Source organism: Thalassophryne amazonica, chromosome 6, assembly GCF_902500255.1.
Source record: "Thalassophryne amazonica chromosome 6, fThaAma1.1, whole genome shotgun sequence".
Taxonomy (NCBI): domain Eukaryota; kingdom Metazoa; phylum Chordata; class Actinopteri; order Batrachoidiformes; family Batrachoididae; genus Thalassophryne; species Thalassophryne amazonica.
In genome coordinates, this window is record NC_047108.1 from 43,556,737 (window position 1) to 43,700,915 (window position 144,179).

Below are 144,179 nucleotides of genomic sequence, written 5' to 3' on the forward strand. Positions count from 1 at the left end.
ACTCGAGGTGAAAGAAAGCTGTGCGCTGCGGCAATGGCGCACTCGATCTGTGCATGAGAAGTGAACATAGAAATGTCCTCTCACTAGTGATCTGTCCGTGAGCAGGAGTTAATGGACTTTATTTAATTTAGCACAATCTTGAGGGAACTGGAGGAGGTGAAAGCAAAGCGGAGTGGCATCTGGTGGTCGCACACGTGATCCGTCCATGAGAAGTGAACGGTGGACGTGGACAGGTACTCTCGCTGGTGATCTGTCCATGAGGAGTGGATGTGACGTCCTCTCCTTGCAAATGACGGCCAGGCAGTGGCAGTATTGTGCCACGTGAGATGACCTCACAAGGTGCATCCAAACGCCATCCTGATTTATACAGGTGGGTTCAGGCTTGGCATTCAGTTGACATCTGCAGCAGGCTGGGAGCGCGTGGAGGATGGTAATGGTTGGCTGTGGTGTTGCAGTGGAAGGTAAATATGCCTGAAGTTCATCAGAAGATGCAGGTCACAACATTTTAGAGATGGTGTTTTATCAGTGTTTTAATGAGACAGCATTTTGTTGAAAATGTCAATGTGTGTGGCCTGTCCTTGTGGTATGCTGGGGTCTGCCATGTCCAACCTGTTCATATAAGGTAAATTGGAAACACCAGCATGCCCCCTAGCTGTGTTCTAACGTAGGGACACTGGAACACATCCTGTGCAGCTGCTCTCATGCACTGGCTGATGGCCAAAATCACTGGAGACATGACCAGGTCCTCAGGTCTGTTGCTGAGGCAATCAGCAAGGAGATAAAAGATAGCAAACACCTTTGTACTACAGGCAAGGCCACCCAGTTTGTCCAGGAGGGGTAGACACTAAACAAATCAGCAAAGGGCTGCTTTGCTGGTTTGCTCTTCATGGCCCAAGAGTGGGTGATGACTAGAAACTTGGAGAGGCAGTTAAAGATACCACCACACGTCATTCTAGTCTCAGAGGCTACAATAGAGTTGATCCTGCTGGAGGAAATGGTGCCCTGGGAGGAGAGGATGGAGGAGGCTCAAGAAAGGAAGAAGAAGAAGCATGAAGAGCCGGTGGAAGGTTGTCGGAGAAACTGGTGGAAGACAAGATGTATGCCAGTGGAGGTGGGGATTCACAGTCAAATCCCTGAACAAGGCCTATGGAGCCCTGGGCATAAATAAGCCCTCTGATCCCCTTAGCAAATCATTTATGCAAATTGTGGATGCATTAGGATTCCAGCAATGCATTCAGGACCGGACACACATTAGTGGAAATACCCTGGATCTGGTTCTTGCACACGGGTTTGCTGTCACAAATATCAGCATCTTGCCTCTCGCATCTGTGGTCTCAGACCATTCACTTATCAGGTTTACATTTACGCTGCCGCATTTAGTGGACAACAACCTTGTCTACTACTGCGGCGTTGTATTAAACCTCAACTATGACTGAACTTGAGGCCAGACTACCTGATATTTTAACTTCACGTTTGGAGAATGTTAAATCAGTAGACAGCCTTGTGGATAGTTTAAATTCAGCACTTAAAACTACACTTGATAAAATTGTGCCTCCTGTTTTAAGGCCACGCCCTCCCAAGGCACGGTCACCTTGGTTCAATGGTTACTTGCGTGACCTCAGGCAGAAGGCTAGAGGTTTGGAATGGAAATGGCGTAGTTCCAAATTAGAGGTTTTCTGCCTTGTGTGGCGGGATGCTATTCTAGATTATAAGCATGCACTACTGGCCACAAAGTTAATTTATCTAATCAAATCTAATTTGATCAGTAAAAACAAACATAACTCAAAGTTGTTGTTTGACATAGTAGCATTTCTTATTCGCGGGCAGCCACGTGTTAGTCATTCTCCCTTTTCAGCGCAGGATTTCTTGGATTATTTCGAGAAGAAAACAGAAGATATTAGGCTGCGCATATCTCAGCACGCCCAGCCATTAAAACCTGCTATGGAGGTGGACGCTACCACTGAGGTGTATACTGCAGAGTTTTGGGATTGCCTTTCATTGTTATGCTGATAATACTCAGTTGTACATGCCAGTAATTGCGGGAAATCTCATTCTCATAAAATCCCAGGACTGTCATCTATCAGTGAAAAGCTGGATGTCTAGTAACTTCCTACTTTTTAACTTTGATAAGACTGAAATGATGGTTCTTGGTCCAACGAGACATTGCCATCACTTTGACCAGCTGGCGCTCGGCCTGGGTTTGTGTGTCATACAACCCCAATTCCAATGAAGTTGGGACGTCAGGTAAAATGTAAATAAAAACAGAATACAACTAGAAGCACTCAGAGAGTGCAAACCTCCGCCAAGGCCATGGGGTCACTGATGCTATAATATCTACACGCCGTGGAATCATTGAACCTAAAAAAGTCTAACGATGTTTGCTCAGTAATAAAAAAAGTTTCATCTGCTGTGACTGGATAGCATGTATCCTTAGTGCTTGGCATCACAGTTTATTGCAACTTGCATCTTTCCCAGAAGCTCCTGTCATCTGAGCACTGATATTGATATTGCATGTGCTTATAGACAAAAACAAATGAGACAAAATTCAATTTATTATTCAACTAAACTGAAAATATATGAATTTTTTAACATTTATGAAACACTTCTCTAAACAAGGCCATAGGGTCACTGACTGACCCTAAAGAGATTCCCTCCTTGGCACAGTGATCTATTCAACAATTCAGTATTACAACCAAAACTATGATACATACACTTTTCTTTCCTTTATATTTGACATCATTGACCATGACAACATACCACTAGAACTTGGAATCACTTTTACATCTTTATTAGTTCAAAAGTTATTGTATAAAAACGATTTTTCTGTAATGGCGGTTTTCTTCTGGATCTAGCTCCATAACATTTGAAGCTACATCAAATCTGATGACACCTTACTGAATCAGTACAGATTCAGCTACAATTTGGTGTTAGTTGTGCATCTCTAGCTTCATTTGTCACCGCACACTGACACATTTTCCATTTTCCTTATATTTTTGCATATTCTGGATCACCAGATCTGGAATCCGGATCCGATCATCACCAAACTTTGTTGTTTGATAGAACACTTGACTATGTTACACCCTAATTTTTTTTCAAGCCTTTCTGCTTCTGTCAGTTGTTTAATTACATCCTTCTCAGGAACTTTCAAAAGCACCGGAACTATACTTACTGGTCTGAAATTACTCGCTTCATGATGGTCACCAGACTTAAAGATAGGAGTGACAATGGCTTGCTTCTAAGCACTTGGAAAACATTATGTTTTATTGATAAACTGATCAAGTGAGTAATTGGTGGCACTAACGTGGTTTGGTGTTTTTTATTAAACATGGTATCGAGCTGAAAAACATTTGGAGTTCTTTAAAGAGCTGATAATTTTATTCACTTCTATGACATCTGTTTGAGCCAAAACAAAAGCTTCATCAGGAGAAGTAATGGGTGCAAAATCCATTTCCCTTTCAGTGAAGTTTCTCCCAAAATTTTTAACTGAATCAATAGAATAATGATTAAAAAATTTAGCAATAGCAGACTTGTCATCTGTCAAAATTCTATCAATGTTCAATTGAATATCTTCAAGTGGCTCATTCCTCATCAAATTATTGATGCCCTGCCATATTAGTTTCCTATTACTTTTAGCACTGTGTAAAATATTAAGATAAAATTGAGATTTAGCCTGCCTCAGTTCATAACCTTATTCCTTAGACCTTTAAAAATCAGCAAGTCTGTGCTCAATTTAGATTTAATAGCTTTTTTAGTGCAGCATCCCTTTCCTTCATGAGTTTCCACACATTTCCATTTGACCATGGTAAATTTTGTTTTCTTTTACATTTTTCCTGGATTTTGTCAGAAAAACGTTCTCTTACAGAGTTAATATTATTAACAAATATATTACAACTGCCCTCCAGATCATCAGAGGCTATTACCTCATCCCAGCTTAGATCAACGATTTCATTGCCAAACATAGCTTGCCTACTTTTAGGTATGCCTAAGAAATTTGAGTTTTTGAAAAAAAATTAAACCTGTTTTAGTAAACTTCCTAGCCACCAAGGTCAGATTATGATCAGATAACCCAGTAGTCAGGTTATAACTTTTAGTTATTCTTTCTGGTTTATTGGTAAAGATTAGGTCAAGTTGTGTGCTAAATTTTTTGGCAATTCTTGTCACTCCTTTTATGAGCTGATCTAAGTTATTTATCTGCCAAACCTTTCAACTTTTTTCTCCTTACATTATCTCCCCAGTCTAAATTGAAGTCACTCATAAGAATTAACTCTTTGTTGTGATTGCATTCTCTGAGCATTTCTGTGAGTTGATCATAAAATGTGTCATTTGTAGAGGTGGGGTTGTACACTCCAATAATAGTAAAAGACATTTGCTGGGATAAAATAATTTTCAATCCGACATACAGTAGTGTTCAGAATAATAGCAGTGCTATGTGACTAAAAAGATTAATCCAGGTTTTGAGTATATTTCTTATTGTTACATGGGAAACAAGCTACCAGTAGATTCAGTAGATTCTCACAAATCCAACAAGACCAAGCATTCGTGATATGCACATATGAAATTGGGCTATTAGTAAAAAAAAAGTAAAGAAGGGGGTGTTCACAATAATAGTAGTGTGCCATTGAGTCAGTGAGCTCCTCAATTTTGTGGAACAAACAGGTGTGAATCAGGTGTCCCCTATTTAAGGATGAAGCCAGCACCTGTTGAACATGCTTTTCTCTTTGAAAACCTGAGGAAAATGGGATGTTCAAGACATTGTTCAGAACAGCGTAGTTTGATTAAAAAGTTGATTGGAGAGGGGAAAACTTATATGCAGGTACAAAAAAGTATAGGCTGTTCATCTACAATGATCTCCAATGCATTAAAATGGACAAAAAAAAAAACAGAGATGCATGGAAGAAAACGGAAAACAACCATCAAAATGTCTAGAAGAATAACCAGAATAGCAAAGGCTCACCCATTGATCAGCTCCAGGCTGATCAAAGACAGTCTGGAGTTACCTGTAAGTGCTATGACAGAAGACGCCTGTGTGAAGCTAATTTATTGGCAAGAATCTCCCGCAAAGTCCCTCTGTTAAATAAAAGACATGTGCAGAAGAGGTTACAATTTGCCAAAGAACACATCAACTGGCCTAAAGAGAAATGGAGGAATATTTTGTGGACTGATGAGAGTAAAATTGTTCTTTTTGGGTCCAAGGGCCGCAGACAGTTTGTGAGACGACCCCCAAACTCTGAATTCAAGCCATAGTTCACAGTGAAGACAGTGAAGCATGGTGGTGCAAGCATCATGATATGGGCATGTTTCTCCTACTATGGTGTTGGGCCTATATATCGCATACCAGGTATCAGTTTGGATATGTCAAAATACTTGAAGAGGTCCTGTTGCCTTATGCTGAAGAGGACATGCCCTTGAAATGGGTGTTTCAACAAGACAATGACCCCAAGCAAAATCTTGGTTCCAAACAAAATTAATGCCTTGCAGATGTGAAGAAATCATGAAAAACTGTGGTTATACAACTAAATACTAGTTTAGTGATTCACAGGATTGCTAAAAAAGTAGTTTGAACATAATAGTTTTGGGTTTGTAGCGTCAACAGCAGATGCTACTATTATTGTGAACACCCCCTTTTCTACTTTTTTTTTTTTTTTACTAATAGCCCAATTTCATAGCCTTAAGAGTGTGCATATCATGAATGCTTGGTCTTGTTGGATTTGTGAGAATCTAATGGTACCTTGTTTCCCATGTAACAATAAGAAATATACTCAAAACCTGGATTAATCTTTTTAGTCACATAGCACTAGTGAACACTACTGTATTCCAGTGTATTAGCAACTTTAAAAACAACCCGTTCACATTTAATGCCATTTCTTACATATATTAACACCCCTCCTCTCCGACCCATGGGTCTGTCCTGTCTGAAACACTGATAACTAGGCACCATGAATACATGAGAGGGAGTTGAGGACTGTAGCCACGTTTCAGAAATACAAAGAGAGTCCAGATTAGAGTCTGACAATAAATGGATTAACTGATCACTTTTTGCAACAGTACTCCTGATGTTTAAATGTCCACCAAAAAGTCCCTTTGATTTTAACTTTGGGTCCCAAAGGACCTTCGCGTGATTGATGGTTTGAAAAGTTTTGTACAGCCTCTGCTTCCGCACAGCGGTTTACCGACACGCTGAAACACTAAATGAGTTATTCGTATAGTCCACAGGTTTGCCCAGATCTCCAATGAGCAGCTGCTGTGCATTATTCAAACAATGGCTTGCAGAAGTTCCAGCTCTGACAGCAATGTCATTCAAAAAAAAAAGAAAAAGCCTTGAAAGCTTGGTAGTTAGGGAAGTCAGTGTAGAATTTCACAACACTGTCATTTTTACAGTATCCAGCATCAGCCTGCATTTTCCCAGACTTTTCAACTGTGTAATCTTGGCCATTTTGTGTAGTGATATTTAATCTAGCTTGTTGGGTTTAAGGCTTGTGTGGATCTGATACTCTTGTCCATTTCTTGGCAAGTCACATCGATCCCTGATGGTTTGGAGTCCATGGAGTTCTCCCTAATGCTCCCAGTTTTCAGTGTAACTGTTTTAGGGGATTAGCTGGTTCTGTGTCATATTGGGTCCCAACATCACACAAAACCTTTACAGTTGGAGCTAGCTGTGTCGTATCAGCTATCTCCCGTCACACTCTAGAGGCCTCAGATTGCTTATTTGTACCGGGCACTGCAACATAGCAGTGCTCCTTTAAAATACCCTGAAGATGTATTTGAGAAGGTGGCACCCCCGTAAATTCTTATACAATCGTTCTTCAGTCTTTCAGGACCATGGCCGTTTGGTGTGCAAAATTGGGCTCGCAGTCTAGGCTTTGCAGCTTATCATGTGAAGCCATGCCTCTGCATACTTTAGGGGCCTTGGGAATTCTATGAAATGGTAGGCTTACTTTTCTGACACACAATAGTCGGTAACACATGCTCTGTCAGAAACGTGGAATAAGCTTTGCCGCCTGACTCGACAGCAGAGACAAGGGTTCGAGTCACGCAAAATTTGCACACTGCTGAGCATGCACATTCACAAGGCAACAAGGGTCTATTGAATCTGCTTCATAATAACAATAAACAACCACACACTACTGTCGTATCATTGACTGTCTTTAATAATGCAAAAAAACTGAAAGACAACCAGCCACAGATAAAAGTGCACCAGCATAACCTTCATTTGGCTATAAAACAAGAATAACACCAGCATGTGAAAGTCTACAAGGTGGAGGTCGGGTCCAGTGATGCAGCTGTGCGATACAGACGGAAATGTTTACAGTGAAATTAGGACATTCACATTTATTTACCAAATTCCTCAGAGTGATAAATAAAAAGCAAAAGAAAAAAGTGTTATTCAAGCTTGCTGAAGTCATGTGGCAGGTGTGCAGCATCGCAGTGTTAATAACATTGTTTCAGTCTCATACTAAATGCATGGTGAACATAAAGTACAGTGAATGTGGAAATACTCAGCTGCTACAATCACAACTTTTGCTTTCTACAATATCGTCTCCACAAAACAAATCAACAGTGAAACTGCTGACCTGTGGAGAACTTATGGACTAAAGCCTTTCAAATATATGTAAACAGAACAATAAACCTTTAGCCTGCTGAAGAAAAAACATTTCATATATGTTGCACGCAAAAAATACAATTTGCTTATTAAACCAAAAAACAAAAGTGAAAAAATAAAACTATTGAAAAAAAAAAAATAAAAATCATATCTACATCTGCATATAAAATGAAACCTTGTTATAAGTTAGATTTTTCTTTAATATGGAAACCTTTTTAATACATTTAAAAAAAGTGACTGAGGATTCACCACGCTGCACACTGAAATCCAAAAGGAGTGTCAGGAGGGAGCCAACAGCCACTCAGATCACATGACTGTCCGCATTGACACATGGTGACCATTTGTCTCAGGCCTGAAAACGTCACAGTGGATTATAAGACCCTCGAACAAGTGGTACACGCTCACAGCTAAGAGTCTGAGGAACAAAGCAACAGGATGGAAAGTGGCACATTTCTCATCTGGAAGCCGAGTGACAGAACAGAGATGGCACGATTGACCCATTGGTCAATTAAAAGGAATCTCAGACCACCAAGAAGGTGGTAAGACAGAAGGCACCGCCCTCTCTGCTCATCCTGGATGAAAGCTGTGACCCCATGTTTTGCTTCACCAATGTGAACGAAACAATTAACAAATGGCCTGCTGCCGAAATGAACAAGGAGACAGCGAGATTGAAGGAGCAGATCACTAAGGACACAGAATAAGGCACCTTGGAGCCCTGATGAATCTAAGCCACGTTCAAGAACCAGAACTACAGTGACCCAGTGTGTGGGTAGCATGTACGGTGCGTCCAGAAAGTATTCGCAACGCTTCACTTTTTCCACATTATGTTACAGGCTTATTTCAAAATGGATGAAATTCATTTTTCAAAATTCTACACCCAATACACCATAATGACAATAAGTTCTTTTTTTTTTTTAGATTTTTGCAAATTTATAAAAAAACAAAAAAACAAAACTAAGAAATCACATATACATAAGTATTTGCAGTCTTTGCTGTTCAAAATTAAGGTCAGGTGCATCCCATTACCACTGATCATTTCTGAGATGTTTCTACAGTTTAATTGGAGTCAACCTGAGATCAATTCAGTTGATTGTAGATGATTTGGAAAGACACACACTGCTGTTTGTGCATGTCAGAGCACAAACCAAGCATGAAGTCAAAGGAACTGTCTGTAGACTTCTGAGACAGGATTGTCTTGAGGCACAAATCTGTGGAAGGGTATAGAACCATTTCTGCTGCTTTGAAGGTCCCAATGAGCACGGTGGCCTCTATCATGCATAAATGGAAGAAGGTTGGATCCACCAGGACTTATCCTAGAGCTGGCCGCCCATTTACACTGAGCGACTGCAGGTGAAGGGCTTCAGGCAGGTTATCAGGGACCTGATAGTCACTCTCTCAGAGCTCCAGAATTCCTATGTGGAGAGAGGAGAACCTTCCAGAAGGACAGTCATCTATACAGCAATCCACCAATCAGGTCTGTATGGTAGAGAGGCCAGATGGAAACCACTCCTTAGTTAAAAGGTACATGGCAGCCCACCTGGAGTTTGCCAAAAGGCACCTGAAGAACTCAGACCATGAGAAACAAAAATTCTGTGGTCTGGTGAGACAAAGATCGAAATCTTTGACGTGAATGCCATGTGTCATGTTGGAGGAAACCAAGCACTATGGGGATGTTTTTCAGTGAAATGGGAGACTTGTCAGGATTGAGGGAAAGATGAATGAAGCAATGTACAGAGACATCCTGGATGAAAACCTGCTCCAAAGCGCTCCTGACCTCAGACTGGTGGACTGTTCATCTTTCATCAGGACAATGCCCCTAAGCACACAACCAAGATATCAAAGGAGTGGCTTCAGGACAACTCTGTGAATGTCCTTGAGTGGCCCAGCCAGAGGCCAGACCTGAATCTGATTGAACATCTCTGGAGAGATCTGAAAATGGCTGTGCACTAACGCTCCCCATCCAACCTGATGGAGCTTGAGTGGCTGCAAAGAAGAATGGGCAAAACTGTCCAAAGATAGGTGCACCAAGCTTGTGGCATCATATTCAAGAAGACTTGAGGCTGTAACTGTTGCCAAAGCTGCATCAACAAAGTAATGAGCAAAGGGTGTGAATACTTATATACATGTGATTTCTTATTTTTTTTTTTTTTTTTAACAAAGTTGCAAAAACTAAACTGTCATATGGGGTGTTGTGAATAGAATTTGGAGGGGAAAAATGAATTTACTCAAGTTTGGAATAAGGCTGTAACAAAATGTTGAAAAGTAAAACACTGTGAATACTTCCCAGATACAATCTATCATCCCCAGTCTTGCTCCCAATGTTCCCCACCTCCAGAAAGAACCAGCATCATCTGATCTCAGCAATTTGTGACAGAAGTCGAGTCTGTCGTGCTCTTTACATTTACAATCAATCAGAAGTAGTTACTCAAAAAAGAAGGATCTGGGATATCAAGTTCTGCTCAAACAATAACAAAACTCCAGGCACAAAGAATACAGCGGAGTGTGACGCAAGATAAAAACGCGGAATATTCAATGACGACAAACATGCAGCCAGGGCACACAAACTCTAAAATGGTATTTAAAAAAAAAAAAAAAAAAAAATTAATTTAATGCTGAAATGTCCCTAGTGGTGTTACACAGCAAGCCCAGAACTGGATTTAATTTCTTTTATGTGCATCCCTGCTCACTACACTCACTTCTTAGCTCTCAACATGTGAAACACGATGTGTGGACAGAAGAACCTGACAGTGACTCACAGGCGTCAGTTTGTGACAAAAGCACATCTGGATCAGCTGAGTTCATTTCACTTTACATGAACATCAGTCTCAGTTCAGTAAATGTGCAGTTACTGCTGCACTCTTATTTAATCATCCTCCTACACCATTAAATACATAAAAAACAAAAACATGCAACTCTAAAGGTGGTCCTTTAAAATTATCTCTACAGCACAAGATGAACTGTAGGTTACTGCCAGATGACAGTAAAGAAGCTACTAAAATAAATTAGAAAATGCATTTAAGAAGCTGAAATCAGATCATTTGGCTATTTTAAAAATGTCTCAAAACAATTAATCAGTTATCAAAATAGTTGTCAGTTGTTAATAACCTACTCCATTGACAGACACAGGCAAATTCTGCTTTTGCTCTGTAATTATTTTATTTCTATGCTTTTATTGATTTTAGGACGGGCTCCCACTGACGATTTCTTTTGCCCCAATTCCATCCCAGTTTCAAAATTGAGGAAATCTGGCCTGATTTTTATTTATTTTTACATAGGCCAATCTCACATTACCCACAATTTTACATTTGCTTTCTGCACCCGTTAAATCCAATTATTCATGTTGTGAGGATGACTATTTAATAGGGGTGCCGGAAAAAAAAAATCGATTCATTTCTGAATCACGATTCTTATTTATTAAGATTCTGAATCAATCCACAATGTCCAAGAATCGATTTTTAAAAAGCATTTGTTTCAACATTTTCTTACTTACTCGCTGCGTGTACCGTTTGTCAGGCAACGGCCTTCGTACTACAGTGTCCCCGCGAGGGGAGGGTCCGACGTGCTTCAAACATTTGTGAGCTGCAGCTCAGCATGGCAGACGAAGAGCTAATTCAGCCAGCACGGTCTTTGCTGAAGGCAAATGTTTGGGCACATTTTGGATTTTATTATTTGCTGCGTAAGGAGGAGCTTGACATGACTTATGCAGTGTGCAAAATCTGCAAAATGAAAGTCAAGTACTTCAGAAACACTTCAAATCCGCAAGCCCACATGCTATCACCCGGAGCTAAAATAAGCGGAGCAGCGGTTTCTGCCAACTACTGACCAGCACACGCTACATCACTTCGCTAAACTGCCAGCCAACTCTGCACGAGCAAAACAGATAAGTACATTCACATCCTTAGAATCACTTGATTAACCTTGTAAAGCTGCATTTTCTTAAACATAAACATTTTTTAAGTAATATAACTATTTCGACATCGTCGGATATATATACATCTGTCGATGATTGGGCATCAGATTTTATTTGTGCCTGTCAAAAACATACAATCAGGTATTAAAAATTGACAATAGGAAACTGAGTTCAGTGCGAGGGCAGCTACTGCCACATGGATTGATCAATCTCATTGACTAACACTGCTGTAATCATCACTATTTAATCTTTAGCACAATTACAAATGTCAGTGTGCGGAAATTATTGGTGAATTATATGCAAAAGTTTTATCATGGAATTTGTGCTCACATCAAAATATAGTTTCAGCCACAGTAAGATTTGATGACTTGCTTTTTATGGCAACAAACTGCTTTTAAGTTTTAAATAACATCTAAAAAGCCCAATGACTGTGCACAATGAAACACCTTTCTGATAAACAGAAAGATTAAAGTAGTTTGGATTTTCCACTGGTCTACAAAACAACAAATCAACAGCTCTTCAGTTGTTGCTAAATCGGAAAACAAACATTCAGTCTAATATCACGCCGGAATGAGTTCTGTCTGTTTTGACAGCAGCTCATCAAAGTCTAATCAGTGACAAATTTGATAAAAGGGGCGTGTCAGATCATTAAGATGCCCACAAACATATGGTCCGATGTGTTTTTAATGACCTCCAGAAAGCTGAAACTATAAACAGAAAAAGTGGAATGCATTCCACACAGCATATGAGATTTATGTCAGGAGGAAGCATCAAATAAAATAAAATAAAGCAGAAACACCTCATGCAACATCAAATAAAGATAAAAGTACAGCAGTAAACTTGTGACTGACAGCTGCTCTCAAACAAGCTACAGTTAGCACGCCTGTGGTTGTCCAAACAATTTGTGGGCAAACGGGTTGATTGATATTCTACATTTACACTATAGTTTCTGTATCACTGTTAAAACATGAAAGCAAATGTCCTAATCAATACTTCATGGGATTATCTAAGCATGTTGATAAGATTGCTAATTCATATATTACTAGCTAGCGACAGCATTTTATCCTCCCAAAACCTGAGCTTTAACAGGAAGTAGTTTTTAAAAAAGGGACAGTCTCAGGAACTTAAAGGAACGAGTAAAGTACTGGTGCTGGTCTGCCACAAGAGCAGCGGTGCCTGGTTTACGTTTGCCCGACCACTGATCCACACCACAGATCTGCAAAAATTAACGACATTGACAGGCGTGCACATAACTAGTGCTCGTCTGTGCTAAAAATAAATGATGCACAGCCGAAATCAATATTATCAGTCTGCCTCCTGAGAAGTGCTTCCCTCTGTGTTCTCTCTAACGCATCATTTAGTTTTAGCACAGACGAGCACCAGTTATGTGCACGCCTGGACATTAAGAATGTGACATTAGTAAGACATTGTTGGCTTCCAGCCTAATAAAGACAAACGTAACAGCGGTGTTCAACATCTCGCTGCTGACCCAGTGATGAACTAAGCATGCTCAGAAGACAGGATTAAGTTAATCATAGTGTTGTTCCCGTTGTATTCTACCATACTTGCTAACCTGCCCTGTGTAGCAGAACACCTAGTATGAAAGAAGACTTAACTTCTTGCCAAAGTGCAGCACACATTGCCATGGCATCACTGTGCTGCACCAGGGCGTGGCACAGTATACACATAAGTCTCTGTGTGTCCCTTCTACAGGATCTAGGAATGTGGAAAATGCACAACAGTTAGGATCAGTTTAAACCCCCAAAAAGCAGCATTACTGTTGTTGTGCCATCCTGACTCTGAAAAACTAAACAAAACAAAATCTGATCTTTCAAAGTTGAGTCCCAAGATAGAAAGGTGCACAAGAGAGGTTGGTGGTGAGGTTGGTAGCAGTCATTTAGGCACCAGGCCCCGGGGTTGTGGATAAAGTGATGATCCTGGACTGGAAGGACTGAATGGAGACGTTGGGGTGCTCGACTTCTTGCCCGTTCTTGGTCGACTGAGTGGCAAAAAGCAACATTAAAATGTTAAATGTGATTGTGGGAAGATTACTTTCATGTCTATTTTTTAGTTTCCAACTTTTTTTTTCCTCTGTTGGGGAGGTGGGGTGGTGGACAAAGCTCTGACACACAACAGATGAATGCCAGAGAGAGTAAAGATCTGGATTTTGTGTTCTTACCCAGACTTGGGCTTCTTCAGGCTGCCACTGGCACTGGATGGTGAAGTTGGTCCCCAGCTGCTGTGGAAGCCAGAGGCATCTACCTGGATGTCATCCTCCTCTCGAAGAGCATCCTCCAGAGCGGCAGCGACCTTTGGGGCAATAACCGGCTCTTGATAATTCTTAGTGGTCCGAGCTGGCATGTCCATGTCCAGCATCAAGATATTTTCACCCTGTGGAAGCAGAAACACACCTGAGACAACAGGGAGAACCAAGGTCCATTTCAACTGAGATTAAATATTTAAAAATGCACAATTCTAACTCACTTATAACCATAATAAACATAGTTACTGCATATACATGGCCCAATATGGCATATGCTTCTGGGCAAATGTGCTTTATCTACAGTAACAGTTTGAGGGGGGTTGCTTTGTTACATTCTGAATTACTGTTCATTTTCAGGGCATTGTAGGAGGAAGAGCAAATAAGATACACCACATCTGCTTACATTTTTGAATTGTACACATAATGTTAGCCCTCGTCACAAAGTTTTAAAGCTGTACTTTCTATATGAAGAAAACTACAAATGTCCAAAAGGCTCATTCAGCAAAATGATTTCACTATTGGGATTTCTCCACAGGTCTGGTGAAGATACACCTGTAAATGTTTTCAGGGAAGTCTGGTAATCTAACCTGAGACCATCTGGATGATTTGATATGGATTATGGAATGACTCTATAGCACTGTCTGCAAAGTCAGGGCAAGGGAACCCTTTCACACCCTTGTCAGTTATTCATCTAACTCAACATGCAGTCCATGGTAGATGTCAGAACACATCACAATTTATTGAAAAGAAGTCAGCAGGCCCCATCTTATACTCTGCACAAAGCCCAGTGCAAGTGTCATTGCTAGTTTCATGCAGCGTAGTGACTTTTATGCCCAGCGCCTGCATCCTCTAAATGATTCACAATAACTCTTGTACTCATGTGACCATTGTCAGGTTTGACCTCGCCTAGACATACAAGAAAGAACTCAGACAGAGAGTTGAGATGTCTTTAGTGAGCTTTGCAAAGGGGAGACACAGCAGAGCTTGCTATCTGCAGTTCTCCAACTGTGTCATTCTCTGCAAGGCCATTTTATTGTGTGTAAAAAACAAAGATAAGGGTGGGGGCTACATGAGTCCACGGTTACAACATGTGCTATTAGTCATGTGCAGATACGTTTGCAATCAACTGAATCATTCCGATGTTAGGTACAGAGTGAGTGGTTTTGCTGAAGCTTGCTAAATGTCAAACCGTAAACAGGCTGACCTGGCTCCTGCAGCTGTGCTATCTATATGGGAATATCTGAGAGAAAATTTGCAGAATTTAAGATACAAATAAGAGCAGATGTAATCAAAGATAATAAATGATACTCATGTTTGTAAAGTACATTTTATCTAACAAGCATGATGGTCTAAAAACAAGGTGCAGTCAGGCACAGAGCTGGTGCATTGAAAGTCAATCACTGCAAAGCATTTGTGTCTTAGACTCCCAAAAACCTGGTCTAAATTTCAGTGCAATCTCGCACCAATTCCCAGTTGCAGTTTAAATTAATGGTTAGAACTGCATTTAATGATTAATATCCACAAGTGCAATTGAAATTACTGGTCATATTTGCAATAATATATTACCATCATTACTGCTTATAGCTTTCTATTTTATTCTCAGTGCTAACAGCTAACTTAAAACATGATGGCGTAATCAGAGAAAGGAGGGAGAGGATGGTATTGAAAAAGCATTCATTATCATTTTGTCTCTCCACACAGAAAAATGGAGTTTACTTTGTATCGCTGTGGCTTCCTCCTCATGGCCATACGAGCATGGTGACTGAGAGGTCTTGTGTAGCCAACTGCAGACAAAGGTCTGGTCATCATCTCATGCTCACTGAAACAGAATGTGACACCAAACACAGCAATATGAGAAAACATGCCACGAGCTCAACTGGCCCTGAATAACAACAACAACAAAAGAAAAGCTTTTCTGAGCTGTTTAACCATTCAAATAGGAGGTTTTAAGTGAGTACCAGTAATGCACGATTGCATATAAAGGTGGCATTCTGTGGTCCAAAGCTTTTGTTTAATGCACTTGGTGGATGTTTTTTAAAAAAAAAAAAAGTCAATACAAGATGGAGTCCTAACATATTTTCCGTAGAGCTCATAGCTATCACTAACCATGGTCAGAAAGCCAAAAACATATTCACAACCACTACAACTTTGGCCACCTCACAGCACTCAAGAAAACTAGCAGGCAATGAAAAACAAATCCTATGCTTGTAATTTCATACATAGTATGTCAAAGCATTGGTCATAAAATAACTGTATGTACAGTGTATTTGGAGCTGGCCCAATTGATTAAACAGTCAAGAGCAAAATGTTCAACAATTAAACCGATTAAAGTCATTAACCAACAAAAATCCTAGGGTTTATTTTCATTTACTAAACTGTGAGATTTTGCCACTTTTCTGATTGATATGATTGCAAATGGGATATCTCTGGCTAGGGCTGGGTACCGAACTTCGGTTCTTTTGTGGCACCGACCGAAATGCTTCGGTAGTACCGAGTATCGAAACATGCCTCGTCTTTCGGTGCCAAGTTTTGGTACCCGGAGGTTAATCACGTGCAAGAAGAGCGGTCCACAGCCATCCTCCTCTCAGCATTCAAGTCCACCTGTTGACGTTACAGAGCACGAGCAGCCTATTCAAAATCTTCACCATCGGAATCCGCTTCAACTGCAACTTAATACGTGCATCGTTTTGAAGCTTGAAGCAATGAAGCACTGTTCCAACCCGCTGCTTTGGTTCTTTGCTTCGCTGACTTTCAGAAGCAGCAAATCCGCTTCTTAACCCCTCTCAGAGCCATTAAAATATGTCAATCATGAGTCACTTTTGTGCAGATTAAAGCCACTAACTGGGACTCCTGTCTTGTTGCGAGAAAGAAACGTTCCGTTCGCACAGCTCCAAATGCTGCGTGGCTCTCTGCCAAGTGAGTCATGTTAGAAAGATAGTCTCGCTCAGAATTAATAACTTCAAAGCAAATTGCTGTCTAAATCAAATGACACCTCTTTCCAAATGTTGTAATACAAACAAACTCAAAAGTTCTTTCCTCCCAAAATGAGATGTTCTGTGCTGACGTGCAGCAGCCGGCTGAGCTCTGCTCAGTATTCTATGGAGACATTCAGGCCAAAATGTCTGAAAGGAAATGCTTTTGACAAAAACTAGAGTGTTGTCAAGCGTTCTTTTGTACTGGAAATTATTTGTTGCTTATTTTTTCTATAAGAAAACTGCTTGGAGGGGAAAATTACCAAAGCCGAAAAAAACCGACTATGTACTATGTGTAATGTAATTTTCTTTTTGTTATAACTGATCTTATAAAACTGGTATAAATAAAGTATCGTTCAGGAACCAGTATCAAAGTGAAGGAATCGAAATTGGTACTGGTACTGAAAATTTTTGATTGATATCCAGCCCTATTTCTAGATAAGCTACTCAGGGCCATACAAAAACAAGATTTGCAGACAGCACCGTCAGTTCTGGGAAATATCAACTGGTTTTTCTTTTTCTGACATTCTATGGATAAAATACCAAAACTATAAGAGCACTCAATTCTGTCAAGGCTTGAATCTCCTTTAATTTACGTTAGGGATGTATAAATACCACTTTTTTCCCCAGACCGAGTACAAGTACTTACATTTGGGTACTCGTTGATACCGAGTACCGATACAAATACTTAATGATACATTGCAGTTTTATGATGACTTTGAAAACATGTTTAATTCATCAGTTGTTCCTTACTTTTTGACTATAACTGCTACCAATATCATTAGCTTTGTTTTTATTTACAACATTTCATTTAAATCATGTAACATCACTTTTTGACTTCAACAAATTGTGCTTTAACATTAACCGTGTGTTTCTTAACAAATATGACACTACCAGACATCTCACTGAAATGCAACCTGTGGACTTCAGCACTATAAAATATACAGCACCAATAACCAAACTGAAACTGTACATCAATAAGTTTACTTATGTCTGTGAGCACGTGTTGCCACAGTTACTTTGAAGTAATCCAATTACTGATTACTGCTTGAAAAAATAACTTAGTTACTTTACTGATTACTCAATTTTAAAAGTAACTAAGTTAGATTACTAGTTGCTTTGTTAGTTATTTTCAGCAGCTGTGACAACACTCCCCTGCCACCTCAACATGAAAATGAGAACTAGTTTTGCCAATACAGATTTTATCATCCCCCTTTCTTGACTTCAATGAACATAAATACTTGTTTTATAAAAAATAAAACAGACATCATTTGTGACCTCATATTTAAATGTTGACAGCACTGTAACAGTAAAACCTACAATTTATAATCTACATTGTTCATAAATGTAACTATTAAATTCTAGCATTTTTCTAACATTTAAATTCTTTCAACATTTTAATTGTTAAAATTATTAGTATATATGAAAAATTGTCTTCAAAGGTGGACCTTTAATCTAAAGGCATGGGCTAAAGCAATAAATTTTCATCTGACTGAAAATTTTTTCTGGCAAAAATCAATGCCAGCAATTCCCTAAAATGTGGCGTAGTGGGGGCACACACTCTTTTTTCCTCAATAAATACAGTTTACAAATCTATTCTAAATAGCCTCTAAGGTGAGAGAGAAAAAGCATAAAAAGAATGCAAAACCTAAACATAAAGGTACATAAAAGGGTAGTGGGGGACAGGGGTGTAGTCTTGATTCCGGGGGGTCTGGGGGTGCTCCCCCAGAACATTTCTAAAAGAGCAAGTCAAATTTTGTGTATTCTGGTGAATTTTAATAGGTATGAAGCCCTCTGAAACAAAACCACTTCAAACTGTGAAATAAAAACACAGTATTGATTCTGGGGGGGGGGTCTGGGGGATCTCCCCTAGAATTTTTTTAAAAGAGCAAGTCAAATTTTGTGCATTCTGGTGAATTTTAATGGCTATGATGCCCTCTGAAACAAAAGTCATTTCAAACTGTGAAGTAAAACATAGTATTGATTCTTGGGGGTCTGGGGTGCTCTTTAAAAGAGAAAGTCAAATTTTGCATGCTCATTGAGAAACTTGAAACTGGCTTATTCACATTTAATCGGTAAAATGCTGTCACTTGTAAAACAAACGTAGCGTACCGCAAATTAAACTTCGTCAAAGCCATTTAAAGATATCAATCGTGACTCACCTTTTTGTGGATTAAAGTCGCTAACCAGGACTCTTGATGCGATCAAGAAACGAGGCTCGTCCTCCATGTCCCACTGGAGTTTTTATTCATTCCTCATTAACGTGGCTTTTCCAAGGGGCAGCCAACTCTCAGACCCGGACTGGATCATTAATATCTGCTACTTCACCAGTTCATCAACTGAAGTTAAAAATAATGTCCTCCCTTATGTGAAACGTGACTCGTTCTTTCAAATGCGCACGGTGTTACCAGTGTCATGTGGGCTCACCAATAGGCTGAAATTATGGCCCCTCGTGAAAAAAAAGGAGAGAAAAAAATATATAATCCTTCATATGTGGTTTTTGTGGAACTTCACCGATTAAGCACTTTTCTTCCAAGTGACTCATCCTCTGTTGCTGCCACCGTTGTTAGCAGCTGGGCGTCGGTTCTCCGGGCAGCAGGTCCGACTGATAAAAACCTCTCTCCCTCCCTCTCCGCTGGACAGGGAGGAGAAGGACCGTGTCTCATGGCAAGTGGTGCGGCGCCATCCACGCTGACACTGCTGCTGCTTTGATTAGCGCAGAATGGGATGTTGCTTTGACAGTGAGATTATCATATTTTAGCCTCAAAACACGCATGACACAACATGCATGTGTGGCTAAATTTTCCAAATGATGGAAATCCGTCGTGGTGATGGAGAACTTTAACCCATGATCTAAAGGTGTGGAGAGGAAGCACGCCCCCCGCCTGGATCCGCCCGATTTGCCGTCTGAGCAGGAAGAATTGACAGCGTATTTAGGGAAAGAACACGACGAGACTGACAGGTAGGGAATTTTATTTTATTTTTTTTATGTTTTTCACAATTTTTTTACTTCACGCCATCCTCCGAAAGAGACTTTAGGTGCATTTGGTGCAGTTCTACATGATGAAACATGCTCATAGTTCCTGGTAATCTCACAAAGTCTCCCAGCAAAGTACTAATCAGGACAGACTCTGCTTCACTTGAAACCTCATGAGATCACATGTACAGTGTAGCATGGATGCAGCTACTATATGAGCAGTTTAGTTTTGATGACATCATTTCCAACTATGTGCCATCTCAGATTAACAATCCACAAAAGTACTGTGTGTATATATCTATATATTTATATCTGCAACTTACTCCTCCATACGTGCAATGGGCTTCAGTTTCCAGTATTCATCCTCTTCATCAAAGAAAGCCCTGTTCACAGTTTTGTTCTTCTCCATCAGAGGAATGAAGTTTTCTATTATCAGATGCCTGAAAGACAAACAGTTGAAGAGTTAGAGGTGGCTCAGGCAAACAGCCCCTACAACTACATATAATAACTACACGAGTGCATCACAAGAGGAACCTGTTGAAGCAACGCTACTGCAAGTGCAGTGTACACAGTAAGTATCCATACTTCAGCTTGAGATCCCTGGTCAGCTCATTCTGGGTCTGCTCCAGCTCCTGTCTCTGGTTGATGTGTTCCTCCTGGATGTCATGGATTTCTGCCTTCACTGCCTGCAGCTTGGCAAATAGCTGGAGCACAGAGACAGTAAGAGGTCCAGGCTATGACTATATTATTATAAAGGGATAAATTTCAACCATTTTCATTCATGTAAAATGCTAAATAGAACTGGACAAACTAAGGTGGTTCATAAGTACTCCATTTTAAATGCCTAGATGTCAGTCATTTGTATAATGGACAAAGTATATCAGATTTCTGAAAACTACCAATGATTGTTGGCTTTATTTCTCATGAACTGCAAATTTTTCACAAGAAGAACAAACCACCAATAGTCTTGTTTGTGTAGGGTGGCAAATGATGCAGTGCTGATGGGTCACCTACTGCAGGTTCAAGATCCAGGACTAAACCTGAGGCAGCTTATGCAGGTGGGGATCTGGAACATTCATTTTCCACATAAGGATGACCATCTTCCACTGCTTTTCAGGGAGCTTGGAAAGCTCTGCACTTCTGTGGCAGTGCTCTCTGACATCTGCAGGTATACCCATTTTTGGTTTGATCACCAAAGTCTTTGGTGTGCCAAGGGGGTGGCAGTTGGTGTGGGCAAACCATCTCCTTCTGATCATGTCACATATCACTCCTGTCAATACCCTGACTGCACTGTCACTGAGAGAAACATTTTACTTGCAGCTTCACTCTGTGACTGATGACTAGGGCTGGGCTATGTCCACTTAATTCTATTCAATTCAATTTATTTATATCGCACCAAATCACAACAATGCTGCCTCAAGGTACGTCAAACAAGTAAGGTCTAACCTTAAATACCCCTTGAGCAAGCACATGGGCATCAGAGGTAAGGAAAAACTCCCTCCAATGATAATGATGAAGAAACCTCAAGCAGACCTGACTCAAAGGGGTGACCCACTGCTTAGGCCATATAACAACGAAGATTTTTGTTACTGTTTGTATAGCCTAAGCAATTCATTATACTGGACACATTGTGCGTCAATGTGGCCAGACATCTCTGACCCAAGGAGCACAGCATCTCCCCTAGGAACATTCTGCTGTGGCTGCCGTGGATATCTTGCAACGGCCCAAAGAATGTCCACATTACTCCAGGGAGGGGAGCTCTGACTGATTTCTCAGATTTTTTTTTTTTTTTTTTCTGTGTGCTGATTTAAAACTGGTCACCATGTTGTGTGGCCACCAGGCCTATCTGAGCTGACTAGCAGCACACCTTGAAGCATGCTCATCTGTCCATGGAGCATCTCTGGAGCATCTCCGCTACAGATACAAATAAAGACTCACTGCCATCTTATTATGTGCACTATGGCTGATACGCCTTAAAATACACAGTCATCAGTGTTTCAATTTGATCCAACATGGAAATCCCCAATGTGAACAAATTAATATAGATTTACACTATAGCATGGACAAGGGAATTAATGTGGGCATGGCAAGCATGGGGGCATGGCATCACAATGGTGGCTCCATGTCATTTTTCTCAGCCAATGGCAATAGATGATTGAAATGTCCAACTGCTCAATGCTACTGATGCCTGCTCCAGGGGCAACATGGCTGTGGTCATGGGTGATTCTAATGAGACCACAGGCAAAGACAGGGCTGGTTATGAAGACTGTATCAGTCCCATGGATCTGGGAAACATGGTGAAAATGGACACAATGTTCCCGACTTTGCATAAAGTCAGAGCTACGTGTTGCTAGATCCTGGTTTCAACATCCAGAGCGGCAGCACTGAACATGGTAGTACAATACCGGTGGTGTAGTGAAGGAAACCTATCACATTCTCATAGAAAGATGCTGGAGACTCCAGAACTGCAGGATCTATAGAACTGCCCACTTTGTGAACTCTGATCAAGGACACATTGTGGTTTCCCTCAGGATTTAGCTGTATTTTGAGAGACTGCTGTCTGCTTGGTGTCCCAAACTTAATGTTATGATTGGGTCTGCGGGGGTTTATTGTTTACTGTTTTGGGTATGCTGTTAGTTGTTGCACTGGGGTTTGGTGGATGGATTTCTTTTGTGTTGTTTGGTGTTGGGCGTTTCCCTCCTGTCTGCCCTTCCTGTGGGCCACACCTCTTTCTGGATCTTTCCTCACACACCCTGATCACATCCCCTTTATTGATCACACCTTCTTCTTCTCTCACTTGTGAGATTGTTGTACCTTGTGCCTCTTTCGAGCATTTGTCTTCAGAGTTTCCACAGTCCTGTTTTTGCCTTACCGTGTATTGACATGCCTGCCTGTTTCTAGAACCTGTCTCTGCCAAATGCTTCGGTTACTGTTGCTATTTTTGGACTGTTTTTTTGTGTACCAACTCACGCAAGCCCTGACATTAAATTCTGTAAAGCTGAGACCTGAATCCTGCATTTGGGTCCGACCACTTGGTGCCGACTGGCCCCTCACTTAATCCATCTAGACATAAAGATCAGACTGCTTTGTGAGAGTTTGCACTCAGTGTGGTAGAACAATTTGTAAACATGAACACAACAAATGAAGTAAATTAAATGTTGGTGTTTTTCCAAAGTTTGCGTTAGGAGGTGTTTCATCTCTGACAAAACAATCATCTAGAGTTTTAACACGTGGTTTGGTGGATAACATGGGCTGCATAAGTAGCTGAGAAAGCTGACTGTGATGGCACCATTGTTTTCTATTTAATCCACTAGATGGCGAATGCAACCTGTGAGTTGTTGCCAGCAGCCGCCATCTTGCTTAGCGTTATGCTGTGTCATCAGACATTAAATTAAATAGAAATCTATGATGCGCTGAATTAAACTTGGGTTAAAGTGATTTGAAAATGTTTTGTGCAGCGTTCAGGTGCTGCAAGAAGCTGACAAAGGAGTTAGCTTGTTAAATAAAGGTTAAATAAGTAATAATGAATTGTGTTGTGAGCTTTCATAAGTGTGTATTATATGTAATATAAATGGTGCGGGGGGAATGACAAAAATTGCTGAATAAAGGTTAGAAAATGATACATTTTTTGTGTCAGTCTGTATTCTGTAAAGTAATGACTTCAGTTTTACTGCCTGAATGCTTTGTCGTGATAAATATTGCACCATTCGTTTAGCGATTCAGTTAGAAGTCTCAATTTATCCCTTTTTAATTAGCCTCTAGTTTGTTCTTCACATCAGGTTTTCCATCCTGAGATATTCTGTAAGAGCAAATCCATAGAGTGGAAATGCTTTTTCTCTCAATTTGGTGGGTCAACTTGGTCCAGAAATTATTGAATAATCTTACTTTCACCCTGGCTGGTGTAGCTGTTTCATTTTATTTATTTTATTTGATATTTTCGCAGAGAAATGCTCTGTAAAAGCAGCACTGCAGGTTATCTACATTATCTAAATTGCTCTCTTTAGCTCATTAGCTAAACTGCTCTCTTCCACTGCATGTCTTTTTCCTGACTCTCTCCCCTCAGCTCCAACCAGTCCCAGCAGAAGACTGCCCCTCCCTGAGCCTGGTTCTGCTGGAGGTTTCTTCCTGTTAAAAGGGAGTTTTCCTTCCCACTGTCGCCAAGTGCTTGCTCACAGGGGGTCATTTTGACCGTAGGGGTTTTTCTGTAATTATTGTATGGCTTTTGCCTTACAATATAAAGGGCCTTGGGGCGACTGTTTGTTGTGATTTGGCGCTACATAAATAAAATTGATTTGATTTGATCTAAATGTAGATAATATAATGTAGATAATGTAGATAAATTATCTATAGCTGCACATTGTCTTGTGCGCATCATGCGGTGGAGAACGCACTTGTCTCAAAGGTAATTATTTCTAATATATACATATTATAGAGAGAGAGAGAGAGAGGGAGAGGGAGAGCGAGAGAGAGAGAGAGAAAAGGACAGGTAAAACTGTTGCATTTTCATTCCTTCTTATGAGTTAGATAATGTGTCTGTAAAATTATGTCTATTATAGATGTAACATCTCATCTTAATCATTCAGATGTGCTGTGCACAATGACAGGCAGCGACAGTGTTTTTGAGTAGGATGTGCAATGTTCATGAGGAGTTCACGATATTAATGCGTGCCAGAAGTTTTGAACATTTCAAAATTTTCTTTGCGGACTGGTACGCAGCCATGCACAGTTCACAGACAGGTTATGACGCATTTATTCACTGTCACGCCAGCTTGCATGCCAGTGCGGGGATCAAATTCACGCAAGTGTCAAAGTACCTTAAATCGAAACCTGTCACTTTTGTGGACTGTAGGAATGTATAAACTATTAACTGTTTGAGATCATGTATTTGTCATATCCACTATTACACAAACCTTGCTTAATATGCTTTGCTCGTCCAACGACAAAAACCAATCCACCTTGCTCGGGTATCTAAACACCTGAGTCAAAGGCAAATTGACTTCTTGTTTCTTTTTGAAACTGCTTTTAATTAAGCCTCTACGTATCTTTTACTTGGGTTAATTTTCACTGACAGACCTCTCTCAGGCAGTCATGGTACAGGTTGTTTGCCAGTAGAGTTTGAAAGACATGTTTTATACTACTAGAGTGAAGGAAACTTTTTTCTAGAAAAAGGAAAACACACCATTGTTCACTTCAGCTGCACAAAAAAGCAGCCACAAACTCTATGTTAAAATCTGTGTCATTGTCAGTTTGGACATTAAAAAAGCAGCTTTTACCTTTTTCAGCTTCTTGGTTTTGATATCGACCTCCTGTTGCAGAGATGTGTAAGTCTCCTTCAGCTCGAGAGTCTCCTCATCACGGCACTCCATCTGCTGCTGGATCTCTCTCTCTCTTCGTTTCTGAAAACACACACACATTTGCGTTTAGACATTTACCTCGACTCATAGGCATTAACGTCATGTCAATGTTTGACTTTCTCTGATGTGTTCATTCTTTTTCTTGGGCAGGAAAAATTGTACAACATACATCTGTCAGAGGAAAATACTGTAAGAATTTTGTACACAATTTAGTTTTCTGACATCAACACAGGCATCTGGCAGACTCCTGGCAGATAACGAACCGGTTTTCTTGGCAGAATTGGACTTCAATTAAATATGTCTGTTTCTTGGCATGGTCCCAACCTTGAAGCACAGTCGTTATTTTCAAAAGTTTAAAAGTCAGAACTTTTAGACAGGCATTTCCAAAAGCTTAATGCTATCTGATGAAGCAACCAATTGTGTCCACTTATCATCAACTGTCTAACTGATGGCCTGAGGTTTTTCTAGACAATAGCCACCATGCTTAAAATTTGGTACAATGTTCTTGATGTTAAATGCAAACTTCTAAGACACCCACTGCAACTTTGAAGATGTTATAGTATAAACTTCTGTGGCTGCGACTGGAGAAAGTGTGCACAGTGCAGCTTTTTCTGTTGCATCACCAGCGTCGCTGTGGGATGGCACAGAGGAATTAAGCCCCTTTCATACCGGGCCTTCTTTGAGTTGCGTCATGCGGCGTCATGACGACGCCACTTGATGCAACCTAGTGCCGAGACAATGCAACTCAACGGCACACTGTGAAGAATGCAAACGGTAAAGTGAAACCGGCGCTAAAAATGAAACGTTTAATTTTTTCTGCGTTGAGCACAGGATGCAGAAAGGAAGCAGTTTTCTCGCAAGTTAAGGCAACTTAATGGTATTCAATGTGACTGGATCAGGACGCTACACCCACACAATATAACGTTACCCGATGCCAATTTATGATTCCTGCTGTGCTCCATTGTTCCCAAGCTATAAATCCCACAGGATTGTTGTGGAACTTTTTATCGTGTACACAATGTAGTAAAACTACACCACTCAGAGCACGTGTACAATTAAAAGAAAAAAAAAATGCTCATTGCAGCCTGCTGCTACAACTCCTCCCGCTCTCACCTCCTTAAAGTTCTCTCACAATTGTATTAGATAAAGTCCATAAGTCCTGCTCACAGACTGATTGCCAGAGAAAGGACATGTACACATCCAGTATAACTCTGGACATCTCCACATCCACTCATGGACGGTTCGCGTGTGCGAGCTGGCTGCAGCTCACGGTCACAGGAAGAATGATAAACTATAGGGGTGCCGGAATAAAAATCGATTCACGTCCGAATTGCAATTCTTATTTATTAAGATTCTGAATCGATCCAAAATGTCCAAGAATCGATTTTTAAAGAGCATTTGTTTCAACATTTTCTTACTTACTCGCTGCGTGTACTGTTTGTCAGGCAACAGCCTCCATACTACAGTTTCCCCGCGAGGGGAGGGTCCGGCGTGCATCCAACATTCGTGAGCTGCAGCTTAGCATGGCGGACAGAGAGCTAATTCAGCCAGCACCGTCTTTACTGAAGGCAAATGTTTGGGCGCATTTTGGATTTTATTATTTGCTGCGTAAGAAGGAGCTAGACATGACTTATACAGTGTGCAAAATCTGCAAAATGAAAGTCAAGTACTTTGGAAACACTTCAAATCCACAAGCCCACATGCTACGCCATCACCTGGAGCTAAAAGAAGTGGAGCAGAGGTCTCTGCCGACTACTGACCAGCGCACGCTCCATCACTTCGCTAAACTGCCAACCAACTCTGAACGAGCAAAGCAGATAAGTAAATTTACATCTTTAGAATCACTTGATTAACCTTGTAAAGCTGCATTTTCTTAAACAAACATTTTTTAAGTAATATAACTATTTCTCAGAGCTCTTTGAATCGAAAATCAATTCTGAATCGAATCGTCACCCCAAGAATCGGAATCGAATCGTGAGTTGTTGTAAGATTCACATCCCTAATAAACTATAACAGAAATCAGAGCGCAGACCTGCAGCGCAGCACAGGAAGACATATAAACTAGAAGAGAAATCAGAGCGCACAGTCTGCCTGCAACTAAGTCTGCCTGCAGCACCTCCTCTCTGCGCCCCTGCTATGTGCACCTGAAGCAGACATTCCTCCATCGTCATTTCTAGAAATCTGGCCAATTTTCTTAAATCCTCCAAACCGTGACTATCCAGGGTTGGGACCAGGAAGCAGAGCTGTAGTCTTACACACCTCTCTGCAGCTTCTCTCCCCCTGCCATCCCCTCATTACCCCATCCCCGTAGAGACGGTGCCTGCTCCCAGACCACCAATAACCAGCAAAAATCTATTTAAGCATAAAAATTCAAAAAGAAAAAATAATATAGCACCTTCAACTGCACCACAGACTAAAATAGTTAAATGTGGTCTATTAAACATTAGGTCTCTCTCTTCTAAGTCCCTGTTGGTAAATGATATAATAATTGATCAACATATTAATTTATTCTGCCTAACAGAAACCTGTTTACAGCAGGATGAATATGTTAGTTTAAATGAGTCAACACCCCCGAGTCACACTAACTGTCAGAATGCTCGTAGCACGGGCCGGGGCGGAGGATTAGCAGCAATCTTCCATTCCAGCTTATTAATTAATCAAAAACCCAGACAGAGCTTTAATTCATTTGAAAGCTTGACTCTTAGTCTTGTCCATCCAAATTGGAAGTCCCAAAAACCAGTTTTATTTGTTATTATCTATCGTCCACCTGGTCGTTACTGTGAGTTTCTCTGTGAATTTTCAGACCTTTTGTCTGACTTAGTGCTTAGCTCAGATAAGATAATTATAGTGGGCGATTTTAACATCCACACAGATGCTGAGAATGACAGCCTCAACACTGCATTTAATCTATTATTAGACTCTATTGGCTTTGCTCAAAATGTAAATGAGTCCACCCACCACTTTAATCATATCTTAGATCTTGTTCTGACTTATGGTATGGAAATAGAAGACTTAACAGTATTCCCTGAAAACTCCCTTCTGTCTGATCATTTCTTAATAACATTTACATTTACTCTGATGGACTACCCAGCAGTGGGGAATAAGTTTCATTACACTAGAAGTCTTTCAGAAAGCGCTGTAACTAGGTTTAAGGATATGATTCCTTCTTTATGTTCTCTAATGCCATATAACAACACAGTGCAGAGTAGCTACCTAAACTCTGTAAGTGAGAGAGTATCTCGTTAATAGTTTTACATCCTCATTGAAGACAACTTTGGATGCTGTAGCTCCTCTGAAAAAGAGAGCTTTAAATCAGAAGTGCCTGACTCCGTGGTATAACTCACAAACTCATAGCTTAAAGCAGATAACCCGTAAGTTGGAGAGGAAATGGCGTCTCACTAATTTAGAAGATCTTCACTTAGCCTGGAAAAAGAGTCTGTTGCTCTATAAAAAAGCCCTCCGTAAAGCTATGACATCTTTCTACTCATCACTAATTGAAGAAAATAAGAACAACCCCAGGTTTCTTTTCAGCACTGTAGCCAGGCTGACAAAGAGTCAGAGCTCTATTGAGCTGAGTATTCCATTAACTTTAACTAGTAATGACTTCATGACTTTCTTTGCTAACAAAATCTTAACTATTAGAGAAAAAAATTACTCATAACCATCCCAAAGACGTATCATTATCTTTGGCTGCTTTCAGTGATGCCGGTATTTGGTTAGACTCTTTCTCTCCGATTGTTCTGTCTGAGTTATTTTCATTAGTTACTTCATCCAAACCATCAACATGTTTATTAGACCCCATTCCTACCAGGCTGCTCAAGGAAGCCCTACCATTAATTAATGCTTCGATCTTAAATATGATCAATCTATCTTTATTAGTTGGCTATGTACCACAGGCTTTTAAGGTGGCAGTAATTAAACCATTACTTAAAAAGCCATCACTTGACCCAGCTATCTTAGCTAATTATAGGCCAATCTCCAACCTTCCTTTTCTCTCAAAAATTCTTGAAAGGGTAGTTGTAAAACAGCTAACTGATCATCTGCAGAGGAATGGTCTATTTGAAGAGTTTCAGTCAGGTTTTAGAATTCATCATAGTACAGAAACAGCATTAGTGAAGGTTACAAATGATCTTCTTATGGCCTCGGACAGTGGACTCATCTCTGTGCTTGTTCTGTTAGACCTCAGTGCTGCTTTTGATACTGTAGACCATAAAATTTTATTACAGAGATTAGAGCATGCCATAGGTATTAAAGGCACTGCGCTGCGGTGGTTTGAATCATATTTGTCTAATAGATTACAATTTGTTCATGTAAATGGGGAATCTTCTTCACAGACTAAAGTTAATTATGGAGTTCCACAAGGTTCTGTGCTAGGACCAATTTTATTCACTTTATACATGCTTCCCTTAGGCAGTATTATTAGACGGTATTGATAAATTTTCATTGTTACGCAGATGATACCCAGCTTTATCTATCCATGAAGCCAGAGGACACACACCAATTAGCTAAACTGCAGGATTGTCTTACAGACATAAAGACATGGATGACCTCTAATTTCCTGCTTTTAAACTCAGATAAAACTGAAGTTATTGTACTTGGCCCCACAAATCTTAGAAACATGGTGTCTAATCAGATCCTTACTCTGGATGGCATTACCCTGACCTCTAGTAATACTGTGAGAAATCTTGGAGTCATTTTTGATCAGGATATGTCATTCAAAGCGCATATTAAACAAATATGTAGGACTGCTTTTTTGCATTTACGCAATATCTTTAAAATTAGAAAGGTCTTGTCTCAGAGTGATGCTGAAAAACTAATTCATGCATTTATTTCCTCTAGGCTGGACTATTGTAATTCATTATTATCAGGTTGTCCTAAAAGTTCCCTAAAAAGCCTTCAGTTAATTCAAAATGCTGCAGCTAGAGTACTAACGGGGACTAGAAGGAGAGAGCATATCTCACCCATATTGGCCTCTCTTCATTGGCTTCCTGTTAATTCTAGAATAGAATTTAAAATTCTTCTTCTTACTTATAAGGTTTTGAATAATCAGGTCCCATCTTATCTTAGGGACCTCATAGTACCATATCACCCCAATAGAGCGCTTCGCTCTCAGACTGCAGGCTTACTTGTAGTTCCTAGGGTTTGTAAGAGTAGAATGGGAGGCAGAGCCTTCAGCTTTCAGGCTCCTCTCCTGTGGAACCAGCTCCCAATTCAGATCAGGGAGACAGACACCCTCTCTACTTTTAAGATTAGGCTTAAAACTTTCCTTTTTGCTAAAGCTTATAGTTAGGGTTGGATCGGGTGACCCTGAACCATCCCTTAGTTATGCTGCTATAGACTTAGACTGCTGGGGGGTTCCCATGATGCACTGTTTCTTTTTATTCACCTCTTTTTGCTCTGTATGCACCACTCTGCGTTTAATCATTAGTTATTGATCTCTGCTCCCCTCCACAGCATGTCTTTTTCCTGGTTCTCTCCCTCAGCCCCAACCAGTCCCAGCAGAAGACTGCCCCTCCCTGAGCCTGGTTCTGCTGGAGGTTTCTTCCTGTTAAAGGGGAGTTTTTCCTTCCCACTGTCGCCAAGTGCTTGCTCATAGGGGGTCGTTTTGACCGTTGGGGTTTTCTGTAATTATTGTATGGCTTTTGCCTTGCAATATGAAGCGCCTTGGGGCAACTGTTTGTTGTGATTTGGCGCTATATAAATTAAATTGATTTGATCGTCATAATGCCGCATGAAGCAACTCGAAGCAGGCCCAGTGTGAAAAGGGTTTTATTTAAAAATAAGATGTGAAACATCATTAAATTTGCCAGAAGGTGCATGGGAGACTTAAACCTAGATTTAATCTGTTGTCTTACATTGAAATCTTTCTAGATAGACAATTTATTATTGTCATTTTTATGTTCACATAAAAACTAAATTATCTTTCACACATCCAACACTAGTGCACAATAAAAACAAAGCCCTCTAATGATAAAAATGTGCAGGAATAAGTTCAGATGTGGTAAAATTAAAAAAATTTAAACCATAAATAGATAAGAGACTCTTTTTAATAAATAGGAGTTAATTTAGTTCACTTTCTCTGATTCAGAAGTCTGATCACTCCGGGGGGAAAAGCTGCTGAACAGGTGAGTAGTAATTCACATGCTCTTGAATCTTCTCCCTGAAGGCGTGACAGTGAATGTGTCATGAGAAGGATGAGTGAAGTCCTTTATTAAACCATCTGCTCTACGAACACAGTGGTCTGTATAGATGTCCTGCAGATGTGGCAGTGGGACACCAAAGATGTTTTCAGCTGTTCTTACTATCCTGTTGAGAGTGCATCTTTCCTCTGCTGTGCTGTCACCATACCACTATGAGACATAATAAGTAAGAATGCTCTGGATGGTGCCCCTATAGAACACAGTCATGGCTGGGACAGACAGGTCTACCTTTTAAGTCTGTGGAGGGACTGAAGACACCGCGGAGGACCTTGCCCAAGGACCTTTAATAATGTTCCAGTCTGATTGGGTTTTGAACAGAGGATCCTCTGGTCTGAAGCCCCCCGCCTAACCACTAGACCATGACGTCCCCTAAACCTGGCCAAACGTATCTGCGAACTTAAAGACATGATTACTGTTAAAGATAGCAGAGCAGTTGTCCGTCAGCAGTGAGAACAGTAAAGGGCACAGTACACACCCTTGTGGTGAACCTGTACTCACTGTGATCATTTTAGATGTTTTGTTGCCAACTTTGGTTGCTTGCCGACTTTCTATCAGAATGTCCGAGATCCACCTGCACATTCCTGGATCTACACCCAACAACAGCTTCTCCATAAGTTGTTGTGGCAAGATTGCATTGAATTCTGAATTGAAGTCAATTATCAAGATCCTGGCATAGGTGTTCTTGTTCTCCACATCTGCCAGTTGTGGTGGATCAGGGTGGAGATGACATCCTCCGCAGAACACTTCACTTTATAAGCAAACTGTAGTGGGTCCATATTGGTTGGGGGGCAAGATTTAATGTGATTCATCAAAAGCCGCTCAAAGTATATCATAACTCTGGGGGTTAAGGCTACTAGGTGATTCATGGAGGATGGATTTGGCTTCTTGGGCAGAGGTCTAATTATGACACTTTTTAAATAGGTGAGCACTCTAGCTTGACTGAGGGAGATGTTAAATACATTTGTGAACACATCCTTAAGTTGTTCAGCACAGCGTTTTAGCAAAAAGCCTGGGATGTGATCTGGAACAGCAGCCTTCCGTGGGTTGATGTACCCTCCTGACGCTGTCCTCAGTCAATTACAGTGCCTGGTTGGTACAAGGCTTTGCCTGCATATGTGCTGCTCTATTATCAGCGATCTCAAAATGACATCAGCCAACTGAGAAGACGGCTTTTCCCCAAAAGTTCTTTTAACCTCTCTGATTCCGCTCTTTAGGTTGGTCCTTGCTCTGTTGCAGGCTTTGGTGTCTCCAGATCTAATGCAGCATCACAAAGCGTCAGCAGGGAACAAACCTCATCCATTAGCTATGGCTTGTTCTACTCATCTATGACACTGTGACTGGTGGTGCAACAGACAAAATTGCGCTCTACAGTTTCTCCAATCACACCCTTACCCTGTCTGAGTTGATAAAGTGGTTTCTTTCACTAGTCTCTTGCAGGATAACTGAGTTTTGGCAAACTGTCTATTCCAAACAGATGTACCATTTAATACCATACCTTTATTCATTATGGACTGAAAGTAAATGAAGTCCAAAACATATTCAGTGACTTCTTCTTGTATCCATCCCCAGACTTGTTTAAAGAAAACTGGCTATAAAAGTGATGATTTGTAGTGATTTAATTTGTCCAATTACTCATGGACTCTTAATATGGAGAGACTGCAAATACTGCTGACTGTAATTCTTAAATACATAGTGTAATATTTTATTAAACTGCTTGAAGTAAAGCTAAAATTCTACAATTCAACCATGCCTCGCCCTTGAGTTATTTATTTTTCTAAAGTGATGTTTGATTGTTCATTGTGGTCCATCTCCCAGCGACTGATTCTGCTCTTTTTCTCTCTGTCCAAGGCACTAATGAGACATCAAGGACGCTGAACTGACCACGAGATGCCCTGGCAAAAGCTGACGCAGCGGCCCGTGGACTATGTTACTCAGAGTGACTTCTCTGAGCCACTGCAGTCTACTTTTGGAAGGCAGTCTTCCATTAAGACAGCTTACTAACTGAAACTGACGAGGCGATGGATGGACACTGGCCCTGCATCCCGCTCTGCCTGTAGGGCCAGTGACTGCATGCTTACTTCAATAATGCACTTTGTTTTTAATGCTAGTTCAGATTTCAGTCTACTGTTTCTTCAGCTTGATAAATCTCTGAAAAAACCTTGTAACTGTTAGAATGGACTAAACAGTGGGTCACTCTGACTGGTGCACCACATCTTGGCCCAGATTCTCTGTATACCCGGCAGTGACAGAAGATCACTAAATCTATTATAAATGATCATTCACACCCTCTACATGGAGAATTTCAGCTTCTCCCCTCTGGTCAGAGGTTTACAGTCCTGAAGTGTAGTACAAAGCGTTACAGGAAGAGTTTTGTTCCAGTCGCTGTTATTCAGATGAACAAATCAGCATAGCAAATTTTGCACCATTTTCGGTGGTTGTCAGGCTGTGGTCTAGTGTGGCTCTGAGCCCTTTCACGTCTGTGTCAGGTCTTTGTGTATGTCAGTGCTGTCCTGTATGTTTAACAAGTTGGATGTTCTGTGTTACTGCAACACAAATCTACCTACGGGTATCAAAGTAACCTGAACCCTTTTAATGTTGAGGAAGAAACCTCAAGTAGGCCAGATTCAGAGGGACTTGTTCCTTACCACTGTCACCTGTGTGACAAGTAAGGCTAGACCTTACTTGTGTGAGGCGCCTTGAGGCAGCTGTGTTGCGACTTGGTGCTGTAGAAATAAAATAAATTGAACTATCCAATGCATGAAGGCCACAATGTAAAATAGGGAACTGTGTTCCTTTCACTTATTTCTGAAGTGCTGTTTACTTATGAACAGAGAATATGGATACATGGGAGGTAACAAGTTGACATCAACCAGCGATGTTTGTTTAACCAAATACCTGTTCTGCAATTTCCTGCCGCTTCATTTCGAGCATTCGCTGTTGTTCATTAGTATGGTCAACAATGTTCTTTCCCCCTACAAGGAGTTTACTCTCCATTGTCTGGAAGGAAAGGAAAAACTTGAGTAAACTTTTAGTCACATTTGAGAACGATCAATGTCAAATAAATAAAGTTGATTCCATGAACAGGAGTGCATGAAAACTAAAAAAAAGGAACCACACATTTTTGGTCCATTATAAGTGGATCCAGCATACTAAGACAGACATCTGTTGCTACTGCATCCTGTGAAAACCAAAGTACAAGTCTGTAACTGTGAGGAAGCAGGATTCACACATCACCCAGTGTGGTGAAGCTTATGTTTTTACCTTAACTTTGGCTGCAAGCTCCTCTCCAGCCTCCCTTTCTCTCCTCAAGTCTTCCATTTTCTTCTCCTTCTGCTTAAGCAGCCGTGCTTTCTCCTCAGCGACCAGGCTGTGATCCTCCATTATAGCCTTCCTTTCCTTCTCCAGCTTCTCCTGCTGCTCCCGCCAATAATTACCTCTGTCATCTCCTTCTTCATCATCATCATCATCATCATCATCTTCTGTCTCTCCTTCTCCCAGATCGTCCCCACTACTTCCTTCCCCGGCCCTCCTCCTCTGTCGCCTTCTTTTCTTCTTTCCAGAGCGCTTTTGCAACTGCGCCTTCAGCCTTGCGATCTCCTCCTGAAACTCTCGGAGCACAGCATCCTTGGGATCCTCGTTGATTCGTGGTTTGTTCTTGATATTCTTCGCCCTGTTGGCGTAACGCAGGGTTGTCAAAGTCTCTTCCAAATTGTAGGATGCTGGGCCAATGTTGGCAACCATTACAGTACGGGCATTGCCCCCCAGAGAGTCTTGCAGAAGTCGAGTGAGTTTTGAATCTCTGTAGGGGATATGGCTGCTTTTGCCATCCACCAGAGCTGATATGACGTTACCCAGAGCAGACAGAGACAAGTTTATCTTTGTGGCTTCTTTAAGCCTCTCACCCTGAGCACCCGTTTTGGTCTGCCGTTCACTACCAGCCAAATCTACAAGATTCAGTTTGCCTACTCTGATATGGTTCTCACCATCCACACCCAACTCACTGCACTCAACATTGATGATGAAGATGGCGTGAGAGCGGGAGCTGTGTTCGTTCATGTTAGTAGCACCCACTGATCGATTCTGGTTGCCTATATGCATGACTTGCTCTATCTCCCACACACTCTTGGTGACAAATGATGAGAGGTCTTTGACGTTCACACCAGTGTCTGGCCTCTCCCTGAGCTCAAGACGGCGCAACTGGTCCTTAGAGAGTAAATCTCTAACCTCCTCTTGATATATCTCCAGATATGATGCTCTCACCAGGTACTGCTGATTGTGGGACCGTGAAATGTGGGTGAATATGTGCTCAAATGAATTAGGGATCACACCTCTCCTCTCTTGGTCATTTCTCACCCCCTCCATAGTGTACGTCTTTCCTGTACCAGTCTGTCCATAGGCAAAGATGGTCCCATTGAAGCCACGAAGAACAGAATCCACTAGAGGCCTAAATGTTTCATCGTAAAGATCTATTTGTTTGGAATTCCAGTCGTAGACTGAATCAAAGGTAAAGACTTTGGGTAACTCACTACCTGAAGCCTCCCTGAGATTCCTGACGATTATCTGGCCTAATTTGACATCAACAGAGACCACCTTTTCAAACTTGGCAGCCCGTTCTTTCTCATTCATAGGGCGACAGCGAACCACCACTTTAACAGACTCCGAGCTCTTGCTCTTGGACATGATGAGAAGATGTTGTCCCTTCTTTTTCAAGGGCAGTTTTGGAAACAGTTAAGCAGTAGAAATGCCCACATTAGAACCTGTCAGAAAAACAGACATCATTGATAAATACCAAAATATGATGGCAAGCTGGTAACTACTATGAATTATAAAGATGCAATATGAGAGTTTATCATAAAACAATGCTATAAGATGACTTTAACAATTATTTATCTCAGTTTTATCATTTTATAATGTTCTTCAGCTATTCATGATCTTGATTAAAATATACAGAGAATCACTGACTTATTTTATTCTCTTGATTTTGTAACTACAGTGATGAAAATAAGTATTTGAACACCCTGCGATTTTGCAAGTTCTCCGACTTAGAAATCATGGAGGGGTCTGAAATTTTCATCTTAGGTGCATGTCCACTGTGAGAGACATAATCTTAAAAAAAAAAAAATCTGGAAATCAGGTGAGGAATCAGCCCAGAACTGCACGGGAGGAGCTGGTCAATGACCTGAAGAGAGCTGGCACCACTGTTTCCAAGGTTACTGTGGGTAATACACTAAGACGTCATGGGTTAAAATCATGGATGGCAAGGAAGGTTCCCCTGCTTAAATCAGCACACGTCCAGGCCCGTCTTAAGTTTGCCCATGACCATTTGGATGATCCAGAGGAGTCATGGGAGAAAGTTATGTGGTCAGATGAGACCAAAATAGAACTTTTTGGTCTTAATTCCACTCGCCGTGTTTGGAGGAAGAAGAATGCTGAGTACATCCAAAAAACACCGTCCCTACTGTGAAGCATGGGGGTGGAAGCATCATGCTTTGGGGGTGTTTTTCTGCACATGGGACAGGACGACTGCACTGTATTAAGGAGAGGATGACCGGGGCCATGTATTGCGAGATTTTGGGGAACAACCTCCTTCCCTCAGTTAGAGAATTGAAGATGGGTCGTGGATGGGTCTTCCAACATGACAATGACCCGAAGCACACAGCCAGGATAACGAAGGAGTGGCTCCGTAAGAAGCATATCAAGGTTCTGGAGTGGCCTAGCTAGTCTCCAGACCTAAACCCAATAGAAAATCCTTGGAGGGAGCTTAAACTCCATGTTTCTCAGGGACAGCCCAGTAACCTGGCTGATCTAGAGAAGATCTGTATGGAGGAATGGGCCAGAATCCCTGCTGCAGTGTGTGCAAACCTGGTGAAAATACCAAAATGTGTTGGCAAGCTAGTGACTACTATGAATTAATCAAATGCAATATGAGAGTTTATCATAAAACAAAGCTATAAGATGACTTTAGCAGTTATTTATCTGAGTTTTACCAATTTATAATGTTTCTCAGCTATTCATGGTCATGGTTAAAATATACAGAGAATCACTGACTTACTTTATTCTCTTGATTTTGTAACTATATGTAGGGTCATTTCGTCTCAGATCACCCCCAAAAATAAAAAAAAGACGCAGATTTTGATAAATTTTGGTATATAGGTAGTCTTCACAATTCAGCTCAATCGGACTAACGGTTCCCAAGATATCGCCAGTTCTTTTTTCCCCATTTTTTTTGTGAAAAAGGCACCAGTCACTGAAATTCAAATGACCATAGCTAAGAAATCAATGGTTTGATTTTCAAAAATAAGGTATCTTTGGAAAGGATTTTACAAGTCTGGCATTTCTTCTTATTTAGACATGATGACCGTTTGACCTACTTTTTGACCTTGAAATTGACAAAATTGGGACAAATTACATTGCAATACTTTTTAATGAAAATTGTAGCCCCATATGTTCTGTATATTAAAAACTGAGGGCAATTTTTTTTAGCTTTCAAGCAATTTGAAATTGAAGTTGGTATACCTGTTGCTAAAGTCAGTGTCCCCTGTATTTTCTACATGCAAAAAGCACTAGTTACATGAACATGTATGAGGTTTGGCTATAAATCTGATCATCAGATCAGTTCCTGAATATGAAGAAAACTGTCAAAATAGTTATTGACGTGTGTACATAATCCTAAAGTCTGTCTATGGGAACTCTTGCAGTAGCCATCCTACTCCATGTCAACAGGCCATTCTGAATAGTGACTGGAGATTCTGAAAAGGTCCTTCCAGGAGACACTGTAGTTTCTTGTGGAAGATTATGTCAGATATGGAGCACTTATAACACAAAGTACATCAGTTTCTGGAATCCAATACTGATCATCCTATGATGGCTAAAGAAATGTTGTTGCTGGTCCATGAAGGTGCATATATCGTATTCCGAAGTCACTAAGGGTACACATAAATCATTACTGCCTTCATTACCAGAGTCTTGGATCTCTACTAAATCTGGATTATTCATCTGGCTGCTGAGTTTGTATGCTTACATAGTTGTGAGGATGACAGGGACAAAACAATGGTACCGAAAAGCTCCCTTTATTGTCTTTTTAAATATTATACAAAACATGTGGGGCTACAGTTTTCATTAGAGTATCGTAATGTAATTTGTCCCAATTTGTCAATTACAAGGTCATAAAATAGATCAAAAGGTTATCATGCCTAGATATCCTCAGAAGATCAAATGTCAGATTTAGGTTCCATATGTAAAATCCTTTCCAAAGATGCCTTTCTTTTGAAAATCAGACCACTGGTTGCGATTTATGGCATTTGAATGTCAGCAGCTGCACCCTTTTTCATGAAAAGGTGAAAAAAAGAGATGGCGATATCTCAGGAACTGTTGGTCCGATTGAGCTGAAATTTGAAAATTAGGCTAGCCTTTTCCCACCAAAGACTATCTGTATACCAAATTTTACAAAAATCTGTGGGGATGAGGTTTAACCCTTTGGGTGAACTGAGATGGAAAGACCCTGGACTACTCTTTAAAAGATTAAAAGAACTTCAGTTTTGAAAGCAGTTATGTATGGTTGTGCGGAAGAGTCTTTAAATGACTTATGGCAGGCATTAGGGAAAATACTATAGATTCTGTGACCAAAATAGAAATTTTTGCTGATTTTTAACACTTGATATGTGAGAAGTGTCCTAAATGTGTAAGCATATGTGTAAGCGTGCCTGTAACTACCCTCAAAGCATTTGGCACAGCATCACAAAAGCAAAACTGTATCACCACTGCCTCTCAAGTAGAGCAATCCAACTGTGGCTTGTGAAGGTGGTCTGGAGAACAACTGTGACATCTGCAATGGCTATGTATTCAAAAGGCTGCATGATATTGACTTCTACAGCTTTGTATGAGGTCTTGTATATCGTATATACAAGAGGACTTGGGGCCTTATCCTGCTGATTTATAGTGCATCCCATAAGTGCATATGGACAAAGTCTCAATCCAGTACTTGTATTTTCTGATATAATACACTTGCACATGGCACACTGCAAGTACAATGAGGTCAAGCCAATGTATTATCCTTGACACCTCAACAGCTTTGCTATACATGAAAAACTACCTGCATCCAAGATGCTGCTTAATTTTATTTTAACGGACAATAAAATAAACAGATTTTTTTTTATATGGTACTTATTAACTTAGTGTCACTTAGTGCACTAAGCCCCTTTGGCGGCACCCTTGTCTTTAACATGGCATCGTCGCAGCAAATCCAAGATGAATATGCATGTTGATTTTGCACAAGATTGACACTGGATGCCCTTTCTGACGCAACTAAACATTTCATGGAGAAGTGGGCAGGGGAGAACTTTGAACCGGGAGCCTTACATACTGAAAGCAAGCGCACTAATCACTTGGCCACCAAACCCATCCTAGTACAGTATTGTAGTAGTATTCAAAGAAAGGGAGATGTGATTATTATGTTTTAAATCTGACAACAGGGTCTCAGTAAATGTGTGGTAAGAAGATGGAAGTGAAAGTACTAGCAGGGGGTACCATTAAAGAAGGAAGTAGAAGTTGGAATGGAAAAAAACAACAGTTCCATACTTTTTCTTGTGGTCACATAGTGGCTGCGACGAATGCTAAAGATGTTTGTGAGGAAAGAGTCTGGGAGGGAGTTTCTAATAAAATGTTTCATTTGTATGTGTCTGCATATATCTTCTGGTGTCTTTCCTTAATAGCAATAACACTGAATACATCATTAAAATTGACAATATTAAAATTTCCTTTCCGTTTGTCCCTTTATTCATGTGGGGTTACCATATCTTCATGTTGCTTTGGCACAGGTTTTACTCCAGATGCCCTTCCTGACGCAACTCCAGATTTGCTAGAGAATGGGCAAGTAACTGGAAACCTTCTGCTCTGGAAATAAGCGCACTAAACACTCGGCCACACCACTATGTTCTATTATCACCAAGAATCTAGGGCCATCATTTTTACCGTTTCACATTTTATTTAAATGACCCTCAATCAAATTTTTCTATTTCCACCTCTGGAAACAGAAAATGGTTCTGACTTTATTTGTGGACATGCATGAATGAAACAATTTAAACATATTTCTAAACAGCTTGAATGTTAACCATTTAATTCTAACAAACTAAAGTAATGGAGATTAATTTATGGGTTTAATCCATTCAGGAAGCGCACATAAGAAATCTGAGGGAGTAATCAAAACATCAGCTAGCTTTATTTCATCAATATTGACTGAGGAAATCAGAAAACCATTTAGCATTTACATTTGAAAACTTCACTCAAGAACTGTAATTAATACCCGTCTAAAATACTTACCAAAAAAAAAAACACTGACCAAGCACTGAACCATCTTCTTAAGGTTTAAATGCAACACATCAACAATTCTCAGTCTATTGGCTCTGAACTATATGTTTTGGGCCATTTACTAGCATTGATAATTAGATTATAACATTTTCAAGCTAAATTTTGCTCCCCCACACAAAATTCTGCCTGGTGCATCCAGATCTCAAAGAGGTCGGCACACGACACAGTGGCTATGCCCAAAACACACCCAATGACTAATTGAGAGGATAACTCTGTGAAAATATGAGTATCAAATTTGATATGCCTCAAATCCATTTATGCCATCATGTGCCATATATTGATAGGGTCCATAATTATTTATATTCCACCCCACCCCTCTTCATCAGGTTTTACCTTGTCATCTAACGGTTAATAATCCCATTAATTCATTTGATTGCTTTGGGTGAAGTGACTCCGTCTCAGACGTGCTGCGGTCCGAAATATATATATATATATATATATATAATTTTAATGGTTTCACAGCTATAGAATCAGCTCCTTATTTTATTTTGGATGTTAAAAAGATACATGGCCCAAAATCTGAGACTCACTGGTCCTCAGCTGTATCTGTCACACCACAAAATTGATGGGCTGAATATACAGTACATTCCAGGGAGTAACTTGCAGAAATTTTGGTAATGCACTGAGGAGTCCAATCTGTCGTTCTAATGGCAGGGAGCATGGAGTTGTATTTAACTATCCTTCTTTTATTACTTATTCTTATTATTACTTCACTTATCAAAATGCCTTTGTGATAATTGCTTGCCTCTACTGGTGGTTGGCTCTCACTGCGGTATTGTATCACTTCCTGTTCCGGAGCACAGTGGTGTTTTGCTGTATCTGTTAGCTGTTTAATCTGCGCAGTTAGATTGATCTAGTTACCTAGATAACGATTTGTTTCACAGTGTAATCTTCACGTGCCTTAACTAAAGCACTCCCTCTGCTGAATCACCTCTAAATTATTTACACATTATTCACTTTGTGTGTTTTTAGGAATCCGCTAGCTTAGCGCAGCTACTAGCTCTTAGCCGGTTTAGCATGGTGGCTTCTCCTGTCTCTCCTGCACTTTTCTGCTCTGGGTGTGAAATGTTTAGTTATTCCTCTGCCTCCTTTAGCAGTAATGGTACTTGTAATAAGTGTAGCTTATTCGTAGCTTTGGAGGCCAGGCTGGGCGAATTGGAGACTCGGCTTCGCACCGTGGAAAATTCTACAGCTAGCCAGGCCCCTGTAGTCGGTGCAGACCAAGGTAGCTTAGCCGCCGTTAGTTTCCCTCTGGCAGATCCCGAGCAGCCGGGAAAGCAGGCCGACTGGGTGACTGTGAGGAGGAAGCGTAGTTCTAAACAGAAGCCCCGTGTACACCGCCAACCCGTTCACATTTCTAACCGTTTTTCCCCACTCGACGACACACCCGCTGAGGATCAAACTCTGGTTATTGGCGACTCTGTTTTGAGAAATGTGAAGTTAGCGACACCAGCAACCATAGTCAATTGTCTTCCGGGGGCCAGAGCAGGCGACATTGAAGGAAATTTGAAACTGCTGGCTAAGGCTAAGCGTAAATTTGGTAAGACTGTAATTCACGTCGGCAGTAATGACACCCGGTTACGCCAATCGGAGGTCACTAAAATTAACATTGAATCGGTGTGCAACTTTGCAAAAACAATGTCGGACTCTGTAGTTTTCTCTGGGCCCCTCCCCAATCGGACCGGGAGTGACATGTTTAGCCGCATGTTCTCCTTGAATTGCTGGCTGTCTGAGTGGTGTCCAAAAAAAAACAAAAAATGAGGTGGGCTTCATAGATAATTGGCAAAGCTTCTGGGGAAAACCTGGTCTTGTTAGGAGAGATGGCATCCATCCCACTTTGGATGGAGCAGCTCTCATTTCTAGAAATCTGGCCAATTTTCTTAAATCCTCCAAACCGTGACTATCCAGGGTTGGGACCAGGAAGCAGAGTTGTAGTCTTACACACCTCTCTGCAGCTTCTCTCCCCCTGCCATCCCCTCATTACCCCATCCCCGTAGAGACGGTGCTTGCTCCCAGACCACCAATAACCAGCAAAAATATATTTAAGCATAAAAATTCAAAAAGAAAAAATAATATAGCACCTTCAACTGCACCACAGACTAAAACAGTTAAATGTGGTCTATTAAACATTAGGTCTCTCTCTTCTAAGTCCCTGTTAGTAAATGATATAATAATTGATCAACATATTGATTTATTCTGCCTTACAGAAACCTGGTTACAGCAGGATTAATATGTTAGTTTAAATGAGTCAACACCCCCGAGTCACACTAACTGCCAGAATGCTCGTAGCACGGGCCGGGGCGGAGGATTAGCAGCAATCTTCCATTCCAGCTTATTAATTAATCAAAAACCCAGACAGAGCTTTAATTCATTTGAAAGCTTGACTCTTAGTCTTGTCCATCCAAATTGGAAGTCCCAAAAACCAGTTTTATTTGTTATTATCTATTGTCCACCTGGTTGTTACTGTGAGTTTCTCTGTGAATTTTCAGACCTTTTGTCTGACTTAGTGCTTAGCTCAGATAAGATAATTATAGTGGGCGATTTTAACATCCACACAGATGCTGAGAATGACAGCCTCAACACTGCATTTAATCTATTATTAGACTCAATTGGCTTTGCTCAAAATGTAAATGAGTCCACCCACCACTTTAATCATATCTTAGATCTTGTTCTGACTTATGGTATGGAAATTGAAGACTTAACAGTATTCCCTGAAAACTCCCTTCTGTCTGATCATTTCTTAATAACATTTACATTTACTCTGATGGACTACCCAGCAGTGGGGAATAAGTTTCATTACACTAGAAGTCTTTCAGAAAGCGCTGTAACTAGGTTTAAGGATATGATTCCTTCTTTATGTTCTCTAATGCCATATACCAACACAGTGCAGAGTAGCTACCTAAACTCTGTAAGTGAGATAGAGTATCTCGTCAATAGTTTTACATCCTCATTGAAGACAACTTTGGATGCTGTAGCTCCTCTGAAAAAGAGAACTTTAAATCAGAAGTGCCTGACTCCATGGTATAACTCACAAACTCGCAGCTTAAAGCAGATAACCCGTAAGTTGGAGAGGAAATGGCGTCTCACTAATTTAGAAGATCTTCACTTAGCCTGGAAAAAGAGTCTGTTGCTCTATAAAAAAGCCCTCCGTAAAGCTAGGACATCTTACTACTCATCACTAATTGAAGAAAATAAGAACAACCCCAGGTTTCTTTTCAGCACTGTAGCCAGGCTGACAGAGTCAGAGCTCTATTGAGCCGAGTATTCCTTTAACTTTAACTAGTAATGACTTCAGGACTTTCTTTGCTAATAAAATTTTAACTATTAGAGACACAATTACTCATAACCATCCCAAAGACGTATCGTTATCTTTGGCTGCTTTCAGTGATGCCGGTATTTGGTTAGACTCTCTCTCTCAGATTGTTCTGTCTGAGTTATTTTCATTAGTTACTTCATCCAAACCATCAACATGTCTATTAGACCCCATTCCTACCAGACTGCTCAAGGAAGCCCTACCATTATTTAATGCTTCGATCTTAAATATGATCAATCTATCTTTATTAGTTGGCTATGTACCACAGGCTTTTAAGGTGGCAGTAATTAAACCATTACTTAAAAAGCCATCACTTGACCCAGCTATCTTAACTAATTATAGGCCAATCTCCAACCTTCCTTTTCTCTCAAAAATTCCTGAAAGGGTAGTTGTAAAACAGCTAACTGATCATCTGCAGAGGAATGGTCTATTTGAAGAGTTTCAGTCAGGTTTTAGAATTCATCATAGTACAGAAACAGCATTAGTGAAGGTTACAAATGATCTTCTTATGGCCTCAGACAGTGGACTCATCTCTGTGCTTGTTCTGTTAGACCTCAGTGCTGCTTTTGATACTGCTGACCATAAAATTTTATTACAGAGATTAGAGCATGCCATAGGTATTAAAGGCACTGCGCTGCGATGGTTTGAATCATATTTATCTAATAGATTACAATTTGTTCATGTAAATGGGGAATCTTCTTCAAAGACTAAGGTTAATTATGGAGTTCCACAAGGTTCTGTGCTAGGACCAATTTTATTCACTTTATACATGCTTCCCTTAGGCAGTATTATTAGACGGTATTGCTTAAATTTTCATTGTTACGCAGATGATACCCAGCTTTATCTATCCATGAAGCCAGAGGACACACACCAATTAGCTAAACTGCAGGATTGTCTTACAGACATAAAGACATGGATGACCTCTAATTTCCTGCTTTTAAACTCAGATAAAACTGAAGTTATTGTACTTGGCCCCACAAATCTTAGAAACATGGTGTCTAACCAGATCCTTACTCTGGATGGCATTACCCTGACCTCTAGTAATACTGTGAGAAATCTTGGAGTCATTTTTCATCAGGATATGTCATTCAAAGCGCATACTAAACAAATATGTAGGACTGCTTTTTTGCATTTACGCAATATCTCTAAAATTAGAAAGGTCTTGTCTCAGAGTGATGCTGAAAAACTAATTCATGCATTTATTTCCTCTAGGCTGGACTATTGTAATTCATTATTATCAGGTTGTCCTAAAAGTTCCCTGAAAAGCCTTCAGTTAATTCAAAATGCTGCAGCTAGAGTACTAACGGGGACTAGAAGGAGAGAGCATATCTCACCCATATTGGCCTCTCTTCATTGGCTTCCTGTTAATTCTAGAATAGAATTTAAAATTCTTCTTCTTACTTATAAGGTTTTGAATAATCAGGTCCCATCTTATCTTAGGGACCTCATAGTACCATATCACCCCAATAGAGCGCTTCGCTCTCAGACTGCAGGCTTACTTGTAGTTCCTAAGATTTGTAAGAGTAGAATGGGAGGCAGAGCCTTCAGCTTTCAGGCTCCTCTCCTGTGGAACCAGCTCCCAATTCAGATCAGGGAGACAGACACCCTGTCTACTTTTAAGATTAGGCTTAAAACTTTCCTTTTTGCTAAAGCTTATAGTTAGGGCTGGATCAGGTGACCCTGAACCATCCCTTAGTTATGCTGCTATAGACTTAGACTGCTGGGGGGTTCCCATGATGCACTGAGTGTTTCTTTCTCTTTTTGCTCTGTATGCACCACTCTGCATTTAATCATTAGTGATTGATCTCTGCTCCCCTCCACAGCATGTCTTTTTCCTGGTTCTCTCCCTCAGCCCCAACCAGTCTCAGCAGAAGACTGCCCCTCCCTGAGCCTGGTTCTGCTGGAGGTTTCTTCCTGTTAAAAGGGAGTTTTTCCTTCCCACTGTCACCAAATGCTTGCTCACAGGGGGTCGTTTTGACCGTTGGGGTTTTTACGTAGTTGTTGTATGGCCTTGCCTTGCAGTATAAAGCGCCTTGGGGCAACTGTTTGTTGTGATTTGGTGCTATATAAATAAAATTGATTGATTGATTGATAATATCTACAAGCTAACACTAATTTTACAGATAATGTGGTTTGCAACTTGATTAAAGATAAGTGTATGATAAAATAAATCAATCACATTTTCATATCACATTGTAATATTAATTGTTATGTATCTGATTTTCTGTCAACCCGTGATGAGTAATCATTCATTATCAAAAATTCTGCAATACCAAGTCTTGGCACTGATTTTTTTTTCCCCCTCAAGAGCAATTTTCAGGAATTGCTGCTGCATAGTTCGGTCTAGTAAGGGGCGAAAAAAATGCATTCCCGGACCTGCCAAAGCATTAATTTAGCATTAAAGTAGCAGCATTAATGATTAATTTAATCAACACTGGACCTTCAGGACTTCAAATGACATTGCCATTTATGATATCGCGCCAACTTTGACATGTAGCTACTTAAATAATTTAAGCAACGATGCCTCATCGCTGCCAGTCTGCTGCTAACGGTGGCTAACGCAAAATCCAGCCCACTGTGAGACTGAAAAACCGGCCTAGCAACGGCAAACACACCGGTTACCTACCAGCCCGTTAGCATAACCCGGCTAACGCTGGGACCAGAAGACAGACTAATTCACCATTTCACCTGACAATGAGAACATTTCTATTAGCTATCCATAATCGAAACAGCAGGTAATCATCTTACCGTCCGACAGACAACAACATCCTTAAAGGTTTACCACACAAAAACAGATTGTCCAAAACTCCCAGTGAGCCATACTGCTGTTAGCTCCGACACCGGGGATTCAACACTCGCATCGAAAGGGTTTTGATCACGAAACAGTGAAACGAGACTTGTTTCATTCCCGGAATTTAAAAAATAAAACCAAACGCAGTACCTATGTGAAATATTTCATATGTTCTCATTTTAGAGTGTAAAATAACACAATAGTGAACTTCATTTGGAAAAGTATAAATTCAAAAGTGTTTTATATTGATTATTCTTAATGATTAATTGTAATCATTATAATTAATATTCTTCATTATTAAGATTGCTATTAAGCAATCTTATTTTGGAAACTTTCTTGTGTCATCCTCGACAGCAGATTTTATACATTTAATTGGAATGAGTGACGAATGAATGAATGAATGCACTGCCCAAATAAAAATCAACCAACCAATCATTATTATCACTGATGCTGTTTATGGCAGCAGCAGTAGTCTATAATTGTTTAAAAAATTAACTATTGTAGGCAAGATGATTTAAAAACTGTTAAGAGTGACAAAGTTTACCAAACTTATATAAATTATTTTAGTTGTTCAAGTGTTGTTGCTTTTACATTTAAAAATGTAATAGTCTGAAAGATTTTCTTTATGTTACATTAATGCCTGTGGGGCAGTTAGCGACATTTTGATGTTAATGGTTATTTCAGTGTAAAACCTAATAAGTTATTGGCAACTCAAATGGTCTCAGGAAACCTAAAGCCTTAAACCCTTTAAGTTTCTATAGCTCAAGTAAATCAATATTCAAACTTATTGTCATGCAGTGCAATAGTTTTTCATTTGATATATCAAGTTTCATAATCTGAAGGATTTTGCAATCATTCGTAACACTTCTGCAATTTAACAACGTATTACGTAAACGTTCATTCCAGCATAAAAATACAATAATTTTTTCCCCCTTCATCATCGCAGCCCATCTGATTGTTGCCGTGTTCTTGTTCAGAAAGCACATAACAAATAAGCAACCACAATGACAGAATAAGAAGGTAATATTGTACAAATGTGAAGTCAAATGAAAGAGTTTCTGTTGTCAGAATCAGAAATACTTTATTGATCCCTTAGAGGAAATTGCTACAGTTGCTCCAACACAGAGAAATTCAAACTACACAAATGCAGAATAATAAAGGACCTATAACCTATTGTCACTAGGCCTAATCCGGGTCATTCCTGTGTGTGTATACAGGGATGAAGCAGCAATTTTAAAAGTGTTGGGAGTTTTAAAGCATGGCATAACACTGCTCACCCCTGCACACACACACACAGGTAGACACTAGACAGCCTTTTACATGCTGACCCGGATTTGATTGAGTAAAAACACATAAGGTCCCTGCTGTCTGCAACCACTGCATTCTGGTCAACTGTTCGGTCTGCCCTACATGCATTTATCAATTATCCCAATTCCATTTGAGCAGTTATAAATACATCCCAAATATAGTGTTCAAATCAGAGGTAATAAGATTACAGAAAATAATCGCGTAATCACAGTGAACTAAATCAACTTCCAGCAGATGTCTTCCACAGACAAATCCTATGAATGAACCTTTAGTGAGCTAGTGCCCGAAACAGTGGTTCAATAACGTTCAAAGATACAGAAAGCATCATCTGACTGTCACTAGTCAGCTATTAAACGGTTCACATTCCTGCCACCAGACTGTTACACTGCATCCTTAAGTGTGTGTGTGTATGTTTGTGTGGGTGCGCAAATAAATTCAGTTGCTCTGAATGAATAACACTTTTGCTTACATACTCAACAGTTCAGGCCAAAATTATTGGCACTCAAGTACATAATTCAGAATATCTTCAAAAACAAATGCGAAATAACCAATTTTTTTATCATCCAGTTTTATAAAAAGTTCAAGGTCACTGAACCAAGTATTGGCACTCTTCATTTGGTTTCATATTTGGTTGCACCATCTTTGATAACAGTGACAGCCTCCAAACATTTCCTATCTGCAAGCGTCTTGCACCCATCTGCTGGTAGTTTCTCACACTCTTCCATTGCTATGTGCTGGAGCTCTTTTTGCAATAACAGATTTTAGCTCTGATGATTTCAAAAGAATTTATGCCAGTTTAAAACAGGCCGTCCCTGAAAATATCAGTGTAAACCTGGTAACCAAGTCTCATAAGCTTGTCGCTGTAGCTTTGTGTAATAGGTGATTAAGCAGTATTAACAGCTAATCTTCCAGTGATGCTGGTAAACAATGTAAACTGCAGCCCCTTATTAAAATGTGTGTCTCATTTACTGGAGAAACATACAGAAATGTCATGCAGTCACTTTAAAGCTGCAACTATTATTAAATCAATTCCATCTATTTTGGAAAACAGAATTGTTTAGTGTCTTCAGATGTTCAGATTCTCTGATTTCAGTTTCTTAAATTAAATTCTGTTTGTTGTGATTTGGCGCTATATAAAAAAAAAAATTGATTGATTGATTGATTGATTGATTAAATGTGAAGTTTTTCTGTTTTTTTTGTCTTCCACTCCTCTCTGATAATAAACTAAGTGTCTTTGGGTTGCGGACAAAACATTTGCGGTTGTCATCTTGGCTTTGAGAAACACTGATTGATATTTTTCATTATTTTCTGGCATTTTATGGACAAACAACTAATGGATTAATCCAGAAAATAATGAAGAGATTACATGATGATGAAAATAATTGCTAGTTGCATCTGTATGATGTTTTCATTTAACTCTATTTAATTTTTAGTGTTTTTGTGTCTCAGCAAGAGGCAAACTGTCTGCAAGACCCCCCCTCCCCCCCAGTTTCAGTTTTTGGTCATAAAGTGAGATGTGATGGCATCTGTTACGGTGTGACCTGCCAGAATGAAGAGAAAGAAACTTGGGGTGGGGGGGGGGGGGGGGGTGATGGTCTGGATGCTACAGAGGTGGGCTTGTCACAGAGGATCCTTCCCAGCCAGACTGGAAAATACCTAAGGGCCTTTGGGCAAGGTCCTTAACCTCCAAGTTGCTCACAGGTGTGCAAGTGAGCACCTTGGATGACAGTATGCTAAGTGTACATTAACAGGGAGGGGGAGAAAATATTTAACAAATACAATTTTAAAGGTCATATAAAAATACAACATGAAAGCTCACTAACATTCAAGTTAAAAAAAATTCTTTCTTCATAGTAAAAGTGAGGACATACCACAGAAACATTCTGCAAAGACCACCTACATTCATCATTTCACAGCTTAACACCAACTACAAAGTTGAACCTGTGCCATGCCAGAAACCTTAAATCCTATATCTTGCTTTTACATGATGCCAAAGTCTTCCATATCATCACCCACGGCATGCCTCCACGTGACAGCACATCATCATCAGCTTCCACAATACAATCATATGCCATTTCAAAGTTCGTCTTTATGATTTGATTTTCCAGGCGTGTCCATGCCAAAAAAAGACGATGGAAGACCATGGACGTCCCGCTGTCTCTTTACAAAGGCTGAAAAGGAAGACACACAGTTGCCAATGACGTGGTCGGCCTGGCCTAAGATGTATAGATCCATCAGGGCCGAGTCTGGCTTGAGACACACAACCTTCACCTACAGGTCACAGAAATCATACACAACATCAATAAAGATACGAGCAGTACTTTTTCCAAAGAACACACACGTTAATTACAATGAACAACTGGACTGGCTTTAATTCTTATGGGTTATTAATATTTTTCACTACAAATGGATTGTTGACAAGAAGCTCATTCTTCTGCTTTTACAACAGAAAGGATGCACTCATCAGCAATCGACTTATAATGAATGACTCACTGGAGATTGGCGACACTGAACGGACAAGAGGCGAAGCAGCTAAATGTATAAAAGATTCTTTACATTTAGTGAGGTAAACATACGTTTACCTCCGTATGGTCCTCTCCATTCCGCTGGACACTAAGAAATTTTACTGGGAGCACTTTTCACTAGCCTGGTACAATTACATAATTTAGCTGTTTAAACTGTGGCAGGTTTGTGTTTTAAATCCATATTGCACCAATTAAAATAATTTTTGTCCTGAGTGAAAAGATGAACCGAAGGACACGATGTCCACAATTTCCAAAAGCAATTTGAAATGTGGACTCATCAGACCACAGCACACTTTACCACTTTGCATCTGTCCATTTCAAATGAGCTCGGGCCCAGAGAAGGTGGCGGCGTTTCTGGATGTTGTTGATGGTTTTCTGAAGTGTTCCTGAGTTCACGCGGCAAGATCCTTCACACAATGATGTTGGTTTTTAATGCAGGTCTGCTTGAGGGATCGAAGGTCACGGGCATTCAATGTTGGTTTTCGGCCTTGCCGCTTACGTGTAGAAAGTTCTCCAGATTCTCTGAATCTTCTGAATATATTATGGACTGTAGATGATGGAATCCCTAAATCCCTTGCAATTGAACACTGAGAAAAATTGTTTTTAAACTGCTGGACTATTTTTTCATGCAGTTGTTCACAAAGTGGTGATCCTCACCCCATCTTTGCTTGTAAATGGCTGAGCCTTTTGAGGATGAAATGGACAGATGCAAAGTAGAAAAGTGTGCTGTGGTCTGATGAGTCCACATTTCAAATTGCTTTTGGAAATCATGGACGTCGTGTCCTCCGGACAAAAGAGGAATAAGACCATCCAGGTTGTTACCAGAGCAAAATTCAAAAGCCAGCATCTGTGATGGTATGGGGGTGGGTTAGTGCCCATGGCATGAGGAACTTACACATCTGTGATGGCACCATCAATGCTGAAAGGTACATCCTGGTTTTGGAGCAGCACATGCTGCCATCCAAGCAACGTCTTTTTCAGGGACATCCCTGCTTATTTCAGAAAGACAATGCCAAGCCACATTCTGCACGTTACAACAGCGTGGCTTCGTAGTAAAAGAGTGCGGGTACTAGAATGGCCTACCTGCAGTCCAGACCTGTCGCCCATTGAAAATTTGTGGCGTGTTATGAAGCGCAAAATACGACAATGGAGACCCCGGACTGTTGAACAACTGAAGTCGTACAACAAGCAAGAATGGGAAAGAATTCTACCTACAAAGCTTCAACAATTACTGGGATTACCTTTCACTGCTATGCTGATGATACTCATACATACACAATCCTTAGAAGATTGTCTTGCATCAGTGAGAAGTTGGATGTCTAGATAATGATGGTTCTTTGTCCAGTGAGACATTGGCATCAATTTGACCAGTTAACGCTCAGCCTAGGCTCATGTGTCATACATTGCACCGACAAAGTGAGGAACCTTTGGGTAATTTTTGATCCTACATTATCCTTTGACCTCCACATTAGAAATATTACGAGGCCTGCTTTCTTCCACCTGCAAAATATAGCAAAATTTCATCCCATCCTGTCTATGGCTGATGCTGAGAACCTGATCCATGCGTTTATCTCTTCTAGATTGGACTACTGCAATGTTCTATTTTCTGGTTCACTGCAGTCTAGCATTAGGGGTCTCCAATTGGTTCAAAATGCTGCAGCCAGACGTTTGACACGAAGCAGAAAGTTCAACCACATTACACCCATTTTGGCAACCCTTCAATGGCTTCCTGTCCCAGTGAGATCAGATTTTAAGGTTCTGCTACTAGTCTATAAAACTGTTTACAGACTGGCACCTCCCTACTTAGCTAACCTAATTAAACCCTACGTACTGGCCGAGGTTTGCGTTCTCAGGGTGCAGGACTACTTTGTGTTCCTAGGGTGAATAAGAAATCTGCAGGTCATAGAGCTTTCTCTTATCATGCCCCTGTTCTGTGAAATAATCTCCCTGGGTCAATAAAACAGATTCTGTGGAGACTTTCAAGTCCAGACTTAAGACGCACTTATTCTCCCTTTCATATGGCTAGCATACTGGTATAGTTTTGCTTTACGCTTGTTACTCTTTTAATTCATTTTATTGGTAAACAAAGCGTGCCGCGGCCTCAACTTTACCTAAATTCTGGGTCTTTTAGTGAAGCTTAAGGCTAGTGGCCGGAGATCACCTTAGTATTTCTTCTGTTTTTCTTGTTGATTAATGCTGGCAAATTATACAGTATTTCTTGTCTTTCGGATGCCTGATTGTTTTTTCTCTCTGTTTAAGGTGCAGCTTCATTCAGAGATGGGAGTTGTATTTGTGCTGGCGAACCTCCTGTCCTGTGCACCAACAGCATTTCCTGTATATTCATTTTTGTGAATTGTTCTGTAATTTATGTCTATAGCATGGCCCAAGCAGAGGGTCACCCCTTTGAGTCTGGTATGCTTGAGGTTTCTTGAGGTTGAGTTTTTCCTTACCACTGTTGCTCTGGGGGTTAGTAAGATTAGACCTTACTTGTGTGAAGCGCCTTGAGACAACTCTGTTGTGATTTGGCGCTATATAAATGAAAATAAATTGAAATTGAAATTGAAACAATTAGTGTCTTCAGTTCCCAAATGCTTATTGAGTGTAGTTAGAAGGAAAGGTGATGTAACACAGTGGTAAAAATACCACTGTCCCAGCTTTTTTGAAACGTGTTGCAGGCATCCATTTCAAAATAAGCAAATATTTGCACAAAAACAAAGTTTATCAGTCTGAACATTAAATATCTTGTCTTTGTGGTGTATTCAATTGAATATAGGCTGAAGAGGATTTGCAAATCAATGTATTCTGTTTTTATTTACATTTTACATAACGTCCCAACTTCATTGGAATTGGGGTTGTATTAACCACCTCTAACTGGGGGATTCCAAGGTCTTCCCAGGCCAGTGTGGAGATATAATCACTACACCTAGTCCTGGGTTTCCCCGGGGTCTCCTCCAAGTTGGACGTGCCTGGAACACCTCCCTAGGGAGGTGCCCAGAAGGCATCCTTACCAGATGCCCAAAACACCTCAGCTGGCTCCTCGCCAAGGAGCAGTGGCTCTACTCTGAGGTCCTCACGAATGACTGAGCATCTTACGCTATCTCTAAGGTAGACACCAGCCACCCTCCTGAGGAAACCCATTTCTGCTGCTTGTACTTTTGGTCATGACACAACCTTCATGACCATAAGTGAGAGCAGGAATGAAGATTGACCAGTAGATCAGAGCTTCGCCTTTTGGTTCAGCTCCCTTTTCGTCACAACAGAGAGCAAATGCAATACTGTCCTTGCTGTGCCGATTCTCTGGACAATCTCACAGTCCGCTGTCCCCTCACTCGTGAACAAGACCCCAAGGTACTTGAACTCCTTCACTTAAGGCAAGCTCCTGATTCCCTTCCCAGAGTAGGCAATCCATCAGTTTCCTTATGAGAACCATGGCCTCACATTTAGAGGTGCTGATCCTCATCCCAGCCACTCCACACTCAGTTGCAAAATGACCCAGTGAGTGCTAGAGGTCACAGGCTGATGAAGCTAACAGGACCACATCATCTACAAAAAGCAGGGATGAGACCCTGAGCCCACAAAACTGAAGACCCTTCTCCCCCCAACTATGCTTCAATATCCTGTCCATTAGGGATGAGCGAGTACACGACTATCTGTATCTGTGTAACCATCTAAATTATCTGTATCTGTACTTGGAGTGGGCCTAAACCGGAAGTGGGCATGGTTTAACCAGAAATGGGCGTGGCTTAAATCTGTACATTGTCTGAAATTGATATGGATTGATCAGAAGTTGCTATATTTATTGTTTATTTGAAAACTATTTACAGAACAGCCTCAAATTTGAGATTCAAATCAATGATTTTGATCACAAAAGCAAGAGAACTATTTACAGAACAACTTTTTTATGAACTACAGAACATGAATATTCTTCAGTGTTTGAATGAATATTTACAGAACAGCCTCAGAATTGAGATCCAATGTTTTTGATCACAATAGTAAAGGAACTATTTTACAGAACAAGTTTTTAATGAACTCAGAACATGAATATTCTTAAGTGTATGAATGAATATTTACAGAACAGCCTCAGAATTGACATTCAATGTAGTCAGAAATTATGAACTAAGTATGCATGAACAAGAGTTGTCATACTCAACACAACTTTTTATTATTATTTTTTTAATTTTATGATCAAACTGTTTTTTTTGTCCAATTATTTATTTTTCACACAAACTTAAACAATGTTGGTTAAGGTATCTGTGTGTGTCTGTGTGCATGTGTGTGTGACTGAGTGAGAAAGAAAGAGAGAGGTTGTTCTAAGACTGTTTATTTTTTAATGATCTGTGTGAACTTGGTGATTCATGCAAACATCCAGTGATGGCAAACAGGGAAATAATATGTCAGCCTTGTTTACTGTGTTCTTCTCAAAAGCACCACGTTCAGTCGGAGCAAAGTTTTGCAACTGACTTTATATCACCAGCCAAACTTAGGGCAAACAAACAGTTTAAAAAAAAAAAAAACCTGACCGGAGTGGAGGCAGACTGTTGTTTAAATTTAGTCTTAAATACTCAACAAAAAAAACATTGCATATCATGTCACCTACACTTTAATTGAAGCAAGCAGTTGCACTTATTTCTGAGTATATTTTAAATCTGTACTTAAAATTCAGAGTTACCAATGATTCTGACACATACTTGTGACTGCACACCAGGACATACAAAACCCACCTTGCCTTTGAAGAGCTTTTCAATATCCTTGCTGTGTGATTCGGAGTCTGTGGCGATGTACACAGAGCGAGCAGAGGTCCTCTTCACCCACAGCCTGACAGCTCTGCGGATCTCTGACAGATCAGGAAGGCACATGGTCATTGTGAGAGGCAGTGCTGTTTGACGGTTGTAGCCAACACACTGTGGAGATGCCATGAAGTGAGACCCCACATCTCCACTCTTTAGCATTTTGCAGGCATTTTGCTGTAGAATGGAATAAAAATATTAAGTGACTGCACAGTAGAGGCTTAGAGAACAAGCCACGTAGTACGTATTGACTATTTATTTATTTACTTATTTGAATGTGTACAGTGCATATTAATCAATGCGTCAGCAAAGGATTCAACATAAATGTGCCAGAGATAGCACAGGAGCTAAATTTCATCTGTTGTCCTAAGGCAGGTACAAACATTTAATAATAAATCTGACAACACAGACATTTGATATTATACTAAACACACACAATCAATCAATCAATCAATTTTATTTATATAGCGCCAAATCACAACAAACAGTTGCCCCAAGGCGCTTTATATTGTAAGGCAAGGCCATACAATAATTACGTAAAAACCCCAAGGGTCAAAACGACCCCCTGTGAGCAAGCACTTGGCAACAGTGGGAAGGAAAAACTCCCTTTTAACAGGAAGAAACCTCCAGCAGAACCAGGCTCAGGAGGGACAGTCTTCTGCTGGGACTGGTTGGGGCTGAGGGAGAGAACCAGGAAAAAGACATGCTGTGGAAGAGAGCAGAGATCAATCACTAATGATTAAATGCAGAGTGGTGCATACACAACTTAACAACAAACTATTTACAATAAAATGATCAGTCTGGAAATTAAAAAAGACTCAAAAAGAAAGCATAATTATCTATGGCTACATGACTGGTTAGTTTTCAACCAATTTTTAAGAGCTTGTTTGAAAGGTGAGTATTGTCCACAGTTTCTGATGTGCTCTGACAGAGCGTTCCTCTGCCATTTGGCCAAATTTAGTCCTGTGTCTTTGAACAATACAGTCCCCTCTTGTTGATGCTCTAGTGCCCATTCCATTATTATTATTTTTCCTATCAATAAATGTTTTTAGAGGCAGGGGGGCAGCCCATTTAGAACTTTAAAAACCAGGCAAGCATCCAGGAACATCTGATAACTTTCAAAATCTAAAATACTATACTTACTTAAAATGTTACAATAATGACAATTTAAAGGCTTTCTATCTAAAGTGGAAACAAACTACGTAAACAACAATGTATTCATGTTGTGTTATTGTACCTAGAATTAATAAAAGCAATATTTTTAAAACCAGCAAAAGGTAAAATATCTCAAATAATCTTGTTGGTTTTTGAATTGTGATGATTTCTTGATACTGAAACTTTTTGCTCTCTCTCTCTCTCTCTCTCTCTCTTTGTGGTGCACGCTGGGAGTGTGAGTGTGTGCGAGAGTCGAGAGATGGGAGTGTGACGCAGTTCAGATGAGATGATGTTTTTTTCTTACTTTTCAGAGGTTTTTGTTCATTTTCAATTTGTTGGTTGTTGTTTTCTATTGTTTGGACTGGTCTGTGTGTGCGATCCGTCTATGAGGAGTGGACGGTGGACTTGTCCTCTGAACGTGGAAGTTTGGCCCGTCTCTTCTTCTTCCATGGTTTTGAAGCTTCACTGCCAGCAAAGTTCAGCGGGATGAATAAAATCTATCAATACAGGTATGTACTGATAAAAAAACTAAAAGGATTTTTCGTCCTGGCATAGGGTTGTGTAGAATTGCGGAGGCTTTGTGTACAGTAGTGCAGTGTTGTGTAGATTTACCTACAGTAGTGGAGTGTTGCATAGACTTGCTTAAAAATGGCGTACTTTCTGTGTCCAGTGCTCTACACCGAAAAAATTAAACATTTTTGGCGTCCTCCTCACATACCCCTCAGCATTCTGCTGCATAGGGGAGCAAAAACGTGGGGTAGAGCTGCTTAAACTCTGCGTAGAGCTGCACAGCTCTGTGTAGTCGGCACTCTGCGATATGCAACTCTATGTTGGCCCGGTATGAAAGGGGCTTGAGACGTGCAGAAATTTTTTTTCTGCTGTTACCAAAAATGAACTTCCAGACTGTGACATGAGTCAACACAAGATTGAGTTTCAGTGAATTAAATTAAAAATAAATAATACTCCCCCTCTAGCTGTCACCTTATCGTGGTGGGGGAGTGTGCGTACCCGGATGATCCTAGGAGCTACGTTGTCGGGGGCTTTGTGCTCCCTGTAGGGTCTCCCAAAGCAAACAGGTCCTAGGTGACGGGTCAGACTAAGGGCAGTTCAGAACCTCCATGACCAGTAAAAGATCAAGGACCGTGACGTCACCCGGTATGGCAGAGCCGGGGTCCCACCCTGGAGCCAGGCCTGGGGTTGGGGCTCGCGCGCAAGCGCCTGGTGGTCAGGCCTTAGCCCATGGGGCCCGGCCGGGCTCAGCCCGAAAGAGTGACGTGGGCCCGCCCTCCTGTGGGTTCACCACCTGCAGAGGGGGCCATGGGGGTCGGGTGCAGAGAGGATTTGGTGGCGGTCGAGGGCGGGTGGCCCATCGGCCCGGTCCATGCTCACAGCCCCTGGCTGTTGGGACGTGGAATGTCACCTCGCTAGGGGGGGAAGGAGCCCGAGCTTGTGTGGGAGGTTGAGAGATACCGACTAGAGATAGTCGGGCTCACCTCCACCTCCACGCACAGCTTGGGCTCTGGTACCCAACTCCTGGAGAGGGGCTGGATGCTTCATTTTTCTGGCGTCGCCCACGGGGAGAGGCGGAGAGCTGGGGTCGCATTGCTTATTGCTCCCCAGCTCAGTCACCAAGTGTTGGAGTTCACTCCGGTGAACGAGAGGGTCGCGTCCCTACGCCTTCGGGTCGGGGACAGGTCTCTCACCGTTGTCTCGGCCTATGGGCCGAGCAGCAGTGCAGAGTACCCGACCTTCCTGGAGTCCCTGGGAGGGGTACTAGATAGCGCTCCAACTGGTGACTCCATTGTTCTCCTGGGGGATTTCAACGCCCACCTGGGCGGCGACAGTGAGACCTGGAGGGGGGTGATCAGGAAGCACGGCCTCCCTTGATCTGAACCCGAGCGGTGTTCAGTTGTTGGACTTCTGTGCTAGTCACAGTTTGTCCATCACGAACACCATGTTCGAGCACAAGGGTGTCCTGGAGAAGGTGACCTGGAGGGTGATCTGGAGAAGGCATTCAACCGTGTCCCTCGGGGCACCCTGTGGGGAGTGCTCCGGGAGTACGGGGTCCGGGGTCCTTTGCTAAGGGCTATCCGGTCCCTGTACGACCGCAGCAGGAGCTTGGTTCGCATTGTCGGTAGTAAGTCAAACCTGTTTCCAGTGCATGTTGGCCTCCGCCAGGGCTGCCCTTTGTCACCGGTTCTGTTCATTATTTTTATGGACAGAATTTCTAGGCGCAGCCAGGGTGTAGAGGGGGTCCGGTTTGGGAACCACAGAATCTCGTCTCTGCTGTTTGCGGACGATGTGGTTCTGTTGCCTTCGCCAAATCGGGACCTTCAGCGTGCACTGGGGCGGTTTGCAGCCGAGTGTGAAGCGTCTGGGATGAAAATCAGCACCTGCAAATCCGAGGCCATGGTTCTCGACCGGAAAAAGGTGCTTTGCCCTCTTCAGGTCGGTGGAGTGTCCTTGCCTCAAGTGGAGGTGTTTAAGTATCTCGGGGTCTTGTTCACGAGTGACGGACAGATGGAGCGTGAGATCGATAGATGGATCGGTGCAGCATCTGCAGTGATGCGGTCGCTGTATCAGACCGTCGTGGTGAAGAGAGAGCTGAGTAGGGGGGCAAAGCTCTCGATTTACCGATCGATCTACGTTCCGATCCTCACCTATGGTCATGAGATTTGGCTCATGACCGAAAGAACGAGATCGCAAGTACAAGCGGCCGAGATGAGTTTCCTCCGCAGGGTGGCTGGGCACTCCCTTAGAGATAGGGTGAGGAGCTCAGTCACTCGGGAGGAGCTCGGAGTTGAGCCGCTGCTCCTTCACGTCAAAAGGAGTCAGTTGAGGTGGCTCGAGCATCTTTTCTGGATGCCCCCTGGACGCCTCGCTGGAAAGGTGTTCCGGGCACGTCCTACTGGGAGGAGGCTGCGGGGAAGACCCAGGACACGCTGGAGGGACTACATCTCTCGGCTGGCTTGGGAACGCCTTGGGGGTCCCCCGGAGGAGCTGGGGGAGGTGTGTGTGGATCGGGAGGTCTGGGCGGCTTTGCTTGAGCTGCTGCCCCCGCGACCCGACTCCGGATAAAGCAGAAGAAAATGGATGGATGGATGGAAACTATGATTATTAGGATTATTATCCTCTCCTGTGGAACCAGCTCCCAATTCAGATCAGGGAGACAGATACCCTCTCTACTTTTAAGATTAGGCTTAAAACTTTCCTTTTTGCTAAAGCTTATAGTTAGGGCTGGATCAGGTGACCCTGAACCATCCCTTAGTTATGCTGCTATAGACTTAGACTGCTGGGGGGTTCCCATGATGCACTGAGTGTTTCTTTCTCTTTTTGCTCTGTATGCACCACTCTGCATTTAATCATTAGTGATTGATCTCTGCTCCCCTCCACAGCATGTCTTTTTCCTGGTTCTCTCCCTCAGCTCCAACCAGTCCCAGCAGAAGACTGCCCCTCCCTGAGCCTGGTTCTGCTGGAGGTTTCTTCCTGTTAAAAGGGAGTTTTTCCTTCCCACTGTTGCCAAGTGCTTGCTCACAGGGGGTAGTTTTGACCGTTGGGGTTTTTACGTAATTATTGTATGGCCTTGCCTTACAATATAAAGCGCCTTGGGGCAACTGTTTGTTGTGATTTGGCGCTATATAAATAAAATTGATTGATTGAATTGACTGATTGATTATTAACTTTAAAATATTTATAATAACTTGTGCTATGTATTATTTTACTTGCGGTTATTTTTCTTTCATCTAGGTGCCTGTTCTTCACTCCAAAATATTTGTGTTTGCTCTTTTAATTTAGTGTAAAGTACTGTGAAATGTCTTGGGTTAGGGTTCGGTGTTACATGTCCACATGTCTACACGATGAAATCACAACAAACATCTCACCCAGTCCACGCCGATCCTCAGGTGAATACCAACATACGGCCTGAGTAGCAGAGATGAAATATGTTCTTCTCCTTCTTTTACCATCTCGTCTGACCATATGATGAACCGCTGCAGACCAACATGTTCCTCAATCACTGGGAATTGGGCAGGAGCCCCAGGCATGGCAAGGACAGGGTGCTCAGAGGGAGGGAACCTAGTCAAATAAGGGAAAGTGGATTAAGAGCATCTACAGAATAAGTAGTTAAGAATAAGATATTTAAAAAGTTGAACATTAACTAAACTAAAAAATTGAATATTAACTAAACTGTAATTTATGCTTAAAATTATTTGTGATGTCAGGTCTTTAAATGTGAGAGAGAAAAAAAATGTAATTTTATGTGTAATGTCAGAAGTGATCAATTCCATATGTGACAAAAGCCACACTACAGCTACTGACAAGGAAAAAAAAATGTAAATAAAATATTATATTAAAAAGTAAGTCCCTTCGGCTTCTCCTTTGTTTTTCACTCGGGTCGCCACATATATATATACATATATATACATATATATACATATATACATATATATATATATACATATATACATACACACAGACACACACACACCCAATTCCAATGAAGTTGGGACGTTGTGTACAATGTAAATATTAACAGAATATGATTTTCATCCTATATTCAATTGAATACACCACAAAGACAAGATATTACACGTTCAAACTGATAGACTTTGTTGTTTTTGTGCAAATATTTGCTCATTTTGAAATAGATGCCTGCAACACATTTCAAAAAATTTAGGATGGGGCAACAAAAGACTGGGAAAGTTAAAGAATGCTCAAAGAACACCTAATTGGAAATAGGTGAGTGTCATGACTGGGTATAAAAGAAGAATCTGGAGAACTTTCTACACGTAAGCAGCAAGGCCAAAAACCAACATTGAATGCCTGTGACCTTCGATCCCTCACTGCATTAAAAGCCGACATCATTGTGTAAAGGATCTTACCACGTGGGATCAGGAACACTTCAGCAAACCATTGTCAGTTAACACAGTTCATCGCTACATCTAAAAGTGCAAGTTAAAACTCATACATACATCAACAACATCCAGAAATGCCACCGCCTTCTCTGGGCCCGAGCTCATTTGAAATGTACAGACGCAAAGTGGAAATGTGTCCTGTGGTCTGATGAGTCCACATTTCAAATTGTTTTTCGGAAATCATGGACGCCGTGTCCTCCGGACAAAAGAGAAAAAAGACCATCTAGATTGTTACCAGTGAAAAGTTCAAAAGCCAGCATCTGTGATGGTATGGGGTTGTGTTAGCGCACGTGTTACAACAGTGTGGCTTCGTTGTAAAAGAGTACGGGTTCTAGACTGGCCTGCCTGCAGTCCAGACCTGTCGCCCATTAAAAATGTGTGGCGCATTATGAAGCGCAAAATACGACAATGGAGACCCCGGACTGTTGAACAACTGAAGTCGTACATCAAGCAAGAATGGGAAAGAATTTTACCTACAAAGCTTCAACAATTACTGGGATTACCTTTCACTGCTATGCTGATGCAGAGACTGTTGGGAAAGAATTCCACCTACAAAGCTTCAACAATTAGTGTCCTCAGTTCCCAAACGCTTACTGAGTGTTGTTAGAAGAAAAGGTGATGTAACACAGTGGTAAACATACCACTGTCCCAACTTTTTTGAAATGTGTTGCAGGCATCCATTTCACAATGTGCAAATATTTGCACAAAAACAAAGTTTATCAGTTTGAACATTAAATATCTTGTCTTTGTGGTGTATTCAACTGAATATAGGTTGAAGAGGATTTGTAAATCATTGTATTATGTTTTTATTTCCATTTTACACAACGTCCCAACTTCATTGGAATTGGGGTTGTATAAAGGAAAACCATGGAAATCACCAGGGGTGCCCAAACTTTTACATACAACTGTACATACAATAAATGACAGAATGTTTGAATTTTTGGCCATTTTTCAGAGAATATGAATGATAACACAAAAGTTTTTCCACTCATTGCTAGTGGTTGTGTGAAGCCATTTTTTGTCAAACAACTGTGTTTACTCTTTTTGAATCATAATGACAACAGAAACTAACCAGATGACCCTGATCAAAAGTTTACCTACCCTGGTGATTTTGGCCTGATAGCATGCAAAGACCTTGACACAAACAGGTTTGAATGGCTACTAAAGGTAACCATCTTCACCTGTGATCTGTTTGCTTGTGATTAGTGTAGGTGTATAAAAGGGTTTCTGGGCTCCTGACAGACCCTTTCTTTCATCCAGTGCTGCACTGACGTTTCTGGTGCCGGAGTCATGGGGAAAGCAAAAGAATTGTCAAAGGATCTGTGGGAAAAGGTAGTTGAACTGTATAAAACAGGAAATGGATATAAAAAGATATCCAAGGGACTGAAAATGCCAATAAGCAGTGTTCAAACTGTAATTAAGAAGTGGAAAATGAGAGATTCTGTTAGAGCCAAACCATGGTCAGGTAGACCAACAAAAATTTCAGCAGCAACTGCCAGGAAAATTGTTCGGGATGCAAAGAAAAACCCACAAATAACTTTAGCTGAAATACAGGACTCTCTGAAACAAACTCACTCATTCATGTACCTCCTACAACTTAATTTCAATGTGTTGTCCGTTTCACGCATCCTTTTCTTTTTTCTTTTCTCTTATTCCACATTTGCTTATTTGCACATTTTATTTCATTGTGAATTTTTCAGTGTTTAGTGTATATTTATACAGGCCGTACAAAGAGAGTGCAGCTCAAACCAAAGTGAAATTCCTTGCATTCTGTGGATACTTGCCGAAAAAAGCTATTCTGATTCTGATTCTGAAAGTGATGTGGCTGTTTCAAGATGCACAATAAAGAGGCACTTGAAGAAAAATGGGCTGCATGGTCGAGTCACCAGAAGAAAGCCATTACTGCGCAGATGCCACAAAGTATCCAGCTTATAATACAACAAATAGCACAGAGACAAGCCTCAAAATTTCTGGAACAAAATCATGTGGAGTGAAGAGACCATAATTGAACTTTTTGGCCATAACTATAATTGCTACATTTGGAGAGGAGTCAACAAGGCCTATGATGAAAAGTACACTATTCCTACTGTGAAACACGAAGGTGGTTTACTGCTGATGGGGATGTGTGAGCTACAAAGGCACAGGAAACGTGGTCAAAATTGATGACAGGATGAATACAACATGTCATCAGAAAATACTGGAGGAAAATTTGCACTCATCAGCCCGGAAGCTGTGCATGGGACATACTTGGATGTTCCAACATGACAATGATCCAAAACACAAGGCCAAGTCGACCTGGTATTGGCTACAGCAGAATAAAGTTAAAGTTCTGGAGTGGCCATCTCAGTCTCCTGACCTCAATATCATTGAGCCACTCAATGATATTGGGGAGATTTCAAACGTGCAGTTCATGCAAGACAGCCCAGGAATTTATAGGAACTGGAGGCTTTTTGTCAAGAAGAATGAGGAACTTTACCATCAGAGAAAATAAAGAGCCTCATCCACAAAACCACAAAAGACTCCAAACAGTCATTGATGTCAAAGTGGGCAATACACAGTATTAAGAACTGGGATATGTAAACCTTTGATCAGGGTCATTTGGGTAGTTTCTGCTGTCATTATGATTTTAAAAAGAGTAATCACAGTTGTTTGACAATAAATGGTTCCACCCAACCACTAAACATGAGTGAAAAATGTGTTTTTCATAGTCTCTGAAAAATGGCCAAAAAAAATCCAAAATTCTGCCAGAGTATGTAAACTTAGGAGCACAACTGCATTACAGTGCAGGCAGCAAGCAGAATGTTGTTAATAATCACCGGCCTTGAATCATGGACTGCCTCATTTAGGTGCCGCGTCTGAGCATGAATATAATGCCCGGTCTTTTAATCATGGAAATACGGTACCCACTTTCCTCTAATCAGCGAGTGTCAGTGCTGAACCTCATTTCATACCTCTGTTAGTGGGCATGTCCAGTCTGCTGTGTCAGTCATATGCAAGGGTTTTTTAATGAAAATGCATTGCGATTGGATAGGATGCTTTGTCCAATGTGAGCGAAAATCCATTATACAAAATCCATTATATACAGTGTTTATTACATGGAAAACCATACAAAAGCAACATATGTGGCACTGTGCTGTGTGATAAAACTGAACATTTTACAGTGGCCTGCTATTGTGGCCAGCCTAAGCCCTGTGCAATAATCATGCTGTCTAATCAGCATTTTGATATGCCACACGTGTGAGATGGGATGAATGAATTATCTCAGAGAAGAAGTACTCACTAACACAGATTTAGACAGATAAAAATAGGTCTTTTGTGTACATAGAAAATGTTTTAGATATATGTTAAGCTCATGAAAAATGGGGACAAAAACAAAAGTGTTTTGTTTAGATTTTTGTTCAGTGTACACACACACACACACACACACACACACACACACACACACACACACACACACACACACATTAGGCATGTGGAGATTAATCAATACGAATCGCTTTCTAGATACAAACATGCACGATGCAAGTGCATCAATTCATTCAGTGTGCATCGATTCATTTGACAGGTTGAATCGTGTTGCATCACTCGCTGCCTGCTTGCATCAATTTTTTTCCGATGCACACTGAATGTACCACGGACGAAAGCCAGAAAGCTTAACAATTTCCTTATCAATCCTTCGGTTCAGGACACCAGAGTGGCCGTTGTTTTTGAGGGTGTTTATCAGGAAATGATCATTTCTCTACATTGATCGCAGACTGTGGCAGGTCTGCTTAAAGCTTGAACCAATGAAGCAGCGCACTGACACGCTATTCGCTGGTTCTCTGCTTAATTTCCAGCGGCAGGTCCGCAATGTCTTCATTAACCCCTCTCAAAGCCATTTAAAGATGTCAATCGTGAGTCAGCTTTGTGTGGATTAAAGTCACCAACTGGGACTCTTGTCCTGTTGTGGGCAAGAAACGTCCAAAGTTCCATACTGGAGTTTTACACGATGGTTCTCTGGCGTGAGCACCAGCTGTGCGTTAACTGAAGTTGTCCATCAGGTAAAGGAAATAATAATATCCTCTGTTTTGCGGGACTAAGTGCACAGCTCCAAAGAGCCGTGCAGATGTCTGTCTGAATTAATAACTTCAGAACGAATCGCCATTTTAAATCAAATGACACCTCATTCCAAACAATAAACTGCAACCGACCAAACCTGTTTTTTGTCCCCCCCAAAATGAGACGTCCTGCGTTCTTCATGAAACATTGATCTTGACGTGCAGCTGGCTGGAAGAGCTCAGCTCAGAGTCTACGGAGTTACATTTGTGTCATTAATATCTGAAAGAAAATACTTTAGACAGAGACTATAGATTTTGTTTATTTCTATTTCTGTCCAGAGATCAAGAATCCATCATGTACATCAAGGATCCAGTGACCATGTACAGATTTTATTGATTTTTATTTATGTCCAGAAATCAAGCATCCAGTGACCAATTTCATATTTATTTACTTTAAGATTCAATAAAATTTTGTTGACATAGAAAACCTGTAAAGCCTACTTTTAGTACACATAAAAGTCACAAGAGGTATTTACAAGGGAATCGATAAAGAATCGGATCGATAAGCGGAATCGATAAAGACATCAACATAGATAAAATCTTATCAAGACCCATCATTAATCGTATCACACCAAATCGCATCCTATCGCACTGTGAGGAATTGAATTGCCATCAAATGCATATCAAATCGCATCGAATCGGGAACGGGTGAATCGTATTGCGTTGTATTGTCAGTATCGCTATATGTATCGTATCGCTGGTGGTGTATCGAGGCGCGGACCGAATCGTCAGTGATGAGATTCACATGCCTTAAATATAAATATGATATTAAATGTGCACTCACTTTTTTATCCACTGAGGCTGGTGGTAAGAACTAAATGAAATGCCCCCAAACAAGACAGATTTGTCAAATTCCACACCAGCGTAGTTCCAGAACGGACCAAATGGATTCCCATCCTGAAAAATAATCAGATGTACCCATTTATGTCAAACATGCAAATGCAAACACAGTGTAAGTGTAATATAAGAATAGAAACCCACTGTTCACCTTATATGTTATGAATTAATCTGATTTTAAAAACAGAAATTTTGAGTTTTCTCATGTCAATGGGATTATAGCTGATATGTTGTTATTTATCTGCTGTCAGTGTTTCAGAATGTAGTCAGTTGAGGTATATTACTGGAGTGCAATAGTACTTAGTACAACAATATAGGTGCAATGTGGCAAAGGTGCAGTGCAGAGTAGCAGCATGGAGTTGAATAAGAATGTAAACTTTTTTGTTTTTTGTGCAATGGAATGTGCATAAAAATAGTTTGGTCTTTAGTGTGTGTGTGTGTGGGGGGGGGGGGGGGGACTTATGCTCTTGCTTTCGGGAGGAGTGAGTTTAGCAGTCTGATGGCCTGTGGGAAAAAGCTGTTGCTGAATCTGGTGGTCCTGCAGCGCATACTGTTGTAGCGCCTGCCAGATGGTAGGAGGGTAAACAGTTTGTTTGAGGGGTGGGTAGGGTCTTTGATGATGCTGATGGCTCTTCTGTGGCAGCGGGATGGGTACAGGTCCTGTATGGATGGTTGGGCTGACCCTGTGAGCTTCTCTGCTGTTCTCACCACTCTCTGTCGCACTTTCTGGTCAGCAACATGGCAGCTGCCATACTAGACTGAGAGACTCCTGATGAGGATGCTATCAATGGCACCCCTATAGAAGGTGGTGAGTGCTGAAGGGGGAGACTGGCTCTCCTTATCCTATGTAGGAAGTGGAGGCGTTGCTGTGCTTTCTTGACAAGGGAGGTGGTGTTAATTATCCATGTCAGGTCATCATTGATGTACACCCCCAGGAACTTGGTGCTTTTCACTGATTCCACAGCACTGCCATTGATGAAGAGAGGTGTGCGAGGCTTGTGATTCTTCCTGAAGTCCACAGTTATTTCGTTTGTTTTGTTGACATTGAGGTGCAGGTTGTTGATGTCACACCAGTTGATGAGATGATGCACCTCCTCTCCATAGGCTGAGTTGTTATCGTTGCTGATGAGGCCCACTACTGTCGTGTCTTCTGCAAACTTGATGATGTGGTTTGAGTTGTGTCTGGCACAACAGTCATGGGTCATCAGATGAACAGCAGAGGGCTCAACACGCATCCCTGGGGGACCCCTGTGTTCATGATGGTGGTCTGTGAGGAGTTTTTGCCAACTCTTACTGTCTGTGGTCTGTTGGTGAGAAAGTCCAGTAGCTAGTTGCAGAGTGGGGTGCTGATGCCTATAGCACTCAGTCTGTTCACCACTGTTGTGGAATAACTGTGTTGAATGCAGAGCTGAAGTCAATGAACAGCATCCGCACGCAGCTTCTAAAATGGCTTTAGGCTTCTGTTGTCAAAGTGCAGAATGAAGAGATGGCCTGGTTTCTGGTATTCAAAAACTATATTTTCAACCAATTGGCTTAAACCAGCTGCTCACTACACAATGATATAATGGGCTTGCACCATATCAACATAACACAGTGCCATATCAACATAATGCACACACCTATTTCAGAACAACTGCTGATCACACCACACACATTACGGTGTGTCACCCTATCCATGCAGCAAAGGATGAGGAGCTGTGCACTGTGAGCTGCACAGGATCCCCCATCTGTGGCTGATGCAGGGCTACACTGGTAGAGATTATTATATATATATAAAGACCCCATGTTTTATTCAGCATTAATGATTCTACTGTGTACAAAAGATACAATTATTTCCCATGCTGACTGGTTCATGTGTACAAAGTAAGCATCTGAGCTGCTTCAAATAATTGCCAAGTATGTGCACTGGCACTTGAGATAGAAAATAACACCTTGTGTGATAGACATTATTGGGTGTCTATGTGTATAATAACAAACACAGAAGTATATTTATTGAGAAGAGAACAGATTTTGTTTGCTCAGAGATGGGTCATTCCATATGAAAAGACCAAGGCTTCCAGTTTCATGGTCTCAGAATTGCTCTGTTTTTTTATATTTTGTGGTATGAGGTGTAAGATGAAGATTGCACTTCCTTCCAGTTAAATATCTCCACCCATTCCGATTTTATAGGCTGTTGAAAAAGGGGCCATGGCAACGTTAACCCTTTGTTATTGGTTTGTAAACATTTTTAAGAAGCTCTAACTCAAAAACTAAATAAGATATCAATTTGATTTTTTCAGAATGTATTAACTCTGTCTTAAACTCTCAGAAAAAAAATGATTTTTACAAACATTAACCCTCCACTGGCCACACAGGACAAGGGTGAAAATTGAAATTTGAACGGTACTGAAGAAAAATCAGCCGAATATAGGCTCAATTTTCTCACATACCATTGAAGATAGTGCTTTTGCTTTTAGTTTTCTGGAAAGCACATGCCAGGGGCTTCCAAAGGAAGTGAACTCCAGACTGATGCTGTTATTTATTTCAGAGCAATGTTAACCCTTTTCAGCCTTGGTTGCCGGGCGTGGCACTTTTGGACCCTCTTTTTCACCATGTGGGTATCTTCTGATTTTCAAAAACTTTGTATCATCTAAAAGCCCTTGTTATGTGCTGCTAGAAAAATTACACACTGATATAAAACAAACACCCCTACACATAGAATTACAGTCCTCTTTTCAGGGTATGTCACACTTTTTGTATATATTCTAATGTACAGTAATATGTACATAAATGTACACAATACACAGGTTTGCAAAACTGTTAAACCACACCCATGCCTCCCTCGGAATGTCCTTCTTTTCAGGCACTTTCCCACATTTGATAGTCTGTGACGGTGTTGAAAATGTTGCTTCATTTTTAAATGGCAAAGGCCGTGTGTATGCAGGGACTATGACATCTTCTTGGATGAGCTAAAGATGAAAGTGGATGCTGCATCAACAAGAGTAAAGATACAACTGCTTACATGTGCCCCTGTTTCCTGGAGTAGGAAACAGAGTGTGAGCAGATTTGGTGTTACAAACTATGTTGCAAGAAATGCTGTAAAAATGCGGAAACAGAATGAATTCTTCCTGACTTAGTCAATAAAACTGGCAGTCGGCAAATAGCTTTAGAAACAATTAACAAGGTCTTGGCTTTCAATGAAAATGACCAATTTACTAGAATGCTACCAGGGGCAAAAGATTTTGTAAATGTGAAAGATTTGAATGGGGAGAAGCAGCGGGTGCAGAAAAGACTTATTTTGTTGAACTTAAATGAATTGTACATTCAATTTAACAAGCAGTACCCTGATGATAAGACAGGCTTGTCCAAATTTTGTGAATTGAGACCCAAGCAATGTGTTACTGTTGGTGCAAAGGGGAACCACTCAGTATGTGTTTGTACTATACACCAAAACGTCAAATTAATGTTAGCAAGCTTGCCAGGTGATAAAATTGATTATCGTGAGTTGATGTCAAAGATGGTCTGTTCAGTGCAGTCAAAAACTTGCATGCTTCACCGATGTGAGCTATGTCCGGGAAATGAGGCATTTGTCTCTTTTCTAGAGGAACGGTTGGCTGTGGCAGGGCTTGAGGAAATTAGATTCAAGCAATGGGTTACCATTGACAGAACAACTATTGTAGAGCATGTTCTTAATTGTTAGGCCTACACTGAGAAGTTGGCTTCCATGGTTGATAAACTAACCACCCTTATTGCTAAGAATCAGGGGGCTTTTCTGGAAAAGCTAAAAACTAACGTGGGGGAAGATGAATGCATCATTCTGCTTGACTTTGCTGAGAATTACTCGTTTGTAGTACAGGATGCAGCACAGGGTTACCACTGGGATAATTCCCAAGTAACCCTGCATCCCTTTACTGTGTACTACAAGATGAATGATTCCCTGCATTGTCGAAGCATATATGTAATCAGCAATCACTTGCAACACGACACAATTGCAGTTCATTATTTCCTCACTCAGGTTGTGCCCCTGATCAAAACAGGTATCCCGACAACTTTAAGCAAAGCATATTACTTCAGCGATGGGGCAGCCTCCCAATATAAAATTTCAATAACTTTTGCAACCTTCTCCATCACAAGGAAGACATTGGCATGGAAGCAGAATGGCATTTTTTTTTGCCACTTCTCATGGAAAGAGTCCTTGCGATGGAATAGGGGGCACAATCAAGCGGGAGGCAGTCAGGCACAGTATGAAAGCAATTGCTTCGGGTCATATTCTTACTCCCCATGACTTATTTGAGTGGGCTCACGTAAATATCAAGGGGGTTGAGACAATTTTTGTTGAGAGTGAGGATGTTCAGAAGCACTCAAAGCAGCAGCTGAAGAGATTTGAGGGGGCTAAGAAAGTTCTGGGTACCAGGGATAACCACTGTTTCAGTGTAACTAGGAATGGTACCATTCTCGTCAAACGTTTGTCGGGTGAAGAGGAGGTCGGATTTGAGTGCGGTACCCCTATACCTGAGCCTCTAAAACTGGCAGACTGTATCCCTGGTCATTATGTGGCCTGCTTGTATGATGGCCATTGGTGGTTGGCAAATATCATTGAGCAATCTCAAGAGAATGACGATGTCAAAGTTTCATTTATGCACCCAAATGGACCAGCCTCAAATTTCCACTGGCCTCGTAGGGTGGACGAATGCTGGGTACCTTTGACTCACACTCTCTTGATGGATGCTCCAGACACCACTGGACTTGGAAGGAACTATGTTTTATCTAGTCAAGAAGCTTCCAGAGTGCAGGGATGGTTTGACAGCCTGAAGTTGGCAACAGAGTAGAAGTTAATATTTACAGAGTAGCCTGGCAAAATTGTGGGCTTTTTTTGTCCAGAACCAGAGGTACAAGGGTTGATTGTGAATAACAGAATGCATTAGGATGTTAACATAATTAGTTAGCTCAAGGTTTACATATTTTTTAAAAGAGCTGTTGTACATGTATTATTTATGCATTTTAGGTAACTATGCACCATAACTCCTATGTATTGTGTACATTTATGTACATACGACAGTACATTAAAATATATGTAAAAAGTGGGATATACCCTGAAAAGAGGGCTTTAATTCTATGTGTAGGGGTGTTTGTTTTATATCAGTGTGTAATTTTTCTAGCACCACATATCAAGAGCTTTTAGATGATACAAAGTTTTTGAAAATCAGAAGATACCCACATGGTGAAAAAAGGGGTCCAAAAGTGCCCCACCCGGCAACCAAGGCTGAAAATGGTTAACATTGATCTGAAATAAATAACAGCATCAGTCTGGAGTTCACTTCCTTTGGAAGCCCCTGGCATGTGCTTTCCAGAAAACTAAAAGCAAAGCACTATCTTCAATGGTATGTGAGAAAACTGAGCCTATATTCGGCTGATTTTGCTTCAGTACCATTCAAATTTCAATTTTCACCCTGATCCTGTGTGGCCAGTGGAGGGTTAATGTTTGTAAAAATCATTTTTTTCTGAGAGTTTAAGACAGAGTTAATACATTCTGAAAAAATCAAATTGATATCTTTAGTTTTTGAGTTAGAGCCTCTTAAAAATGCTTACAAACCAATAACAAAGGGTTAACGTTGCCATGCCCCCTTTTTCAACAGCCTATAAAATCGGAATGGGTGGAGATATTTAACTGGAAGGAAGTGCAATCTTCATCTTACACCTCATACCACAAAATATAAAAATCAGAGCAATTCTGAGACCATAAAACTGGAAGATGTTCTCAATTTGGCTCATTTCATATGGAATGACCCAGATGTCAATCATGATAGCCACCTCACCATTTACAACAGCTGCATGCTATGCCAAAATAATTTAATTACGCAATTACACAATGTTGCACAAATTAATCAAAACGTGGAAACAAACTTTGTCACAGACTGTGGCGTAATTTTTACCAAAGACAAGCGATATGCTAACAACCAACATATTATGATGATATGCAAATGCTAGAAGATGATCATGTGTATTACTGATAACATTTAACAGATGTTCAGAAAGATAAGTATGTAATCTTTTGATACAGACTAGTTAATAGCATTTCAAAAAACACACCTGATACATTCAAATGTTGTATGCAAAAACATTTGTTGCCTGAAAAATGTATGCCGTTTTTTTTTTTAAATACCATGAGACAAGGAACTGAAATTAAGGGTGAAAATTTAAGTTAAGAACTTAATTCCAAAGAAAAAAAAAAAGGAAAATTGAATGAAATCAAAAATGTTGTTGTTGTTGCCCATTCGGCTGCTTCCATATTTGTTCAGGGTCGCCAAAGAGAATACAACCAGATCCGCACTGGTATTTGGCACACGTTTTATGCCGGATGCCCTTCCTGACGCAACTCCAGTGTTACCTGGAGAAACACACAGCCGCTGGTGTTCCAAAGAGGTCTCCCATCCAAAATCCAAATGCTTAGCTTCTGAGATCTGACAGGATCAGGCTGACACAGAACAGACCAGCTGCTAATTAAATCAAACATACCAGTGGAAAATTATGATGATTTGGATTTTTTTTTAAAAAGACTGGATCAAAGAAAGCTCTGACAGAGGGCTGAAGCAGGAAGAAAAATTAAAAGGATCTGAACCTGCAAAGCCCTGAACGGTGAATTGCCATGACCCAAAGCTGAACTCATGACCTGGGTACTTTCCAGAAAATGATATCATCCACAGGTGTTTTTACTGGTGTAAGACTTGCTATATTTAGAAAAGACGAAAAGAAGAAATGATGCTCTTCACAGTATTAAGATGAACACAAACCAGTGTAAAACAAAGCTGTTCCGGTGTTCTTGATGGCTGTGAATTTTGCTTCCTTTTCAAAATAAAAACTGTTGCTTTGACACTTTGATTTTTTCTGACTTTTCTGAACAACTTTAAGGAGATCTTTTTGAACAATTGAGCACAGCTAAAACATTTAGATTCTCGTCTGGTGATCAAGGACTCTGTCCGAAGTCTCCACAACAATACACTCAATAAGATATTCTGTTTTGTCTTCTCTACCACTGCTCTAACACTATGAACAATGTTTGCACTTCAGACATTGAGTCCCTTAAAAGGAATACAGCTTTGTTTCAACATTCCTTTGGCTGCTCTTATTTGGGGGTTCACCAACAAAAACATGCACCTCAGCGTAACACAGTCTTTGGTAAGTTTAAGGCAGAGATGTGGAACATTCCAAAACAGTATATTTGTAAAATAAACCTGTCTGCTGCTGCTGCTCTTGTCAAATAGCTCATGTTTGGATGACTAAAGTCCATCAGTAATGAAAACTGATGTGAAAAAATGTCCACTGTTCCCTTGAAAAACTAAAAAAAAAAAAAAGTTGCTGCACAATCCTGGGGGATGGAGTCCCTTCATGTGTTTTCCCCTGACATTTATCTTTCTGTGTAACAATAAATAGAAATTGTGAAACAGTGTATTCAGGTTGACAGGACAATTCTTTTTGATTTTATGAGTGTTTACTGGCGTGTTTCAGTGAGGATCCCCCACTCACAGATGTTGCAGCTTCAATTTACAGCAACAGAGAGGCTGGGGCCTATCCCAACAGTCACAGGGTACAAGGTGGGGTACACCTAGCCTGTCGCAGGGCTACATATAGAGACAGACAAACACATTCACACACACACAAGCACACACACCTACGGTCAATTTAAAGTCACCAAATCACGTAACCTGCATGTCTTTGGAAGTGGGAGGAAGCTAGAGTCCCTGGATGGAACCCACGCAAACACAAGGAAAACATGCAAACTCATACAGAACTGCCCAGGTGGGATTCTTTTTTTTTCGTCTTCAAGTTGGACATAACAATGCTGACAATAATTCCAACTTTTACGACGCATACTGTATGTGTAGCTGAATTATGCCTTTTATAACAATAAATAAATAAATAAATAAACTGAAGGAATGCTGTTATGTATTTGATATTCTGACTGCATAATGCCAAAAAATTGATTCCATGCAGGGCTAACAGTATATGGCGTGTACAGCAACATGTAAGAAAGGAAGGTGGGTAGGCAGGTTGATGAGTGTGTCAGTTCATATCTCCCAGGACTTAATTATTGACTAGTGAGTGAGCGATCTTATTAATTCCAGCCAGCTTGTGTAAACCATGACACAAAATTATTCAATGTTAAGTAACACTTAAATAGATGCTTGACATTTGATTGGCAGATTGTAGTATGTCACGTTGCATTGATTATTTGTCCTATTGTATAGAAAAACAGCCTACTGTATGATTTTAGTCATTTTTCATGGAATTTGATACCATTTGTCATTCATTTTGGTTCCACACTTTTCCACCATCTTATTGTAAAAATGCATCCAACATACAACAGAGCTATCTACAGCAAGTGAACTTTACCTGTGGACAGATGCAAAGGAAATTTAAAAACTTTTTATCTGTCAAATGAGAAGTACCTTTTTAAGTGTCATATAAAACAGATAATGAATGTTTTCCACTCATGCAATGGAAAGAATATATTTATGAGTTGAAAGATGGAACGTTCCATCTTTCAACAAAACACTGAAAACATTTAATTGAAAATATTTCAATGGAAAATATTCTTTCCATTGCACTCATAAACATTCCTTATTTGTTTATTATGATCTTGTCATGCACCAAAGAGCAGGGTTTAATGAGAATGGATTAGAAAGTGTTTACGTTTGATGCTCCAGCTCAATCTACATCAGGAGAAACCCCTTGACTGATTGTGATGGAATCTTGATTTCGTTGTATTGCATTGGACATTTTAAAACTTTTTGCCATGTAAAATAATCACATTTTAATATTGTACAAAATTTATAGTGTGTCCCAGACTGTTTTGAAGATTTCATTTTTTTATTATTAAGACTGTTTCACCCATGCAAGGAGCTGTTCACTAGAAGAAGCACAGAATACTTGAAGTATCCAAAGATCCACATGTGATCAACAGAAACCCCCAGCAGTGTTTCCACTTTATTGTCATCATGGTTTAAGTTTGCATTTTTATTTTTCGTCAGTGTGCTTATTCCTATGTTGTTATAGCAACAACACTAACAAAACACAAGGGCCATGAAAGAATCCTTCAGTCAGACTCTCACCTTCATGGGGCAAGATTTTTTGTCTGGACTTCGCTGTGCAGCAGTCTCAAAGCAATAGGCATTCCTCTGTCCTTCGGGCCAGTATTTGGGAGCCAGATGCTTCATGAAATCCTCCAAACTCAGCACACGGTGGTAGGCAGATAAGGCTTCCAGCTTGAAGAACTCATTGTAGGGAACATGGACCTAGATAAATAAATTAAAACAATAAAAAAAAATTATGATAAAAATATTGCAAGAATATTAGTAGGGTCCAAAACCTCACTTCCATGACCATGCTCTAGCTACTAAGGTTTGACAAATGATTTGACTTCTATGCCCCTTTTATAAAACATTTAGCCCCCATGTCCCTCGCAAAAGTCCTGGCAGTTTCGCCAGAGGCCAAACTGGACCAGAAACATAACTTTTGTAAGGGAAACCAAACTCCATCAAGATCTCCTGTAGTAAAGTAACTGATGAATGGATGATCAGTAAATTCATTACACTACAAAATAAGTTCCTTTTAATAGCTGTAACCTGAACAGTGTTCAAATGTACCACTGAAAACATGTCAATAAAAATAATTTTGCCTTGAAGATGGTAGTACTTCTTGGCCAGTTTCCGTAGACATATGACACACCACACTGAAACAGAGAGTCACTAATTATGCTTTTGGGTCAAACTTCACATTGCTATGACACTGTAACTGATGAATCAATATGACCCTCTTCTTGGCCAGTTTCCGTAGACATATGACACACTACACTGAAACAGAGAGTCACCAATTATGCTTTTGGGTCAAACTTCACATTGTTATGACACTGTAACTGATGAATCAATATGACCTTGATGACATGTCATGTGAACCGGAAGAGCTCCTCCAGCACCTCCTCCTCAAGGTCAAGACTATCTCCACACATTGAGAGTTGCCATCTGGCCACAGAGCACTTTGCCACCCAGTCACACAATACAGTCTGCTATTTTGTTAGTTACCAGGCCATGGCATAAGACTGTCTCTTGCTTCCTTTTGATGCAGAGCATTCTATAGGCACTGGTATTATCACTATCAATGACAACAGGGCTATTGTAGCCTGACTTGTGTAGAACTGCGTAAACGGAAAAGAGGATAGTGTCAGCCTCAGACTGGTCAAAGCTATAGCTCTCCATTAGTTGCTGGGTTGACAAGTTAGTGCAGTGGGAGCCAACAGAGAAGACCATCTCTGTAGCAACACTCGCTGCAAGGTCTGTCAGGTAGTCGCATATCAGTTTTTGCAGCTGCCTCTTGCTGCTGACTCCACACAGCAGAGATTTGAATGCTTGGGCAGAAGGGAAGATGTCACTCAATTTCATCAAAGTGCTAGGATATGTGCCTTATCCTGTACCCACAGGTAGCGCTCATCATCTTTAGTTGAGTATGGTGCGTTGTACGGGTTATTCACACAGATGATATGTTCAGCATCACCATGGCAAGCAAAGATGATGGATGACACCTTGTGGACATAGTCCAAACACTTGTATGGGGTGTCATGTTGCATCTGTCGATCTTCTGCTGATAGAGCTGCCATTCTCCAGATCATGCCGATGTCGATGAAAGCAGTGTAGGGTTCCTGCAGATTTACAGACTGCAGAGACAGTCTCTGGACAAGCTTGCTCTTCTGTGTCTTCCTATATGTGCCATTGGAGTTGAATAAGGCCACACACTCCTCGGCCACACAATGTTATAGCAACTCGATGAGGTCCACAAGTTGACTGACCTCAACCAGATTGATCACTGCCTTGAGAGCACACCGCTCCATTTCAGCAGCTCTCGCTTTGAGTTCCTCCCTGGGCTTCTCCATTTGTGGCATTTTCACAAATATCAAGCGTTTGTGCAGAGAGACGGGGTGCATGCAGGGAGGTATTCTTACTGAACACCCGCTCTTGTAAGAAGCTGTTCAACTCTTCCTTCGCCACAGCAGGGCTGAGTTGAAGTCAGCAACGAGTTCATCAGAGGCAGGCGTGGCTGACTATACGGTGTGGAGGGTGGGTGAGGATGGGTCAAATGGAAAGGAGTCAAACTCATGCATGCGTGCATGCGATCAGGTCTTACACGCACCGCTCATCTTCTTGCATCAGCTTTGGACTGCATTCCACGTGCTTCCTCTTGGCTGCTTTTTGGTTGGCCAGGGCATTATGAGCCACCCGGATCCGGGCCACACTGTTCACATTTCTGGGGTGCACCAGCAGCTGCTTCTCATTCTGGAGGATGGAGAGCCAGCCAGACTTCATTTTGCTGTTCATGGTGCTATTGGCGGTGTTTGCCTTGTTCATGGTGCACTGGATCCAAATGTCCCAGGGATTGTTGGAATAGGGGCTGCCTGTGATGGACTGAGTGAAGTCAGTACAAAGGAAGGTGTCAGGCAGTCAGCATCGCTCAGAAATCAGATAGCCACCTCCCATAACTACTGCTGTCATACGCTACCATCTGTGGCAGCATGGCGCACAGAGAGCTATTTACCAAAAATGTGTTGTTTCATTATCCTAGGTGCTCTCATACAAGTTATCCCTCATACTCACACAAGGTCATACTAACGTCAGACTCAGAATCCTCATAGTCAACTTTCCCAAAAAAGTGTCGACAAAAGGATTCTAGGTGCTCTGGATCAAAAATTATTTAAGATGATGTCAATGGCCATTTTGGATTTTGCCATCTGGCGAAGAATGTCAGGAGTTTTGAGGGGGGACATGGGGGCTAAATTTGTTATAAAAGGGCCACACAAGCTAAATCAATTGTCAAACCTTAGTAGAGAGAGAATGGTCATGGAAGTGAGGTTTTAGACCTTACTATACAATCAGGTCTGTTCAGTTCAAGTTTAAAATAGAATTCTCAATGTGTAATAAAGAATATGAGAGGCATAAACATTACAACAGAAAGCACAGTGGCTTAGTGGTTAGCACTGTTGCCTCACAGAAAGAAGGTCATGGGATCACTTCCCCCCTGGAGCCATTCTGTGTGGAGTTTGCATGTTCTCCCCGTGTTTGCATGGGTTCCCTCCGGGTACTCCGGCTTCCTCCCGCTTCCAAAGACATGTAGATCAGGTGGACTGGAAATTTTAGGTGTGTGCGTGTGTGAATGTGTTCATCTGTCTGTATGTGGCCCTGCGATACACTGGCATCCTGTCCTGCCCTACGAGTGCTGGGATAGGCTCCAGTGCCCCTGTGACCCTTAACTGGACACAGGGGCAGGTATGGAAAATGGATGGATAAACATTACAACAAAAAAGATTTATTATTATAAAAAAAAAAAAACCTGTCAGAAGACTTCAAACATTGATTCATTCATTTTCTACTGCTTATTCAGGTCCAGTGGTAGTAGACCAAGAAGCTCATCCCAAACTTCTCTGCCCTCAGCCAAATCCTCTAACTCTTCCCTGGGGATTCTGAAGTATTCCCAAGCCAGCTGGGAAATGTAATCCCTCTAGCATGCCCTGGGTCTTCCCTGGGGTCTCCTCCCAGTTGAACATGCCTGGAAGACCTCCCTAGGGAGACCACCAGGGGACATCCTCAAACCGAAACCACCTCAGCTGGCTCCTTTCAATGTGAAGAAACAGCAGCTCTACTCAGAGTCTCACCCGGACAGTCAAGCTTCCCACCCCATACCAGGGTGTAAACCCAGATACCCAACGGAGGAATCTCATTTCCACCACTTGCGTCCGTGACCTTACTGTTTTGGTCATTACCCAAAGTTCATGATTATAGGTAAGGACAAGAGTGTAAATCCAATAGTAAATCGACAAACTCACCTTCTGGCTCAATTCCTTCTTGACCACAACTGTCCAGTGCACCAAGTGTAAAACACCAGACACTGCCCCAATATGTCTATTGAGCTCACACTCCATCTTACCCCCCACTCATGAACAAGACCCCGAGATATTTAAACTCCTGCACTTGGGGCAATAACTCTCCCTTAACCCAGCGGTGACAACTCACCCTTTTGTGACAGAGGGCCATGGTCTCAGATTTAGAGGTGCTGATTCTCATCCCAGTCGCTTCACACTCTGCCTCAAACCTGCTCAGTGCACATCAGAGGTCACTGCCTGATGAAGCCAACAGAACCACATCATTCACAAAAAGGAGACCTCAGAGTCGTTGACTGAAGCAACCCTGACTGTGCCTTGAAATCCCACCCATGAGCATCATGAACAGCCTTGGTGACAAGGGCAGCCCCAGCGGAGCTCCAATGTAATGCTGAAAATGTAGACACAGCTCCTACTATGGTCATATATAGACCAGATCACGCGTTGCAGTGGTTCCGGTACCCCATACTCCTGCAGCACTTCCCACAGGACACCTCGAGGGACCCGGTCATACACCTTTTCCAAGTCCACCAAACGCATATAGACTGGTAGAGCATACTCACACAGACAATGAATTTACACATGGTATTCCATAATACTTTTCTAAATTATAAGACAGAAAAAGATCATTGTTGGCATTTCCATTACAGAACAAAACGCTTCACTTTTACACCGCCTAATATGAAAGCAACAAAACTTTCATAGTGTGGAGGATGAGGTCACACAGACCACCCAGCACATGGTCCTGACCTGACCTGTTGCATCAACAACCAACAAGGTGCAACTGGGGTCAATGCAAGTTTTGTAATTGACGATAGGAAAAGCATCTGAAGAAAGAACCTAGAGACTTCCATCAGAGTCAGGACTGGTTTGGAAGTAAGCACTGGTGCCCCAAATTGCCAAAGGCAGATGAAACAAAATGTCATAAAGAGGCAACAAGGAAATAAGAATTGAGCCCACTTCACTGAGCATACTTACATTGGTGTAAGGGGGTGTGTGGTGTCGGTACACAATCCAGGGAGGGACTGCTAAGGTGCGGTTCAACATCTTTGCAAATGCCAGTGATCCCAAGAAATGATCTGCCTGGTTTCCAAAACGTCCTGAACATTGACATTGACAGTTTTTAAACATCCAGTTCAAGCACTACTTACCAGGCCAATAATAGCCTGATTGCTATTATACATACTAACTGGAGTTTAAAAAAAAGAGGGAGAGTAAAAGACTTTTATTTGTACCAACTACTATTCAGTATTATCTTACAACTGACTGCAAACTACACAGTCACAATAGTCTCCTTCTTGCACATTTATTCATATCATTCTTAGACCATCAGTCATTTGGTTTTTGAGAAATGCAGACTCCAGACAACTTCATCAAATAGTATCATAGTTTTTGACGTGAATGAAGTCCAAGACACATTTGGTGACTTGGAAATGTTCTCGTGTGATTAACATCTTATTTATCTAGTTGCTCTCAGTGTTTCTTGTATAATGTTACTTCAAAAGTTGTTTCAGTAAAATATGGGGCACTACAGGGATCTGTACAAGGCCCTCCACTTTTCTCTCTCTACACAGCACCTCTTGGTAAGATATTGGGACATTCTGGGGTTAGTTTTCATAGCTATGCTGACAACAGTGAATTGCACATCCCAATGACTGCAGATAATCTTGTCCACACAAAGACTTTCGAGGACTGCCTGACTTACAGTGAGGAAAATAAGTATTTGAACACCCTGCGATTTTGCAAGTTCTCCCACTTAAAAATGATGGAGGGGTCTGAAATTTTCATCTTAGGTGCACGTCCACTGTGAGAGACATAATCTAAAAAAAAATAAAAAAAATCCGGAATTCACAATGTATCATTTTTTTAATAATTTATTTGTATGTTACTGCTGCAAATAAGTATTTAAACACCTGTGAAAATCAATGTTAATATTTGGTACAGTAGCCTTTGTTTGCAATTACAGAGGTCAAATGTTTCCTGTAGTTTTTCACCAGGTTTGCACACACTGCAGCAGGGATTTTGGTCCACTCCTCCATACAGATCTTCTCTAGATCTTTCAGGTTTGGAGTTTCATCTCCCTCCAAAGACTTTCTATTGAGTTCAGGTCTGGAGACTGGCCAGGCCACTCCAGGACCTTGAAATGCTTCTTACGGAGCCCCTCCTTAGTTGCCCTGGCTGGGTGTTTGGGGTCATTGTCATGCTGGAAGACCCAGCCATGACCCATCTTCAATGCTCTTACTGAGGGAAGGAGGTTATTTGCCAAAATCTCGCAATACATGACCCCATCCATCCTCCCTTCAATACGGTGCAGTCGTCCTGTCCCCTTTGCAGAAGAGCACCCCCAGAGTATGATGTTTCTACCCCCATGCTTCACGGTTGGGATGGTTTTCTTGGGGTTGTTCTCATCCTCTAAACATGGTAAGTGGAGTTGATTCCAAAAAGCTCTATTCTGGTCTCATCTGACCACATGACCTTCTTCCATGCCTCCTCTGGATCATCCAGATGGTCATTGGTGAACTTCAAACGGGCCTGGACATGTGCTGGCTTATGCAGGGGGACCTTGCTGCCCTGCAGGATTTTAAACCATGACAGCATCATGTGTTACTATTGTAATCATTGTGACTGTGGTCCCAGGTCTCTTCAGGTCATTGACCAGGTCCTCCTGTGTAGTTCTGAGCTTTCTCAGAATCATCCTTACCCCACAAAGTGAGATATGGCATGGAATCCAAGACTGAGGGACATTGACAGTCATCTTGTGTTTCTTCCACTTTCTAATAAATAATCATAACAGTTGTTGTCTTCTACCAAGCTGCTTGCCTGTTGTCCTGTAGTCCATCCCAGCCTTGTGCAGGTCTACAGTTTTGTCCCTGGTGTCCTTAGACAGCTCTTTGGTCTTGGCTATGGTGGACAGGTTGGAGTGTGATTGATTGAGTATGTGAACAGGTGTCTTTTATACAGGTGACAACTTCAAACAGGTGCAATTAATACAGGTAAAGAGTGCAGAATAAGAGGGCTTCTTAAAGAAAAATTAACAGGTCTGTGTGAGACAGAATTCTTGCTGGTTGGTAGGTGTTCAAATACTTTTTTGCAGCAGTAACATACAAATAAATTATTAAAAAAATCATACATTGTGATTTCCGGACTTTTCTTTTTAGATTAGGTCTCTCACGTTGGACGTGCACCTAAGATGAAAATTTCAGACCCCTCCATGATTTCTAAGTGGAAGAACTTGCAAAATCGCATGGTGTTCAAATACTTATTTTCCTCACTGTAAGTGAAAAACTGGATGTCCAGCAACTTCCGACATTTAAATTCTGACAAGAAGGGCAGCACAGTGACTTAGTGATTAGCACTGTTGTCTCACAGGAAAAAGGTTGTGGGATTGCTTCCTGCCTATTTCTTTCTTCTTAGTGCAGCAGATAACTGAAACAATCTTTCAAATGGTGATGAAGGCACCAAATTTGGCACAAATACTCCTTAGATATTACTCTTTTGATAAAACGGACTGGCCACTTGAATTTTCAATAGGTGGCCAGGTGGAGGTCAAATGAAGAATTACACAGGGGTCAAAATTTTAAAATGCTCCAATCATATTGAAAACCACAATTTGGACTATCTACAACTAAATGATATGGAGTTATGGGGCAAAACCAGCAAGAATGGTGACAAAGGTCAATTTCAGTTTGTACAAGGGTCAAAAGTTCAATTTTGGCAAAAAGTGGTGCAAATTATTGACTGAGTTAATAGAGTTTGAAAAATGAATAGTTTGCACCATGTGTCATGTTTAGTTATCACATTACAGGGTAGCATATGTCACATGTCATAGAAGCCAATGGACATCGACAGTGTTTAACCTTTACTTTGGAGACCATGTATTCAGCAGTCAAAACTATTCCATTTATTAATCTTATTAGTTCAGCCAATTTGCACCACTTTAATCCAAAATTGAAGCAATTTTAACTTTTTACCCCTGTACAAACTGAAATTGACCTTTGTCACCAATCTTGCAGTTTTTAGCCCAAAACTCCATAACGTTCAGTCATAGATAGTCCAAACTATACATTTTTGGAATCTTTATGCTCAGACAAATAATGTGGTATATTTATTCAATATTGGAGTATCTTTCAATTTGGACCCCTGTGCAACTCTTCAATTGACACCTGCCTACTGAAAATTCAAGTGGCCAGTCTGTTTTTTGTTTTGTTTTGTTTTTTTTGAAGAGTAATGCCTCAAGAGTATTTGTGCCAAATTTGTTGCGTCTATCACCGTTTGAAGGACTCTTCTGTAAATATTCTGTTATCTGTTGCACTGTTATGCAGTTCTCATGTTGTCCCCATGTTCACATGTCCTCCCACATTAAAGCTTTAAATTTACCATTGTGTCTATCTCTGTGTATGTGGCCCTGTGATAGCATGACTTCCTGTCTAGTGTACACCCTTCCTCTCTCCCTACAACTGCTGGGATATGCTCCTTGTGTTAATCATCCCAGTGATAATGTAAAATTCTTGGGGTGACCTTTGACCCCACACTGTCCTGTGACCTGGACATCAGATAAGTTACTAAGGATGCTTTATATTACCTCTGTAATATTGCTAAGACTTGAACTATTCTGTCTATGGCTGGGGCAGAGACACTGATTCATGTTTTTGTCTCTTTCAGATTAATTTATTGTAATGTTCTATTTTCTGGCTTACTGCAGTCCAGCGTCAGAGCTTCAAAATGTTGTTAGAGTTCTGCCTAGGAGCATAAGTTCTGACCAATATTACCCCAATTTTGGCCTCCCTCCACTGGCTTGTTGTCCAAGTGAGGTCCGATTTGAAAGATTTGTTCCTAACATTCAAAATCCTCCATGGACTAGCACCTCTCGATATGGCCCCTCTAATTAAACCTTATATACTGGCCTGTAGTCTGGGTTCTCAGGATGCAGGGTTATGTTGTGTTACAAAGGTTAAAAATTCAACAGGCCACAGAACTTTCTCTGTTCTTTGGAACAATCTCCCTGCTGAGATAAACAGTCTGATTCTCTGAAGACATTCAAATCTAGATTAGAGACACATCTGTTCTCTCTTTTGTGCGAGTAAGAAATTACTGCACTGAAGTATTATTCCCCTTAATCTTAATTTTACTAATAATGGAGCAGGTCTCAGTCTCATCTCAATTCTGAGACTGCTAGTGAAGCAAAGGACAAGTTACTGGTGACCACATTAGTATCCTGTCTGTGATACCATGTATTTACTTCTGAGAAATAGTGTTCTGAGAGTTGTTCATTCCAGCTGACTGATTCTGCCCTCTCTTTCTCTGTTTGAGGTGCAACCATTGGATTCTTCTACAGATGATTGCAGTGCACTGGGAATCTTTTTGGTGGTCCCTTGTCTGAAGATTCAGCCTGCCTGAGGAAGATGAGTGACTTTCTGCTTTATTTTCTGTTCTTATTTGCATGTTTGCTTATTTGCTGTGATCTATTTATTTGATCTTTGTTATTCTTAGTATGGCCTAAGCAGTTGGTCAGCCCTCTGAGTCAGGTCTGCTTGAGATTTCTTCCTCAAAATACAACAGAGAGTTTTTCCTTGCCACTGTTGCCTTTGTGCTTGCTCAGGGGGTTGGCAACATTAGACCTTAGGGCCCTGTCCCACTGGGGAGAGGATTAATTGCACATCAATTGAGTACACAAATTGTGGGCGATCGTTGTCGGCCGCAACAAAAATGGCCAAAAATGTCCCAGTATGAATTACGGCTATATTAATAATATATAGTGAATATATGATGAACAATCACGGTTATATAATGCATGTAGTGAGGAAACTGATCCGACACATTGAGATTATCACGGCAGTATTACAGGTGTATTATGAATGCATCGCACACGTGTTGCGCGTGCACGGCATCTGCATTGTGGTCATAAAAGAAGCGCACTTGCTCCTTTCGGCATCACTATTCACACCAACAATACAGCCTCTGGAGCATTTGCTGAACTTTGACAAGTTGATCACAGAGTGTTGTCATGCGAGGGTTAACTGTCCATAAGTTTGGGGAGCAGGAGGGGGGAAGCCGCTCGGGGTGCGAGACTGTGTTTTTTTTGTTTGTTTTTTTGTTTTTTTTGAGAGTGTCACAGAAAACAGACTTCAGCGTGAGTTGTGGCTAAACAGCAACTCTTTCTTTTGTTGGTGTTAAATAAAAGTCCTGGATTGCAGCAGGTATTACATCTTTGTGGATCTACACAGCCTGACCGGCAATGACTGGCAGGTATGTCACTTTCTGCCACATATAGTACTTTGGGTTTACGTGACGGGTTTGTTATGCATTCACAGATTGTCCACAAATCAGCTGCAAAGCAGTTGAAATAAAAACGCTTTATTCGTGGCCAATCTGTATGCATTCGCCACAACATATTTTAGTTTGTGATGTGGACATGATAGGCGCGCAATATATCTGTTTTACACACAGTCCCAGTCCGCTGCCAAGCCGCAAATCCCTGTCAGTTGTGGATATCAGCAGTTAACGGCAGATATACAGCGCATAGAATGAGTATGTATTGTGTATGAATTGAGTATGTATGGAGTATGTAAGGCGGATGTTATCCACATCCAAATTTTTGAGCTACTCAAAAATCCTGGCTGCGGATGATCACGGGTGTGTTCGGATGACCGCCGACTCATACAGGCATGTTACACGGATATTGCGGATGTTTGGCGAATACGAGGTCTGTTAGAAAACTATCCGACCTTTTTATTTTTTGCAAAAACTATATGGATTTGAATCATGTGCGCTTGCATCAGCCAAGCTTGAACCTTCGTGCGCATGCATGAGTTTTTTCACGCCTGTCGGTTGCGTCATTCGCATGTGAGCACGCTTTGAGTGAGCAGTGGTCCACCACCCTCATCGAATTTTCATTGTGAGGAAAATGTCTGAACGATTTGGAAAGAAAAGACGTGCGGAGGAATTCGCGCGTCGGGACGGAGCCGCTAATGGCGCGGGACAAAAAGCAACGCCGTGATGAAGCCTCACAGGACATGTTGTGGCATGTCCAGCTCGTCCACAATTTCTCGGATAGTCACACGACTGAAAAGCCACCGAAAGCCGTCTGAATCTTCAGAATGGTGCAAGAGCTGGGCATGTTACAACATGTTCTGTGAGACCAACACAGAGGTGCTTTGTCCGCGCCATTAGCGGCTCCGTGGCAAATTCCTCCGCTCCTCTTTCCATGACAAAAACTCCTGTAACAGTGGAATGTGCCAAAAAGTGGTATGTCCACCTCGTCTGCCATTTCTGTAGTAGTCAGACGACGTCCCGGATCAACACAGCGTTCAGTTTGGAAATGATCTGGTTGTTTCAGCCTGTAGATTGCCGCTCGGAGCGCGGCGCGCCCTCCGCCATTGTGCGCCGTCTTGTACCGGTTGTAACACTCCTTAATCTGTGTGATCCCCATAGAATCGTCCCTGAAAGCCGTCTGAATCTTCCGAATGGCTTCCACCTGGCTGTCTCTCAGTTTCTGGAAAAATTTGATGCAGCAATGCTCCAAATCGTTCAGACATTTTCCTCGCAATGAACGACGAGGGGGGTGGACCACTGCTCACTCAAAGTGTGCTCACAGGCGAATGATGCAACCGACAGGCGTGAAAAAACTCACGCATGTGCAAGAAGGTTCAAGCTTGGCTGATGCAAGCGCACATGATTCAAATCCATATAGTTTTTGCAAAAAATAAAAAGGTCAAATAGTTTTCTAACAGACCTCGTATGGGCCAATTTTGTGCGCAATCCATACGCAAATCCTCCTAAACGCCAGCGGGACAGTGCCCTTACTCTTGTGAAGTACATTGGACAAACCTATGCTGTGATATGGTGCTATATAAATAAATTGAAATTAAATTGAATTCTTCATTACATCTACTGGGTTAGAGTCTGCTGCTCCTTTCTTTGCCCTGATCAAGGCAGCATTTCTACATCTGTAGTCAGTCCCTGGACACTGAACTGTGGCTGCCCACTGCTCCTATTGGTTGGATTATCTCTATCTGTAATTAGGATGGGTTAAATGGAGGGGATACATTTTGTTGTATGTATGTATGCACAATGACAATAAAAGCTCTTCTTCTTTCTTCTACTTGGGAAGGACACTGGGTGTGAAAGTCATGATTTGTCAAATACTAAAGGGTGCCATCCTGATCCTGCCCGATCTCAGAAGCTAAGCAGGGTATGTCCTGATTAGTATTTGAATGGGAGACCTCTTAAGGAACACCAGGATTGGCTTCACCAGGTGAAACTGGGGTTGCATTAAGAAGTGAATCTGGTGTAAAACTTGTGCCAAATCTCTGTGGTGTTCTCTAACAGATCCGCTGTGGCAACTCTGTGCAAACCGGGGCTGTTGAAAAATGAACAACAACAAACGTATGCAGCCCATATTTTGGATTTGGTATTTTTATTGAATCTATATTACGTTGCAGATTTATTTTTGATTGCGGCATGAATGGGGTAATTTTAGAAAGCTTGAATATTTTTTGTCAAGATGGCATGGAGAAAATAAAATCTGTAAAAGCCCAACAGTGTGTATGTCTCTTACATTTTAAATAGGCAAGTCTACGGTCAAATGCTAAAAAAAAAAAAAAAAAAAAAAGCTATCCTGTCTCGGCGACATTTCTTAACATTAACATTATTTCTTTATCTTACAAAAACTGTATTATTGTTCAATCATGGTTATAACCTGAACGCCGAATTACAGTGAGGTTCCTAAAAGTCGGCCCGTGTGTTTGCTAACAGTTAATCCACATTCTCCTACTGAATGAGTAAAGTTTGGGATTTGTTGCCACTTATGTTGTTTCAATGGAAGAAAATTAAACCTTTCACAGCTAATTTACCCATGCACGGACAGTAGAGAATGTAGCCGTTCTCATCCCACGTCAGTTCTTTGGCAAAAACGCGACACGTATGAAGTATAACCGATAAAAATAAACATATCTGTGTGAAAACAAAAAAAGTCGGTCGATATCCCGTCATTGTGGTTATTATCATGTCCCAGTATGCACCGGCTTCTTCTTCTTTAAATGAAATAATGTGATTCAAGTCAGCGACACCAGCGAGTGCTGCCGTCTAATGTACGGGAGTCGGTGCAGTCGTATTTGCATCTAACACACAAGAATACTTTGAGTTTAGTTCTCACTTGTTAATTATGAAAAGAAATTTCCACTACAATTAAATGGAGCAATAACTACAGGTCGCAACACTTAAATCAGGAGCGCAGCCAACGGCTTCTCATCACCACCCCCCTTCTGGTGAAATAAAGATTGACTGCTGCTGCATACTTTGAAAAAACGTCTGTGGTACAGAAAGCCTATCCCAGCAGTCACTGGGAGTGAGGCAGGATACACTCGAGTGGTCCCAAAAAACAAACTTCAACTTTTTCAAGGTGCTTCTTCATTTTTTTTGGTTCCTTTAAGGGTAAAAATCACCTGGGCGAAATTTCATGCCGCCCGGCCCCTGTTTTTTGTAACGTGCGAGTGACATTTTGAGTTATGGACTGGATACATTAGTTCATTATTGGCAGACTTTGTTACATCTGCCTCAGGTGGCATTTTTGAGGTATTCAACGTCAACATGGAGGTCTTCTTCAAGAACCCCTCAGAGTGGCAGGATGACCCATCATTCAAGTGGTCACAGCAGGTCCTGGATAATACTGCTGCTGTCAGTGATTTTGTTGAGCGAGGAGTTGCACTTATCGAGGATTACAATCAGATCCTAACGAGGGTGCCACGATTTACCCAAACTGACTCCAACGATGGACCCAAACTGACCCAGGACTGACTCCAATGACGGACCCAAACTGACCCAGACTGACTCCAACGATGGACCCAAACTGACCCAGACTGACTCCAATGACGGACCCAAACTGACCCAAATATGAGGGCCACATACAGACAAACAAACACATTCACACCTGCACGCACACGTACGGACAATTTAAAGTTTCCAATTAACCTTTTGTTAGATGTGGGAGGAAGCCAGAGCACCTGGAGAGAAACCACGCAAACATGAGGAGAACATGCAAACTCCACACAGAAAAGCCACAGATGGGAATCCATCCAATGACTTTCTCCGTGTGAGGCAACAGTGCAAACCACTAAGCCACCGTGTTGCCCAGAGTTCATCCAACATCAAATAAAATTATTGCTATTTCTGCTAGGTGGAGAACAGGTAGCTGAATGGATAAGGCACTGATCTACTAATACATACGAGGGCTGTCCATAAAGTATAGGTACTTTTTATTTTTTTCAAAAACTATATGGATTTCACTCATATGTTTTTACGTCAGTCATGCTTGAACCCTCGTGCGCATGCGTGAGTTTTTCCATGCCTGTCGGTGACGTCATTCGCCTGTGAGCACTCCTTGTGGGAGGAGTCGTCCAGCCCCTCGTCGGAATTCCTTTGTCTGAGAAGTTGCTGAGAGACTGGCGCTTTGTTTGATCAAATTTTTTTCTAAACCTGTGAGACACATCGAAGTGGACATGGTTCGAAAAATTAAGCTGGTTTTCAGTGAAAATTTTAACGGCTGATGAGAGATTTTGAGGTGATACTGTCGCTTTAAGGACTTCCCACGGTGCGAGACGTCGCTCAGCGCTCTCAGGCGCCGTCGTCAGCCTGTTTCAAGCTGAAAACCTCCACATTTCAGGCTCTATTGATCCAGGACGTCGTGAGAGAACAGAGAAGTTTCAGAAGAAGTCGGTTTCAGCATTTTATCCGGATATTCCACTGTTAAAGGAGATTTTTTTAATGAAAGACGTGCGGACGTGTCCGCGCATCGGGACGCAGCCGGCACGGTGCGGCGGCACAGGAAAAACACCTCCGTGTTGATAACCATTTGTAAAATCCAGGCGGCTTTTGATGGCTTTCAGTGGAGTGAGTATATGAGAAATTGTTTAACAGCTGGACATGTTCCAACTTGTCCTTAAGGCTTCCAACAGAGGTGTTTTTCCTGTGGCGGAGCGTCGCGGCGGCTGCGAGCCGACGCGCGGACCCGTCCGCACGTCTTTCATTAAAAAAAATCTCCTTTAACAGTGGAATATCCGGATAAAATGCTGAAACCAACTTCTTCTGAAACTTCTCTGTTCTCTCATGACGTCCTGGATCAATAGAGCCTGAAATGTGGAGGTTTTCAGCTTGAAACAGGCTGATGACGGCGGCTGAGAGCGCTGCACGACGTCTCGCACCGTGGGAAGTCCTTAAAGCGACAGTATCACCTCAAAATCTCTCATCAGCCGTTAAAATTTTCACTGAAAACCAGCTTAATTTTTCGAACCATGTCCACTTCGATGTGTCTCACAGGTTTAGAAAAAATTTTGATCAAACAAAGCGCCAGTCTCTCAGCAACTTCTCAGACAAAGGAATTCCGACGAGGGGCTGGACGACTCCTCCCACAAGGAGTGCTCACAGGCGAATGACGTCACCGACAGGCGTGGAAAAACTCACGCATGCGCACGAGGGTTCAAGCATGTCTGATGTAAAAACATATGAATGAAATCCATATAGTTTTTGAAAAAAATAAAAAGGACCTATACTTTATGGACAGACCTCGTAGACCTGGGTTCAAATCCCGCTCATGCTGCCTGTCTGTGTCCTTGGACAAGATACTTAATTTACATTATCTCTGTAAATGAATACCAGCTTTGGCTGGGGAAGTAACCTGCGTCAGACTGGTGTCCAGTCCAGGGGGAGTTGCAGATTCTCATCCGCTTGACACTATGGAATCTGAAGATACACACTGGCACCAACGGGCCTCAGGGCTTATACAGTACTTATTTCTTCTACGTCTGGTAAGTGGGACCCTGTAGATCTCAAAACCACTTGATGCAAGTCTGGGAATCATTGAGCAGTTTTTATTTTTATTTCCGTCTTTATTTAAATAGCAATATTCAAAATGACCACCATTCAGAATGACAAAATTCTATAAATGCTGATATCTCTGTTAATATTAGACCTGTCATTTTGAGGTCAAAATGTTTAGGTTAGAAAATATTCACATGTGCTGCTAATTTTATTATTGGATCATTCCATTAAGTAGTTATAGGACTTATCACAGTTCAGGTTATACCACATTGTGTGCATGCCTCAGTCCGTAGATACATGGATGTACAGCACACCAGCCAGGCAGTTTCAACGTTCGCCAAGAACATAAAAGTTGGGTTTGTTGATTGTCACTATATATGCAAATATTTATGACACAGAAACAGACACTGACAGACATTCACAAGTAATTGAATAAAAGAAATATCATGATAATTAACTACAAAATGGCAGAATTTGTTGAGTTTGCTGATAAGGTGCATAAGCTTAGCATTCTATCACGGGAAGCCAGCGATGAGGAGGACATATCCAAACAATGCAAATCAGTGGCTACGTTTAGATGCCGTTAATATTCGGGATAAGGTCAATATTCTGGTTTCTGAATCATTAGGAATAACCCGTTTACATGCTTAAGCAGACAGAGTTACTCCTGTATACATATCATTTGGAATATCCCCATCTAAACAGCGACGCACGTCTTCCACCGGTACTTGATTTGGTCTGGCGTTCGTGCAAATCCTGCTTTGCGTAACTTTTTGGCCACCTTCTTGTAAATGTCGCTATCTTGGTACTTTCTACCGTCAATAAAAGACATTATATTCATGTCTGTCATGATACTAATGAAGTACTGTGGTGTCCGGTGGGTTGCGCGCACCGCATACAAGTAGTTGCTGTACTCAAAAGACCAAGATTCCTTGCGGATTAGGACATGCGCAGAACACAAAATAATGTTCCTTTCTATGGGGATATTCCGATGCGCGTTTATATGACCTGATATTCGGGTTAGAAAAGGAGTAACCCAGGGGTCATATTCGGGTTTTTAAAAATCAGAATATGAGCATATTCGGGTTTTTGCGGGTGTTTACATGGCTGTTTGCAACTGGGTTATTGCTAATATTCCGGTTATGAAAGGGTTATGAAAGGGTTATGAAAGGGTTATTGGCTGGATGTAAATGTAGTCAGTTTTTTGTGAGGAAAGATGATTTTGTTACAGCGAGTTTCAGCTTTAAAAAAGTCTGAAAAATTTCCAGATGTAACAACTACTGACTTTTTACTACCTGCTACCGTGAGAAGACTGGACTTTCCAGTGCTGTACTGTTACATCAAGTCAGCGTGCACTGGTGAACAACCCTATGAGGTGTGGGTCATTTCTAAAGAGGGGTCTGTGGCTCATTTCTAAAGGGTTTGTTGTTTTGCCAGTGTTTTTGGCTAACACCGAAACTGTTGGTATTGTTAATTTAACCCAGTTCTTATTGTAATACTGTTCCTTACAATGTACAAAGCCAAACTATTTCTCAATTTAAATGTATTCAAACTCACAGTGAAAAACAGGCCTGGATTCTGAAGAAGTTCTCTCTCGCAGGAGATCCATCCATTCAGAACCCCAAACAAAAGACTAAAACAGTTTTTATGAAACACAACATGGGTGTGACAAAGGCATTGCTTATTTCGCAAAATCCTTCCCTTATTGGCCCAGTGGGCATTAAAGGGAGGGCCAGCCAGCCCATAACCTGTCCGATAATGGGACATATTATAATTTCTATTATAACTTGAATCTCTTTATTCTAAGTGGTAAACCGGTTCTGCCCAGTTCAACATGCGCGTTTAGGCAAATAACAGACTAACAATATACCAACCTAAGAATATAACCATTTAAGTAAAGTATTACATAATACCAAAACAAATAGCAAAGACTACAAAATAATAAAATGATATATAAACACACAAATATATCTTACAGTATGTTGTACATACAGGTATGTCGGGATTGACGCGTTCGCACAATGCGTGAAAACCCTAAACGTGACAAGTCGTTGTTATTGTTCTATTTTTATGATTGCATCTACTCCTAAATTTTCAATGTTTTTTCTTTAAATCTGCATTTTAAACTGCATTTTTCCCCATTAAAAAAATTACTTATTGGGTTTTGCCTCAGAAACCTTCATGTACAGGTGGTGTGAAACTCAGACTGGAAATTAGACTCCGGTGTATATAGTGGTAGTCTAACTTATCCCTCAGAGCCACCTGCTCTCCATATTGCAAGCTTGGATGCATATCACATCTTTGAAATGAGCAAAGGGAAGTCCAACATTCAGCAAATATTGTTTGCTTCTCTTCCTCTGATCTCCACGTAGGTTGAGTCAGGTCAACTGGACTTGTTTCGTTCCTTGAAGACACTTCACTCTTCATCCAGAAAAGCTTCATCAGTTCTTCCTCTGATCCTTTACTGTAGACAAATAAACACAGCAGCCTCATAAAGTTCTCAATGCAAAGAAAACAAATTTGCAATCGAGCTTATAGCTTTAGCTCAGATTTTGGTTGAAATCAGATGGTGCCAATCAGTGCTGTATCCAATGTTAAAGACTGAGATGAAACAAGGAGCAGCATTTCCACAGCCCTGTCATTAGGTCCTTCATTAGAAGTTCACATGTGTGCTCAACATGGCCAAAACCAGCATGCCGGGTAGACATGGCAACATGTGGCGTGGGTGTGTCTCAAGCCTTTGTTATTTCCATTTTAATTTGTATTTTCTCTGTTGCCAATAATCAAAGATAATAACCCGCCTTTCACTCAGCTGAGAGATAATTGCTTAAACATGTCACATTAGACATTATTATATGTTGAGATGTTTTCGCAACACGACCTGATAAGTTGTGTGTCAATTTGCTGTTCATAACTGCACTAACAATAACTATAAATACTACAGATCAGCTTCCGAATGTTGCATTTATATAAGATGACATTAGAAGCACAAATGCTGTGTTAATTTGGTCTTTTCTGCACAACAAAAATTGTATGTGCAGCTTTGGTGAGAACTATGTATCTCAGAGTTAATCTCTCCACATCCTCCAGTTCAGTCAACCCAGTCTAACATATTCTCTCCTTCTATTCAACTTCTCTGGTTTTTCTGTTCTCTGATGCTTGACAGCTGGCATTTCATTCCCCCTTTTTCCTCTGTCGTTCTACGTACCGTCTCCTCCCCCACTGAACACACACTGTTTTTCATTGTTAGAGATGACAGCCGTGATAACAATGCAAAGAACCACAACTCACAGCCTGCATGTGAGGGAAAGACACTTCCTTCAGGTGAACGACACAAATACCAACAACTAAACCAAATAAAAATGTATCTACTCATTTAAATGTATCCAAACATATAGTATTCTGTTGCTGGCACTAAACAATGTTATCAAAAAACAAAAAAATACATTGAACTCGATTGCACATAGTATTGTCAGCAGGCTACCACCATGCGGGCAAAAGACAGAGTTGACAAACTAATAAAGTTCAGTTAATGTAATTATAAGGTTTAATTAAAATGTAAACAAATTAATTACAATACTGAATTATTTAAATTTAAGTCAAGTTCCATTTTTATATGCTGCACTCTAAAATCAAATATGTTGTTTCAACTCAAAAATATGAGTGAAAGGGCTACCTTAAAATTCTAAGTTAAGAGAACAATGTAATTTGTTCTTCTAACATGACGTTAATCATAACATAAATGCAGCCCTTTCACTCGTATTTTTTGTGTTGAAACAACATGTTCGATTATACAGTGTGGTTTAACTGGTATTTCAGTTAGAGTTTGTTAGCTTTAAGCTAGCTCTATAGCCGTATACCTGCAGTTATTACAGTAATTTACCCATTTACTGCTACCTTCCGAATCAGGTTGCTATGAATTCAGTTAACTTCAGCTTCAGTTAGCTTTGCATTTGGTTAGCTTCAGATTCAGTTAGCTGGTAGCTTTTGACAGAAACTTTCATTATTTTCAATTTTCCAGAGAGTTTGTGGGCTCATAAGGTTGCTGGACATCACAGATTCTGTGGGTGCTGTACAGAGCGGAGGCAGAGATCCTTAAGTTTTTCACAGCAAAGACTGGCGTTCATCAAGAAGTTGTTTCGGTTCCTACTCTGTTCAATGATCGTGTGAATGGGTGATATTGGTAGGTCCTGGTAGGATCCAAACAGTAGAATTCTTGCTCACAAGGACAATGCTCTACCAGGTTGGACAAAGGGGAATTCCTGGTTGCCAAGCTAGTAGGAACATATTTTCAATCTGGAGTTCACTTTGCTAAATATGTCCTGCATACCCCAACAGGAATTTCCTATGCCTATCAGCCAGCATAACGTTGGACAGTTATAGCCTCACCAACAGAACAGCATATTAGCATATTTATTGCTGCATATTTAAAGGGGCTGCCAATTGATTGACATGAGTGCAATGATGTCTACATTGTCTGTATATGAAAGGTGATACCTATGCTAAAGGGAGGAAGTGACATGTTGTGACAGGCATAAGCCATCAGAAGTGTATGTGGTGAAAATGTTGAACTTGTAGAGACATTCATTTATCTCAGCAGTGGCATTGAAGTCTCTGAGTCCTCAACCTTGATCAAGGTTGCCTGGGAAGAGGTTATGAGTCATGAGGTCACTGGAGAGAAATGTTTAGTGATGCCGATACCTTTGCAGGAGAATGAAGATCAAGTCTTTGTTGTCATCTTTGTCTTTAGGTTGGTAGTGGTTAAGAGTTAGGCTTGAGACCAGAGGATCATTGTGTGACCTTTGTGGACCTTTGTGGCTGGGACGGCAGTGGGATCGAACCCCGGACTGCTCGAACTAAAGCTCAGAACTCTACCAGGTCAGCCAAAGGGGAAATCCCTGTTAGCCAAGCTAGTGGGAATGTCTTTTCAATCCGGACTTCATCTTGCTACATATCTCCCCACCATTTTTGACTTTGTCCCGAAGTCACAGGTGCATTTAAGCATGTTCTGTGACTTCCCACATCCTGCCGACAATGCCAGTTGTGACCGTAGGAACTTTGTGGTCGGGACGGTGGTGGGATCGAACCACGGACTGCTCGAACTAAAGACCAGAGCTCTACCAGGTCAGCCAAAGGGGAATTCCCTGTTAGCCAAACTAGCGGGAATGTCTTTTCAATCTGGACTTCATCTTGCTACAATTGGTTCAAACCCCAGCCACACCAGACAGTCACTAAGGGCACTTGGCCAAGGTCCTTAATCTCAGAGTTGTTCCTGGTGTGTAGTGATTGCCTTGCATGGTAGCACCCTGACATTGGTGTGTGAATGTGAGGCATCATTGTAAAGTGCATTGAGCTACTGATTCAGATGGAAAGAGCTATTTAAATGCAGTCCATTTACCATTTTAGGGCCCTGGTGCTACCTGTCTTGCTGTGTGGTTTCAAGACTTGGAAGCTAACCAGTGACTCAAGGTGATAAGTAGATGTCTTTGGTATCAGGTCTCTTTGGAGGATCCTTGGATACTGCTGGAATGACTTTGTGACAAAACAGCAGTTATTTAGGGAGACTCAAATGAGAAGTATTACTTGCATTGCGAGGGAGCATGCCACCCCCAACACCACCGAACTGACCTGAGTCATGGATAGCAACCAACCAGTTAGACAAACTGTCAATCTCAATGTCTTGAAATTACCTGTCTGCTGCACCCAGGAGTATATTGCCCCTTGCCTTTTCCAGTTGCTGTGGTTCTTACTGTTGAGGTACCTGCTTGCTGGATTGTGCACAGACAAATGTGCCACATGGCCACATTTCATGCCTACGCTGTTCTTTTGTCATAAAGAGATTATATCAATCAAAAAGATTGCTGATTTCAATGCTTTAAGTAGAATAAACACAGTAAATTTTGCAGAGTAAAATATACTCTGCCAGGATAACATTTCGGTCCTATCAATCCAAATAGAGTTAAATACACTCTATCATAGAGTGAAATCAGCTCTACTGTCTTGTCAAATCACATTTTTCAGCTACAATAAGAGTGATTCACAGCATGACAGAGTTGATTTTACCCTGTGATAGAACTGATTTAGCACTGTGATAGAGTATATTTAACTCTATTTGGACTGGGACCATATGTTATCCTGGCAGAGTACATTTTACTCTGCAAAATTTACTGTGAACATATCAATTACATGTTACTTGTTAACCCGTTTATGCCCATATATTTTTTTATAAATGGAAAAGTTGCATTAGTACCTTTGAGATTTTTTTATTGTGAGTAGAAAATGACAGTGATACACTTCTGCAACAATTGTTGCCAGTGGGGCAAAACGAGTTAACCTTAATACACGTGAAAAATATTTACTTGAGTTATTATGTACACAGATGTGAATGTGTGTGTTTGTCTATATGTGGCCCTGCAACAGAATGGCATCCTGTCCAGGGTTTAACCTTGACTCACGCTCTGTGACTGCTAGGATATAGGCTCCAGCCCCCCGCGACCCTTAAATTGAATAAGCAGTTGACGATGAGTGAGTGAGTGATTATTTACAGCATATTACACCCAAAAAAGGAACTGCTGTCTCAATGAGAAAAAAAAAGTCATGTAACAATTTGCATAGATTTTTTTAAAAGTTATTTCAACTTTCAACTGAGTTAATGCCACAAGACTTCCCTAGTTAGCTTGAAATAACTTGAAATAATCTGTGCAAATTGTTGCATCATGTTTTCTTGTTGAGACAGTGGTTCATTTTTTTTTTTAGATTGTATTTCTACTGTCTAAATACTTAATGAAAAGAGCCATATTTGTCAACAGATGACATTGAAGCTTAATGTTGTTTTTACAATAAAAAGAAAAAAATTAAATTCTGCTCTATGATGGACACTTTCCAGTCTCGTCCTCACCCACACAAACACACTCCCACCTTCACTGTGTTTGATTTTGCTTCGGTTTGAAATGATCATGAAAGGCTGTTTACTGCTTTTGTCTCAAGTGCAATACTTCCCTGGTTGATATTTACTGTCAACGGATTTGATAACACTGTTGCATGAGCGGAACTGCAGAAGAAGCCAAATAAATAAATAAATAAATAAATAAATAGCATAATTGCACCTGTGAAAGTGTATATGATTAATTTTTTCTGCATTTGTCTTGTGGAATTTTCCTGTGATACAGTAAAACATTAGAACTACTGTAGCTGACTTTACAACTGGTTGAAATAACTGTAATCACTTATGGCAATTTTACATGCGATATAATACACTGTACAATACAGCAAAGTATTGTGTTTTAACGTGAGTGCTATTTTGGCAGTAAACCTTTTATAGTGCATCGTTATTTTTAGTTTTCCTCTGTGCCAGGACCCTCCTTAGTGCTGAGCGTTTATGACGTGTTGCTGAACTTGACACTCCACCCATCCACCTTATCAAGCTGCTGCAGCCATCGAGTATGACCTGATACTCCACCTCATCACATAAAAGTTAGCTTCAGCACACACAGACCTTCCCAGCTCTTTTCTGTGATACCCACAAATTATCACCCACCAGACACTCAGTAGTTACATCACATAAGAAGGGTAAATTACATCTTTCAGTGCAACATCCTGTGTGTAGTGTCCTTGTTACACACAGCTATATATTACCATGTTGTCTGTGTAGTTTGTGGAATAATGCCAGTTTGGTTTAACACTCTGAACAAAGATATAGTGACTGTGCAAGAATGAGAAGAGTGAGGAAAGCCACCAAGACACCCAGAAGACATTATGGGCTTATTTGGCTGTGATTGGAGAAATTGTGCACAGTGCAAATTTTGCATTTTGTTTAACCAGTTATACAGCTTCATGATGAAGTGGTATAGAGGAGGATTTTCTTAAAAAGAAGACCTGAAAGTTTAGCTACAAATTGCCAGAAGTTACATCTGAGATGCAAGCCTGGATTTGATCTGTTTTGGTAAATTCTCCACTTTACTCCACTGTAAAACTAATAGTGTTTCACTCAGTTTTTGAAAACTGTCTACTCCATGCAGATTTACCACAGAGTACCATACTGTTTGTATTTCTTCATAATTGATGTAAATAAAGTACAAGACATATTGAGTGAGAAATTTTATTTAGAATCGATAACAAAACTCGTTGTCATATAATTTAACTTTTGGCAAATAAGCTACCTTTAAAAACTCAGTTGATCAATAGGTTTTCTAAATTTTATAAGAAATGTACACAATCTGAAAATTCAGTAGTAAGAAGTGTTGCACTTATATGTACTCAAAATCCAATGTCAATATCAGGTAATATGTTCAAACAGTTTCTGCAACATAATTTTGATATAAAATCAGTTTTTGTGCCAAAGTATACTGATTCCACTACTGCCATTGCTAATATGCTCAAGGAACTCATTGACATTTGTGATGGTGCTATGCAATGTAACATTTTGAATATTGCCAAATGCAGTGATCCTATCTATGAAATTTGTGTAAACTGATACAGACTTTAACGTGCCAAACCTGTACATGTATTTTGTTTTACTATTTGTTTTTATATATTTTTTTATCTTCCTTTGTATATATTCTGTTTCCTGTATTAATTGTACAATTGTTTTTTTTGCAATTGTGAAATAAAGATTATATATATATTCAGTGGCAGCTTTACCGTCAGAGAGCCTCGTCCACAACCACCACAAAAGACTCCAAGATGTCATTGATGTTAAAGGGGACAATACACTGTATTAAGAAAAGGGGTATGTAAACGTTTGATCAGGGTCATTTGGGTAGTTTCTCTTGTCATTATGATTTGAAAAGAGTAAACAGCTGTTTGACAATAAATGGCTTCACCCAACTACTAACCATGAGTGATAAAAAAAAAAGTTTTTGTGTTGTCATTCATATTCTCTGAAAAATCTCCAAAAAAAACAAACAAATAAAAAATTCTGCCAGGGTATGTAAACATTTGAATACAACTGTATGTGAAGAAGATGAATGTGAAATTATGTAATTGCATTAACCGTTTAAATAAAAAAAACAAACAAACAAAAGGTACAATTGAACTGGACTCACCACTGACAAAATATTTTCATTATTAACATATGGAGTGCCACCATGTGGACAAAAGGCCGATACAAGAATTTAGACCAGACTTGTCAAGAAAATGAAACGAACTACAGTTATTTACAATTATAAGGACTGATTATTTTTTTTAAATGCCAAATACTACACCAAATTAAATAAGCTTGAATAAACTTTAGTTATATATTATTCATTCATTCATTCATTCAGTTTCTATACACCCACTCAAGGGTCACGTGGGGCTGGAGCCTAATCCCAACAGTAGTTATAGTTAAGTTTTATATATAATTATATCCTGGTTTAAGCAGCATTTTAGCTATGTATAGCTTTATAGTTTGATTTATCCACTGTGGTTACCCCAAGTAAACAAGAGAAACCAAAAGAAACTGTGTGATTTGTTTCTATGTGCTTGCAAAACCCAATTAGAATTGAAAAAAAAACAGCTAACAAAAAAAGGTACTGCAGCATTCAGTTACATATTTTAATTTATTTGTTTGTTTGATCATCTGATTCATTCATGAGGTTAGATCTTTATCATCTCCACTAAACTTTTTATTATCTTGGATTTAAATTTAGTTAGATTCAAGCCATTAGCCATTAGATTTTTAGTAAGACTAGCATTATTGTTATTGTTGTTGTTATTATTATTATTATTATTGTTATCATAATCATCATCATTATCATTATTATTATGATTAAATAATAATAAGAAGAGTCATCATATCCAGCAACAATTAATTTATAATAACAGCTTCAGATTTACTTTGTTTTAGATTAGTTACTGTAGTTGGCTTTTCAAGATTAATTTACTGTACTTCTTTTTAAAGATTCAAGTAGCTTTTCAGTTCTGTTTTGATGTTATGTTAGATTTACATTTAGTTAGATTCCGTTAGGAAACTGAGGGAGGTCCAGCGTGTAGAAACCCTCCCCAAGAATGACCTGTCACTGTCACTACACTGGAGATCATGAGTAAAGTTAACAACATGAACTTGTCAGACACCAACACTGACTCTTCCATTTCTTCAGAAATTTGCTGATATGCTTTACTACAATGGACAACTAAGATGTCAGGCTGATGGGTCCTCCAGTTGCTTAGACCTGACCAGACAGGAATTTCACACATTAAGTGACGTGTCACATTTGATGTTCAATCTAACAGATTTTCCATGGATTTAGCTGATTTCACAGCTAAACTGATGGCCTCCATTTTTTTACAGTAAGGATCCTTGCTGCAGGAGTGGTGGCCAAGTGGTTAGTTTGCGTGGTTTCAGTGCAGAAGGTTCCCAGTTCAAACTCCGCCCCTGCCGCATTTCTCTGTGCAATGCAGAGTTGCATCAGGAAGGGCATCCGGCGTAAAACCTGTGCCAGATCAGCATGTAGCTCCACCTTGTATCTGCTGTGGTGACCCCGAGTGAAAACAAGGGAGCAGGAGAAGGGACTTAGCTGGTAGGCGCCATAGATCAGCCTCCAACTAGTATAAAGCCCCCATCACACATAGCAAGAATGTGTAGGAACCAGCCCGACACGGCAAAGATTGTCATAATTTGACGCAGCCGTGAGGAAAATAGGTGTGGTCAGCCGTGTCAGAATGCATCCAGATTACCTCGTCCACACCTGCACAATGGGGTCCAAAGCCCATGTAGACAACAGTTTAAATGATACAGACTGCCGTCAGATGGCCATAGAAGGTGCTGAAGACTGCCCGATGTCCAAACGTCTGGATGGCAAACACGGGACCGGAGTGGGAGGAAGCGCTGTGTTCCTCCCTTTGCACACTCCCTGTCGGTACTGGACACGGAAGTACAACCAACATATCGACAGGACTCACGCCATATGTGTCAAAGCCGGCATGGTGCGGTCACTGACTCAGTCATAAAATCATATCTGCACTAGTCCTCCCCTTCGCAGCGCTACTGACCTCGCGTGTGTGTGCGTGTGTGCATAGAGCAAAGCTGGACTGATGACATGATCACCGTGTGTGTGTGTTCACAATGGCTGAATGAGCAGTTATGTGTGCATGTGTGTGCGCGGTGCACGGTGGGCACACGTGCACGGTTGCAAGGTGCTGAACACTGCTGGCAGTGACTCATGCTGTCCCATGCATCAGACACAGCCTTTCCAGGGAACCTTAATTTTTTTTGTGTGTGTTCTGGCTCACTTCAGCAGCACAGTGCAACTCTGGACAGCGGGATGGTTGGATTATCACATGAGATTTATTTTTACGTGGTTGATTCCAGCACACAGCAGCTGGGTGAGAGGATTTTAACCACAGGCTGCAGTCCTGGCTCCACGTCCACATCTGCGTTGTGAAACACTCCTGAACTGCTACCCATTTCTCTTTGCAGCACCTCGCAAGCTCCATCAGGTTGGATGGGGAGCGTTGTTGTACATTTTCACATCTCTCCAGAGATGTTCAATCAGATTCAGTTCTGGGCTGTGGCTGGGCTACTCAAGGGCATTCACAGAGTTGTCCTGAAGCCACTCCTTTGATATCTTGCCAGTGTGCTGAGGGTCATTGTCCTGCTGAAAGATGAACCATCACCCCAGTATGAGGTCAAGAGCAATCTGTAGCATGTTTTCATCCAGGACGTCTCTGTATATTACTGCATTCATCTTTCCCTCAATCCTTACTAATCTCCCAGTTCCTACCACTGAAAAACATCCCCACAGCATGATGCTGCCATCACCATGCTTCACTGTAGGGGTGGTATTGGCTAGATAATGAGCAGTACCTGGGTTCCTCCAAAAATGATCATTCACACCAAAGAGTTCAATCATGAGGTCATCAGACCAGAGAATTTTGTTTCTCGTGGTCTGAGAGTCCTTCAGGTGCCTTTTGGCAAACTCCAGGTGGGCTGCCATGTGCCTTTTACTAAGGAGTGGCTTCCATCTGGCCACTCTGCCATACAGGCCTGATTGGTGGATTGCTGCAGAGGTGATTGTTCTTCTGGAATGTTCTCCTCTCGTCAGAGAGGAATGTTGGAGCTCTGACAGAGTGACCATCAGGTTCTTGATCACCACCCTGTCTAAGGCCCTTTTCTCCTGATCACTCAACTTCTTCCATTCACGGATGATGGAGACCACTGTGCTCACTGGGACCATCAAAGCACCAGAAATGTTTCTGTACCCGTCTTAAGATTTGTGCCTCAAGGCAATACTGTCTCAGAGGTCTACAGATAATTCCTTTGACTTCATGCTTGGTTTGTGCTTTGATATGTACTGTGGGACCTTATACACTGTACATTTTGCAGAGTAAAATACACTCTGCCAGGATAACATTTGGTCCCAGTCCAAATAGAGTTAAATATACTCTATCACAGTACTAAATCATTTCTGTCACAGTGTAAAATCAACTATCAACTATCATGCTGTGAATGACGCATATTGGAGTTAAAAAACATAATTTGACAAGACAGTATGCTGATTTCACTCTAGAATCTATTTAGACTGTGACCAAATGTTATCCTGGCAGAGTATATTTTACTCTGCAAAATTTACTATGTTTGTAGACAGGTGTGTGCCTTTCCAAATCATGTCCAAATCAACTGAATTTAGCCCTGGTGGGCTCCAATTAAGCTGTAGAAACATTTCAAGGATGATCAGTAGAAACAGGATGGACCCGAGCTCAATATATATATATATATATATATATATATATATATATATATATATATATATATATATATATATATATATATATATATATATATATATATATATATATATATATATATATCTTCTCACCCAGAAGAAAAAAGAGCGCCAACAACTACCCATAACTGTGTTCTTCACTCAGAAAAAGACACCTGCAGCGAGGTGTCACTCAGTGGAAAAAGACGCTACAGCGGAGCTGCGCCAAGACGAAGAGGCATGGTCAGAGGAACTGTGAAATACTGGTGAGTCACTATTAATAATTTCTTATGTGTCCAACCTCGTAGGTTGATCGTTAAAATTAAATTCGTTAGTTTTAAAAGCCATCATAAAGCCAAAACCTCCTTCCATCAGTGGGAGCATTGAAGATGCAACGTGGCTGGGTCTTCCAGCATGACAACGATCCCAAACACATCGCTCAGACAATGAAGGAAAAGCATTTTAAGGTCCTGGAGTGGCTAAACCAGTCTCCAGACCTAAACCCCATAGAAAATTTGTGGAGGGAGTTGAAAGTCCATGTTGCCCAGCAACAGCCCCAAAACATCACTAGAGGAGATCTGCATGGAGGAATGGGCCAAAATACCAGTTGCAGTGTGTGCAAACCTGGTGAAGACTTACATGAAATGTTTGACCTCTGTCATTACCAACAAAGATTATGTTAATGACCAAATACTTATTTTCCACCATAATTTACAAATAAATTCTTTAAAAATCCTACAATGTGATTTTCTGGAATTTATTTTTCTCATTTTGTCTCTCACAGTTGATGTGTACCTATGTTGAAAATTACAGACCTCTCTCATCTTTCTGAGTAGGAGAACTTGCACAATCTTTTTTTGGTGAAACATTTTTACACTTAAAAATACTGAGGAAATGGAGTGGGCTGTGGCCTCAACTTTATCTAAAGTCTGGGTGTTTTAGTGAAGCTTAGAGCTAGTGGCTGGCAATCACCTTAGTATTTCTTCTTCTCTAGTTTTTCTTGTTGCTTAATACTGACAAGTTATACTGTATTTGTTGTGTTTCTAATACCTGATTCTGTTGATTTTTGTTTGTTTGTTTGAGGTGTGGTTCCATCCAGAGATGGGTGTGGTGTCTGTTTCTGCAACCTTCCTGTCCTGTGCACCGGCAACATTTCCTATATATTCCTTTTGTGAATTGTTTTGTAAATTGTGTCGGTATCATGGTCCAAGCTGAGGGTCACCCCTCTAATTCTGGTCTGTTTGAGGTTTCTTCCTCAAATCATCACAGGGAGTTTCTCCTTACCACTGTCACCTGTGTGTTTGCTCTGGAGGTTGGTAAGGTTAGACCTTACTTGTGTGAAGCACCTTGAGGCAACTTTGTTGTGATTTGGTGCTATATAAATGAAAATAAATTGAAATTGAGTAAATTAAAAAGCTGTGAAATCATTTAAATTTACATGATGATCTTGGCAAATCTAAGTAAAAATATTAAGTATATTAGTCCTTTCCAAATATTTGGAGTATATTTTTAAAAAAATATAATTTGTTAAGAAAATGCCAATTTATTGAAATAAATTTGCATTTTATTAACAAATTATTTTTGTTAAGAAATATAATTAAAATAAATGTAAAGTTAAGATAAAATGAACTGTTTACTGCATTTCATTGGAATATCCAACTCAAACAATCAAATGAATGTGTTTCAGAGATTTTATTAAGTCAGTATAGCTGTTTCTTACTGTGATATATACAAAGCCACTGAATTACTTTTTAGAGTGTGGGTCCACAACTGGCAGCCATTCAAAAATGAAAACTCTAAATCATCCCACACCTGTGATATTGAAATGAATTCACACAACCTGTTCCTCATGATGTAGAAGGAATACAGGAATCTTTGGTGAGCAAAGATACTGACTTCTACAGAGAAATGATTTGTGTGGTCAACATTCACAGAATGTGGGGTCTCATACGCAGGCTACATAATCACCCCCCCCCCCCACACACACACACACATACCAGCCGATGCTGCACTTTATTTACATTGTCTCTTGTGCAGATGGATTCCTCTGCAACAATAAAAACTGAATCACAATGAAGAGAACAATGTACAACTTATCCACCGGCTTTGTCATGTAATATGATAATTAAGCATGCTGCTGTTAAAAATCACTGTTATGTTTTTGTATTTTCAGGCCTGCTAAGAAGCACAATAAGCCAATTTAGTCATTCAGACATGCGGGCTCAATGAAACATATGAGAGTAACATTTTACTTGCAAACTGTAATTAAATAAATGCTAGTCAGAAGAAAACCATGGCAGAAATCATGTATGTCTACGTCAGGCCTCAGTGTAGTGCCACTGAAAAGATGTCTTTTTTGTTTCTCTGTCCTTTCTAAAGCTGTTTATCACCCATCCCTGCTAATGTAAACCTGCCGTCTGTTTTAAACAAAACATATAAAAACACAAGTACAGCCATTTCCCACCACTCCAGACTCTAAAAGAAGGCAGTGACGAAATTCCCTCCAGATGTGAACAAATTGTCCCTTTTTAATAATCACTATTGTGTTCACCGATGCTGATGTGCAGTCTCTTTATGGGGACGATGAGAGCTTTAAATCTTGCAAAAATTCCTGTATTTCTTTGCAGTCCTCTGCATGACCACTAAGCTGGTGATGTTAGTAGAACTGTGAAGTGGAGGACATAAAAAGGTTAAAATAAGATGGAGTCTGTTGTTGAACAGATACAGATGTTTCCGATGTTTCTGATGTTACGAAGACTTTATTTATGGGAGACCATCATGTTCTTTTGTCCTACAACCAAGCCTTCTGGAAGGCCAGCTTTCTCAGCGCTTACAGTACAGCCAGTCAGATGTGCAGGATGAAGCTGGTTTGGAAGCTGGGTAGTTTGTGCATGTCAAAGGTTATCAGAGCCTGGAAGAGCGGGTGCTGCAGCACTATCATAAGATTAAAAATCTCTCCAACTCCATTAACAATTCACCATGGAGGGCTTTGACACCGACCACACTGTAATCAAAGTAAGCAAATAATGCTTTAATCAGAGAAGTCTCATCCAGCTTCACCCTTCTTTTTACGTCCATATAATCTTTTGTCAATTTGTGTGTGTGTGTGTGTGTGTGTATACAGTGCATCCAGAAAGTATTCACAGCACTACATTTTTTCCACATTTTTATCTTATAGCCTTATTCCAAAATGGATGAAATTATGAAATTAATTTTTCCCACAAAATTCTACACACAATATCCCATAATGACAATGTAAAAAAAGTTTTTTTTGAAATATTTGCATATACAGTGGTCCCTCGTTTATCGCGGGAGTTACATTCTAAAAATAGCCCGCAATAGGCGAAATCCGCGTCGATAGTCAGCGTTATTTTTTTTACAATTATTATAGACATTTTAAGGCTGTAAAACCCCTCACTACACACTTTATACACTTTTCTCAAACAGGCATTAACATTTTCTCACTTTTCTCTCGTGTGTAAACACTCTCAAAGTTCAAACCTTAGTAGAAAAATAAGACCAACCTGTTTTCAGGCCCAAACATTTGTTTGAGAAATAAAAATAGAACGTTTTCCTATAAATAATTATGATGGCTTTTAAAACTAAGAAATTTAATTTTAACGATCAACCTATGAGGTTGGACACATAAGAAATTATTAATAGTGACTCACCAGTATTTCACAGTTCCTCTGACCGTGCCTCTTCGTCCTGGCGCAGCTCCGCTGTAGCATCTTTTTCCACTGAGTGACACCTCGCTGCAGGTGTCTTTTTCTGAATGAAGAACACAGTTATGGGTAGTTGTTGGCGCTCTTTTTTCTTCTGGGCGAGAAGATATATATATATATATATATATATATATATATATATATATATATATATATATATATATATATATAAATTGAGCTCGGGTCCATCCTGTTTCTACTGATTGTCCTTGAACAGAAAAGAACTGTGACAGAAATGATTTAGTACTGTGATAGAGTATATTTAACTCTATTTGGACTGGGACCAAATGTTATCCTGGCAGAGTGTATTTTACTCTGCAAAATGTACAGTGTATAAGGTCCCACAGTACATATCAAAGCATAAACCAAGCATGAAGTCAAAGGAATTATCTGGAGACCTCTGAGACAGGATTGCCTTGAGGCACAAATCTTAAGACGGGTACAGAAACATTTCTGGTGCTTTGATGGTCTCAGTGAGCACAGTGGTCTCCATCATCCCTGAATGGAAGAAGTTCAGATCGACCAGGACTCTTCCTAGAGCTGGCCGCCCGTCTAAACTGAGTGACCAGGAGAAAAGGGCCTTAGACAGGGTGGTGATCAAGAACCTGATGGTCACTCTGTCAGAGCTCCAACATTCCTCTGTGGAGAGAGGAGAACATTCCAGAAGAACAATCACCTCTGCAGCAATCCACCAATCAGGCCTGTATGGTAGAGTGGCCAGATGGAAGCCACTCCTTAGTAAAAGGCACATGGCAGCCCACCTGGAGTTTGCCAAAAGGCACCTGAAGGACTCTCAGACCACGAGAAACAAAATTCTCTGGTCTGATGACCTCATGATTGAACTCTTTGGTGTGAATGATCATTTTTGGAGGAACCCAGGTACTGCTCATTATCTAGCCAATACCACCCCTACAGTGAAGCATGGTGATGGCAGTATCATGCTGTGGGGATGTTTTTCAGTGGTAGGAAATGGGAGATTAGTAAGGATTGAGGGAAAGATGAATGCAGTAATATACAGAGACGTCCTGGATGAAAAACTGCTACAGATTGCGCTTGACCTCATACTGGGGTGATGGTTCATCTTTCAGCAGGACAATGACCCTCAGCACACTGGCAAGATATCAAAGGAGTGGCTTCAGGACAACTCTGTGAATGCCCTTGAGTAGCCCAGCCACAGCCCAGAACTGAATCTGATTGAACATCTCTGGAGAGATGTGAAAATGTACAACAACGCTCCCCATCCAACCTGATGGAGCTCGCGAGGTGCTGCAAAGAGAAATGGGTAACAGTGCCCAAAGATAGGTCATAGAAGGTGGTCTTCTATGATGCCACAAGGTGCACCTTGTGGCATCATAGAAGACTTGAGGCTGTAAATGCTCCCAAAGGTGCAGCAACAAAGTATTGAGCAAAGGGTGTGAATAGTTATGTACATGTGATTTCTTAGTTACTTTTAATAAATTTGCAAAAAATTCCAAAAAGCTTTTTTCATGTTGTCATTATGGGGTGTTGTGAGTAGAATTTTGAGAGGAAAAAAATGAATTAACTCCATCAGACTGAATACACAACGATCAGTTTTTCAGTTATTCAGAGCTATGTCAACATCTTGTGCAAGTGTCTTCAGTTATTTTGCATAAACATGTTGTACTCACTGTTCTCACTGTAAAAAAAAAAAAATAAAAATAAGCAATGTTTACTCTTTACTGTTTCGGCACTCTGGCAAAACAGTTTTCTTTTGGGTTTAATAAAGTTCTTCTTAGGCTTATTCTTATTTAAGAATAAGGCTGTAACATAACACTCACATACTCATCTTCAACCGCTTAGTCCAATTTTAAGGGTTGCGGGGGGGCTGGAGCTTATCCCAGCAGTCCTAGAGCGCAAGGCGGGGTACACCCAGGACAGGACACCAGTCTGTCGCAGGGCCACAAACAGACAAACAAACACAGACACACCCACACGCACACCTACGGACAATTTAAAGATACCAATCCACCTAACCCGCATATTTTTGGATGTGGGGGGAAACCAGAGCACCCGGAGGAAACCCACGCAAACATGGGAAGAACATGCAAACTCCACACAGAAAGGCCACAGGTGGGAATTGAACCCATGACCTTCTCGCTGTGAGGCAACAGTGCTAACCACTAATCCACCGTGCTGCCCCACTGTAACATAACAAAATGTGGAAAAAGCGAAGCACCGTGAATACTTTCTGGATGTATTTGCATTTTCAAGTATTTTTTGATGACCATCTGCAGGTGAAAATAATTTAAACAAATCAGACTACATTAAATCAGACTACATTACGAAGTGGAAGTTTCCTCAGTGGAACTAATGGTTTAAAACACTTAAAATACTGTATTCGCCTGTTGAAGCGCCCAGGGCTGATTTTATCACAAATAATTCACTTATTTGTGTCCATTTTTGTCCTTTTCTCATTCATTAAATGTGATCCTTGTAATTTAATTTAATTTCTGGTCGGTGCTTAACCGACTTTCTTCAAAGAAAGGGGTGGGCTGATGCTCCAATGAGCAAATACGTATATTTTGAAGTGGTCCACACTAAAAGTTTAAAATATAGATGTGTGCACTGGAGCTGCACCATGGCTCAGTGGTTAGCACTGCTGCCTCACAGTAAGAAGGTCCCAAGTTCATTTCCGAACTGGTCTGTTCTGTGTGGAGTTTGCATGTCCTCCCTGTGTTCGTGTGGTTTCCCTCCAGGTGTTCCGACTTCCTCTCACTTCCAAAGACATGCAGGTTAAGTGAATTGTTGACTCTAATTTCACTGTAGATGTGAGTGAGAGAGTGAATGTGTTTGTTTACCAATATGTATTGGCTTTGCGATAGACTGGTGACCTGTCCAGGTGCCCGCCTCTCGACTATTGATCGCTGGGATAGGCTCTAGACCCCATGACCCTTGATTGGAACAAGTGACTCTCAAAAATGAATGAATGGATGAATTAAAGGAATGCACAAACATTTGTACATATCCCACATATCTGTTGTGATCATGTGTCTGAAAAAAATGGGCAGTTCTTGGGCCCAAAGAATGCAGTAATTCATATAATAATTATTGTTATTCTAACCTCAATACCTTTTCTAAATGTTAACTATGAAACATATGTGGAAATTCATAGTACAGTAATATGCATGAAATATCATGCTTAACTTTTTGTATTGTATTGTAATGCTAACTCTTCTCTAAAGTAGATTTCATCTTGTTTTACCGGTAAGTCCAAATATCTGTCAAAGACTAACTCTCTTTCTGGGATTTCATAATATGTAGGTTTTTTTTCTTTTTATTATTATTATTAGTAGTAGTATTTTACATTTACTGAGGCAGACATAAGTGGTGTAAGCTGCAATCAAACAACAAAAAGAAAATTGTTTGGGCTATATATTGTGCAGAAGTACATCGATTTAGCAATGTTGCAGATGTCACACTGTGTTCTGAAATAAGGAATGTACTTGGTTAGTCCCTGAGTACTCCTGTATGTACAAGTCTGGTTGAAAAAGATATTAAACAATGTACTCAAGTCAAAACCCCATTCAGGAAAAGTGATCTCAATGAATGTTGGATCTGCAAACTGCTTTCAAAGTTCTACTTCAAAAATTTAATATAGCTACAATAAAATTTTAATTTAACCTTTATTTAACCTGGTTAGTCCCATTAAGATCAAGGTCTCTTTTGCAAAGGAGACCTGGACAATTCTAAAGTTTCCAATTCACCTAACCTGCATGTCTTCAAATGTGGGAGGAAACCAGAGCACCCAGAAGAAACCTATGCAAACACAGGAAGAACATGCAAACTCCACACAGAAACATATGTAAAACTAACTTCAAATATTTAAGTTCTAATAACTCATTAAGCGCGATTCCTGATCCAACATTGACTGAGATCACTTTTTCAACATACAGTACATGCTTGGTGCACTTGGTTTCAGTTTATGTATGTATATATATATATATATATATATATATATATATATATATAGATAGATAGATAGATAGATAGATAGATAGATAGATAGATAGATAGATAGATAGATAGATAGATAGATAGATAGATAGATAGATACTATCTACTATCTGACTGTCCTGTACAACCCAGTTTGCCTTCCTGTCTGAATACATTCATTTTATGTTTGTAAAATTGCAATGTAAAAACAGTGAAATACACCACTACCTCAATTCTGATTCATTGATATTTACATTTAGTGTTACCTACTTTTTGTGTGCAATTTTTGTTATAAATTTGATTGCAAAACAAAGTCTGCATGAAGGACTTCAAAAGTATTTCCACTTAGTTTGGGGAGTCCACCTCTTATAGTTCTGCTGGACAAACTTTAGCCCATTAACTGTTATATTTATAAGACATCAGCATTACAAAAACAAGTAGTGGGCATTTGTTTTGATTAAAATGATTGGCATTTGGCTTATGTCTAAAACAGGTTAACCCGAGTAGCGCCGGGTACCCCAGCTAGTATACAGTATATATATATAGAGAGAGAGAGAGAGAGAGAGAGAGAGAGAGAGAGAGAGAGAGAGAGAGAGAGAGAGAGAGAGAGAGAGAGAGAGAGAGAGAGATACAGCCCAGTCTCACATTTTTTTTCGTGCTTCCGTGACGAAATGAGTCAAATTTTCGTGCCAGAGCTTTTTTTTAACTCACTATTCGTAACCGTACTCCCACCCCCAACCCTAACCTTAACCATAACCATAACCTAATCTTACTCCTTCCCCCCACCCTAACCATAACCACCCACCACCCTGACACCCACGCTTTACTTTTAATTTCGTGCAGCCATCACGGAATGAATGAGAATTAATTTGTGCTGCTGTGATGAAAATCTGACAAAAAGTGCCTCATTTTCGTCACAGCAGCACAAATTATTTCTCATTCATTCCGTGATGGCTGCACGAAATTAAAAGTAAAGCGTGGGTAGCGTGTAGCGTGTCAGGGTGGTGGGTGGTTATGGTTAGGGTGGGGGGAAGGAGTAAGATTAGGTTATGGTTATGGTTAAGGTTAGGGTTGGGGGTGGTAGTACGGTTACGAATAGTGAGTTAAAAAAAGCTCTGGCACAAAAATTTGACTCATTTCGTCACGGGAGCACGAAAAAAAATGCGAGACTGGGTTGTATCTCTCTCTCTCTCTATATATATATATATACTGTATACTAGCTGGGGTACCCGGCACTACCCGGGATAACCTGTTTTAGACATAAGCCAAATGCCAATCTATCAACCAATATATAAACAGACATACAGTACTAAATTAAACTTTATTGTACTTTGAGTTGGTGCTATATAGATTTACTGAATGCAGATCCTGTCCCAAACTGAACTGAGCTCATCTAATGAGTGTTTGTTTTGTTTTGTTTTTAAGTAGGAAAGGGGGTGCAAAAATTTATCTCAGAGGCCAATAATGTGACTGATTGAGAACAGTGATTTAAGAATACTTAGAACATCAAAGTAAAATACAAATCTGATCTTAATGTTAATGTGTGAACATTGTGCACAACAAAACAAATAGCTACAAAACAGAATATGATTAGAAGAATAATATTAACTTTTTTCTGATACAATTCAACGGTTAATCACTTCAGATAAAGGATTAAAAACAATAATATACAGTGAGTATTTGTATATGTGTAACAAATCCTATTGCAATGAGATTTGTTTGATTTTTAAGGATTCTTTGTTAATTCAACACAAAATGAGACTGTATTGTGGGTGTTTTTTTGTGAAAACCGAAGAAAGTAGTTGTTTCAAATTCTTGCAGTAAATCAATAAAACCTCTACAGAATTCCACTGAACACAAAATATGAAATGAAGAGTTGGATATGCTGTTATTTAAATGTGAAATTCAAGTTGTTCTTCTGGATTAATAGCAACGCCTTCAATCAGAAACATATATCATTCAGCATGCCAAAGGACAGTTTCATCTCACAATCACATTATATCCAATAATAAGCAACTAAATTAGACTTATATGAAACATAAGCCATGTTTTGTTTTTATGTCATCAAAATAAATTTCAATGATGTTTAAACTGTATGCTAATACTCTGTATTATTTGTAATGTTCAAATTTAAGAACATGTATTAAAAGTCATATTGTTTACATCCATATTTTAAAATCAGCTTTAAAAGGTCATTTTACTTTCCAGGCCTTTGTTAGTATAAAACAAATGGCCTTTTTACATTCTCTAAATGCAAGATAAATACTGCTGTTTTTATACCAATGTAAGATTGATTAGAAGTGCTTTTCTTGATGTTATCGACTTGATGATGTCATATTCAATCAAGAGAGGAATTTAAACAAATTTAGTTACTGGATTAAAAGATTAATAATTACCACTAATATACAGTATGTGTATTAAAACTGAATCATTATTTTAAAAAACTGCAGTTGTTTTCCTGGTTTGGCAGGCAAATGTAATTACATCTTATTTTATGTGATTATAATTGAGTTTGTTTATTATTATTAGTAGTAGTAGTAGAAGAAGTAGTAGTAGTAGCAGTATTATACTGAAATAATTGTAAGCTTTTAAATTTGGCCTATTAAATAACATGATCTCACCCAAATTACATATTATGAAAGAAATTATTTAGTTAATTGTTTTGTCGAAGAATAATCAACACACATTTTGATAATTAAATAATCATTTAAGTATATTTATAAATTAAAATCGGTGGCACATAACTTTAAGTTAACCATATTTTTAATACTGTTGATCATTTAAAACAAATGATTTTGAGCTAAATTCTAAGATGAAATGATAAGAGCTTTCTTCCATCAATAAAAAAATATTAATAGAATAATTGTTAATGTATAATTTAATTTGTAATGGAAATAAACGTTGGTTGCAGCAATAAATATACTATTGTCGGGTAAATTTAGTGTCCAAACTTGATTACAAAAAATCGCATGTTGCATTTTTAATATCCAATATTTTTCTAAAAAACGTTTAAAATGAATTTAGCGGTTAGCTTTACGTGGTTTTCATTGTTATGTTTATTTTCTCTCGGGTTGATTTCAGAAACAAGCATTAGCTGGCAGGCAAAATTATTATTGAAGACGATCAAAATCTGAAGATTTGAAGTTATAAAGTTTGTTGAGCTAAGATCTTGTGTCGTTATGACGGAATGCGCGACCTGCCAAACGTGACAGATTTAAATTCGGTGTTCGTCGCCACACTGATGAATATGTTCAGATTCCGACATCTATAAAGTCTCTCCGCAGCACCTACTTTGTGTTTTAGAAATTAACGATTTCTCCCTGAAGAGCGGGCATTTTGTGCTCAGATCCTCCACCGAACGAACATGCCAAAAAAAAAAAAAAAAAAAAAAAAAAAAAAAATTCTCTGAGGCTTTCACTGACAGTCGGAAATATTATATTTACGAGCAAATGATTCCAAAATTCAATGAACTGGAAGTACAAGTTTCCATTCCACTGTGTAACCTTTAATTGGTCATACAGAATTTACAAGAGAAAATATTTCGCAACATTTACTTTTGCACATTAAGTACTAAAATCTTGCTTTGTAATGGTTATAATCCTGTCTTCACAATTTGCAAAAACAAATAATAACCAACAAATAATTTGATCGTACAGTTGTAGAGCATGTTTTCCCTAATTAGTCGCGCTTAAACTGGTAATTATTATTCAATAACGCATTTAATGAACTTGCTGGTTATGGAGTGGACGAACACGACTAATGGCAACATGAGAGATTTTTACTGCCCCCTTCCCCCCTGCGCGCGCGCGCGCGCGCGCACACACACACACACACACACACACACACACACTGCGGACCTGAGTGAAGCCTTTGGAGGAGCTACAGGCGAGATGATGTGCCCCGGAAGTGATTCTTTACACACACACACACACACACACACACACACACACACACACACACACACACACACACACACACACACACACACACACACACACACACACACACACACGCAACATGGGCCACCACTGCAGGATCAAACACGTGGGGACCCGGACCAACAGTCTAGGTCAGAGACAGAGACACTCCTCCAGGTCCTCACATAGTCTCAAGTTCAAAATAGAAAATAAATACATAAATAAAAATAAGAAGCTCTGGTGATGCAGGTTTTCATGACTCCTGAAACTGGCTCGAGGCCCCTGCCAATAAGTAGGCTCAGATAATATATGAGTGAATTTAAAAAAACCCCAAAAACAATTCAGTACATCCCAAGTAAACTACAAGACACTGCAACATTACGGATGCTGTTTGAAAGAAATCCTTAGAAACATTTAAAACAAAGATTTGATAATGCATGTGCACTCTAATGTTAACAAAACTGTAAAATGTAAATAATAAAAAAAATACTTAGTTCCAATAAAAATGTTTTTTAATTTTATTCATCATAAGTCTATCTATCTATCTATCTATCTATCTATCTATCTATCTATCTATCTATCTATCTATCTATCTATCTATCTATCTATCTATCTATCTATCTATCTATCTATCTATCTATCTATCTATCTATCTATCTATCTACATGATGATTTAGTAATATATAATAAATAGCCTGTCTTATAATATGTCTTATATTATCAAAATTTACATATGAAATGTATATTTATGCAATTTTAATTCCACTTTAAGTTATGCACACATAAGTATATATGTGTGCCTAATTGGACATGCTTGAACACTATACATTGGCATTGCTATAAATCGTAATCAGTTACAATATGGTTATTACATGATTATTATTCATATTAACGAGATAAATTGTCACTGTGGAGCCTTGGCAAGTTTACAGGGATTTTCCTATTTGGAATATGTTTTAAATATAATTTCTCCATATCACAGCAGCATGAAATGGCTCACCAGCCTGTAGTTCTGTCTGTTAAAAACCAGTGAGCTGCCCCCGGTTGCAAAAAAAAAAAAAAAAAAAAAGTTTGTGAAAGTGGCCTGACGTCACACTCCCACAATGCTTACCGCCCCATAACTCGGTTGCAGCCTGAGGAGAGACAGGCGCTCTTGGGCCCTGAATTTAGGAAAAATATTCAAAAGGATTCGCACCGCACGTCGCGGGCAGAAAAGAGCGTGGACGGACGTCGTGGGCTCTCCCACGGTCCGGGATGGAAGCTTCCCAGGGCTCCATATGAAAGTGACTTATGCGCTGCTGTTGGAAACTTTTTGGTGAGTAAACTGTTGGTTTTTTCCCCCTCTCGCTCTCTCTCTCCTGCTCATGATGTGGCTGCACGTCGTCTTGTGTGCATGTGGAACAGGCTTTTCTATATCTCCTCGTGCTCGCTGACACAGCGACGTGCGCCACGCTCGGATTATCATCGTGTTGCTACTTTTTTTTTACGCAAAGGGAGTTTGCGTCATTTCGCTTTTTTGGGCACGCGTGCGAGGATGTGGCCATTTAAACGTTTGCGGATAAATGTGTCGCGCGTGCGGCTGCGTGGAGCTGTGACGCAGTGCACGGTGGTCGTTGTTTGCGTGTTTTGGAGGACTTTTTGAGACACTTGTGTGAATGTTTGGCGTGATGCGCAGGACCGTTTGATGTGCTCCTGCGCGCGCTCGCGCACACACCTCCACAGCTCGTGTCAAAGTTGAGTCGCTGATCGGATGTTTTGTGTCTGCTGCAAGACAGGCTTTCCTTGGTGGTGGGTAAAGCTGGGATGACCCCACCAATGGAAGGGTTCGGATCTGTGCAGCTGACAGCTTTTTAAAAAATGTTTTATTATTTATTATTCACTGTTCATAACATGTAGGGACACAGCAGTAAATGCACATTTCAGTTTCCCACAGGTGATCTTCCTGCTTTGTCTGTGCAGAAATCTGAAGCCCAAAATGTTTTTTTTTTTTCATGATTAAAAACTGAGAAATCCTCATATTTAAGATATGGTTGTTTTGCTGGATAAATGATGTAAGAAAAGTTCAAACTGATCCCACACTCATAAGAAAAATAAAGTTGGGCCTACTACAAAGATATATATATATCTATATAGATATATATATATATCTTTGTAGTAGTAGTCGTAGTAGTATCTTTGTAGTTTGTTTTGATTGCATATGTCCATGCGGATTACATAATTTTAACATAGATTACTGATAAACATAATGTGAGGCATGTTTGTCAGATATAATCAAAACAGATAATAATGAAAATCATGTAACAGTGCTAATGAACCCAGTGTGTTTAGCAGGTTTATGTGTTCATCATAAATGAATCCAGTTTGTTTCAGATTAATAAGAACAAGTTTAACTTGAGCTTTTAAATTTGTTTTTGTTAAAATTATGTCATTTAAATTCTTAAAATTTTATGTGCAATTAAAATACAGAAATTGTAGTTGCAGGCCTAAATATTTTTGAGTGCATATGAAGAAGTTAAAGTGTCACTGCAGTAGGGAAGAACAGTTATAAAAATATATAAAATAAATGTATAAACAAGAAATATTAAGCACCCACATTTGCTATTGTAATAAAGTCAATTATGATTCAGTTCAAACAGTCTATTAATGTAGCAGTGGATGATTATGTTCCTATTAATTAAGTGATTCATCGCACTGAGCTGAAATTGTGCAGATTCATTTTATGAGCTTCATAGCTGTGTTGGTGGTTTTAAACAATTTTTACAAACCCCAAATTACAGAATTGGGGGATTAACAAAAAGCAATACTTTGCATGAGACAATCCATTATAAAGTAAAAATAAATAAATAAATATGACTTCTGTATTGACTTGTCCATTTTGATTGTGCTTATTTCTCTGGTGTTCTTTGTAAATGTTCTTGTGACATTTTAGGCCTCACTGATCTAAACAATTTTTGTTAGTAATTCCTTTGTCCGTTATCTTTTTCATTAAGTCTTTAAAAAGTAATACCCTACATCTTTAGAGATAAGCATTTTGGTTTGACAAATTACTGAATGATTAATAAATGGTCAAATATGTTGTTTTAACAGTAATGAATTGTCTCATATGCACTGTAGCAACATTTAAATTTTACAATTCATTTAAATATAGGTGGTTTTCAGCCTGCACTGATTTCTTCATCAATTAGTCTTAAAAAAACCTAAAAATAATAATAAAAAATCTGGTTAATTGTTTAAATACAAAAAAGTTTAAGAAAAATGCCCTTCACAGTTTCCAAAGCCCAGAATTCAACATCTTAAAAGATTTGTGTCTGACCAACATTCCAAATTCTGAGTATATTGAATTTTCATTTATATAAACCACAGAAAAGCAAAAAATGCCATTATTCGAGCAGCTGAAATCACAAGTATTGAAAATGTCCATGACTTAAAAAATTAATCAAATGTAAAAAGTTTATAATTCTTGTATAAATCAGCTATTAAAATAAACGGATGACTCATTTCAGGACTGGTTCATTTTGATAATAATCAGGCAGACCTGTCAGCTATAAGTCAAGTTACAGTTGCAGATATACTGTAACTTTTCATACATTTCACATCAATTTTCTCCTCCTGCACATATTTTGTTTTATTATCAAATAATATATGTTAAGTGAGTTAAAATGTAGACTATTTCCACATTAAGGTATTTAAAAAAAAATAACAGTTACAAGGTGGATTTGTTTGTTTTTATTCACTGCGTCAGATTTTCAGTATGTCACTAAGATGAATGCCTCTTTAACCAGCATTAAAGATTACAGAAATTGATGGAATTACATTTGAAAGCTTCTGAATGTTGAAAAATCAACATAATGAAATCCCTTTCACAATAGTTTACAGTTAATCCCCAGGACAAAGCCTGAGACATTTTTGCGTGTCAGTTTTAGGCTAATGGCTTCCTCCTTGGTCAGAGCATTTTATGTCATATAATGATGAGTGCACTCTTAAAGGTGAATGATGTCACATTTCTAATTGATGCATTATCTCCTTCATCAGTTCCTTATTTGGGATCCTAACGTTAGAGTGGACGTTTAGGACAAATGTTCATTAATACTCATTCATTTGGGCCTTATTCCTAAATCGTCATGATGATGATGATGATGATGATGATGATGACAATAATGTCTGTATGTTCACAAGCTTCTTACATTTTTGTGTCGTAGAAGGTGTAGTTGAAGTTGAATGCCCACAGGTGTGTTGTACTGTGAATCTTTTATAATGAGCTACTACGTAAGAAATTCACACAAGAAGTCACTGACTTAATATGTGGGTTTAATACGAACCCCAAATTATGCCAGTTAGTCATTTCGAAGTTTGACGAGTCATTTTTTCTGGAATCTTTTAGAAGCTTGCATGAAACAGCCATAGGTGTGTGTAAACTGCTGATCCACTCAAAATCTCACAGTTATTTTTAAACAACTTTAGCTGGAAATATAGCAGATGTTTGACTCACATATATTTTTATTTTATTTATTTATTTTTGGAAAATGGAATATGTGCAATTTGTGAAAATGGTGTTTCAAAGTTTTTAGCTAATATGCATGAAAACTAATTTCTTCAGCTGTACATGTAGATCACCACATCCGAAGGAGAGGCACGGGGACGGCGTTGTAATCTATGTGCAACACTTGTTTGAACAGTCACCACTGATTTGTGATTTAGTTTTAATTGCTGTCCATGAATTAAAAGTGATTATCAGCAGGATAATCTTTTTCAAATATTACAAATGATGACACACAAACAGGCTCTTGTTTGCCTGTAGCATCATTACCATCATCATCATCATCATCATCATCATCACTGTCATCATCAGCAGTTTAAGTTTGTCTCACAGTTCAGGTGTTGATCCTCCATATTCAGCAGTTCTTTCCTTCATTCATTTTCCATACTAGTGCACTCTAGTTAAGGGTCACTGGGGAACGGGATGCCTATACCAGCAGATATTCAGTGAGTAAATTCTTCAGGGCTTTTCCAGTGTTTTATTTCTTTATTTTGCGTTATTTTAACACGGTCTTTTGTTTGTTATTATTCTGTTGTTTGACTAAAGCTGTGTTCTCATCAGTTGCCCTTTTAAACATGAAGCACACCATCTACTGGAAGGACTCTATTTGGTTTAGATGAGGGATGATGCCTGCGTATATCAAGCAGGGGGTAAAACGTAATGCAGTGAGTACACTAACGTCTTGTTCCATGATGTTCTCTGATGAGTTCAGTGACAGGTGTCATATAGAATTCTGACCCCATTGAAGTTTGACACCGGGGTCACTTTATTATATACGATTGTGACCTGTGGGTCACTTTTCTAGTATGGAAAACTGACCTGCCCCGTGAAATTTTGACCCCTGAGATGAACCTTTTGTTAATAACATTGTTATACTACAGCTGTTTATTAGAAATAATAGTTTTTATATATCATATGTGACAGGTTATGTATATTATTTGATCTTTTTCTGTATAGTCATCATGATATATAAACACAATAACCCAGTATTTCAGTGGAAATATTGTGAAGTATCAGGTCTTTTTCTATTTGTCACCAGTGTTATTCCTGCCCATTTTGTGTCAGAAGCCTGATTTGTGAGAGGTTCCTGACTTTTGATGTTTCTCAAATTCACTATTTGGTGTCGGCCTCCAATGATTGTATTTTCCTTGTTTAGAATCACTTGCGTGTAGTGAAAGTTTATTTCCTATCTAGGCCAAGTGATATGGACATTTGTGTTCTCAGATATAGGTCCTATGAGTAATGGCTTGTCAAGTTCAGGAGTGACAGAGGCTTAAGTCAGGACAGCAAGGTGGTTAGCAGTGTTGTCTGGCAGCCATAAGGTGGTGGTTGGTTCCACTAAAGCACTGTCCCTACCTGTATGTGATTTTGAATTAGCTTCCCATGTGTGCGTGGGTTTCCTCCCTAGTCCATGAGCCAGTCATCAATTTTAACCTAATTGGTACCACTTAAGGGGACTAAATGACAGAGGTGGCAGTAAGTCACTGTCAAGTCATTCTCAAGTCATCAGACTGCAAGTCCCAAATCAAGTCTCAAGTCAGCTGTCAAACACTTGGTGGTCATTATGACTTGAGACTTGACTTGGGATTGATTGATTCATGACTTGAGAGTGACTTGATGGTGACTTACTCCCACCTCTGCTAAACAACACTTACAATCCAGCCTCAGTGTACCATGGCCTACCCAAAAATGTATGAGGATGGTAGCTATAGCCAGGCCGGGGGTCAATGAATGGTTACACAGAGGTCAAACTTTAAAAATGCTCCCATCATGTTGAAAAATTCTTCTTTGTCTTTCGGCTGTTCCCGTTAGGGGTCACCACAGCAGATCAATTGTTTCCATCTCACCCTGTCCTCTGTATCTTCCTCTGTCACACCAACCACCTGCATGTCCTCTCTCAGCACATCCATAAACCTCCTCTTTGGTCTCCCTCTTCTCCTCCTGCCTGGTGGCTCCATCCTCAGCATCCTTCTCCTTATATACCCTGGGTCCCTCCTCTGCACATGTCCAAACCGTCTCAATCTCGCCTCTCTGAGTTTGTCTCCAAACCGTCCCACCTCTGATATGTTCATTCCTAATCTTGTCCATTCTTGTCACTCCCAAAGAGAATCTCAACATCTTCAGCTCTGCCACCTCCAGCTCTGCCTCCTGTCTTTTTGTTAGTGCCACTGTCTCTAAACTGTACAACATAGCTGGTCTCACTACTGTCTTGTAAACTTTTCCCTTCACTCTTGCTGATATTCTTGGGTCACAAATCATTCCTGCCACCTTTCTCCACCCACTCCACCCTGCCTGCACTCTCTTCTTCACCTCTTTACCACATTATTTGTCTGATCATAACAATTCCAACTAGAAGCACTCAGAGAGTGCAGACCTCCGCCAAGGCCATGGGGTCACTGACGCCATAACATCTACACGCCGTGGAATCATTGAACCTAAAAAAGTCTAACAATGATGTTTGCTCAGTAGTAAAAAAAGTTTCATCTGCTGTGACTGGATAGCATGTATCCTTAGTGCTTGGCATCACAGTTTATTGCAACTTGCACCTTTCCCAGAAGCTACTGTCATCTGAGCACTGATATTGATATTGCATGTGCTTATAGACAAAAACAAATAAGAGACAAAATTCAATTTATTATTCAACTAAACTGCAAATATATGATTTTTTTTAACATTTATGAAACACTTCTCTAAACAAGGCCATAGTGTCACTGACCCTAAAGAGATTCCCTCCTTGGCACAGTGATCTATTTCTTTTTGTCTCTTTCTCTAAAATTGTATATAATAATCATTAGATTATATATATAAACAAAAATAAATTTAAGAAATATTACAATTTGAAAACAAATGCACCCGAGCGTGATGACAGCTGCAACTGCTTAATGCTCACTTTTAACATTGAAAATGCCATAGACATGCTAACGCGTTAGCATCGGGATCCGGATCATGATCCGGATCACCACTAAAATTTAATCACTTGTTCCTCTTGTCATTTCCAACCACTCCACAAAATTTCATCAAAATCCGTTCAAAACTTTTTGAGTTATCCTGCTGACAAACAGACAAACAAACAAACGTGACCGAAAACATAACCTCCTTGGCGGAGGTAAAAAGGTATAGTTTCAACTAAGTTTGACTGAATGTTCTGGAGTTATGGGGTAAAAACTGCAAAAATGGTGACAAAGGTCAGTTTCAGTTTGTGCAGGTGTCAAAAGTTAAAATTGCTCCAATTTTGGTTAGAAGTGCTGCGAATTATTAGAATTGTTATGTTAAATGTTGCCCTCTGTCTTCATTGACACCTACCTCGCTATAGCTACCACCTTGGGATGGCTATCATGAATTTTTGGGTAGGCCATGGTACACTGAGGCTGGAATGTAAGTGTTGTTTTGTCCCCTTAAGTGGTACCGAAAGCCTGTTTGGCCCATGGTCCACCCACCATCAAACACATGCAGGTAAAGTTCATCTAACCCCCCATCATGTGATGTGGGAACATCCAACATGAAGCATGCCATCCTCCATGTGATCTGATATGTTTAATTAAGTAAAAGTAGCTTGAACCATTGCACATCTGCTCTTCTGCAACATGATGTCCTCTGTCAGACTTTGACATTTTTGGATTCATCTACAACATAACGTGGAACATCATTAACAGTAGGTTTTTTATATGTTGCCTTAAATGTCAGGTGTCAAATAAAGTAAACACCCAGTAAGGAGACACAATCCTCTTCATACTGATAATCTGAGCAGTAAATGGAGACATCATTGATGTTAATGACCTTCAGCCAGTAATTATGATAAGGTGACCCAACATTAAATGTCAGTTGTATATTCAGATATGCATCAAGGCATTCTGCAGTCTGTGACAAAATATTTAATAGAGACTTGAAAAGAATAGGATGTTCTTATCTGCACTGCAAGAAAATGTTGTCAGATTAAGGTCCAATATCTGCATTAATGTGAAGAAATAGTCCATATTTCACCTGTGTTTTGCTTGTATTTTGGTTATGTACACTCAACAAAAATGTAAACGCAACACTTTTGGTTTTGCTCCCATTTTGTATGAGATGAACTCAAAGATCTAAAACTTTTTCCACATACACAATATCACCATTTCCCTCAAATATTGTTCACAAACCAGTCTAAATCTGTGATAGTGAGCACTTCTCCTTTGCTGAGATAATCCATCCCACCTCACAGGTGTGCCATATCAAGATGCTGATTAGACACCATGATTAGTGCACAGGTGTGCCTTAGACTGTCCACAATAAAATGCCACTCTGAAAGGTGCAGTTCTATCACACAGCACAATGCCACAGATGTCGCAAGATTTGAGGGAGCGTGCAATTGGCATACTGACAGCAGGAATGTCAACCAGAGCTGTTGCTCGTGTATTGAATGTTCATTTCTCTACCATAAGCCGTCTCCAAAGGCGTTTCAGAGAATTTGGCAGTACATCCAACCAGCCTCACAACCGCAGACCACGTGTAACCACACCAGCCCAGGACCTCCACATCCAGCATGTTCACCTCCAAGATCATCTGAGACCAGCCACTCGGACAGCTGCTGAAACAATCGGTTTGCATAACCAAAGAATTTCTGCACAAACTGTCAGAAACCGTCTCAGGGAAGCTCATCTGCATGCCCGTCGTCCTCATCGGGGTCTCGACCTGACTCCAGTTCGTTGTCGTAACCGACTTGAGTGGGCACATGCTCACATTTGCTGGCGTTTGGCACGTTGGAGAGGTGTTCTCTTCACGGATGATGCGAAGGAGATGTGTTGCACTGCATGAGGCAAATGGTGGTCACACTAGATACTGACTGGTATCCCCCCCCCAATAAAACAAAACTGCACCTTTCAGAGTGGCCTTTTATTGTGGGCAGTCTAAGGCACACCTGTGCACTAATCATGGTGTCTAATCAGCATCTTGATATGGCACACCTGTGAGGTGGGATGGATTATCTCAGCAAAGGAGAAGTGCACACTATCACAGATTTAGACTGGTTTATGAACAATATTTGAGGGAAATGGTGATATTGTGTATGTGGAAAAAGTTTTAGATCTTTGAGTTTATCTCATACAAAATGGGAGCAAAACCAAAAGTGTTGCGTTTATATTTTTGTTGAGTATACAGTATTTGATTGCATTCCATTTTAGGGATGAAAGAAATGTCCAATAACTTAAGAGAAAAGGTACTGACCGTTTTCTGCCTGGGCAGTAGCTGTTGTTCATGTGCAGATTAGTAAAAACTTGAGAAGTGAGTTAAGGTGGGTGTTCCCTGTGCATCATCCCTAGAGGTGACTACCACATATTTACTGTTGCAGTAGCTCTGAGGCCAGTGTGTTCCATCAGTGCCTTCAACTACATAATAAGGAAAGGAAATGGAAGTATGTTTGTTACAAAACAATGGCTTTGTTGGTGCCTTTGCAAGTTGAGACGCATGTTGATGTTTGCTGTTCGCTCACTGTAACAACCGTGTTAGCAGAGGATTCCCTCTACAAGCTTCAGCAGATTTAATTTTCTCCACAGATTTCTCAGACATTTTGGCCATGAAGAGAAGTTGTTGTTGTTTGTGTGCACCTGTTTTTAGATGTCAGTAAGGGCACAGTGCATGCATAGATAGTTTAATTAACTTTAATAGAGTGCTGTCATACATCAAAGTTGAATTTGTGAACTCTGACCTTTTTCAGAACTTAAGTCATCTTTATACACGTGGAAATAAAAATAACCTTTTATTTTCCTCGTCCAAGCTGGTTATGTTTCTTCCTACATCTGTATGCTGGTTTGTCAGCAGGATTAAATGATTTCCAACCTTTTTGATGAGGATGTTGGGTCTGACCTCTCATAACTTACAATATATTTTGAGGTGGATCTGCAAAAAGGAGCAGAGCTACATGCTTTTAAAAATGTGTAAGATAAGGCATATTAATGCAGCTGATTCTGATGAATGTCGTAAAATGTGGGATAAAATCAAGTGGCTATGGTAGCAGAGGAATTTTTTCAAAAGTGTAATTATATTAATAATAATAATATACTTAAGGCAAAGCCTTGGACCGAACATTGACGTAGGTTGATGTAAATATGTTATATCAATAGTATGTGATACACCATAGTTCAAAATTGCTTGGGTGTACGAAGGTCTTGAGATGAAGGTACTTTAAATAGACTGACAAGATTTGTTAATGATAAACTTTTGTTGGCTTTAATGGTACATACATATGGGTGTATTATAAGTATTCATGAAAATATCATTTCTAAGTAGAATATCAAGAACAGAAACTTCTGTATTCTCAAGGTCAATAAATTTGTTGCATGATCAGTGTAATTTACAACAACAGTAAATAATATGTTTATGTTGCTGACATTAATGAGCGAAGCTCCTCACTATTTCAACATGCTGTTTAGGTCCTTCACACTTTTAAGCATACAAAACACACATACAATAAAGTTAAAACAGCACATACAAAGAAAACATGCCACAGCACCACTAGGTATTAAAAGCCAGCTTAAATTTTTTTTGTTTGTTTGTGTTTGCTTAAATTTAAATTATTTGGGCACTACCCACTCCTTACTTTGAAATCTAAGACGTTTTCGGTCTGTTGAGTTGGTTGCACATCTGGGCACTCTTAGCAGCGTCTTTAGCAATGTGGGTGACTGATCTGTTGTGGAAGCAAACCAGAAGTGATGCTGTCGTGAGCAAATTATTTCTTTTTTTTTTATCTTGCTGCATCTTTGGTTCTAGGGGTCCTTAAGGTGAATGAGGCAGATACTGATCTGATGCGGAAGGAAACCGGAAATGATATTGTCACAACCGGGGCCTCGTAGCAGATGAAGTGGATGGCACCTGTGAAATGGTGGTGCCCTTCGATTATGGCTATTTTATGTATGTGTGTGTGTGTATATATATATATATATAAACTTACAGTATCGCCTGAATACTATGCTGCTGACGTGTTGGGCTCATTCACTTCCTTCACCTCCACTAGCTTAACAGATGATTAGCTGGTAAGCTTTCAAACTGTGTGTTTTTTTCCGATGCTGATTAGATATTCATGGAGTACGTTCATGCCCGACTTGGTTTTTCTAATCGTGTTTTTAGCTTCTTGGTTTCTGGGCTCAACAATAGCACTGGTCCGATGGCCCGGCGGCCTTTTTTACATGTTCCGGGCCACCACGGGCCAGTGAAGTTCATATTTCACTGGTCCGTATGGGCCAGTAAGAATTAAAATCGCTTTGGGCAGATTTATTAGTCTAATGCCGCGTTCACACCGGGCGCGATCAGATGCTACAAATTCGCGGGGGTCGCGTGGCAACGGACGCGCCTCCTTCACCCGGTGTGTCGCTCTGCTTTTGCTGCGAAAATTCGCCCTGGTGCGTCATCAAATAGGAGGAGCTTCCATTCAGCTCGCCGGCTCCGGTTGTCAGTCAAGTTAACATGACGGACCTTGATCACACGGAGCGAATTGTTGTGGAAAGCTGACAAACGTCATGAGACGTTCCCAATTCAGGCAGTATCATTATTTGCTGCAGGAGCTGCATCTGGATGATGGCTGCTTTCAGCGGTCCTTCTGCCTCTGCAGGACCCAACTTGAGGACCAACTGTCCCGTTCACGCGCGCACATGTAAACAATTAAAAAAAAAAGAAAAAAAAGAAAAAGAAACTCCGCTCCCGCTGCTGTGGGGCTGCTGCTCCTCCAAAAACTCTTGTCATAGTTGTGAAATAAAGGACAAAAGAGACATATGTCCTGCTCACAGGCTGCTACCAGAGACAGGACATGTTGCACCACTTCACAATGTTGGGAACATTGCCGAAGTGCAGACAAACTTCGTCTGCAGGCGCATCTTCTGATGTGGCGCAAATTTCGCTTCAACATCGACGCGTCATTTTCGCTTAAGCAAGATCGAGCGCAGTGAATATTATGAATTTCTTGAAACCTCCTGCCCCTGGGCAGAAACCAGGAAAGCAAAGGAAAGAACAGCTATCACCCTCAAAACAAGCACAGAAGAGGAAGGCTGCTGATGCTGAATATGAGAAGAAAAGGGTGAGGAAAACTTGGCAAACTTCCTGGAAGAAAAGACGGCCATAGCTGGAGCGTGATGAGGAGAGTGAGGTTGTCTTCTGTGGAACTTGTAGGGCCATGCCAGAATATGCTAACAAGTAAGTATAAATATACCATGTCCTGGTAGACAATGTGGTATGATTTCATACGCCAGTTTAAAAGTCTAATCAGTATTCCCTTGTGGAAACCCCACGTTGACAACATTAGCAAGGGAACTTGGTTTATGAAATTTAACATATTAATTTTGTAAATGATCAAGAAATAAATTTATTTTTGTATTAATGTCTGAGTGTTGAAAAAATTCCTATCAGTTACCTACCGACATTTTTTTCAAAGTTTACTCACTTTAAGGTTTTTATCATGTAGTATAAGAATGTTGTGTTTGTTTTCAAGTGTTTTTACATTAAGGAAACCCAATTCTAATGTCTGAGTGTTGATTTAAAAAATTCTTATCAGTTACCCCCCGGTTCGGCACAGGCGTGAAAGTATGGGCCAGTGATATTTTCATCCGGGCCAGTAACTTTCAGATTCTACTGGCCCTGTGGGCCAGTGCATAAATTGCCTTATTGTCAAGCCCTGGGTTTGTAACGAAAATATGCATTGCGGACTGATTGTCAGCCAATCAGAGCATGCATAGTGTCACAGCCATATAAGGAATATCAATATTTAACTCAGAATTAGTTTATTTCAAAGGATTTTCCTTTTATTTTCTCCTTCAGAGAAACTGTTTTCCTCTGTGCATGTTTCTTAGATCAGCCACTCATGAACCGGTTTTCAAAAACATTGTGAAAAAGTAGTAAGGCACAACCCCAAGCCCAATGAAGTTGGGAGGTTGTGTTAATGTAAATTAAAAGCAGAATACAATGATTTGCAAATCCTCTTCAACCTATATTCAATTAAATACACCACAAAGACAAGATATTTAATGTTCAAACTGATAGACTTTTTTTTTTGTTTTTGTGCAAATATTTGCTCATTTTGAAATGGATGCCTACAACACAGTTCAAAAAAGCTGGGACAGGGAAAGTTAATGAATGCTCAAAGAACACCTGTTTGGAGGTTAATTGGAAACAGGTGAGTGTCATGATTGGGTATAAAAGGAGTATCCCCAAAAGGCTCAGCCATTCACAAGCAAAGATGGGGCAAGGATCACCACTTTGCGAACATCTGCGTGAAAAAAATAGTCCAACAGTTTAAGAACAATGTTTCTCAACATTCAGTTGCAAGGAATTTAGGGATTCCATCATCTACAGTCCATAATATAATCAGAAAATTCAGAGAATCTGGAGAACTTTCCACACATAAGTGGCAAGGCCAAAAACCAACATTGAATGCCCGTGACCTTCGATCCCTCAGACGGCACTGCATTAAAAACCGACATCATCGTGTAAAGTATCTTACTGCGTGGGCTCAGGAACACTTCACAAAACCATTGTCAGTTAGCACAGTTTGCCGTTACATCTACAAGTGAAAGTTAAAACTCTACCATGCAAAGTGAAAACCATACATTAACAACATCCAGAAACGCCGCCGCCTTCTGGGGGTCCGAGCTCATTTGAAATGGACAGACGCAAAGTGGAAAAGTGTGCTGTGGTCTGATGAGTCCATATTTCAGATTGTTTTTGGAAATCATGGATGTTGTGTCCTCCGGACAAAAGAGGAAAAAGACCATCCAGATTGTTACCAGCACAAAGTTCAAAAGCCAGCATCTGTGATGGTATGGGGTGTGTTAGTGCCCATGACATGGGCAACTTACACATCTGTGATGGCACCATCAATGCTGAAAGGTACATCCAGGTTTTGGAGCAACACATGCTGCCATCCAAGCAACATCTCTTTCGGGGACGGCCCTGCTTATTTCAGCAAGACAATGCCAAGCCACATTCTGCACGTGTTATAACAGCGTGGCTTCGTAGTAAAAGTGTGCGGGTGCTAGACTGGCCTGCCTGCAGTCCAGACCTGTCACCCATTGAAAATGTGTGGCGCATTATGAAGTGCAAAATATGACAATGGAGACCCCGGACTGTTGAACAACTGAAGTTGTACATCAAGCAAGAATGGGAAAGAATTCCACCTACAAAACTTCAACAGTTGGCGTCCTCAGTTCCCAAACGCTTATTGAGTGTTGTAAGAAGGAAAGGTGATGCATCCATTTCAAAATGAGCAAATATTTGCACAAAAACAATAATGTTTATAAGCTTGAACATTAAATATCTTGTCTTTGTGGTGTATTCAATTGAATATAGGTTGAAGAGGATTTGCAAATCATTGTATTCTGTTTTTATTTACATTTTACACAACATCCCAACTTCATTGGAACTGCGGTTGTACAAGCATGGTTGGAGTTGGAATGAAAAAACATTGAGCATTTGAATCTTATTACCACATACGTTTTTATTAACTTATTACATGTTTAAAGTCACATATAAATATATTTTCAGACTTATTTAATGTTGATTTTTTGGTAAAACATTTTTTTGGTACTCAAATATTCCTAACGTCCGCTGTCCAAAACAGTTTCTACTGTTTGGTGGAGGCAGCAGCTTCTCATTATCGTCTGTCCAATGCTGTACACTACCTTCACGCTGCTGTGGTTGGAGGCAGCACGTTTTGTGTTTGCCTTTGTGATTGGGGGAATATTTGTGCCTGTTAGAGCTCTCACACATACACTTTATGAGCTATGCCTGTGCATTTGCGCATGCATGACGTGCACACATGCCTGACGTGCACACATGCCTGGTCTCATGGTGGGAGCTTCTATGTGCGGAATAGAAAGTGAGAGAGCACTCGAGCGCTGTTCACAAGAAGGAGGGAGGTCTTGTCTGAAAATTTCCCACAATTCCTTGCATCCCTCTGGACGTCAGCAGCAGCAGCATCGGTGGCGCTTGTGGCAGTGGCGGCAGCAACAGCAGGCTGATTTCCATGAGAAAAGAGCATCAGTTGGTTTAATGGGAGGAACTGCCCTCTGAGGGGACAAATGGTAGTTAATAACCGGGGAAGAATCGGAAAAGCTCTGTTCCTTTCTTTGTACTTCTTCACCTTCCACAGGCAGAGATGGGATGGGCTGGGGGAGAGGAGAGGGGTGAGGGTACGAGGGGACAGCGGGTTCATGCTGGACTGGATGTTGTTCGCTAAACGGCTGCAAGACGACTGAACTGTTATTTTCCTCAGGACAGCAGGAGAAAAAAATAGACAGATCAAGAGTATGAGAACAGTTCTGTCTGACAGATGTGTGTGCGTGCAGTACGGACTTGTGTTGGGGTGTTAGGGTTTGCACTGGATATTCAATCACATGCACACTATGGTGATGGCATGCATGTGTGCTCAGTGTCATTGGACAGAGATTTATTTGTTTGGTATATGCGAGTTGCAGACACACACAGTGGCTGAGCAGATTAATGGACTCTGTGATTGTTCGGGACACACCACGAGAGGATGAGAGCTGCCGGACGTGCCTGGAACAGAAATAGAGGAAGACTAACAGAACAATCAGGAATCAAAAAGAGATTGAGATAGAGAGATAGAGAAAGGTAATTTCCAGACATCAAGAAAGAAACACCTTCATGTGACTTAAGCTTGGTTTTTACTTCTGTGCTGCTGCAGTTTTCAGCCTGACAGCATCTAATCTCTCCCAGGGAGGTGGTACAAGAAAGCTCTTATCTGGATTTCCCACGTGCTGAAATTTTTCTGCATTTTGATATAAACATCATTTTTCTGAGTTTTTTTCAATTACTTTGTTGCAGTTCAAACCCATCGTGCAGCGGAGACAACATGTTGCCACATGTTGGTAGTAGCAGACGTCAGTGGATTAAAAAAATCCTCTGTGACACTTAATTACTCATCATGCTATGCTCTCAGCCAGAAACGATGGAGACGTGCAACAATATGGGAGTAAAAGCCTATCTTGACAGGCACGTCTTGTTCTCCAACTACTGTGTGCATGTATGTTCACCTACATGTGCGCAGGCAACATAACTTGCAGATATGACACTTTTTTGATGGCTTCAGTTTATTACATTTTAGTTTGATGTAAGGCAAATTCTGTGATTCAAAATTCAAGTGGTACACTGAAAAGCAAGACTGTACTTTTTTGTAGGGATGTCCCGATCCGATCATGTGATCGGAAATCGGGCCCGACCACGTGGTTTCAGACTTGATCGAAATCCTGATCAGGAATCCGATATAGATTTAATCCTCATTATTTTTATCAGCGCTATTTCAGGCTCATTATTGCAGATTAATGGGCGTCGGAAGCGTCAGAGGCGTGAGACGCGTTGCTTTTTAGAGGCGTCAGAAGCGTCGCTTTAGCTCAGCTTTTGACGTGACACTTCTGACGGGAGCGTGTATTGCCGCTTGTCGGCAGGCTGATGCGGTCAAAGTTCAGCCCAATCTTGTTTTTTTTTTAATTGAATAAAAGAAAAAACATAAGTTCAACCGGACAGAGGTTGGGGGAGTTACACGCGCAAAGTTTCTTTTGCAGAACTGCTGTTTGTTTGTTTACGCGCTCAGCCTGACGCCTTGATGGAATGACAAGAGGATGATGGACACTTTCCCACCGAAACTCTTGCTCAGTCATCCTTCCGTGCGCAGCAGGACCTGGTGCTGACCAAGTCCTCAGGATGACGATCTTTCATCTGATTAACAAAAAGAAAAAGAAACAAATTGTCCTGTGATCGTTTGTCTGCAAAACGGAGGGAGAGATGGTGTGCACGAGCGACGTGCACAGTCATCACATTTAGGAGCGTGTCTCAAAGAGCTTCCGTCTTCATTCACGTTCACTGCGCTGCTCTGAACTTGTTGAACACTGATAAAGCATCAGAGGGGTACACTGAGGACTGTCAGGACGCAAATGTAAGTTGTTTTTGTTTTTTTCCTTTTACTTTTCAAGTTGACTTTTGAACTTTCGACGCTCTGAGCTGTGACGTAGCTTCGCGCTGTCCAATAGGAACGACGCGTCAGGCCAAAACACGGAAGACTAGTGGCAGAAACCACTGATCTGTACAAATGGTAAATGGACTGTATTTATATAGCGCTTTTCCATCTGCATCAGATGCTCAAAGCGCTTTACAATTATGCCTCACATTTACCCCGATGTCAGGGTGCTGCCATACAAGGTGCTCACTACACACCGGGAGCAATAGGGGATTAAAGACCTTGCCTAAGGGCCCTTAGTGATTTTCCAGTCAGGCGGGGATTTGAACCACAGATCAGTGCAGAAACCAAGTGTCTGAAGAAAAATCCTTGGAAATGTTTTTTGTTGTTGTTTGTTACCTCAAAATTTCTGATTACTGTTTAAAAAAAGTTTAGAACACTTGTAATTAAAATAGCTAAATAAATAAATGGTTCTTTAGAAACCTTTCATCTATAAATTAAAACCACCTGTTATTTCAAATTAGATAATTTCTTGTTTAACATAAGGAACCTTTGACATTTATTTTAGACAAATAAAATAACATGGAAATTTGTACATTTTTTAAGTCTGGTAGATTATTACTTGATTGTTCAAGCTACCTCAAGGAGAAATGCACTGTTTAAGTGAAAAATCATAAAATAAGGTGATTAAAATGAAATTATTATATATTTAGCATTTGTTCATTGTTCATTCAGTTTTTTAAAGTATCGGATCGGGACTCGGTATTGGCAGATACTCAAAATCAGATGACTCGGAATCGGATCAGGGCCAAAAAAAACCTGATCGGGACATCCCTACTTTTTTGTACATGTATTTTGTATTTTGCTATTTCTGAAAAATACAGGAATTTTTTTTTTTGCACTTATAACTTAAATAGCTATTTGGGAAAAAAGCCATACCTGAATGATGACAGGGGAATGTGTCTGCCTACAAAGTAAAATCTATAAACTAAAAAAGAAAATGGGAACACCTGGCAATGAACTTGGCAGCACAATGGCTTGGCGGTTTGCACTGTTGCCTCACAGCAAGAAGGTTGCAGGATGGCTTCACGCCTGAGCCTGTCTATGTAGAGTTTTTCTCCCCTTGTTCGTATGGTTTCTCTCCAGGTGCTCCGGTTTCCTCCTACTTTCAAAAGACATGCAGGTTAGGTGAATTGGTGACTCAAAATTGACTGTAGGTATGTGACTGAGTTCATTTGTCTATACAGCAGACTGGCGTCCTGTCCAGAGTACCCTGCCTCTCACCCTTTGCCTGCTGGAATAGGCTCCTGTGACTCTTGGTTGGAGCAAGTGGGGTATAGAAAATGAATGAAAGCAATGAACTCTCAACAAATTACTGTTTTTGGTCAACAGCATCCTTTCTGTACTCAAACTAATTCAATACAACTGACATTGATTCTGGGTTTCTCCAGTTCTACCCATTTTTAGCACAGTTCTTCTCAAAATTAATACAGTTACGTTAAGCTAAAATAAGGTTTGCCACTTCACTGAAGAAGAGCTCCTCTTGCAGTCAGATACAGTTCTTCAGTTTGGATTTTTCACAAAAAAGGTCCAAAATATAAATTCTGCTGGACCAGTGGGAATCACTCTGACCAGAGTAGGACCATATGTACACTATTAGTGTTAATTTAACACTGTCAGTGTTAGTTTTATTCTCATGATTTTACTATGTAGTTAGTCCAAACTATTCCTTTTTGGAAGTGTTATGATCAGACAAATAATGCTGTATATTTCTCACTGTGATTGGAGAATTTAAAAATTTTGAGCTCTGTGTAACCCTTCATTGACCCCTACCTGGCCTATAACTACCACCCTGGGATGGCTGTAATACATTTTTGTGTAGGCCATGGTACATTGAGGCTGGATTGTAAGTGTCATTTAGTCCCCTTAAGTGGTACCAAAAGCCTGCTTGACCCATGAACTAACAGGGTTACATTTCCAGAGACCTCTTTCACTACAGTTAAATTCAGGGTCTCCTCAGAAAGTTTTAGTATAGCGGTGCTGTAGGCAACTATCACCCGAATTGGCACACAATGCTTCCACTAGGGATCCCATCTGACCTTGAGTCCTGAAGTCCTAAGATAAAAATTAAAATCTTTTAGTACTGTTTCTGATCTGACTCTGTGCTGAATTGTTAATTAATGAAATTAATCTAAAATGTTTGTGTACTGTACTGTATACATGTTACGAATGTGCATTAAACTTGTTTGAAAGAAAAAAGAATGTACAGAAAGACAATAGAAAATGTGTGAGATTCCAGACTTTTTTACATATTTTCCGTGCATAATTATCAATTTGAAAAATTTGAATTCTCAAGTCACAGTATCACCAGACTAGGGATGGGTATTGATAAGATTTTATCGATATCGATGCCATTACCGATTCTGCTGATCGATCCGATTCCTTATCGATTCCCTTATCAATACCGCTTGTGAATTTTCTGTGTACTAAAAGTAGGCTTTACAGGTTTTCTATGTCAACAACATTTTATTGAGTCTTAAAGTAAATAAATATGAAATTAGTCACTGTATCCTTGATCTCTGGACATAAATAAAAATAAACAAAATCTGTAGTTTTTGTCAAAAGCATTTCCTTTCAGACATTTTGGCATGAATGTCTCTCCATACCTCTGAGATAAATTCAGCTGGCTGCTGCACGTCAGTGCAGGACGTCTCATTTTGGGACGAAAAAACATTTTGATCGATTGCAGTTTGTTTGTATTACAACATTTGGAAATAGGTGTCATTTGATTTAAACATCATTTCGCTTTGAATTTATTTATTTTGACTGGACTCTATCATTCTAACTAGACTCGGCAGAGAGCCGCGCAGCATTTGGAGATGTGTTTCTTTCTCTCAGCAAGACAGGAGTCCCACTTAGTGACTTTAATCTGCACAAAAGTGACTCACAATTGACATATTCAGAAATGAAAGTGGTGAAAAACAAAAAAAGCTGTAACCCAAAATTACCCCCCACCACCACCCGCACAAAAATGTTTGAATTCTAGAATCTCTGAATTGCAATCTGTGACTATTCCAGACAATAAACTGCAGTGAGTGCAGCATCCATTTTGGTGAGAAATAACCCAACTTTCCTTATTCAAATTCATTCCAGTAGTATTCTGCTCTTAATAGGATGCAGCAGTTTTCTAGCTTGACAGATAGTTCTGGAAGAAATCACTGAAGAAATTAACAAATTGAAAATATGGTTTGATCAAAACAAATGTCATTAAACTTAAATAAAACAGGGATGAAGTGGAGGCGTAAGAGTCACTTGGTGTTCACAGGAAACAGTTATTTACATTTATTTATTTATGTTCATTGTTAGTTGGTTTTATATTTTCTGTAGTGTTTTTTATCAGGTTCTTTTTTATCTCATTCTCTAAAATTGTTGTAGTATTATTAGTTATTATTACTATTATTGTTATTGCAATTATTATTATTATTATTATTAATAATAATATATAAACAAAATAAATGTAAAAAATATTACAGTTTGTAATACATTTGACTCTTTTATGACAACAAACACTGAGCCATTAATTATTATACTGTAATGCAACCAAGCAGAATCTCTTTTTTCAGATGTTTTTCCTAGTCTCTTCTGCCTACACTTTAACAATTGAACCGCTGTCTGAATGAGAAAAAGGGATGTAACAATTTGTATAGATTTTTTTTAAACGTATTTCAACTTAGTTATTTCAACTTTCAACTGAGTTAATGCCACAATATTTCTGTAGTTAAGTTGAAATAACTTTAGGTAAGTTCCTTTTTTAGAGTGTATCAAGTTACAGGAAATGGCTTCCATTAGTATTTAAAAAAGGCAAAGTGCTGCAGCTTCTCCTCCATTTGAAAAAAAAATCCCCTTGTGATGCCACCCTGCACCCAAGCTCCACTATGCTCTACATTTCTGGGGAGAGTCCTGCTTGCATTCAGTGCAATCTTAAAGAAAAGTGATGTAACAATTGAAAGAAGAAATGAAAGAAGAAAAGTGATGTAACAATTTGCATAGATTTTTTAAAAAGTTATTTCAACTTAACTAAAGTTATTTCAGCTTAACTAGAGAAGCTTGTGGCATTAACTCAGTTGAAAGTTGAAATAACTTTATAATTCATGGCTTCCAAGTCTGATTCGGTGTTTCTCAATTGTGAATCTCACGCTGTCTGGTGGTCCGTGACTCACGCGAGAGGTCGGTTTCAGCAGAGTTACGGTGTCAGGAGCTCAGCACTCACAGTGTAAACACATCTCGTGAAGTATGGACAATAAGACAACATCGGGGCACAGCAGGAGTCCATCACAGGTGCTACACCTCCTCGAGATAACCCTCTTAACTTGGAAGAACGTATAATTATAATAATTGCCTGTGAACTCACTAAATTAACACCATCCACATCCTCGCTTTGCCATTGTTCACGTGCTGTGAGACAGCGAAACTCTGCTGGCACCGCGGTGCATTCTGGGAAGCGCAGGCGGCTGCCAGGGGCATTATGGGAAATGCTGAAACACCGAATTGCCTGGTTTTGAACTATGCTTTCTTCTTGTGACCTCTGAACCTGCTGTTTTGATTATTTGGTCCTGTGCTTGGAGTAATTTGATCACCTTGTATGACCTTGGACTGAATATTGGCTTTGATTAAAGAACACTGTTTGAACACATCCTGTTCTCTAGATTTGGGGTCACATCAGACCTCAAACCACAACATGAATGTTGTCTTAAGAAAAAAGCTCACATTTTAAGCTTTTATCCAGTGGCCATAGCCATAAGATGCCATACCTCATCTTGAAGTGGAAAAAGTAGGAGCATATCTGCTAGTCTGCATGAAATGTATAGATGAGCCTCACTTTGAACTGAAAGTTGGAACTCATCAGGGAAATCACCTGCTGAGGTGACGAGGTGATGATCAAGACATACTGTCTTGGTACTCCATGGCACGTGATTCCTGCTACTAATGTAGATTAGATACACTTGACTCAATTACATGTACAGGATTTAACTTTGGGTTAGGGGTTAGGTTTTGGTTGAGGGTTAGGGATTAGGTTTTATTTTAGTGTGGCTTATGGTTAGAATATATATCTTTATTCACTTTTTGGGCTTTTATTGCTGTACTTGAGGCAGGAAGTTATGTCAGGGGGTGTATCTTGTAGTGAAGTGGGTGAGGCATATAAAACATGGGTGTGTCATGTGGCCTGCGAGACTACATTTTTTCCCTTGTCCATACATTAAGCATATCTGGCAGTTGGGAAGACAGAACAATGATGCTTCATGGTAGAAAGGAGTGATTGGAAACAGACACTCAACCACATATGCACTCAACCACACAAGGCTAATTAAAGTTGAAAACGTAACATTTAGATTTTTATTATGCATAGGCACAAGCACACATGCTCTTATTTACTCCAGCAGAGACTTTGTGGACCGACACACATTCTGAAGGGTCATGGAGTATACGGGTCAGAAATAGTAAGAGGACGGTAGATGCTTTTTCTAGGAAGAGTGAGGCAGCTGTGGCTTTTCAGAACCTACATCCATCCATCAAACCGCAGCCTGGATTACACCACACTACACTCAGAACCTCTTTCGCTCCATTCACTCCCCTCCTCCCTCCTTTCTCTGTTTATGTTTATCTTAATTTAATTTATTTCTGTTTCTGCTCCCTTTTACTTCTCTTTTTGTCTCTCTGTCCATCCATCCATCTCTGTTTTGCCCTTCACCCATCCCTCTGTTCCATACTTGAGTTTACAGCCCCCAGGCCACTTCCGCCAGGCTGCCTGCAACAGATTTATTAATAGGCTTTTCTGTGTCTGCAGTAAACACAGCATTGGTTTAGGGGTCATCTCTGGCCACCCTCAACCTTACCTTAAAGGTTTGACTGACTGATGAAAGTTTGTTCCAAAGATTATTAAATCTTAACAAGACTGCTGGTAATAAACCCAACAAAGACATGAATTATGGCTCACTATGTGTGTGTCTATATATATATATATATATATATATATATATATATATATATATATATATATATAGACACACACACACACACCGTGCACCTGGAAAATATTCACAGCACTTCACTTCCACATTTTTTTTTTATGTTACAGCTTTATTCCAAAATAGAGTAAATTGATTTCATCCCTCAAAATTCTACTCACAACATCCCTTAATGACAACATGAAAAGATTTTTTTTTTAATTTTGTTGCACCAATCTTTGGGCAGTTTTGCCCAGTCCTCTTTGCAGCACTTCTCAAGCTCCATCAGGTTGGATGGAGAGTGTCGATGCACAGCCATTTCCAAAAATGTTCAATCAGATTCAGGTCTGGGCTCTGGCTGGGCCACTCAAGGACATTCACAGAGTTGTCCTGAAGCAACACCTTTGATATCTTGACTGTGTGCTTAGAGTCATTGTCTTGCTGAAAGATGAACCGTCACCCCAGTCTGAGGTCAAGAGCGCTCTGGAGCAGGTTTTCATCCAGGATGTTTCTGTACATTGCTGAATTCATCTTTCCCCCAATCCTGACTACAGTCTCCCAATTACTGCTGCTGAAAAACATCCCCACAGCATGAAGCTGCCACCACCATGCTTCACTGTAGGGATGGTGCCCGGTTTCCTCCAAACATAATGCCTGGCATTCACACCAGAGAGTTCAATCTTTGCCTCATCAAACCAGCGAGTTTTGTTTCTCATGGTCTGAGAGTCCTTCAGGTGCCTTTTGGCAAACTCCAGGCAGGTTGCCATGTGCTTTTTACTAAGGAGTGGCTTCTGTCTGGCCACTCTACCATACAGGCCTGATTGGTGGATGGCTGCAGAGATGGTTGCCCTTCTGGAAGGTTCTCCTCTCACCACAGAGGAATACTAGAGCTCTGACAGAGTCACCATCGGGTTCTTGATCACCTCCCTGACTAAGGTCCTTCTCCACTGATCGCTCAATTTAGATGGGTGGCCAGCTCTAAGAATAGTCCTGGTGGATGTGAACCTCTTCCATTTATGGAAGATGGAGGCCACTGCACTCATTGGGACCTTCAAAGCAGCAGAAATGTTTCTGTACCCTTCCCCAGATTTGTTCCTCGAGACAATCCTGTCTCAGAGGTCTACAGACAATTGCTTTGACTTCATGCTTAGTTTGTGTTCTAACATGCACTGTCAACTGTGGGACGTTATATGTAGACAGGTGTGTGTCTTTCCAAACATGTCCAATCAGCTGAATTTACCCCAGGTGGACTCCAATTCAGCTGTAGAAACATCTCAGGATGATCACTGGAAACAGGATGCACCTGAGCTCAATTTTGAGCTTCATGGCAAAGGCTATTTAGTCCCTTAGAAAAGCTAAGTTGATACAAAAAATAAAAACAACCACACACACACACACACACACACACACACACACACACACACACACACACACACACACACACACACACACACACACACACACACACACACACACACACACACACACACACACACACACACACACACACACACAAAAAAACAAGAAGAAAAACAGATATGTAATTTTGAGAATATTTATTGTGCAGGTCTCAAAATTAAAACTCATCACTCTATGGTGCAAAATAGTGTAAACAAACACACATGACATTGCTGTTATTTTACAATAAAACAGTACAATAGGCTGTTTTCTGTAACGCAAAATAGTGAAAATGTTGTCAGTGTGAATAATGATTGCTCACTTCTTCAAGAACACAAAAATAAAGTGGCTATTGTAAACAGTACTTCAAGTAAAAGTGGTTTTTACTTGATGGCACAAACAGTGAAAAGGTTGTCAACAATAATTTCTCATTTCAAGAACACAGTAATAAACTACATATTGTAAACAATGCAGCAAGTACGACAAGTTGGTTTCTGTAATGCAAACTAAAGTTACCCAAACTATTTTTTTTACTTCTTAAAGAACACAAAAATAAAATACTCTAAATAACACTGGTACTGCAGGCTTTTGTTCTATAGTGCAAAAGGATTACTCATCACCACATCTCTCAAGTTGCAGAAATACTACACTACTAGTACACTTAGCACCTTTTCAGTTAAGAAAACAACAGCATATTTCAAATTAAAATCAAGCTACAAACACTTACCCTTTGGTGTTTACTCTAGTTGCTTCCCATCCTTTTATAGATTGTTTGCCAGGAACACAAGCTTGCCCACAGTCTGTGGCTTTAATGCATACCGGTGGCATGTGGCGATGTTGCCACCAGTGCTTAATGCCCTCTCTGATGGGGCACTGGTGGCAGGGATACAAAGATATTTCTTTGCCAGGCTTGCCATCCGTAGGAAAATAGCCTGGTGCAGCCTCCACCACTCCACCACAGACTCTGTTTCACCTTCTTAGGTTCTGTCTTAGTGCAGCAGATAAGAGAATATTTGGAGCGGAATTAACAGAGTTTTAAAAAGGAATAGTTTGGACCATGTGTCATGCTTAGTTATCATGTTACGGGTTGACATGTGACATGTCATAGAACCCAATGGATGTTCAGTTTGTTTGACCTTTACTTTGGAGACCAAGCATTCAACACTGTCAAAACTATTTGATTTATTCATCCTATTAGCTCAACCAATAATTTGCATCACTTTTGAACAAAATTGGGGTAACTTTATCTTTTGACCCCTGTACAAACTGACACTGACCATTCTTACTGTTTTTACCCCATAACTCCATAACATTCAGTCATAGATAGTGCATACTGTATGTTTTTGGAATCTTTGCGATCAGACAAATAATGTGATATAGTTTTCAATATGATTAGAGCATCTTTGAATTTTGACCCCTGTGTAATTCTTCAATTGACCCCTCCCTGCCTGCCTATTGAAAATTCAGGTGGCCAATTGGTTATTTCAAAAGAGTAATGTCAAAGAAGCATTTGTGCCAAATTTGATGCTTGTATCACCATTTGCAGGATTGTTCCAGTTATCTGCTGCTCTATCTCATAGGTCATATGTCATAGGTATTAAAGGCATTGCGCTGCGGTGGTTTGAATCATATTTGTCTAATAGATTACAGTTTGTTCATGTAAATGGGGAATCTTCTTCACAGACTAAAGTTAATTATGGCGTTCCACAAGGTTCTGTGCTAGGACCAATTTTATTCACTTTATACATGCTTCCCTTGGGCAGTATTATTAGACGGTATTGCTTAAATTTTCATTGTTACGCAGATGATACCCAGCTTTATCTATCCATGAAGCCAGAGGATACGCACCAATTAGCTAAACTGCAGGATTGTCTTACAGACATAAAGACATGGATGACCTCTAATTTCCTGCTTTTAAACTCAGATAAAACTGAAGTTATTGTACTTGGCCCCACAAATCTTAGAAGCATGGTGTCTAACCAGATCGTTACTCTGGATGGCATTTCCCTGATCTCTAGTAATACTGTGAGAAATCTTGGAGTTATTTTTGATCAGGATATGTCATTCAAAGCGCATATTAAACAAATATGTAGGACTGCCTTTTTGCATTTACGCAATATCTCTAAAATCAGAAAGGTCTTGTCTCAGAGTGATGCTGAAAAACTAATTCATGCATTTGTTTCCTCTAGGCTGGACTATTGTAATTCATTATTATCAGGTTGTCCTAAAAGTTCCCTAAAAAGCCTTCAGTTGGTTCAGAATGCTGCAGCTAGAGTACTGACGGGGACTAGCAGGAGAGAGCATATCTCACCCGTGTTGGCCTCCCTTCATTGGCTTCCTGTTAATGCTAGAATAGAATTTAAAATTCTTCTTCTTACTTATAAGGTTTTGAATAATCAGGTCCCATCTTATCTTAGGGACCTCGTAGTACCATATTACCCCATTAGAGCGCTTCGCTCTCAGACTGCGGGCTTACTTGTAGTTCCTAGGGTTTGTAAGAGTAGAATGGGAGGCAGAGCCTTCAGCTTTCAGGCTCCTCTCCTGTGGAACCAGCTCCCAATTCAGATCAGGGAGACAGATACCCTCTCTACTTTTAAGATTAGGCTTAAAACTTTCCTTTTCGCTAAGGCTTATAGTTAGGGCTGGATCGGGTGACCCTGGACCATCCCTTGGTTATGTTGCTTTAGACGTAGACTGTGTTTCATAATTATTGTATGGCCTTGCCTTGCAATGTGGAGCGCCTTGGGGCAACTGTTTGTTGTGATTTGGCGCTATACAAGAAAAAACTTGATTGATTGATTGATATCTCCTCAGCTCCACCAGCAGCTGCTGTGCTTGTTTGTGGGGGTGACTCTGTGGCAGATAAAGGTTGCATCTCAAGCAGTGCCTGAATTTCCGCTGCTGCTCTGGGCTATGTTTGTGTCTTTGAACTGTGGATCGACAAAGGAGGCCATATCCATCAGGTCATTGGTAGCAGGGTCAGAGTACTTCTCATTAAGATAGTGGAGGATAGCCATCTTCATGTGTTTTGCCATGTCTGTGTCATCTTGAGAATGAGGAAGAACTGCTTTGTTCAGCAGATGAAGCACAGGTTTGAGGTATGACACACTGACATATTCTTCCCTAGACAGTGCGTCTGTGAACTCCATTAGGGGGCTGAGGGTCTTGCTTACAGATTCCCAAACATCAGTGTCCTGCCAAGTAGGTACCAGATGTCTGGTCTTTTTATCTGCTCTCAGGACCTGTGATGTGGCCTTCTCCTGTTCAAGAACCCGCTCTGTCATATGCTGGCATGACCCCCACCTTGTTGGCATTTCACAGATGAGCTGGTGCAGGTGCAGCTCAGCCTGGGCAGTAGCCAGTTCTTTCTTCCTTTTCCATGAATTTGAAAAGGCACTCAATCCTTTCACACATGCCAATTGCGCACGCCACATGAGGATCTTTCACACTTCTCTCTGTTAACAAAGTAAAAGGTTGTTATTACTTTAGTTTCATCCACAGAGCATCAGACATGTCTACCAAAAAAACAGAAAAATACTATAGAGTAATCAGATTACAGATTAAATAAATGAATCAAAATTATTTTGTACCATGGAGACATGAAATTAAAAATGATCATTTTCAGTGTCTATGTTGTCAGGCTTCATTTAATTCAGTTCATCATTTATTTGCACATCACTAAAAGCAGGAACAAAAAATAGTTCTGTAATTTATGTGAAACAGGACACCCTAGGAGGCTGAGCTATTTTAGAGGGGCATGGATGCACAAAATAAATAATACATCAAGCAAATAACACAATCAACATAATACACAGCATAATAATAGTTTTGTTGGTTGGCTATGCCAGGTTGCACTTATGCCATCTCTGTATACCAGATGTTGCGTTACACTTTCTGATTGTCTGTCAATGTGACGGACAGGGGAATAAAATTCTGTCAAAATCAA

The 144,179-nt window shown here is 40.3% G+C and overlaps 2 protein-coding genes and 1 long non-coding RNA gene across 5 annotated transcripts; all 3 read right to left on the reverse strand.

Moving 5' to 3' along the window:
- Positions 1-12,489: 12,489 nt before the first annotated feature.
- kif3b (kinesin family member 3B) lies at positions 12,490-46,821 on the reverse strand. Of its 2 annotated transcripts, XM_034172101.1 has the most exons (9): positions 46,704-46,821; positions 34,538-36,033; positions 34,172-34,273; positions 24,996-25,118; positions 20,308-20,426; positions 20,046-20,162; positions 15,490-15,592; positions 13,690-13,901; positions 12,490-13,509 (listed from the first exon to the last, which is right to left on the reverse strand). In XM_034172101.1, exons 2-9 carry the CDS (start codon positions 35,954-35,956, stop codon positions 13,404-13,406), a joined length of 2,301 nt encoding a protein of 766 aa, XP_034027992.1. In that variant the 5' UTR covers positions 35,957-36,033; positions 46,704-46,821; the 3' UTR covers positions 12,490-13,403. The 2 variants fall into 2 exon arrangements, with proteins under 2 accessions (XP_034027992.1, XP_034027993.1); XM_034172102.1 differs by lacking the exon at positions 46,704-46,821 and having other exon boundaries at positions 34,538-36,051.
- Positions 46,822-49,890: 3,069 nt separating this feature from the next.
- On the reverse strand, positions 49,891-88,294 carry pofut1 (protein O-fucosyltransferase 1). 2 transcript variants are annotated; one of them, XM_034172103.1, is made up of 7 exons: positions 88,122-88,294; positions 80,248-80,369; positions 75,458-75,640; positions 66,316-66,428; positions 60,403-60,595; positions 55,301-55,543; positions 49,891-50,325 (listed from the first exon to the last, which is right to left on the reverse strand). In XM_034172103.1, exons 1-7 carry the CDS (start codon positions 88,273-88,275, stop codon positions 50,131-50,133), a joined length of 1,203 nt encoding a protein of 400 aa, XP_034027994.1. In that variant the 5' UTR covers positions 88,276-88,294; the 3' UTR covers positions 49,891-50,130. The 2 variants fall into 2 exon arrangements, with proteins under 2 accessions (XP_034027994.1, XP_034027996.1); XM_034172105.1 differs by lacking the exon at positions 88,122-88,294 and adding an exon at positions 80,549-80,596 and having other exon boundaries at positions 80,248-80,435.
- A 17,830-nt stretch (positions 88,295-106,124) lies between these two features.
- On the reverse strand, positions 106,125-114,824 carry LOC117512132. The gene is made up of 2 exons (XR_004561219.1): positions 114,737-114,824; positions 106,125-106,770 (listed from the first exon to the last, which is right to left on the reverse strand). It is a non-coding gene; the product is annotated as an uncharacterized LOC117512132 (long non-coding RNA).
- Between the last annotated feature and the right edge of the window lie 29,355 nt (positions 114,825-144,179).

Bases quoted from the DNA above. Each gene is read 5' to 3' on its own strand.
- pofut1 (XM_034172103.1), bottom strand. From the start codon at position 88,275: ATGATAATAACCACAATGACGGGATATCGACCGACTTTTTTTGTTTTC. The intron at 80,370-88,121 runs GTAAATTAGCTG...GTCAATGTTCAG, and splicing joins TCTCTACTGTCCGTGCATGG to GACGTTTTGGAAACCAGGCA. The intron at 50,326-55,300 runs GTGGGTTTTGTA...TGTGACCTGTAG, and splicing joins AAAAGCTCTTCAAAGGCAAG to GTGAAGGTTGTGTGTCTCAA.
- kif3b (XM_034172101.1), bottom strand. From the start codon at position 35,956: ATGTCCAAGAGCAAGAGCTCGGAGTCTGTTAAAGTGGTGGTTCGCTGT. The intron at 34,274-34,537 runs GTAAAAACATAA...CTTTCCTTCCAG, and splicing joins AGCTTGCAGCCAAAGTTAAG to ACAATGGAGAGTAAACTCCT. The intron at 13,902-15,489 runs GTAAACTCCATT...CTGCTTCCACAG, and splicing joins GGAAGCCACAGCGATACAAA to GGTGAAAATATCTTGATGCT.